Source organism: Podarcis pityusensis, assembly GCF_964106645.2.
Source record: "Podarcis pityusensis genome assembly, chromosome: 15".
Classification (NCBI taxonomy): domain Eukaryota; kingdom Metazoa; phylum Chordata; class Lepidosauria; order Squamata; family Lacertidae; genus Podarcis; species Podarcis pityusensis.
This window is the reverse complement of record NC_138040.1, coordinates 3,437,538-3,563,259: the sequence shown is the minus strand read 5'-3', so window position 1 is coordinate 3,563,259 and position 125,722 is coordinate 3,437,538. Positions and strand designations below refer to the sequence as shown.

At 48.0% G+C, this 125,722-nt stretch overlaps 4 protein-coding genes and 1 long non-coding RNA gene across 17 annotated transcripts in view; 2 read left to right on the top strand and 3 right to left on the bottom strand.

Annotated features, from left to right (window-relative positions):
* NXN (nucleoredoxin) overlaps positions 1 to 9,229 on the bottom strand; it is a 102,125-nt gene extending 92,896 nt beyond the window's left edge. The window contains exon 1 of the mRNA XM_080983118.1: positions 8,795 to 9,229. Within this exon, the coding sequence (XP_080839244.1) occupies positions 8,795 to 9,214 (420 nt within the window). The 5' untranslated portion in view covers positions 9,215 to 9,229. The remainder of the gene's footprint in view (positions 1 to 8,794) is intronic.
* Positions 9,230 to 17,915: 8,686 nt separating this feature from the next.
* Positions 17,916 to 46,551, bottom strand: LOC308463996 (multidrug and toxin extrusion protein 2-like). Of its 4 annotated transcripts, none has more exons than XM_080982993.1 (17): positions 46,263 to 46,547; positions 39,455 to 39,556; positions 38,825 to 38,893; positions 37,915 to 38,063; positions 35,434 to 35,476; positions 34,366 to 34,410; positions 33,600 to 33,697; positions 32,660 to 32,757; positions 32,051 to 32,164; positions 30,134 to 30,201; positions 28,828 to 28,936; positions 28,127 to 28,202; positions 27,129 to 27,198; positions 25,828 to 25,960; positions 21,975 to 22,069; positions 20,101 to 20,182; positions 17,916 to 18,789 (listed from the first exon to the last, which is right to left on the bottom strand). In XM_080982993.1, exons 1-17 carry the CDS (start codon positions 46,443 to 46,445, stop codon positions 18,557 to 18,559), a joined length of 1,767 nt encoding a protein of 588 aa, XP_080839119.1. In that variant the 5' UTR covers positions 46,446 to 46,547; the 3' UTR covers positions 17,916 to 18,556. The 4 variants fall into 4 exon arrangements, with proteins under 4 accessions (XP_080839119.1, XP_080839121.1, XP_080839122.1 ...); XM_080982995.1 differs by lacking the exon at positions 46,263 to 46,547 and adding an exon at positions 40,146 to 40,597; XM_080982996.1 differs by lacking the exon at positions 46,263 to 46,547 and adding an exon at positions 40,172 to 40,597.
* On the top strand, positions 44,777 to 84,067 carry LOC308463991 (multidrug and toxin extrusion protein 1-like). Of its 8 annotated transcripts, XM_080982982.1 has the most exons (19): positions 44,777 to 45,708; positions 51,882 to 52,016; positions 57,311 to 57,506; positions 58,286 to 58,387; positions 60,004 to 60,072; positions 61,186 to 61,334; positions 62,637 to 62,679; positions 63,904 to 63,948; positions 64,866 to 64,963; positions 66,498 to 66,595; positions 67,094 to 67,207; positions 68,637 to 68,704; positions 70,970 to 71,078; positions 71,569 to 71,644; positions 78,110 to 78,179; positions 80,016 to 80,148; positions 80,376 to 80,470; positions 81,823 to 81,910; positions 83,308 to 84,067. In XM_080982982.1, coding segments are annotated over exons 2-19 (1,779 nt in total). In that variant the 5' UTR covers positions 44,777 to 45,708; positions 51,882 to 52,014; the 3' UTR covers positions 83,532 to 84,067. The 8 variants fall into 8 exon arrangements, with proteins under 8 accessions (XP_080839108.1, XP_080839107.1, XP_080839104.1 ...); XM_080982978.1 differs by lacking the exons at positions 44,777 to 45,708; positions 51,882 to 52,016 and adding an exon at positions 47,456 to 47,493; XM_080982985.1 differs by lacking the exons at positions 44,777 to 45,708; positions 51,882 to 52,016 and adding an exon at positions 52,654 to 52,978.
* Positions 84,068 to 85,300: 1,233 nt separating this feature from the next.
* ALDH3A2 (aldehyde dehydrogenase 3 family member A2) lies at positions 85,301 to 121,034 on the bottom strand. 3 transcript variants are annotated; one of them, XM_080983046.1, is made up of 12 exons: positions 120,884 to 121,034; positions 114,704 to 114,881; positions 112,506 to 112,737; positions 111,693 to 111,778; positions 108,253 to 108,461; positions 99,715 to 99,832; positions 98,135 to 98,276; positions 95,005 to 95,171; positions 92,607 to 92,706; positions 90,441 to 90,676; positions 87,626 to 87,743; positions 85,301 to 85,820 (listed from the first exon to the last, which is right to left on the bottom strand). In XM_080983046.1, the coding sequence occupies exons 2-11, from the start codon at positions 114,863 to 114,865 to the stop codon at positions 87,663 to 87,665; spliced, it is 1,533 nt and encodes a 510-aa protein (XP_080839172.1). In that variant the 5' UTR covers positions 114,866 to 114,881; positions 120,884 to 121,034; the 3' UTR covers positions 85,301 to 85,820; positions 87,626 to 87,662. The 3 variants fall into 3 exon arrangements, with proteins under 3 accessions (XP_080839172.1, XP_080839171.1, XP_080839173.1); XM_080983045.1 differs by lacking the exon at positions 120,884 to 121,034 and adding an exon at positions 116,039 to 116,151; XM_080983047.1 differs by lacking the exons at positions 87,626 to 87,743; positions 120,884 to 121,034 and adding an exon at positions 116,039 to 116,150.
* LOC308464195 lies at positions 93,124 to 113,993 on the top strand. The gene is made up of 2 exons (XR_013979941.1): positions 93,124 to 93,288; positions 113,321 to 113,993. It is a non-coding gene; the product is annotated as an uncharacterized lncRNA (long non-coding RNA).
* Positions 121,035 to 125,722: the final 4,688 nt, after the last annotated feature.

Genomic DNA, 125,722 nt, shown 5'->3' with positions numbered 1-125,722 from the left:
TTTCCAGTCCTCATGGTTCTGAATTAAAGGCAGACGGAACAGGAACGAAGCAGGTGGCCCGTCACGGAGCTTTGGGCCATTTCCCAGCATCTGGAACAAAACGTGGCAAGGGCCCTGTCCAACACAGCCCTGCTGGTCTGCACGAGTCTTGCCCACATTCTCGGGAAGGAGAAATACAAGACTCCCGCCGGACGCAAAGCAGGCAAGCATATCCTCCCATCGCATTGGCGTAAGCCCCGTCTTCTTCTAAAGAAGCTCCTTGCCACTCCACACGCAGAGTCCGGCCCTCTCTTGACGCTCAAGTGCATGGAGGTGCCGCGGGGAGAAAGGAAATAAAAGCAAAACATGGAACAACACGGCAGGACGCCGCTTTGAGCCGCCCGGCAGCTTTCAGAGCAGATTAGCTGCGAACTGAATCGGAAAGGGAGGAATTGGTTCTTTGCCGCCGCAAAAACCCAGCCACACGCCAGCACACACTCCTAGAGCAGAGACCTCGCCATGCAGACACCCTCGGAAGACACAGCAGAGCATGTTGGAAGCACATCGGTCAACACTGTCGACAGGAATCCCTCTCCACTCCCAACCTCGGCTTGGATGGAGGGAAGCTAGCAATCCGCAGAGCGACACAGAGCTCTTCCGCAGCCCTGGTGTTTGGGGAACAGGACAGATCCTTGGAGAATCTTCACGTAGAGTCTCTCTTCCCTTGTGATTCCCAGTTACTGGAATGCACTGACATAGAATAAGATCACAGATCATAGGATTCCAAAGTTGGAAGGGACCTTGAGGGTCATTTAGTCCATCGCCCTGCAAAACAGGAATCCTTTGCCATATTTGGGGCTTGAACCCATGAACCTGAGATTAAGCGCCTCATGCTCGACCAACTGAGCTCATCCCAAGTCCCAGATTCAGCCATTGTGGCGAGGAGTCTCCAAGAGTTTTCTTCTCCGTGAATCTCTCCCTCTTTTAAAGTGCTCTAAGTTGACGGCCAGCACAGAGCAACTTGGTGGAAAAGGTGGGCTGAAAATATAATATATAAGAGGAGTCTGCCAGTGGTCCATCTAGGGCTCTCTTCTGCCTGTCTTAAACCTCCTGATAATTTTTTTTTCGTGAAAAACAAAATGAATGAATGAATGACATTTGGGTTTGAAGGCTGAAGATAATGTTGGTTTTCAGAAAGTAACCTGTCTAGTGAGAGCTTGTAGAACCAAATTAATGAAAAGGGAATACAATTGGGAGGGGGAGGGGGGGAGTCCCAGAAAGTAGGTAATGAAAGTAAGGTTTCAAGTATCTTTTTTTTCTTTTTCTTTTTCTTTGTATTTCTATATTTCTGGAAACTTTAATAAATATGATATAAAAAAAAAACAAAAAAACCAGAAAGTAACCTGTCTAGGTGTTCTACTGGACAGACAAAAGAATCAGAAGTTCTTTAGTTTCTTAAATTAACCCTCCCCTTTATTCCCTTTTCCCTCGTTTAATCATTTTTCTATTTATCTCTACCCCCGCCTCTCTCTTTCCCCCTTCTTTTTTCTTTCTCTCCCTTTCCTCTGGATCTGTGTTTTTATCTAGATTAACGTTTTAGTTTCGGATTTCTAATTTCTAATGAAATTTATTCAAAATAAACAAATCTCCCAATGCTGAGGATTGAAGCTTCTGCAATCAAAGCACGCGTCTTAGACCTGCGCCACCACAGCTCTGCAGCGCACGCCTGCACCCAGCACTAAACCCTGTGGATTACCGGCTCACCCACTTTCAACACCTGAAAATTAGGCAATTTCCCCACACGTTTTCTTTTGTCCTCTGGGGTTCACGCCCAGCATCACACGCCACCGATTTCCCCATTTTTAAGCTCTGGCAGAAATTTCGCTTCAAAAGAGAGACTGTGGAATCCAAACACCTTTGGGGGGGGGCACAGTTAATTTTCAGAATCTCATCATCCTTCAACCCAAAAGCGCCCCGCCCCTTCAATGTCAGGGTGGAAGAGGAAAAATATATCCCTCCTGTTTGGAAAAATAAAATTTGGGACGCTCCACATCGATCTCAAACGTGCCCACGTCGCTTCTGAGTCGTGTCAGTGCGAAAGGAGACCCGAGTCCCTGTTTCAAACCCGGTTTTGTTCCTTCCACGTGAATCAACTCACAGCCAGAAAAGAGATTTCTGGTGGAGAACATCAAACCCTTGAAATTCCACACACCACTCAATTCCTCCCAATTCCAAAACACGTTTCTGACATATTTGCCACTCAGTGACTGGCAGGGACCATTTGAAGCACTTTGTTCCACAGCGAACTACTTACCGCACAACGGTATCAATGTTTAATCAATGCGGCCCCCTAGACTTTTCTATTTGGCCCTTCAAACCCTCCTCTGATTCACTCACTGCCTCTCATTCGCAGCCTCATTGAGTGTTTTTGCCGGGCTGGAAAATCTCCTTGAACTCTGTTCTTGCCTTTTGCTAGCCTGCAAGGAGGATTGGGACGGGAGGTTTGAGTGTAAAAACTAGCCAAGTGGACAAAAAATTGTTACTCTGCCCCCTTTTCCCTCTGGCCCTGCCGACCATGGGCATGTGGACCCCAGGTACTTGCCCAGAAGGGAATGCGGCCCTTGGCCTTCAGAAAGCTTCACCTCACAAGGAGGCCCTGCTATAAAAAGCATCAGTTAGCTAAGAGTTTGGGATCAGTAGGCCCGTTTCCAAAGATGGCTGGACTGCAAGCAGACTGGGCCAGGTGTAATGCAACTGTTTTTACATCAGCAGACCAACATACGGCCTGGGATACAGGATAATAATAATAATAATAATAATAATAATAATAATTTATTATTTATACCCCGCCCATCTGGCTCGGCTTCCCCAGCCACTCTGGGCGGCTTCCAAAAAAATATTAAAATACTATAATACATCAAACATTAAAAGTTCCCGAAACAGGGCTGCCTTCAGATGTCTTCTAAAAGTCTGCTAGTTGTTGTTCTCTTTGACAACTGGTGGGAGGGCGTTCCACAGGGAGGGCGCCACTACCGAGAAGGCCCTCTGCCTGGTTCCCTGTAACTTGGCTTCTCACAGTGAGGGAACCGCCAGAAGGACCTCGGCGCTGGACCTCAGTGTCCGGGTGGAACGATGGGGGTGGAGACGCTCCTTCAGATATACTGGACCGAGGCAGTTTAGGGCTTTCAAGGTCAGCACCAACACTTTGAATTGTGCTCGGAAATGTACTGGGAGCCAATGTAGGTCTTTCAAGACCGGTGTTATGTGGTCTCGGCGGCCGCTCCCAGTCACCAGTCTAGCTGCCGCGTTCTGGATTAGTTGTAGTTTCCGGGTCACCTTCAAAGGTAGCCCCACGTAGAGCGCATTGCAGTAGTCCAAGCGGGAGATAACCAGAGCATGCACCAATCTGGCGAGACAGTCTGTGGGCAGGGAGGGTCTCAGCCTGGGTACCAGATGGAGCTGGTAAACAGCTGCCCTGGACACAGATTTGACCTGTGCCTCCATGGACAGCTGTGAGTCCAGAATGACTCCCAGGCTGCGCACCTGGTCCTTCAGGGGCACAGTTACCCCATTCAGGACCAGGGAATCCTCCACACCTGCCCGCCTCCTGTCCCCCAAAAACAGTACTTCTGTCTTGTCAGGATACAACCTCAGTCTGTCAGGATGTGGGATTCTGAGAATCTGAGCTTCTATTTGCAAAGAAAAAGGCAAGGGCCTAGGCCTCATGGTGCAATGAGGAGTGCCGCCAACACTTGGTAGGCTGGGAAGCGACTTGAATAAACTCTGCAGCGGATTATGCAATCTTAAGAAAGGCGTGATAATTCTCAGTCCGACACAGCCACTCCCTTTTCAGGATCAAGCCCAAACTCAGCTGCATCAAATCCGCTCATGTCTTTCGGATCGGCCAAGCTAGAGATTCACAAACAAATACAAACAAGCAGGGGATATTTTTGAGCAGGCGAACTAAGTTTCCTTACCTTTTAATTTTTTCTTTTTTGTCTGGAATGGATATACACCCAATGCCTGAGCCAAAAATCCACCTGTATCTGTAATCAATAAGGTTGTGGCCATTTTTGATCCGCATACTTGTCTGCTTGAGTTTATTAATCACATTTTACATTTAGCCACTGCACTGGTGGGGAGGGTGTGTGTGGCAGTACTGCGACTGAGCCCGCAATAAATAAACAAACTTACTTCGTGATGAGTTCCCCCACCTATTTTTCCAGGGGGGGAAAGCACTGCAAACAAGGGGTCGTTTTTACCTAAAATATTGTTTTGGTACCACCTTGAGTGATGCAAGTTTCATAAATTGAAGCGTCTCATTAGATCTAGCAGCCTTGCAGAGAAATCTGTTCGATTTTCATCGCCTGCCTGCTAAGCATTCCTGAGTCAGTCATCAGGATTGAGAAATGAAGGGAATTCATTCCTGTAATGCTTCCTGGTTGCCCGGAAGCAGCAAATTCCCTTGCCACCCAGGGCAGAGTGAAAATCCAAGCCCAGGTGTGACCAGGACTTGGGAACATCCTTCCCACTGCAGATGTGAATTACTCCCTTCTGGTTTAGGTACTTTTCGTCACATACAGTTTTCTCACCGCTGACCCTAAACGCCAGGGAATCTGTGGCCTTCCAAATATTGCTGGAGTACAACACCCATCATCCATGACCGTTGGGCATGCTGGCTGGGGCTGATGGGAACTGGAGTCCGATGCGACATGGAATGCCACAGGTTCACCACAGACTGCTATTTACATTGGAAGCCAGCAGAGAAATATGGCCCACTAGCTGTAACTCTTCCTTACACTGCACAGACCCAATATTTAGGGGTTTATTTGTCCCAAGCCGGGGTACACATGCAAATTAGAAAACCACTTTGTGCATCTTGACTTATTCCACAGTCTATGTATTAACCTTACGGATGATGTTGCCTTCATTTGCACAGATCTGCAAGGATACTGGGCTCTCAAGTCAGGGTGCTTGCAAACTCTGTGGCTGCCTTAAGGATGCAATCCTAGGAAGACACGGAGCTGCCTTTTACAGGGCCAGACCAGTTCAGGATCGTCCACCAGTGGTGTCCAAACTTTTTTCAAAGAGGGCCAGATTTGATGAAGTGAAGGGCTGTGAGGGCTGGCCAAAGGGCCAACCAAAGTTCCTTTTTTAAGATTGAAGTTGCTAAGCTTTTTTATGATTTTACACCAAAGTTCTTGAGCTTTGTCATTACCTTGGGTTGAAGTAGCTTCGGGTTGAGGGTTTTCGGGAACGCATTATTTCCGGGTTTCGCCGCTCGCGCATGCACAGACGCTCAAAATGACGCATGCGCGGAAGCGGCGAGTCGTGGGTTGCGTTCTGCTCTGGATGCGAACGGGGCTCCAGAACGGATCCCGTCAGCATCCAGAGGTGCCACTGTATTTTACCCCAGGAAATAAACTGCCACAGGGGCCAGATTAAACTGACCAGAGGACCGAATTAGGCCCCCAAAACGGACTTTGGACATGCAAGATACACTGACCGGCAACAGCCGTGCAGGGTTTCAGATGGGAGACCTAGCTGGAGATCCCTGGAGAGACCTTCTGCAAACCACTGAGCTACAACGCCTCACCTAAAAAGAAAGCCAAGGATCCAGTCCTCATGGTTCAAAATTAAAGGCTGGTTTAATGAGCAAGAAAGCTGCCTTATGGGCCTAGGTCTGCCACGCAGTCGTGGCCTTTCCAGTCGAATACAGGGAGAGAGGAGTAACGTCAGAAAACCAGTTGCGATTCCCCTGCCTGCCCCCTCCTTTTGCACCGCTGACGGGGCCACAAATGAAATCAGCATAGATCCAGGTGTCACTATTGGTATGTAAAGCCCTTGACCGCTTGGGACCAGTTTACTTGCTGGATCGTCTCCATCTATACCCATTCACTGCTGGGATCTGTGTAACTGGCCCATTTACAATTGCCATGTCTACCTACACTTCGCAACTTCCCGCACATTGAAGTTAGACAGGCTTCTTCATTGTACATTTTTGGCCCCTGCTGAAATCTTTTGTTTCCTGGTCAACTCAGTTTAGCATGGCATTTTGCTACATGGTCTCAGTTAAATGGTTTAAAATTGGTGATGTATATTGTGGTGCATGCTCTAGTTATCTCCGGCTTGGACTACTGCAACGCGCTCTACGTGGGGCTACCTTTGAAGGTGACCCGGAAATTACAATGAATCCAGAATGTGGCAGCTAGACTGGTGACTGGGAGTGGCTGCCGAGACCATATAACACCGGTCCTGAAATACCTACATTGGCTCTCAATACATTTCTGAGCACAATTCAAAGTGTTGGTGCTGACCTTGAAAGCCCTAAATGGTCTTGGCCCAGTAGACCTGAAGGAGCGTCTCCACCCCCATCACCCAGTCTGGACATTGAGGTCCAGCTCTGAGGGCCTTCTGGCAGTTCCCTCGCTGCGAGAAGCAAAGTTACAGAAAACCAGGCAGAGGGCCTTCTCGGTGGTGGCGCCCGCCCTATGGAACGCCCTCCTATCAGATGTCAAGGAAATAAACAACTATCTTACTTTAAGAAGACATCTGAAGGCAGCCCTGTTTAGGGAAATTTTTAATGTTTGATTCTATTTTTAATATTCTGTTGGAAGCCACCCAGAGGGGCTGGGAAATAAATTATTATTATTATTATTATTATTATTATTATTATTATTAATTTCTCTTGTAACTCTTGACTTTTTTGTATTATTTGGCATTATTAATAAATATTTTAGACGCTGCTGTACACTTAAGAGGTCTTTTGTTCTAGCAAGCAAGGAACAATCCTTTCACCACTTTAAACTGTGTCTTACAAAGTTCCTCAATCCGAAAGCCATGCCACCTGGTGCCCTCCAGACCTTTTGGACCACAACTCCCATCAGCCCCCAGGGGATCAGCTGGGGATCATGGGAGTGGCAGTCCAAAAGGCTTAGGAGATCAGCGCCCCGGCTGGGGGCGTCAGCTTTGCAGTGGATTTTACTTCCAGATTAAGGACTGCCAGTTCCTGCTGGTGCAATTCCACCATGAATGGGAATTTTCTTTTAAATGCACATAATCACACACACGCCAAAAAGGTGATTTTTAAAATCAGAATCGAAAGCTGGTCCAAATTCCCCAGGTAGAAAATGGTTAGCTGCTGTAATGTCACCCAAAGGCCTTGCATCAAAGAGAAGGCCTAGGTGTTTTGTTTTTTTAACGGGGTGAGTGGGGAATTGGAACGAATTACATGCATTTTTTACAGGTTTTTTAAAAATGAAATATTTTCCTTCCATCTGCGGAACAAAATTATCCGTGTGGTGTGTTGTATAGATTTTATTTTAACAAAGTCTTTCCTCCCCCTACAATACGGAGAAAGACAGTCCATATACAACCCAATAAATATTCTTTCAGAGGATTCTCTGGGAATTATTGCAAAATGAAAAGATGTCCTGCAGGGCAGGGGTACCAAAATCCCATTTTCTGAATTTGATGTAGAGCATCCCCAACCGAACAGGAGAGAGCCAACGAGTAGATCCCACCCACCCAAAATAAGACGTGTAAAGAATTGAAAAATGGGTTGGGCGGTTTATGCCAGCTCCTTGCAACAGCCAAACATCCTTATCCGTTTCACTAAAACCGGAATAAAAAAATGGAATTTAATCTGGATTAACACAGCTGGAATCGGAATAGAGGATTTCGGGGACGGGGGAGCCTTCAGCAAATTATTTAAAGACTGGATATCTGGTTAGAGGAGGAAATTTGGGGTGGGGGATTTTTTTTAGGGGTCTCTTGGCAAACTGAATACCAAGGCTAAGATTTGGGGGTCCCTGAATTACAACAGGATCCAAAGGGTGATTTACAACCCATTCACGCAGCGCAGAAAACCCCATATATTTCTTTCAGCTACACCCAAGTTACTACACCCATTTGCCTGGTAGTAAACCCCACTGAACTCATGGGGGTTTACTTCCGAGTAGATGTAATTAATAGCTACCTTTTGAGCCTTTCTGTGCCTCTTCTCCAAAAGGTGATGTCTAAGGTAAGGTCACCACAAGATACAGGAAAAACAAAGCCAGTTTAAAACGAGCCGCAAAACAAATAAGAAAACTTAAAATTCCTGCTAAAATAAAAAGATTTGTGCCAAAGCAAAGTTCAACAGGTAAAGAGACACATAGATAGGACTGCAGCATTTCTGGGCTTTGATTTTTGGATTCTTCACCCATCGCCTGCTTTAATATGGATTCCTTTTAGGACAGCAACCCCGCCCCAGCCTCGCATCTACTCGAGAGTAAACCGCGTTCAGAGCAACAGGATTTGTTTCCGAAGTAAGCGCGTGCTTACAGGACGAGGCTGCAAAAAAATTATGTTGCAAAGTGGCGGGTTGGGAGACGGAGCGGACTAGTTTGGGTAGAAAAGTAAGGCCCGTTACGCGCTCCCTTTCCAGGCTACGCTGCGCTTACTTCGGAGCAAAGCTCCCCCCAACTCCACGGGGCTTACTTCGGAGTGAACATGCACAGGCAGCATTGTGCGACGGAAAAAGAGTTTTAGCGGAGTTCTCTCTGTCTACGATATATCGGGACAGTGATTCTCGGCGCCCAGAGGCCACGAACGATGGTCCCCCAATCCGGCCTCTCCAAACACCGCTTTTTGGAGAGGGGCGCACGGATGTGCGCTTGAGAAGGAGGGTCCGGGCCATCATGGACGCTTCCCAGAAAAAGAGAGACAGAGGGAAGGAGAAAGAGACGTGGCCTCCTGCCACCCACCCCCCTCTCTCCCCCAACACGCGTGTCTCCCGCTTCCCACGTTCCCCGCCGACCCGCGCTGCGCTCACCTTCCGGCGCTTGTCGGCAAAGGGGAGCGCCAGCCACGGCATGGCCCGCGTGGCTTCCTGCCAGCGCTGCTGATCCTGCTCGGCCGACACGAAGACGATCTCCAGGCGCTGCTGCTGCCGCTGCTCCGGCGCCGCTCCGGCTCCCGCTTCGCTCCGGGCCGGCTGGAAGCGCGCGTAAAAGGCGGCCAGGCTAGCGGCCAGCTGCGCGCCCGGCCCGGCTCCTGCCGCTCCAGCGGCGGCGGCTCCGGCTGCGCTGCTGCCGGCGCCGCAGTACCCGAAGTAGAGCCCCACGAGCGAGACGCCCCTCGCCGGCAGCGAGGCCACGGGCACCGCCGAGCCGTCGGGCGCCGCCAGCGCCTCGCCCAGCAGCTCGGCCAGCGGCGCCGCGGCGGCAGCAGCCGCGCACGGCGACGAAGACATCCCCGCCGAGCCCCACGCAGCTCCCGCCGCCGCCGCCAGCCAGCCAGCCGGCCGAGCCCAGCCACACCGAGCCAGGCAGCCGCCGCCGCCGCCAGCGGGCGCTCCCGGCCCGGCCCGCCTCGCCTTCCCCGCGTGGCGCTCGCCGGCCCGCGACCCGCCCCCCGACGCCGCGCAGACGCCGCCCCCAGCAGCCCCGGGCTGCGCACCGGAGAGACCCTCGCCGGCTCCCTCCCCTCTCCTCTCTCCCTCTTCCCGCTGGCTGCCCCGCTTTTCTGGGACCGGCGGCCCCGATCCTCCGTCGGCTCGGGAGTAAGCGCGCCCTGGGGATGGTGGTAGCGCGCGAGGCTGGCGCTCGCTGTTTTTTTTTTTTAAAAAAAGATTATTGATTTTCACAACATTATAAACAGACAAACACATAAAGCAAACATAAATCATAACCTGATTAAAAAATACACTTATTGACATTACTAAGTGACTTCCTCGCTTCCCCTTGGTTGAATTTCATTGCATGTCCTTTCAACGGTTTTCCAAATCATAGTTCTTAAAATAATTTAACTTAAACATTAACATCCTTAGATCTTCACATTATGAAATTAAACCTATTAATTCATCACTTAACTTAAATAAAATCCTAAGCCAATTAAGTATCTGCAAGCTGTTTTCAGTTAGTTTAACTTAACATGTTTAACTAAGTAATCATTAAATTTGATCCAATCTTCCTGATACTCCTCCTTCTGGTCGCAGACTCTTCCGGTTAGGTCGGCTAGCTCCGGAAAATCCATCATCTTCATCTGCCATTCTTCTATTGTTGGTAATTCTTGGGTTTTCCACTTTTTAGCTAACAAAATGTGAGCCGCAGTTGTGGCATACAAAAATAATTTTACATCTTTCTTGAACAATTCCAAACCTGTTATTCGAAGACGAAAGGCCTCTGGTTTCTTTATAAATATATATTTCAACATTTTCTTCAATTCGTTATATATCTTTTCCCAGAAGTCTTTCACCTTGGGGCAGATCCACCACATATGATAAAATGTTCCTTCCTTTTCTTTACATTTCCAATTTCAATGTAATGTAAAAATGAAACACTCGCTCGCTTTCTTTGTGTGTGTCTACTCGGGAGTAAACGGCAGGGTGCTTCTTTGGGATTCGCTCTCCCGCCTTCGCTGGCAAAGCGTGGCAGTGGGTTTGTTGGGCACGATCCTCTTTCTTTCGCGTATTCGCACGTGTTGGGTGTACCCTGGGGAAAGCGGGCAGTGGGTTGTGGGGCGCGATGCTCCCCCACTTTCCTATAGTGTCTACGAGGGAGCAAATGGTGTGGTGGTTATGGAACTAAAACTCCCAGGAAGGCGAACTTTAGGATCTCTCTCTGCTTGTTTTCTCAGGAACAAATGGTCTGATGTTCCATTGGATTTACTCCCGGGAAAGCGTGCCATCGGATTGTTGCATGTCTGTTACATGTCTACTTGGGAACAGCTCAGGATTTACTCCCGAGGAAAGCACTCGCCGGGGATTGTAGCCTCCCCCCCTCCCTTAGAGGCCGAGCATCTTTTGCAGGTCTACTCGAAGGTAAGTCCTACTGTGGCCAAGGGGACTTTGTCTCAGGAAAGTGAGCATGGTAATATTTAGTTCAGGTTTTTGAAACTCCTGGGACGCGGGTGGCGCTGTGGGTTAAACCACAGAGCCTAGGACTTGCCGATCAGAAGGTCGGCGGTTCGAATCCCCGCAACAGGGTGAGCTCCCGTTGCTCGGTCTCTGCTCCTGCCCACCTAGCAGTTTAAAAGCACATCAAGGTGCAAGTAGATAAATAGGTACCACTCTGGCGGGAAGGTAAATGGCATTTCCGTGCGCTGCTCTGGTTCGCCAGAAGCGGCTTAGTCCTGCTGGCCACATGACCCGGAAGCTGTACGCCGGCTCCCTCGACCAATAAAGCGAGATGAGCGCCACAACCCCAGAGTCGGCCATGACTGGACCTAATGGTCAGGGGTCCCTTTATCTTTACTTTGAAACTCACTTGTAAAAAATAAAAAGGGCCAGAATTTTGAAACAACTGAAAACCTTTTGAAAACATTGTATGTATCCAAATGTAGATCTGTGTTAGGGCCAGAGGCCTGCCATTAATGGTGCTATAAAGCAAGGCCAATTTTACGGTGCTGCTGCTTGACTCAGACCCAACAATAGTGCTCTTGAGCATGTACAGATTGCTTTCCCCCTCGCTTTCTCCGGACCTTTCTTAGAGGGAGGCCTCAGACCTGCAACCTCTTGGAAGGTTTGACTTGGAAACGGTGTGCCCTTGAGCATGTCCAAAGCACATTATTTCTACAGCGCCACCGGCACGCGTGGTGTTTGACAGAGCGCGCATCACACTTTTACAAAGGAGTAGACGGGAGGGGGACCTTTGACCCAAGGGCCATATTCCCTTCTGAGCAACTTTCTGGGGGCCGCAGGCAAAATGGGGTGGAGCCCTGGACACATTTCCAGCTAGGCAGAAACATTTGGGGTGGAAACAGGGGTGTGGCTTTTGCAGGTTGACCCACAGGCTGCTTTGGGCTTCTGTTTTCATTTCCCAGTATCAGGGCTGCCTCTGGAAAGTTCTCTACCACCTGCTGCCTGGAGGCCTTTGAGATTACCCCATAAATACCCAGATAATCGCCACCCCCACCCCCCGGGAAGATGCCTCACGCTTATTAAACTCCTTTGTCTTCCTCTGCCAAGGCCCCAGGAGCAGTTCAAAGGGGAATTTGCCTTCTGTATGCTCATATTTTCAGGGGGTGTGTACCTCCTTTAAAAAAAGCCAGTACTGCAGGCCCAAGCCAATGTGCTTTCTTCAAACCAGCATCCAAACTTCACCCAAAGTCCAGCCTTTAAACATCCCCACAGTTTTTATAATTCGTCAGCAGAAACTGCGACAAAATGTTGCAGCGTGGAGTATTCCATCAGCCAGCCGCGCCCTTACACAGGGCACTCCATTCCACCCCCACGCAACATTCCGTGCCCACAGAGCATGCTCAGTCTGCGTTGGCCTATTTTTGGGGGCTCCCCACTTTTAAGATTTCCCCTCCTAAATACTTCACACACACTGCACCTTTACAAACCTTCGCCCCTGCTGACATCTCTTGCTTGTATCATTTTGGGTCCATAAGGACCCACGTTTTAAGAGTGAGTGCAATATTATTCCTAACATTAGCACAGGAAACCCCTTCCAGAGCTAGAGGGTTATTACAGGGGAGGGCCCCCCTAGAATCTATTTCCCTGCTGGGTCACAGCTTGAGTTTGCGGTTGCTGGATAAATGCACCTCTGAGCATATGCAGAGCTCCCCAGCCTTGGCTCCAACACCAGCCTAACATACCTGGTGGGGGTTTTGCTAGGATAAAGCAAGTTTGGGGCTAGAGGGAGTGGTTATGCAGCCTAGAACTCCTTGTGGGTGGCTGGGAGCCGGAATAAAACTTTAAATTATTATTAATGTGATATCCCTGGGAACTGCAACGCAATGTTGCGGTGTATTCATCATCCCTAAGAGGGGTTTCTGACCACTGACACATATGATTCAAGAAGAGTTGTTCCCTTTGTGTAGTTTGGCATATATCAGGGGTCAGCAAATTTTTTCAGCAGGGGGCCAGTCCACTGTCCCTCAGACCTTGTGGGGGGCCGGACTATTTTTTTTGCGGGGGGGAGATGAACGAATTCCTATGCCCCACAAATAACCCAGAGATGCATTTTAAATAAAAGGACACATTCAACTCATGCGAAAACACGCTGATTCCCGGACCGTCTGCTGGATTTAGAAGGCGATTGGGCCGGATCCGGCCCCCGGGCCTTAGTTTGCCTACCCATGGCATATGAGTTCTTTTTGGGGAAAAGGCAGCAAGTTTCTGTATTCCATGTAGTCTTGTTCGCTTCCAAAGTGATGGGCCCTCAACCACCCGAGTTTGCTATTAGAAGGAATAATGGAACTAATTAATTCCCCGGCTGACTGAGAAACCAGTGGCATGGGGCAGACTTTTCACACACATGAGGAGGGGCTTCAGGAGCAAACCCCAGCACCTCTTGTGCAAAAGGGTCCCAAATTTGTTTTCAAAATCAAATTGCCAAAAAGATAAACAGAGCAGTTAAATGGGGCTGAAGCGACACCTAGTGGCCGCAGGAATGGTTGCAGCTCTATCCAGCGACTTTTATCCCTTTCACTCAATCTGTCATTCATACTTATCCACCTGGGTTTTACATCAGCTGTTCCTCAAATCATCCCCATGCAGGGTTCTCTTTTTAAAGTAAAGTCCCCCCCCCCTTCCCCCTGCAAGAAGGGAGGATTTTGAAAGCTTACTTGTAAGTTTTCTGACAGCTTTTCCCGCTTGCGGCTTCGGTCAGCGGTAACTACTTTCACCTTTAAAACAGTGAAAAGGGATCGACCTCCATTTTTAGAATCCCTTTCGTTCCAAATTTTTAGCTCAAATTGATCTCTTTTTCCTTGACTCACAATTCAAATTGAACTGTTATATTTCAAATCATTTTTTGCTTTCCTATGACTAGGTGGTTCCTTGCTGGGGAAGGGCCTTAATTCAAAAGGAGAACCATGAGGACTGGAATCTTGTTTTAATTTTCGAGCTTAGGGTTGTAGCTCAGTGACAGAGCATGTTGGCTGGGTCTGATGAGAGTTGGACAACATCTGGATGGGACTTCCGGGTTGGCGCCATCGCCGAATGGCGGACTCCCTCCGAGCTCCGGAGGGAGTCGGCTCGGCAGGGGCTGGGTCCTACCGCGCCGGCGACGCGGGGACCCTTAAAAACCACGGGCACGGGGCCCGTGGACATGGGGACTCGGCTGGTACCGTCAGCGCCCTCCCGACTCGTGAAGGAGCCTTTTTAAAGGCTACGGATCGGGTGCCTGGGAGTGGCGTGGTACTTTGAGTCTATCGCTTCCCCTGCCGAGTGCAGCCGCATGCCATTCGTCGGAGAGCGCTGGCTTCTTCCATTTGAAATTCGGACATTTAACAAAAACCCGTGAGTAATTGGGTAACCGGGTACAAAAGGAGGGGAAAAAAAAGGAATTTTTTTTTTTTTCGGATTCGGCACGAGCGGGGGGGATCTAAAAAGGAAGTCAGTCCCCTCCCTGATTGTAAACATGCTAAAACAAGGACTGAGAAACCAAGATCAATTCAGAAGTTTATTGCTGATTAAAAATACCAAATTCCACGATGGAATCATTACAAGAATTGTGCTGGAGGAGAGTCGAGGGTGAGAGGGAAAAGGCAACCCCCCCCCCCCGGGAACCGGGGCGATTCAGAGAACCTGGTGGAGAGAGATGGAGAGTTTGACAGCTGTCAAAGTAGCTGTCAAATCTTGAGAATATGAAGAGGACTTTGCTACAAGTATTTTGCTGGTTAATTTTGATACAATTGGATATAAATATGGATACAAAATGTCGGGTGGAAAAAGAAACAACAATTTGACTTTTGGATGAGAGGACACAAAGTTATTGCAATCCCTCTAGAGGGGCTTTGGGACATTACAAGCGGCGTATATGGAAAACTACTCTGGGATGTGTACTACTGGTCTTCGCTCCTGGGAAAGTAGCAAAACTGAAATATTTGTTTTGTCTACAGAGGTGACAACACAATAGAATCTTTCTATTTAAGTAAGCTCCTGAATAACAAACCTCTGTAGTGATACTAGATTTCAGAATAAGAATGGTTTTGCAGCTGAACAAGACAGAAACCTGAGAAAGTAAGAAACAAAAGAGTAAAGGACCAACTACGCCACGGCAAGAACAATGGGAGGAGTAACAATGATCAAGGGAAATTAAAGGCCTCGATTAGACTGGACTTTTGAAATTAAACATCATCAAAACAAGTAAATTTAAAGAAAACCGGCAAGATGAATTGAGAAAGTTTGGCTGTGGACTTGAGACCTCCAGGCCGACAACATACAGACTGATGGACATAGGGAATCTAAACCGGGGAAGGGAGGGGGAATTCTAGAATCCAAAGGCTATGTAATCAACTTCTGGAACCTTCTTCTATTTTCTATCTTTTAAATTTTTTTTTTTTTTATATATATAACTTTGGTATTTTGATTTAACAAGTTTTGGAAAAAAAAAAGAAAAGGGGGAATTCGTGGAAGGAAACGGGGTAGATTTTGGGGAAAAAAATCTTTGTTCTATTTTGTTAAAGGTGAGGAGTGATGTTAAGATTGTAATTTAAATTGGCTATTAGGCATAACATATTAGGTTAAATTGGGAGTGAGAACTTGTGGAACCAACGTAGGGAAAGGGGAATACAGTCGGGAGGGGAAGGAGGGAGTCCCAGAAAGAAGGTTATGAAAATAAGGGTTTAAAATTGGTCTCTTTTCTTTCTTTTCTTTCTTTATCTTTTCTATCTTCTTTATTCTGTTATTATTGGAAATTTTAATAAATATGATTAAAAAAAAAAAAAAATCTGGATGTTCGAGGGTCCCTGTCTCCCCGCTCTATTTCTGCTACATACTAATAGCAAGGGATGCGGGTGGCATTGTGGGTTAAGCCACAGAGCCTAGGACTTGCCGATCAGAAGGTCGATGGTTCAAATCCCCACAAAGGGGTGAGCTCCCGCTGCTCGGTCCCTGCTCCTGCCAACCTAGCAGTTTGAAAGCACACCAGTGCAAGTAGATAAATAGGTACCGCTCCGGTGGGAAGGTAAACGGCGTTTCCGTGTGCTGCTCTGGTTCGCCAGAAGCGGCTTAGTCATGCTGGCCACTAACTGGAAGCTGTACGCTGGCTCCCTCCGCCAGTAAAGCGAGATGAGCGCCGCAACCCCAGAGTCGGCCACGACTGGACCTAACGGTCAGGGGTCCCTTTACCTTTACTAATAGCAGCGTCTTTTAGACTGCAGCCAAAACGCTATCTGTGCCAGGAGCAGGGAAGGTTTGGCCCCTACAGGTGTCACTAAACTATAACTCCCACCAGTACCAAGCCAACAAGGCTAATGGCCAAGGATGATGGGAGTTGTAGCTCAGCAGCAACTGGAGGACAAAGGATTCTTATGCCAGGTCCATGCACCAGCAAGAGGCATTTGCAGAAATGCAAAATACAATCTGCAGAATGTAAGAAAATACAGCTGGATTAGGCCAATGGCCCATTTAGTCCAGCATTCTGTTCTCACACTGGCCAGCCAGGTGCCCCAAAGGGAAACCAAGCAGGCAGGATTCGAGCAAAAGAGCAACTCTCCCCTACTGTGGTTTCCAGCAAATGGTATTCAGAAGCATGGCTGCAGAGGGCAGAACAGAGCCATTCTGGCCAGTAGCCTTTATGAATCTATCTAATCCTTCTTTAGCAGAGACATCAGCTTGCCGACAAAGGTCCGCATAGTTAAAGCCATTGTTTTCCCCAGTAGTGATGTATGGAAGTGAGAGCTGGACCATAAAGAAGGCTGATCGCCAAAGAATGGATGCTTTTGAATTATGGTGCTGGAGGAGACTCTTGAGAGTCCCATGGACTGCAAGAAGATCAAACCTCTCCATTCTGAAGGAAATCAGCCCTGAGTGCTCACTGGAAGGACAGATCCTGAAGCTGAGACTCCCAATACTTTGGCCACCTCATGAGAAGAGAAGACTCCCTGGAAAAGACCCTGATGTTGGGAAAGATGGAGGGCACAAGGAGAAGGGGACGACAGAGGATGAGATGGTGGGACAGTGTTCTTGAAGCTACCAGCATGAGTTTGACCAAACTGCGGGAGGCAGTGGAAGACAGGAGTGCCTGGTGTGCTCTGGTCCAGGGGGTCACGAAGAGTCAGACACGACTAAACGACTAAACAACAACAATCCTCCTTTAAAGCCATCCAGACTGGTAGCCATCGCTGCCTCCCGTAGGAACAAGCCGCATTCTTTAATCTGCCCTCAATCATCCAACAAAAATAACCCCAAGCAAGAGAGCAGAGCCTCAAAACCCCGCAATGAGGCCCAAGCACAGCCAGTTAGTGGCCAGGGCCTTTTCAGTGATGGCTCCGACCTGGCGGAATGCTCTGTCCCATGAGACTAGGGCCCTTCAGGATTTAACCTCCTTCCGTTGGGCCTGTAAGACAGAGCTATTCCTCCTGGACTTTAATTTGAATTAAGCCTGATCTTTTATTTCCCCTCTCTTTACTCCCCCTCCCCTTTTATGAAGATCACCCGCTCTGAGACCCCACAGCTAATTCTCCCCTGGTCTCCTTGCTGGCCCAAGTAGGACCAATTCAGCCAGCCAGCCCTGGGGATTATCTAAAGCTTATTTCCCCTAAATTGAATTTTATTGTTATTCATGTTTTTATACTGTATTTTATGCTGCTTTTATAATTAAGCATTTTAAATTTGTTGTTAGCTGCCCTGAGCCCGGTTTTTGAACCGGGAAGGGCGGGGTATAAATAAAATATTATTATTATTATTATTATTATTATTATTATTGGAGCACCAAGAGTCTTTGGGGGGAAAAGAAGGGAGTTTACGGCAGACGGGCTAGCAGCCTGAACAGCCAGCAGCACTTTCTTACAGTTCCCACTTGTTTTTTAGCAACGTCTGTTGGAGAAGAACAGGCATGGGGAGCCTTTGTCCCCCTCCGGATGTTGCTGAACTACAACTCCCAACACCCTTGCTGCAGCGGAGGAGAGTTGTAGTTCAGCTCGGGCCGACGTTTCCCACACACCTGGGTCAGAACATTTGCCCGCGTCATCGAAGAAGCACTTCACCTGGCAATCTATTAAAACAACTCAGAAAAACTCGGTTTATTCATAAAAACCCTGAACCATACCAAAATGCAGAATTACTGGGGAAAAAAGGGAGCACAGAAAAGGTGCGTTTTCGGCTAGAGGTTGCCAAAGGAAACTTAACGAGCCCTGAGCTCGCGACGCATAAAACCGGCAGGGTCCACATCTCAAGAAAATAAAGTCTGCTGCATGAACCGAGTCCTTGATCTCGTGCCTCGGGGTTCAACAACCGCAGGCTGGTTATTGAAATATTTTTTTAAAAGGTGTGGGGAGAGACTCAAAAAAGATTTGAGCTGCAAGAGGGAAAGTCTGGTTGAAAATAAACTTCCAGAAAAAGAAGAACTGAGTAACAGTGACCCATCGCTTGAACATCCTCATAGTGGCATCCGATTAATTATCCTTTTCTTGAGTTGGCCAACTCTTCCCAACAAAAGCAGAGCGGCTCAGGCCAGCTCAGGAAATATCCCCCCATCCTTCAGGCCAAGGGCGATTGGCTAAGTGGCTCTCTTTGAGTTGTGTGACCCACACACACACCTGGCTGAGCCCCAGGAAGGAAAGGGGTTCCTCCAAAATTGAAGAGAATTCCCAGCCGTCTTCTGTCCTTGACGGGGTCCGTCTGCCGCCCCTCAGCGCCTTACCCGTTCTGCAACAGGAGGCGGATCAGGACGCCTGCGACCAAAACGGTGATTGCCAACGCCACAGCCAGCCCCCGGTGCAATAGGAGCTGCTTCCCAGACAAAACTTCCACGCGAGACGAAGTGAGCTCTTCCGGGGGAATCAGCTGGTCTTGCGGCGGGTGCTCCATCACGTGGTCCATGCCACTGAGAGCGTCTCCGTTGGGGACCTCCGTTTCCATCGTAAGGTAGGCTATGGGGTAGAAAACCTCGCCATTAGTTCAGGGGTGTAATCCGGGAAGGGGGAATGGGTTGCAGGCCGCATGCTGGCGGTGGGCAAGGCCGCAGTTGCAAAAAGGAGAGGGCTTCGCGCCCCTTTTCTCTCCCCATCACTGCTCTGGTTATCTCCCGCTTGGACTACTGCAATGCGCTCTACGTGGGGCTACCTTTGAAGGTGACCCGGAAACTACAACTAATCCAGAATGCGGCAGCTAGACTGGTGACTGGGAGCGGCCGCCGAGACCACATAACACCAGTCCTGAAAGACCTGCATTGACTCCCAGGACGTTTCCAAGCACAATTCAAAGTGTTGGTGAAGATCTTTAAAGCCCTAAATGGCTCAGTATACCTGAAGGAGCGTCTCCACCCCCATTGTTCTGCCCGGACACTGAGGTCCAGCTCTGAGGGCCTTCTGGCTGTTCCCTCCCTGCGAGAATTGGGATTACAGGGAACCAGGAGGAGGGCCTTCTCGGTGGTGGCGCCTGCCCTGTGGAATGCCCTCCCACCAGATGTCAAGGAAATAAACAACTATCTTACTTTAAGAAGGCATCTGAAGGCAGCCCTGCTTAGGGAAGTTTTAAATGTTTGATCTTTTACTGTGTTTTTAATATACTGTTGGAAGCCGCCCAGAGTGGCTGGGGAAACCCAGCCCGATGGGCAGGGAATGAATAAATAATTAAATACTATTATTATTATTTCCCAATCTTACTCACCCCTTTCATTGCTGTATGTCATTGTCTGATTGGGCGGAGAGATGTGGGGGGGAACCCCCAAGGGAAGAAGGCTCAGAGCCCAAAGAGGGAGAAGAATGGGAGGAGGAGGTATCCAAACAGGGCTTAGTGAGCAGGAAGAGGCTGTGGCAGAGAGCAGTCCAGAAACAGAGGGAGAAGCAGAGGGGGTCAAGAGGCAAAGTGGAGGCCGGAGTGAGCCACCTGTCGGCGATTCCTGAGCTGCGATTCCGGCATGGCCAGGGGGCTAGGCCGGATGACCCTTGAGGGCCCCTTCCAACCCCACAATTCTAGGAACTTAACCCTTGGAAACCTGCCCCGGGCCACATATCGCACAGGGAAGAGCAGTCATGGTGATCAAGCTGTCTTGCGAGGAACTGAGTTTTAAAAGCGAAACTTTAGCAGGCTCCGCTCTCCTCTGTGTGTCCCCTGACCTTTATACAAGCGGGGGCAAGCGGGAAAAGGAATCCCTCCCAGCCCCATTCATCTCTCCCCCCCCCCCCAAAAATATATCATACTCTCAACCCCATTCATTCCCACCCCCATTGAAAAATTACCTAAGGGCACCGGTTTATTAGCAGAAATGTCCTCAGAACTGCCGGTCTGTAGTCTGGCTGTCAGCCCTGCTCGGCTCTGAGCCTAGGAGATGAAAAATTTGGGATGGGGGGGGGGGAGAGGGAGATAGGAGTTATCTCAGGGTTAAAACCCATAGCACACATTTTCCCTGACGTCCCAGTCAAGGCTCATTGAGTCGCCCTTCGTCAGACACCTGAATACTTTCACAACTCTCCGAAAAGTACAGTGGTACCTCAGGTTACATCCGCTTCAGGTTACAGACTCCACTAAGCCAGAAATAGTGCTTCAGGTTAAGAACTTTGCTTCAGGATGAGAACAGAAATCGTGCTCCCGCGGCACAGCGGCAGCAGGAGGCCCCATTAGCTAAAGTGGTGCTTCAGGTTAAGAACAGTTTCAGGTTAAGAACGGACCTCCGGAATGAATTAAGTACTTAACCTGAGGTACCACTGTACTGGGCTCTCATCTTACCTAGAGTAGACTCCTTGAAGTTAATGGGTGCGCCTAATTAGGGCCAGCTAATTTCAGTACGTCTACTCCGAGGGCTGTCTCCCACGCTAGTCCTGCTCAAAACAGTCCCACTGGGAATAATGGGCAGGGCTAGCTTAGGGGTCTCGATTTCCAACTTCTGAGGAAAGCTCGCTGCAACCCGTTGCCTCTCAGCTGGAAGCCGGGAGCAGAATCCCAACGTTTTAATTTGGATCGTCAGGTTTCTGGAGCTCCTGGTTTTCAGAACGGCACTTTTTCCACCTCGACAACACACCTTTGCCTTAAAACCACAAACTGGGGTGTGAAATTTCTGAAGGAAAGCAGAGCCCAAGAAACACACAAAAATCTTTTGTGTCTTTTTCAAGGAACTGAGGAAGGAAGAGCTCCTGTGAGGCTGAGAGTTCAGCGCCCCCCATGACAGAAGAGGACATTTGTCTTTTATGTGTTTTGCATCAATCCAGCAGGGGCCAAACGCTCTGGGCAGCTCTCAGACCACATGTTCTTTTTAATATTTTGTTGGGAGCTGCACAGAGTGGCTGGGGGAACCCAGTTAGATGGGCGGCATTTAAACAACAAAATTACTATTGATGATGCTATTGTTGTTACAGTCAAACCTCGGATCCCGAACGCCTCCGTTTTGGAACGTTTCGGCTCCTGAACGCCGAAAACCTGGAAGTAAATGCTCCGGTTTACAAACATTTTTCGGAAGCCGAACGTCTGATGGGCTTCTGCTCAAAGCTCCTGCAGCCAATCGGAAGCTGCGCCTCGGTTGTCAAATGTTTTGGAAGCCAAACGTGCTTCCGGAACGGATTATGTTCAACAACCGGGGTTTGACTATGCAGTCATACCTCGGCTCACAGCCGCTTTAGGTTGCCTTTTTCGGGTTACGCACCCACCAAAACCAGGAAGTACCGGAACGGGTTACTTCGGGTTTCGGCGGTCACGCATGCGCAGAAGCACTAAATAACGCTTTGCACAGAAGTGCCGAATCGCAACCCGTGCATGCGCAGACACGCCACTGTGGGTTGCAAATGTGCATCCCGCACGGATCACGTTTGCAACCCAGGCGTCCTCTGTATTATTATTCTGCTGCTCCGGACGATAGGACTCGAAGCAACGGATTCAAGTTGCAAGAAAGCAGATTCTCTCTAAACATCAGGAAGGATGATAAGAGCCATTCAACAGAGGAACGGACAACCTTGGAAGCTGTCAGACGATCTCCTCTGGCTTTTAAGCAGAGGTTGGGTGGCCAGCCGTCAAGGATTCTTCCCCTGTGTTTCTTTGCAAGGGGTGGGGCTAGATTCCCCCAGGGGTGCTGGGACCCGCCCCACTTATGGAAACCAAAGGAACCGGTGCTCTCAAGCCTCACCTCTTCCGAGGCCTTTTTCCAGTCGGCTCGCAGGACTAGGACCAGGAAAGAGGCGGCTTGGAGGGAGATACAGACGATCAGCCCCGTCCACAGGCCTAAAAAGAGAGAACAAGAACAAGGGAAGATCCCTCAGATGAACCGTCTAGTAAAGGTAAAGGGACCCCTGACCATTAGGTCCAGTCGTGGACGACTCAGGGGCTGCGGTGCTCTCCTCGCTTTATTGGCCGAGGGAGCCTGCGTACAGCTTCCGGGTCATGTGGCCAGCAGGACTAAGCCGCTTCTGGCAAACCAGAGCAGCGCACGGAAACGCCGTTTACCTTCCCACCGGAGCGGTACCTATTTATCTACTTGCACTTTGACGTTCTTTCGAACTGCTAGGTTGGCAGGAGCAGCGACCGAGCAACGGGAGCTCACCCCATCGCAGGGATTCGAACCGGCGACCTTCTGATCAGCAAGTCCTAAGCTCTGTGGTTTAACCCACAGCGCCACCCGCATCCCTGAACCATCCAGTAGGGTTAGAGTATTTATTTATTCTGCGTACACGTCAGGCTTCCCAAACCCGGTGTGCCCCAACAAAAGCAGAGTGGCAGATGAAGATGATGGACTTTGCAGAACTAGCAAAACTGATGGGAAGAATTCAGAACCAGCGAGACCAAGCATTCCAAAACGACTGGAACAAATTTATATCATGTTTGGAAGACAATTGTAAGCAGTTAACATCATTATAGCAGCGCTATCTGAAGATTTGTAATAGGAAATTGCTACATATTCAGGTTGAGTAACTTAATACTTTAGGTACAGTGGTACCTCGGGTTACAGACACTTCAGGTCACAGACTCCGCTAACCCAGAAATAGTACCTCGGGTTTGCTTCAGGATGAGAACAGAAATTGTGCTCTGGCGGCCGCGGGAGGCCCCATTAGCTAAAGTGGCGCTTCAGGTTAAGAATAGTTTCAGGTTAAGAATGGACCTCCAGAGCGAATTAAGTTCTAAACCTGAGGTACCACTGTAATGATATAAAAAGGATAGGAAACAAAGCAAAATGTAAAGATGCAAAGTTTAATTTTGTAAACCAGGCATCCCCTGTTGGTTATTTTGCAGACTAGTTGCACTGCAGAAGGCAGAAGGTGCTGGGGAGACCACACATTCAAGAAACGCAAAAGTAACTTTTGCTAGGCTTTAATAACAAAAACAAAAACCCCTTTTACACTAAATTACACTATATCAATAAGCATGACCCATCCACCATCCCTTTCACCAGGGGACTGAGCGCTACATGCTGCTCTTTATATACAATACCCAATTGCTGACACAGCTTAATTAAAACAACTTAACAGCACCTGCTGGGATGCGGGTGGCGCTGTGGGTAAAACCTCAGCGCCTAGGACTTGCCGATCGCATGGTCGGCGGTTCGAATCCCCGCAGCAGGGTGCGCTCCCGTTGCTCGGTCCCAGCGCCTGCCAACCTAGCAGTTCGAAAGCACGTCAAAGTGCAAGTAGATAAATAGGGACCGCTTACTAGCGGGAAGGTAAACGGCGTTTCCGTGTGCGGCTCTGGCTCGCCAGAGTAGCTTCGTCACGCTGGCCACGTGACCTGAAAGTGTCTGCGGACAGCGCTGGCTCCCGGCCTATAGAGTGAGATGAGCGCACAACCCTAGAGTCTGTCAAGACTGGCCCCTACGGGCAGGGGTACCTTTACCTTTACTTTTAACAGCACCTGCTATACTGCTTCACAGCTGTAAAACTAAGTCATGTTATTTGCTCTGGCCTTTAAAGAGACACACATCTTGTGAAACAATGACGAACCTTAATATTTAAAGAAACCATTCAACATCCCTGCCCTGCAGCCCTCCAGATGTTTTGGCCTACAACTCCCATGATCCCTAGCTAACAGGACCAGTGGTCAGGGATGATGGGAATTGTAGTCCAAAACATCTGGAGGGCCGAAGGTTGGGGGTGCCTGTTGTAAACCATCAGATGGGAGGGAGAGAAGTCGTCAGGCCCAGTTGAGCCAAAGAGATGAAATAAGAGGATCTGACGTTACATAATGTGATTATATGTAAAGCCAATGAAAATCTTTTAAAAAACAAACAAACCTGGTGCACCGCACCCCATAAGTTTTTGGAACTACAACAAATGTTAAATCGGCAGTTCCCAAAGTGAGTGGTGCTCTGCCAGTCAGAGCAGGTAGTATTGGGTTGTCCAACTTGACTTGGCATAAGGCAACGTCCTAATACACAGCCACTGTGATCCACGCGACGGTCACCTCCAGACTGGATTATTGCAACTCACTCTACGTGGGGCTGCCCTTGAGACTGACCCAGAAACTCCAGCGGGTGCAGAATGCCGCGGCGAGACTCCTTATGGGGTCTTCGCTGCGAGATCACATTCATCCGGTGCTATACCAGCTGCACTGGCTCCCGGTGGAGTACAGGGTCAGGTTTAAGGTGCTGGTTTTAACCTTTAAAGTCCTATACGGCCTAGGACCCTCGTACCTACGGGACTGCCTCTCCTGGTATGCCCCACAGAGGAACTTACGGTCTTCAAATAGTATCTTGGAGGTCCCAGGCCACAGGGAGGTTAGGCTGGCCTCAACCAGAGCCAGGGCTTTTTTGGCCGTGGCCCCAATCTGGTGGAACGCTCTGTCGCAAGAGACTAGGGCCCTGCGGGACTTGATATCTTTCCACAGGGCCTGCAAGACAGAGTTGTTCCACCAGGCCTTTGGTCAGGGCGCAGCCTGACTCCCTCCTCTGGCAACCTGCACAGAATTTTGCTTAATGGTTGCCATTAATTTGATTTAAACTGATTTTATAATGAAATGATTTTAGAATGTTGTATCATGTTACTGTTGTTAGCCGCTCTGAGCCTGGCTTCGGCTGGGGAGGGTGGGATATAAATAAAATTTTATTATTTATTATTATTATTATAATGAATACAAAGGTGTGAGGGAAACTGTGGCTCCTCCAAATGCTGCTGAACTACAACTCCCATCATCTCTGGCCATTAGCCATGCTTGCTAGGGCTGAGGGAGTTGTAGTTCCGCAACATCTGGAGGAGCCACAGTTTCCCCCCCCCCCCACCTGGTCCGGCTGGATCTTGGAGACAGCTGAGCGAAGGGACCTAGTGGCAGGACCCAAACAAGGGCCTTGCTCTTTTTTTTTTTCATTTGTTGAAAGCATTTATATCCTGCTCTTCAATCAGCATGGCTCCCTGAGTGAGTAAAGACACACACACATAGTCCCTGCCCTCAGGCTTAGAATAATAATTTAATAATAATAATAATAATAATAATAATTTATTATTTGTACCCCGCCCATCTGGCTGGGTTTCCCCAGCCACTCTGGACGGCTTCCACAAAAACCAAAAATACACTAAAATATCACACATTAAAAACTTCCCTGAACAGGGCTGCCTTAAGATGTCTTCTGAATGTCAGGTAGTTGTTTATCGCTTTGACATCTAATGGGAGGGTGTTCCACAGGGCGGGCGCCACTACCGAGAAGGCCCTCTGCCTGGTTCCCTGTAGCTTTGCTTCTCGCAATGAGGGAACCGCCAGAAGGCCCTCGGCGCTGGACCTCAACGTCCGGGCAGAACGATGGGGGTGGAGACGCTCCTTCAGGTATACTGGGCCAAGGCCGTTTAGGGCTTTAAAGGTCAACACCAGCACTTTGAATTGTGCCTTAAAAAAAGGCACGACACAAAAGGAAAACAGGATGAGGAGGGAAGAGGTGAACAAGCACACCCAATCCTTGATGTCTCTTAGGAAAAAATGACCAGCAGGTATTAAATTAAAATTCTTTTTCTTTCTTTTAAAGCAGACAACATCAGCTTGCGTTGGCCTGCTGAGATACGTACCCATCACTCCAAGCTTGTACCTAAACATAAGTGTGATGCCAATGGGAAGCCCAATGGTGTAATAGCCGATGGCGTTGGCGATGGCACCAATCTTCTGCTTTCCAGCTCCTCTCAGTATTCCGCCGCACGTGGCCTGGAGAGGGGATGAGAAGGAGAGAGGGCTAAAATTATACCAGTTCAGCAAAAGTGTCAGCGTGGTAGAGCGTCAAGACCCTGGCCTACCTCAAAGGGTTGTTTTTCTCCCTTAAAAATAAATAAATATTAAAGTTTGAAAAAATACAGAGATTAATATCCAATATCTTTTTATCAAAGATAAAAAAACTAATCCAAATAAAACAGAAACCAAAATGAAGAAAGGAGAAGGGGGAAAAGAAAGAAAGAAAAGAAAGAAAGAGAACTTCCGATTCTTCGTCTGTCAGCTATATATAGAAAATTATTTAAAACGGAGTGGATGTTATCTTGAACACTCAATGGTTCTATAAACCAATGTTTTATTTAAACCCAGATATCAACAGTTCCATTTTCTTTTTCACAGAGTGACTGTAAGGGGTTACCAATCTTTTGCAAATATTGAAAAATGTTTTTCTCTGATTAAACATGCCAACTTTGCCACCTCACCTAAGTCCAATAATTTTAACAGGAAAGCTGCAGGAAGATTCACACTCAGAGGAGAGAGCTGCCTGTTGCTTCCCTGTATGAGTTCTCGCTTCTGTCCAAAAGGCAAGCTCAGAACAGGCTTAAGAACACGCATCAAAGTCCCTCAAGCGAGGGAAACGCTAACGTAAATAAACTAGGGTTGTGTGCACTTAAGATAATAACATAAATTAAGACCCAGTCCTAGTTCCCCTTAGCTGACAGCAAATCCCACTGAATTCAGTAGGAATTACTTCTGAGTAGACATGCTTAGGACTGCATTGTCAAAGTCACTGGAAAGGAAAGCTGCTTATATTGGGCAAGCTGAATCCATTTGCACAACTCCTCTCCCTTTACATTCCATCCGAAAATTATTTGTGAGCAGTTTTTCCTTGCTGGGGCTGGGGCAGTGTTGGGAGAATATCCACAGGACAGGAAAAAAACTAGATCTCCAAACACTGGAAAGATTTATTTGGCAGCTGAAGATTGTCTGGGCGAATGGCTTCAAAAATATGTTTATGAACATGAGGTCTAGAAGCTTGCTAAGTTTTAAACGTGAGAAAAGGAAAAGGAAGAACCACATTCTGTGCTTGTGCTGCCCCCTAGTGGAACTACGGAGTTTGCAGTCACACAGCCCTGGGTACCAATTCATGCTGTACTGAACTCACCGCTATTGCATCCAGCAGATGGAAAGGGGCGAAAATCATCATCACTTTGGCAACCAGGGCGATGATCTCTCTGTCGGGGAGGAAAGACAAGACTAAGAATGGGCAAGGAAAGAAGGTGAGCTTTTTTTTTTTGGTAGAGGTTTTTTAAAAAAAGCATTATTTCATTTTATAACGTATATAAAACAGAGATAACAACAGACAAAAATTAAAAGATGAAAAAAAAAGCTACAAAATAGGCACGTAGGATGAGTCCAGTTTAACATGGGTTAAAATAACCAAGTCCCAGTAAAGAATATCAGTGTTATCAGATCGTCAAGTATAGTTTCGCATTTTCCAGACTTACAAAAGGGTTGCTTTGAAAAAGATGTCTCTGTTGTATAGGTAATAAAAGAATACCAAATCAAATAAATATATGTTTGGACGTTCTAGTCCCTGTCAGAATCTCAAGTTTTGTGTAATTTTCTCCACTATAATTATGTATTATTGGTTGCTGTTTTGTTCTTCTTTAATGCATTTTGTGTTTAAACTTCTTCTTTGGCGACCACTCTTAGCTGAGTAAGATTGTCTTCCATAAACATGGTTTTAACAATGAGTCCGTAAGTGACTGTGGAGGCCAATTCTGGATCCACACGTCCTTCCACATTGGGGACATTGGTTTCTGGGTGGGAGCTGATCACGGTGTGGATTTGCCAAGCGTACCTTCCTCCTAGCACGTTTCTCCCTTGCGTCCTGAGTTCGAGTGTCTTCAAAGCCCATGACACCTTTGGCAAAGGCTGTTCTCCAACTGGAGCGCTTGCAGGCCAGCGTTTCCCAGTTGTTGGTGTTTATACCACATTCTTTTGAGAGAGTCTTTAAACCTCTTTTTGTTCACCACCAGCGTTACGCTTTCCATTTTTAAGTTTGGAGTTTTTAAGTTCTCTCGTGGACTGCTGAGCGGTCTGCCGATTTGCCCAGATCAGTGGCGAAAGAATTTCTTGCTCTGAGTTTGAATGACCTACCTGTCGCTGGTAAAGACGTAGGCTACCACGTCCTTCACGGCTGCCAGGAGGCCAGCAAACACCATTGCAAACACACCTGGGACAGGAGAGAGAGATCAGATCAGAAGCGTTTTTATTATTATTATTATTATTATTATTATTATTATTTATTTGTACCCCACCCATCTGGCTGGGTTTCCCCAGCCACTCTGGGCGGCTTCCAACAAAGACCAAAAATACACTAAAATGTCACACATTTAAAAATGCAACAGTATTTAAAGAGCTCCTCTGAAAATGGTCTGAATGTGCCTCAGAGGTAGCACACCTCTCATGCCGGGGTGGGGGAACCTCAGGTCTGAATGCGGCCCTCCGTGGCTCTCTGTCTGGCCCTTGGGACACTCTCCAGGCCCCGCCTCCCCAAGCCACGCCCCCTTTCCCAAGATGGTTCTGCAGGACGGCCGCTAGGAATGGGTGCGTAGAAACCCCTTGCACCTGTTCTTTCACCCTATCTCTCTCTATCGCTTTGTCTCTGGCCCTTCCCATCACTATCACACGGCCCCCAGAAGGTTGCTTGTGAGAATATGTAGCTTTCAGACGGGGGAAGAGGGTTCTCTGCCCCTGAGCTTAGGGGACGCTGCCCCTTTAAGGATGAACCCTTCCTGGGAAAGAGAGCTCCGCCCACTACCAGAGGGACTGGGACAGCCTTAAAGAGACATACACACCCGTGCAGAGGAGTCCCGTGATGCAGGACAGTTTGGCTTGCTGGACATCACCGGCCCCCAGGGCGTTCCCCACTCGGACACTGGAGGCAACACTCATGCCTTGCGGTAGCTGGTGGGGCGACAGGAGAGGGGATTAACCAGGGGGGCAAAATATTCTGCAGTCAAAGGGAGCGAGGAGTGAAAGCAACAGCCCCTTGAAGACTAAAAAAAAGTACAGTGGATGCACGTTCGCAACCCACAGCGTTCGCAACCCGCAGCAGTGCGTCTGTGTGGGTTGTGATTTGGGACTTCTGCACATGCACAAAGCACAATTTAGCGCTTCTGCACATGCGCGGCTTCCGAAACCCAGAAGTAACCCATTCCAGTACTTCCGGGTTTCAGCGGGTCCATAATCTGAAAAAACGCATCCTGAAGCGCCTGTAACCTGAGGTATGACTGTATTTGGAGAGTTTCTTTCTTGAAGTTGTGTGATGGGGGGGAAGAGAGAAGATGGCCCCAACAGTGCAATTCTAGGGCTGCTTACTCAAAAGTGTGTGGCGATTTATATACCGCTGAATTGTAAAACGGAACACAAAACCACACACACACACCGCAAGGCGGTTTACAAAAATATCGAAGCAATGAAATTTTCAGCAACTGACCCCTCCTCCCAGTTAAAAACAACTATTTAAAAGTTTGCCTAAAATGTTTGGAGGAGGCACCAAAATGTGTGCGGTGAAAGAAGCTGTCTGAGGTCAATAGGCAGGGAGTTCCCAAGGGTAGGTGATGCCACACTAAAAGAACGATCTCTTAAAAGTGTGAAATGAGTGTAGCTGTGCCAGTTCTACAGATCGAAGGGCATATATGGAGTGAAGCGTTCCCACAAGTAAGATGGTCCCAAGCTGTTAAGGGATTTATATACCAATAATATTTCTTTTAATTTTCATTATGTCTTTTGTGCTTTTTATATTATATTTTGTAAACCACCCTGAGATCTAGGAGTATCAAGCGGCATACTAATTTCATTAACAAGAACAACAACTTGAATTTGGCCTGGCGATGAATCAGTGCAGATCTCTGATTGGGATGATTCATGCCAAAAAAAAGGGCTGCAAAATAGTGTTGCAAAGTATAAAAGTTGCAAAGTATAAGTTGTGGAAACCACTAAGGTATAACAAATACCCGCAATGAGAATTCAGAATAAAAAGGTGTCACTGGAACAACAGCAGCAATTTTTATAAAACGGGAGACTCAAGTGAAGAGATAACGGCATGGCGAGTTCTAGCCGAAAATGGCTCACTCAGTACAGGGAAATTCAATTCCTCACCAGATATGCCACCGTAGCCAGTTCGTAGATGATGGACTGAGCGCCCAATTCGACCACGCTGATCATGCCTTGGGGAGGAAAGAGGAAGAAAAGGAGACACGGAGGAATTATGGAGGAGAACTGAAAGCAGGTGAGTCATCAGAGGCCAAAGAGGAGGAGGCGGGAGATGCTGGTCTTTAGACTTAATGGCAGACGTGTGAATGGGTAGGAGGTGCTGGCCTGGTCCAATTGGACAAATCTCACTCTCTGCACCAGAAAGAATGAATGAATGAATGAATCTTTATTTGCATCGGCCCTGGCAGTAAAACAACAATACGATATACAAAGCACAGAAATAAAAAGTTAATTATATAAAATACATTTTTGGGTTTTGAATCAATAGTCAAATACAGTGGACACTCGGGTTGCGAACCTGATCCATGTGGGATGCACGTTTGCAACCCACAGCGTTTGCAACCCACAGCAGCGCATCTGTGCACGCACGGGTTGCGATTCAGCATGCGCAACCCCCAAAACCCGGAAGTAACCTGTTCCGGTACTTCCGGGTTTCGGCGGGTCCCTAACCTAAAAAAACGCAACCTGAAGCGTCTCTAACCCGAGGTATGACTGTAATAATAATAATAATAATAATAATAATAAATTATTTATACCCCACCCTCCCCAGCCAAGACCAGGCTCAGGGCGGCTAGTAGTGGATCTTGTTCTGATTGCCCCAGCTAAAAACCTTGCAACCTTTGCTGCCACCTGCTCATCTTGATCTGCCAAGAGAAAGGACACTGGGGCAGTGGTTGGGGAACCCAGAATGGAGAGTAAAAGAGGGATGATAATCTCATTCCTCAAGTCTCTATAAGGAGTGCAAGCCAGAAGGACATGAGCCACCAATTCGGTACTGCCATCTCCACAGGGGCATAAGCGCTTTCCGTGTGGAATCTGTTGGAATCGTCCCTCGAGTCCAGCCGAGGGCAATACATTCAATCTTGCGAGAGTAAAAGTGCGCCTATATTTTAGAATTGCTAGGTTATGCAGATAGGGTGCCAGAGAGTTGAAATGGGAAGGTGGAAAATAGTCATGCCATGGGCAAAATTGCTTTATTGTGGCCAAGTTGTTCTGACGCTCGGTATCATTTAAAGGTAAAGGTAAAGGGACCCCTGATCATTAGGTCCAGTCATGGCCGACTCTGGGGTTGCGGCGCTCATCTCACTTTATTAGCCGAGGGAGCTAATAAATAAGTTTCCGGGTCATGTGGCCAGCATGACTAAGCTGCTTCTGGCGAACCAATACAGCGCACGGAAACGCCGTTTACCTTCCCGCCGGAGTGGTACCTATTTATCTACTTGCACTTTGACGTGCTTTCGAACTGCTAGGTTGGCAGGAGCAGGGACCGAGCAACGGGAACTCACCCCGTCGCAGGGATTCAAACCGACGACCTTCAGATCTGCAAGCCCTAGGCTCTGTGGTTTAACCCACAGCGCCACCCGCGTCCCTCTTTGGTATCATTTAGGCGCTGACAAATTAGGCCGCTTGCTTTACTAAAACCCAAAGCGAGTAGCTGTTGTGGTGATAAACCACAAGAGTGAAGCTTTGGATAGGCAATTTTAGACTTGTGACAATCTTGTAGCACTAGGGATATTACACCAGGGGGATTTGAGTTTAGACAAAGCCAATAGTTAAAGTGTCTTGCGCCAGATCCGTAGTTCTACAGAGGGAAGATTAGCCTCTGGGGGCAATGATGTGTTTGGGACACCGGCAAGACTTGAGGGAACAGGGAGCCCGATCTGTGCTGCTCTGCAGTGCCGTCGCTGGTCGTGGCGAGAAAGGGGTACTGCGGTTTGTTGACGTGGCATGGTACGAAGCAGGGGAATGGAGATGCAGGACAGGGAAGCAGACAGAGACACGGCCTTAGCCTCATAGCCTCACCCGCCAGGAAGCTGCCGATCTCAAATGTCCACCACTCGATGCAGATCATCAGCATGCTGGGGAGGGCCAGGCGGACGAAGGAGCCCCACTCCTGCAAGCAGTCGAGCGTCCAGCCTGCAAGAACCAGCAGAAAGAGGCTTCCAAATTCCAGAAGCTTGGATTGGCTGCGTGTCACGTGACCCACCCTGACCTATCACTGCAAAGGGGCTCCCTTAAAAGGCTTTTTCCCCACCGCAGTCGCCCGCAAACTGCACAGGGCGTGGGAGTGTCAGGGGGGTTTCGTTCTCCCCTCCTTCCACGCCGCCTTCTCGAAGGCAAAAATTAAAAAATAATCCACAGGTTAACGCCTCGCAGAGAGCCCAGGGGTGGGTGTCACAGTGCTGGACTAGGGACCTCGGAGGCCACAGTTCAAAACCCGACTCAGCCACCGGGTGATCCTTGGGCTGGCCGCTGTTTCTTAGCCTAGCCTACCTCACAGGGTTGTTGAGAGGAAATAAAACAGGGGGGAGATAGAATGGCCTTCTTTGAGCTCCTTGGAGGAATGGTGGTATATAAATTTTAATAAAAAGCAATTGATAATAATAATAATAATAATAATAATAATAATACCTCCCCAGGTCTCCTTGTGTATCTTCTTCCACCACACATACAGGAAGAGGAGGAGGGCCTGCAAATTCTGAGACAGCGTGTTGGCCCATGCAGAGCCCCTGTGAAACAGCGAGGGAAAATTGAAGCAAGTTGGGAGGAAGGAATAATTGAGAGAATGTCAGGTTCGGTTTTTCTTTAGGCTGGTGGTCCTATTAACACGTTGCCATGTAGTTTTATGAGTGGGTGGCGGGGCTGGCAGCGGATTTCTTTGCAATCATGAGAACTAGAAACTTAGCTTTCATTAAAAAAAAATGGGGAGGAGATAGTAGTAGTAGTAGTAATAATAATAATAATAATAATAATAATAATAATAATAAAATTTATTTATACCCCGCCCTCCCCGGCCAAAACCGGGCTCAGAGCGGCTAACATCAAATATATAACATATTACCATAAAATCAAGCAATCAATTAAAATACAACCTAAAATCAAATCAGATTCAAAGTGAAATCCAATCAGATGGCAACCCGCAAATTAGGAATGGGGACCTTAAATGCACACAGATATGTGTGCCCGGGCCGTAACGCAGCAGACAAAACACTCCCACTGCCCCCGGTTGCCTAGCATTGAAATAAGCCAGCATGTCACGGAATCATAGAATTGTGGCGTGGGAAGGCACCCCAAAGGGCATCTAGTCTAACCCCGTCCACACCAAAATGGCTCACAGACTGGATACCAAAGAAGGAGGGTGTCAACAGCCTGTTGCTTCCCCTGTTGCAGAGGCAAGGGTGGGAAATGTTTTGGGGGTCGCAGCCCCATGATATCCTGTAGGGCATGGGGCCACCATGAGCAAAACTTTCCCCAGCGATCTTACAAGTCTACGCAAGGACAAACCGGATCCCAAGCTGTCCAGGAATTTCTGTGTTAGCAACAAGACCTGAACCCTGAACCCCGAACTTACACCACTCCTAGCCCAAAGGAGTAAAGGAAGACGGTGTTCATGATCACGTTCAGGATATTGGCCACGACGCCCGTGATCACCTGGGGCAGGAGGATAGCCTGGGATCCAGGGGGGGAAAACAGGGAAAATTAAGCACACCGCCCCAGCCAGCCAGCCTGTTCCCACACCCAGGTAAGGCTCCCAGTTTGCATCTCCCCACCTCCCTCAACCTCCAAACCCTGGAGGAATTGCCCTCAGGCATGGATCCCTTTGGGGAAAGGTTGAGAAAAGATTTGGAAAGTCTCTCCAGCATCTCTCTCTGCCCCAGCCCCCCCAGCAGTCTTTAACGGTTCAAAATGTGCTTGACTGTGTTGCTAAGAATAAATCAGACGAGAAGCTGGGAAAGGGCGCCTGACCTCCCCCTACCCTACCCCACTCCAAAAACACGTTTAATAATAATAATAATAATAATAATAATAATAATAATAATAAAAAATTATTTATACGCCGCCCTCCCCAGCCAAGACCGGGCTCAGGGCAGCTAACACCAGGTATAAAACAATTGATTAAAATACAACTTAAAAACAAGATTAAAATACGTTGTTAAAATGCAGCCTCGTTTCAGTAGAAACTCGAATCAAAAACTTTTTGGGGATGAAAACGTCAAATCTTCACCAAGGCCAACTACCCAGACTGTCCAAAATGCCAAAGGAAATGTTTGCACAACCCCCTTGGCGCAGCAATGACCCCCCCCAACCTCCCCCTAAGCAGGCGAATGAGTCCATACCTGGCTTTGCAAGTAGCGGGTTTGTAGCTGATAGATGAAAGCTGCCTGGAAAGGGTGGGGGGAAATAAACCACAAAACCGTGTTGGATTAGATTTCTTTCGGCGGCAGCTTGTCTCGAGCAACTGGGCCCCAAAGAGTCCTTTGCCGTTGCCCCAGATGATTCCCAGCATTCCCAGTTAATTCCCAGTTTGGACTGGGATGCCACAGAGCATGTCGGCAGATTAGCCCAGGGGGACCTCTCTCACCTCCTGTTCTCTAGGAGGCCAAACAAATACCCCAGTGGGAAGGCCCTAAGCAGGATTCGAACTCTCCACCCTCTTGCAATTGCCGGCAGCTGCCTCCAACCGCAGAGGCGGATCATAGGTGTCATGGCCCATCGACAGCATTGCCCTCCCTGGATTTGCCTGCTTCCGAACAGCCATGACAGGGATGCGGGTGGCGCTGTGGGTTAAACCACTGAGCCTAGGACTTGCCGATCAGAAGGTCGGCGGTTCGAATCCCCGCGACGGGGTGAGCTCCCGTTGCTCGGTCCCTGCTCCTGCCAACCTAGCAGTTCGAAAGCACGTCAAAGTGCAAGTAGATAAATAGGTACCGCTTCGGCGGGAAGGTAAACGGCGTTTCCGTGCGCTGCTCTGGTTCGACAGAAGCAGCTCAGTCATGCTGGCCACATGACCCGGAAGCTGTACACCGGCTCCCTTGGCCAATAAAGCGAAATGAGCGCCGCAGCCCCAGAGTCGGCCACGACTGGACCTAATGATCAGGGGTCCCTTTACCTTTAAATAGCCATGACCCGCAAACCTCAAAATCCTGCTGTGCATTTTGACTTGCTTTCGGAAGCTGCCCAGAACTATGTGGGAAAACGCCGGGGTGTGAATCTGTTTCTAAATGAAGGACTAACATCCGAGCCCCACCTCTGAGACACAGCATCCTGAAGCGAATTTAAGGCGCTTCTGAAATCTCAATTGTTTTAATTGCAAGTGTAAACGGGAACAAGGATTCGGGGGGGTGGGGGGTGCAGAGAGGAAAGAAGGGGAGGTTTTTTATTTTTTAAAAAACAACAACACTTACTGGGAGTGCTGGAATAAATATCATCACGTAAACCTGAGTCAACCTGCAATGAAAGACATCAACAGAAATTTTATTTTTCTTCCCAGGCACAGCGGATAGGAACTTAACGGGTTCATTGGTTGCATCGGAAGCTCACAGGTCTAGGAGAATCCAAAGCAGGGATTTAACTCTGCAGATAGTTATCCAGAGGTAGACTGCTCTCAGATCTGGAGGCTCCAGTTCATGCCATTATTCATCTGTCTATCATTCCGTTTATAGTTCACCTTGTCCTCCAAGGAGCTTGAAGTGGTGTGCATGGTTCTTCTCCCCTCCCTCTTTAAGCCTCACAACAACCCTCGGGGTAGGTTTATAGCAGGCTTCTTCAACCTTGGCCCTCCAGGTGTTTTTGGCCTACAATTCCCATGATCCCTAGCTAGCAGGACCAGTGGTCAGGGATGATGGGAACTGTAGTCTCAAAACAGCTGGAGGGCCGAGGTTGAGGAAGCCTGGTTTATAGCTAAAGCAAACCAATCTTCCAACTTTCAACATGTTGAAATATACATTTTTTTAAAAACCAGAAGCATTTTTACTTGGTATTATAGGTCAGGACATTGATAGGCAAGATGTTGAATTGTTTTTATATGCAACAACTGCGGCAAGAGTATTGTTAGCCCAGAAATGGAAGCAAGAAGAAATTCGGACGAAAGAAGAATGGCAGACAAAATTAATGGACTATGCAGAATTGGACAAAATGACAGGAAGGATTCGAAACCTGCGGGACCAGAGATTTACAGAAGATTGGAAGAAGTATATGAATTATTTGAAGAGCAACTGTAATCAACAAATTACGCTAGTAGGACTACAATTAGTTTTTTAAGGAGAAATAGATGAAGTGTTACAAAGTAGAAAAAGTTAGAGATATTGGTTATGAGTTTGAAATGTAATAGGGAAGATAAGAAATGCATACTGAGAGATTAGACTGGAAAATTTTCAGACAGGATTGATGGAAGTCAAAAATTTGAATAAGATGTAAAAGTATGTTTAATTACTGTTGAAAATGATATGTTAAAAAAACTAATTAAAAATTATAATAAAAAAACCAAAAAGAACCCCAAACCAATCTTCAGGTTTTTTTGCGACCGGGAGAGCAGAAGTTATGAAAATGTTTGATTTTTTTTAATCAGGTGTTTCTGCCCACCTGAAGGAAGGTTGAGGTCCTGAAGATGTCTCTTGAGAAAGAGAGAGAGGGGGAGAGGGAGTTCTCAAAGCCCAGGAAGGGGAGCAGAGATTTAAGCCCCGCATGTGAGAAGAGAAGGGAGCGATCGCAGGAAGTGCAGAATTATGTATGTCCTGAAAACCGAATTACTCAAAAGCACAAACCGGCTACAAACTGGGGATCAGCTCTTTTTAAGTTCCTAGCCCTTAAGGACACAAAGACCAAACTTGTGCTGAAGCGTCAGATTGTAAAAAAAACCCAAAAGATTCTGGGAAAGGTGAATTTCTCAGATTGATGGGAGGCTGACCTTATCACTTTGCCCAGCTTCCTTCCAGATTCTCAGGACAGCTAGAAGAGGTTAAATCAAGCTCCTTAACAGTACAGGTGTGAGCATCCTTGCTCAAAAGTAGGTTGCTCTGAGTAGGACTAGCGCTCTAGCAAGTGTTAAGGATTTCAGCCCTTGGGCCTTGCACAGTGGCACAGTTTTGCTTCAGAACCTGTGCTTTATAATAATAATAATTTATTACTTATACCCCAGCCACTCTGGGAGGCTGCCAACAGAACATAAAAAACACGATAAAACATCAAACGTTAAAAACTTCCCTAAACAGGGCTGCCTTCAGATGTCTTCTAAAAGCCATACAGTTGCTTATTTCCTTGACATCTAACGGGAGGGTGTTCCACAGGGCGGGCGCCACCACCGAGAAGGCCCTCTGCCTGGTTCCCTGTAACTTGGCTTCTCGCAGCGAGGGAACCACCAGAACCTCAGTGTCTGGGTTGGACGATGAGGGTGGAGACGCTCCTTCAGATATACTGGACTGAGGCGTTTAGGGCTTTTAAAGTCAGCACCAACACTTTGAATTGTGCTGGGAAACGTCCTGGGAGCCAATGTAGGACTTTCAAAACCGGTGTTATGTGGTCTCGGCGGCCGCTCCCAGTCACCAGTCTAGCTGCCGCATTCTGGGTTAGTTGCAGTTTCCGAGTCACCTTCAAAGGTAGCCCCACGTAGAGCGTGTTGCAGTAGTCCAAGCAGGAGATAACTAGAGCAAAGAGCCTCGGCAGAGGAGTTTTCCAGTTTTACTTGCCGCTCACGTAAAGGCTGGAAAACCTTAAGGACTAGGAGCTTGGAACTGATTTGGAAAACAGTGTCAGGAGACGGGAAGAGGGAAGAGGTTTGAGGAAAAGCTGCAAAGGGTGGATCACAGCTCCCCACTCCCCACCCCCTCCTGAGATGTTTGCTGTAAAGGTGTGTGTGCATTTGCATGCAAGGAGCGAAAGCAACTAACCTGGAGACTTCTGGGTCCTGCCTGCAGAGAAGCAAGATCTGCTCTGTGTTGATAAAGAAGGCCCAGCAGGGGAAGCAGAAGAGGAGCAAGATGAGGATCCCCCGTTGCAGGATGGTCCCCACGCGCTTCACGTTCTTGCTCCCATACGTCTGATTTTTTAAAAAAGCAGGAAAGCAAAAATTAAATCAGCCGCTGCTCCTTGCACCGCTGCAAAGCTTTGCCCAATTTTGGCTGTTATTCGCTCAGCGGAAGGGGAGAAACCTGGGGATTAGGATGAAACCCTCCTGGCGTCCCTGATAAGAGGCGAGGTGGCCTCCTCAGGGACGTATTGCACCCCTCTCCGGGTGTGCCATGTGGCATAGTGGTTAGAGCCCTTGCTTTGCAAGCAGAAGCTGTGAGGTTCAATAATAATACAGCGGTACCTCAGGTTACATACACTTCAGGTTACATATGCTTCAGGTTACAGACTCCGCTAACCCAGAAATATTACCTCGGGTTAAGAACTTTGCTTCAGGATGAGAACAGAAATCGTGCAGCGGTAGCGGGAGGCCCCATTAGCTAAAGTGGCGCTTCAGGTTAAGAACAGTTTCAGGTTAAGAATGGACCTCCGGAACGAATTAAGTTCTTAACCCGAGGTACCACTGTAATTTTATTATTTGTGTCCCAGCCACTCTGGGCAGCTTCCAACAAAATATAAAAACACAGCAATACACCCAACGTTTAAAACTTCCCTGTACGGGGAAATATAATCCTTGGCATCTTGAGGGTTTTTTAAAAGGTTCAGTTAGCCAGGTGATGGGGGAAAGAGCCTAGGGAGCTGCTGCCAACCAGAGCAGGGAATACTGGGCTAGGTGGGTAGAAGAAGTCAGACGTGGTACTGAGGAGCTCCCTATGCGGTGTCCGGACATACCTGGGACATGAGAGTGTCACACACAGATGCCAATCCAGTGCCCACGGAAATGCCAATCACATTGATGACCTGGGAGGCAGGAGTGATGAGAGAGAAAGGAAGAGAGGGAGGGTGTCAAGGTCATGCAGAAAGTCCCGGGTTCGGACCCCAGCGGCATCTCCAGCTGGGAACGCCCCCTGCCCGAAACTCTGGAGAGCTGCTGCCAGCCAGTGCAGACAACACTAGATAGGCCATTGCCCCAGCTCAGGATATATGACAGCTTCCTGGGTTCCTAACGAAATCAGCTCCCATTGTTCAGAACCATGCGGAGCTGCCACTTGACTCTTAAGATCAGAGTTCCAGGTTCGGCATGTCCGCCATTTCTAGGTAGGGCTGAAACCTCGGTGGGCAGCTGCTGCCAGTCAGTGCAGGCAGTGCTGAAGCAGACGCCCCCCTTGGCCCAACTCGGCGCCAGCAGCTTCCTGCGTTCCTCGTGAAATCAGAACCATGAGGACTGGGACCTTGGCTCTGCTTTTAGCGAGAGGGGCTGCAGCTCGAGGGTGGAGCACTTGCCCCAGCTCTCAGGGAGCGGGGCAGCCTAGGGCTCTGGCTGAGCGCAAGGCAGCTCTTGCGGGACAGGGCCTTACGTACCGATACAGCGAGGGTGACGGCATCCAGCTCAACTTTGCCCAGGTGGCCGCAGAAGATGGAGCTCACCACGCTGATCAGGAAGCCCAGAAGCTGCGCCACGAACTAAGGAGGAAGGGCAAGGGGTGAGCACATCCCACCGCCAAGCACACAATTAAACTGTGGAACTCAGTCCTGCAGGAGGCGGTGGCGGCAGTGGTGTAGCGTGGGGCAGCTGCCCGGGGCACAAAATTCTTCTTCTTTTTTATTAAATTTTCTGTTTAACAATTTAAAATATTCATTTAAACAACCTTAAAATATCAGTCGCTTCCCTTCTTCTCTTTCATTTCGCATAACGTAAATCCCTGCATATTTTATATTCTCAGGGGCGCAAAATTTCAGAAGGCAAAAAAGAAGTGGTAGTAATGAATAAAAACATAGCTTGCCCTCCCCCTTGTTGCATAAATCTGTGCCACGGGCCCCTAGTGTCATCTAGGCCAACCCGCTACAATGTGCTAACCACCTGTAATTTTAATAATAATAATAATAGTAATAGTAATAATAATAATAATAAATTTTATTTATACCCTGCCCACCCCAGCCAAGACCAGGCTCAGGGTGGCTAACACCCGATGTAAAACAAATTGATTGAAATACAACTTAAAAACGAGATTAAAATACAACATTAAAACACAACATTAAAACATTAAAATACAGTCTCAATACTCCAAGCCTCAATACTCTCACTCAGAAAATCTCCCAGTGTTCACGTGAGTAGATTAAGGAGACGATTTGGGCGGTGGCTGGTTGCCAGGGTGCCCTCTGCAAGCTTTGGAAAGATTCCCACATGGGTAGATCACTGAGCTGTTGCCCCTTCGTCCCAGACTGTGCCAATGCTATCTGCCTTGCCCCGGGCACTGGCAACCCACGCTGCGTCACTGAGTGGCAGCCACTAACTCAGACGCCTATAAAAGAGGCTTAGCCAAGTTTGCGGAGGTTAAGTCTCTCTGTTGCCACTAGCCACGGTGGTTCTGCTCTGCTTCTGTGGTTGGAGTCAGCAGTGTACAAGCCACAGGCTCTCGCACCCGCGTCCTGCTCGAGGTCTTCCTATTGGGGGGCATCTGCTGGACATCACTATGTGAACAGGCCGCCTCCCCACCTTCCGAATGCAAGGTCTCGGCGCACTGAACAACCCCGGGTGTTTTGTCACGCAGAGGCTAGCTTTCTACCTGCAGGGAGCCTGCAATGTTCCTCCAAAAAATGGTTCCCAAAAATTTCCACTCCCCCCTCGCGGCTCGCAGAACCTCTCCCGTGTGTCTTGGCCCTGTGGAGTTTGAACTGGCTTTTGGTTCCAGGAACCGGGGCCCGATCCAAAGCGGTGTTTTCTTGTACTTGGGGAAGAGCGCCAAGAGAAGCTGAACAGGTCCCAACAAGCACAGCTTACGCGAAGCTCGGCGCTACCCCAGGGCAGCAATCTTTCACCCTGACAAGGATCTGGGAGGGGAAAGAGAAAATAAGCGTTTTGTTTCCTGACCGCGCGATGGCGGGAAGAGGTTTATGACAGCAGTCCTCTAATCCTGGACATGCCCTGACACAAATATGTGGATTTTTGGGGGGAGGGTGGGGGGAAGTAGAGAAGAGGCAACGTGCTGTTAGCTGAATGGCCCAATCCGGAACATGTCAATAGAGAAACCCAGCAGAGGACAAGAAAAACAATTATTAAAAAATCAGATGATTGGCTCCTTTAGCCGAAGGATCAACGTTCCTGCTATTTCCAGAGTTCAGGCGCTGTGTGGAGTTGCAAAATACTCCCCCCAATTTTAAGGTGACCCAAAAACATCTCAGTGAAGACTGAGTGTACTTGGCGATCCTTGAATGCTGATAGACTGTTGGGAGAAGGGGAAAAGGGAGTGGAGCTCAGTGATAAGAGCATCTGTTTGAACTCAGTCCTGGGTTCGATTTTCGGCATCACCAGGTGGGACTGGGGAAAGACTCTGTGCCTAAAACCCTGGAGAGCTGCTGCTGGTCAGTGTGGACAGTACTGTGCTGGATGGACCAAAGGGTCAAGTCATCACAAGGCAGCTTCCTAAGTTCTCATGGGGGTGGGGAGAGAGGGGCTAGAATCTGGAAGAGCAGCACTTCATGCTGCAACATTTTATCGCAGCGCACATTTGTCCTGTTCCTCCCCCCTCAACTAGGACTGAACCTGGGACTTTTTATGCAAAGCATGTGCTCAAGGAACAAGTCAGACCGTCACACACACACAAACCCTCAACCCCAGGGCATGAAAGTTTCCCTCAACCCCAGGGCATGAAAGTCTCAAGAGGTGCCATTATCTGGCAGCAAAGAACTTCCGACCCAAAGTCAGATGCTTGCAAGATGGACAATGAACAAAAGGCTGTTTGGGATTGAAGGAACTGATCCCTCTCCCCCTGTTCCAGAGGGACAGGACAGCTGATCCAAACAAAAGATCACAAACACACAAGCACTTTAAAGTTCAGCATGCACAAGTCCCCATGTTCGTTTGTTCTTTTTTAAAAGAGAAATGTTGTGATCCGCCGAGCAAATTCAAAATTTTAAGTTTGCGTTTGTTGTACAGTGGTACCTCTGGTTACATACGCTTCAGGTTACATAGGCTTCAGGTTACAGACTCCCCTAACCCAGAAATATTACCTCGGATTAAGAACTTTGCTTCAGGATGAGAACAGAAATCGCGCGGCAGCAGCAGGAGGCTCCATTAGCTAAAGTGGTGCTTCAGGTTAAGAACAGTTTCAGTTAAGAACGGACCTCCGGAACAAATTAAGTACGTAACCAGAGGTACCACTGTATATCCTTTTAGCCGAGTTAATTTCATGCGGATATATTTGCCGTGCTGGACCACACGCAAACAAACAAATCTGAATCTACGGCCCAGAGCATTTTGCAAGGCTCCTTTGCAAGATAACTAAAATAAGCAGGCCTCCCAGGATCTGAGCAAGCTCCAGCCCCAGGGTCCTTTGCAAGCAGTGGGGGAGGCAGGGGGCATGGAGAGAAGCACACAAGTCTTCCAGGATCTGAACAGACAGGCCAGCAAGCAGCTCCCTGCAAAACCTCAGGTCCCTGGCAAGCAATCCAAAGAAAAGCTGGTGGACAACTCAGTTCTAGGTCCTCCTTGTAAAAGTTGCAAGAACTCTGCTGCTTTGCCAGCGGAGCCAAGGGGAGCGGAAATCGAGCATCAGAACAGCCAACGACAATATTGGACTAAGAGGCGACTGAGCAGAATAATAAAATATGGGAGTTTCAGTGTTTTTATTTTAGAAGAAAAGAAAAGAAAAAGTGAGATGTCATTGTGTGGCCCACCAAACGTATTTTTAAAAAATGTTTTAAATTATTGTTGTGAGTTCTTTTTATTGATAACATTTTAGCTCTTTTGTAAACCGCTTTGAGGTGGGGTTTTTCTTTTCCAATCAAGCAGTGTATAAATTTCAGGAAGTAGTTCCTTGGGAAGAGGGATTGAACCAATCTGGAAACAGAAGCTCCGTGAGGGAAACTGGGCTAACTCCTCATAATCCCCAGCCCCCTTAACAAACTACAGTTGCCAGGGTCCTTTGGGGGAAGCCATGACTGGGGGAAGCCCTAAACGGCCTCAGTCCTGTATAACTGAAGGACCATCTCCACCCCCATCGTTCAGCCCAGACACTGAGGTCCAGCGCCGAGGGCCTTCTGGTGGTTCCCTCATTGCGAGAAGTGAGGTTACAGGGAACCAGACAGAGGACCTTCTTGGTGGTGGCACCCGCCCTGTGGAACGCCCTCCCATCAGATGTCAAGGAAATAAGCATCTATCTTATTTTTAAAAGACACCTGAAGGCCCTGTTTAGGGAAGTTTTTAATATTTAATGCTGTATTGTTTTTAACACTCAATTGGGAGCCGCTCAGAGTGGCTGGGGAAACTCAACCAGATGGGCGGGGTATAAATAATAAATTGTTGTTGTTGTTGAGTTGTTTAATCGTGTCCGGCTCTTCGTGACCCCCTGGACCAGAGCACACCAAGCACTCCTGTCTTCCACTGCCTCCCGCAGTTCGGTCAAACTCATGCTGGTAGCTTCAAGAACACTGTCCCACCATCTCGTCCTCCGTCGTCCCCTTCTCCTTGCGCCCTCCATCTTTCCCAACATCAGGGTCTTTTCCAGGGAGTCTTCTCTTCTCATGAGGTGGCCAAAGTCTTGGAGCCTCAGTTTCAGGATCTGTCCTTCCAGTGAGCACTCAGGGCTGATTTCCTTCAGAATGGAGAGGTTTGATCTTCTTGCAGTCCATGGGACTCTCAAGAGTCTCCTCCAGCACCATAATTCAAAAGCATCAATTCTTTGGCGATCAGCCTTCTTTATGGTCCAGCTCTCACTTCCATACATCTCTACTGGGAAAACCATAGCTTTAACTATACGGACCTTTGTTGGCAAGGTGATGTCTCTGCTTTTTAAGATGCTGTTATTATTATTATTAAAAGCTTAACATGAGTCCAGTGTGTGACGCAGCAGCAAAAAAAGCTAATGCTATTCTTGACTGCATCAACAGAAGAAGTCTAGTGTGCAGATCAAGGGAAGGAATAGTCTGACTCTATTCTGCTTTGGTTAGACCACACCTGGAATACTGTGTCCAGTTCTGGGCGCCCCAATTTAAGAAGGATGTTGACAAGCTGGAAGGTGTGCAGAGGAGGGTGGAAAAGATGATCAAGGGTCTGAAAACCAAGCCTGATGAGGAGTGGCTGAAGGAGCTGGGTATGTTTAGCCTGGAAAAGAGGAGACTAAGAAAAGATATGATAGCCATCTTCAAATATCTTAAGGGCTGTCTCGTGGAAGATGGAGCAAGCTTGTTTTCTCCTGCTCTGGGGGGTAGGACCCGAACCAATGGCTTCAAGTTACAAGAAAGGAGATTCCGACTAAACATCACAAAGAACTTTCTGACAGTAAGAGCAGTTCGACAGTTGAGATTTGTGCGGGTTGGACTAGATGACCCTAGGGGTCCCTTCCAACTCTATCATTCTATGTAAGTAGTATGATACAGCTTTAAATGCACTGTGAAGACGGGGGCTTTACTTTTGTACTATAGGCTGCACATTTCAGCTGCGCAGAAGCCAGAGGTTTTCACACACATCTCGCCATCCAAGCAAACAAGCGGATTTTTTATTTTTTTACACTTCAAGGACACATTCCAAACAGTTAAAGAACTCCACAAAGGCAGGAAGTGTGGGGCGTGACCCGAGGAGAACATCAAGGGCCAGAAAGAGAGAGCCAGAGGGCCGCATCCGGACCCCCAGGCCTGATATCCCACCACCCCTAATCTAGTCTAACCTTCCCCTCTCAATCCGGTGCAGGATCTATAATGCAGGATAAACAATGTTTTCAGCTTTGCCTCATGGTTTTATCCGGGTGGGTCTTGCTTATATTGTATTGTTCTGGTGCGAGAGGTCTGGGTAGGGGCCTGCCCTGAAAGACAGACTAGAAAATCTCTTTTTTTAAAAAACATAAGCACTTTCGGTTCCATCATGTGCCAATTTCCATGCAAAAATAAAGATTTTAAAAAACAGCCATTCGTGTAAGGTTTCGTGCAAGAGGTCACAAGGCTGATCCGGAAAATGAAATGTGTACTTTAGTTTTTAGCGGGTCGTAAAAAGGGCTCAGGGTGGGGTCTCTGGGCCCCAATAAGCTCAGACTTTGGACCCCCCCCACCTCCTTCCCTTATCAAGTAGGGGCGAGTCCACCTTTGGGCAAGGACAAGATAGGGTGGGTCTCTTGAGACCACAGCTGTGGGGAAGACTCCCTGCTTTGCATGCAGAAGGTTCAGCCTCCAGTGGCATCTCCTGGTAGGGAATGTCCCCTAGCATGAAACTCTGGAGAGCTGCTGCCAGTCAGTGCAGACAACACTGGGTTAAATGGACCAATGAACTGACTCAGCTTAAGGCAGTTCAACTGAAGTCAGCCCTTCCTTCAGAACCACGAGGACTGGAACCTTGTTCTGTTTTCAGAGGACGTAGTGCAGTTCTGTCTCTCAACTTCCTCCTTCCCCTCCTCTTCTTTCCTCTTCCCTTCCTCCTGCCTTTCCTCTATTCACCTCTCATTTCATTCTTTTCTTTTTCTCTGCCCTTCTCCCTCCCATTTTCTCATCCTTCATCCTTGTTCCATCCCAGGTCTCCCATTTCATCTCCTGTGGGTTGCATCCGACGCTAGCTCTACTCACTCAGAGTAGACCCATTGAAATGAAGGGGCACGGCTGACTCACCCATTCTGACGGGGTTAAGCTTGGTCAGAGACAACCCCATTATTTCGTTCCGTCTTTCAAATAAAAATTATACACTGCTTGATTGTGAGAGGGAGAAACTCAGAGCAGTTTGCGAAAACAACGGAACAGTGAGATTTATCAGTAAAAAAAGTTAGAAACAATTATTTTAAAAAACAGAATTGGCGGTAAACGGAACACTAGATTAAAAGCCATTTCAGCTCTTCACATTTTTATTCCTCCCATTTCTCTCTCCTTCCCTCCCATTTTATTCTCCGCAGATCTCTCTCTGATCCATAGCTGTCAACTTTTCCCTTTTCTTGCAATGGAATCCTATTCGGAATAAGGGAATTTCCCTTAAAAACGTTGACAGCTATGCTCTGATCTCTCTTTCCTTTCTCAGTCTCTGCGCCTCATTCATTGATCCTGACGATCATTCATCCTGCTGCTTCCGCCCGCACAACAACCCTGCGAGGCGGGCCATGGTTGCTCTAACCACTGCACCACCGCTGCCCCCCCCCCCCCCAGATCGCGGTTCTCCTTCGGGTCCCCGCCCTCCCCGCCTGCCCTCCTTCCTCACCACGGGGCCGCCGATCTGGACCAGCTCGCGGGCCTCTCGCCAGGCGCCGACGGGGACGAGGCGGCGGAGGCTCCGGCCGCAGCAGGAGGGCGAGGGCGAGGGCGGTGGCGGCGGAGGAGGCAGCGGCCGGATCTCCCGGGGCTCGTCCCCTTCGGCGCCTCGCTTCTCCTCCAGCCTCTGCATCGTCCTCCTCCCCGGCGGGGCCAGGGAGCAGCAGCGGCAGCAGCAGCAGCAGCAGCTCCGAGCGGCAGCGCCAACGGCCGCGCCGTCCAGCCCAGCCGAAGCATCGCTCCCCGGCGGCGGCCACGTGCAGCGCAGGCGGGCCAGGGGGGCGGGCGCGCGGAGGGGAATCCCCTTCCCCATTGGGCGGAGCCGGCGGTGACGCGCGCGCCGCGGGAGAGAGAGAGGGAGGGAGGGAAGGAGGGGAAACCCCCCGGACCCCCAAATCGGATGGGCGGGCGAGGTGGAGGGGGCTGCACCCGTCATTTTTATGAATGATTTCATATTTTGTTGTTGTTGTTAATTAATTAATTACTTGCCCAGCCCTTCACCCAGAGCAGGTCAGAACCATTAAAACAAAGTATGAAATAACGATTAGCAAATAGAAAATGTTGATTAAAGTTGGTTTTCTATATTATTCGTATTAATTACCTGCCCTTCACCCTAAGGCCCCAGGGCACACCGCAACCATTAAAATACAATATTTAAATATTATTATCAAAGGAATGAATGAAGTTTATTATAATTGGTTTTATTTTTATTATTATCGATATTAATTTACTGCTATTCACCATAAAGTCCCTGGGCAGGTCACAACAATCAAAATGCAATATTAAATAATCATTATTAAATGTAAAAACAAAATTTAAAAAATTCCTTCCAGTAGCACCTTAGAGACCAACTAAGTTTGCTATTGGTATGAGCTTTCTGAAGAAGTGTGCATGCACACGAAAGCTCATACCAATAACAAACTTAGCTGGTCTCTAAGGTGCTACTGGAAGGAATTTTTTAAATTTTGTTTCGACTACGGCAGACCAACACGGCTACCTGCCTGTAATTAGAATTATTAAATGTATGAATATAAATGATTATTAAATTAAATTAAATTTATTGTTCATATTCATATTCCCTGTCCTTTCCTCCAAGGAGTTTGAGGCAGCATGAGTTACCCCTCCGCTATTTTTTTTAATCTTCACAACAACCCTGTGATGCAGGTTCAGCTCAGAGAAAGGTGAGTGTTTAAATGTATGACTGGCCCAGGGTCACTTAGTGAGAGCGCATTGGGAGTGGGGGGTTTGAACCCTGTCTAAGGCCAATACTTTCACCCTTATGTCATATTGACTTCCATCTTTATATTTTTCTTATTACTGCTATGAGCATGGCCCACACCCCAGCAGCTTACACACCCTCAACGTGCAGAGGAATGCAATACAAAACTGCGAAAGCTGAACAGATTATAAGGCTGTGCTACAAAAGTGATTCCGGTTTTGATTTCAGAAGTCCTACTGGGTTTACTCCAAAGGACATTCCACTCAGTTGCATGAGGCTGACTCCCTCGTAAGCACCATCAGAGTCGTAGAGTTAGTGTGGAGCCAACCCTCTCTAGTCTATTTCATTGGATCACATCACTGAATAATTTCTGGGTAACAATCAGGCAAACTTCCTATGGAAACATTACTAAACGGCTGGGAATCAGATATTGGGAATAAAATCCCGATTCAATAAATTGTGGGATGCTCCTCCATTAATCTTCCCTCTGTAGAATAACGGATCTGGCGCAGGACACTTAACTATTGGCTTCTCCTAAACTCAAATCCCCCAGGTGTAATATCCCTACCTCTACAAGATTGTCCCAAGTATAATATTGTCTATCAAATCTTCACTCTTGTGGTTTATCACCACAACAGCTACTCACTTTGGATTCTAGTAAAGCAAGCAGTCTAATTTGTCAGCGCCTAAATGATACCGAAGAGGGACGCGGGTGGCGCTGTGGGTCAAACCACAGAGCCTAGGGCCTGCAGATCAGAAGGTCGGCGGTTCGAATCCCCGCAACGGGGTGAGCTCCCGTTGCTCGGTCCCTGCTCCTGCCAACCCAGCAGCTCGAAAGCACGTCAACGTGCAAGTAGATAAATAGGTACCACTCCGGCGGGAAGGTAAACAGCGTTTCCGTGCACTACTCTGGTTCGCCAGAAGCGGCTTAGTCCTGCTGGCCACATGACCCGGAAGCTGTACGCCGGCTCCCTCGGCCAATAAAGCGAGATGAGCGCCTCAACCCCAGAGTCAGCCATGACTGGACCTAATGGTCAGGGGTACCTTTACCTTTTACCACCATTAAAATCCATACCCAGTTCAATCCCTGATTGCTCAACCCAGTTCAATTTCTTCTGAAGTATTGAGCTCTGTCGATTTCAACAGGCTTGACTCGATCTACTCACTCGAAAGCAGCTCTTGACATGCTATATTGCATCCTAAAATATTGGCAGTATGAAAACTCTCTCTCTCTCTCTTTCTCTCTTAAAGCAGACAAACAGTAATCGTTGCCTCTCTCACGCAAGACAGATGCAATATGTCTGCGAAAACCTGCCCTCAAAAGGTCAGGGTTGTACGACTGGGGGATTTTTCTTTTCTCAATTTGCCGGTTGCAAATCTCTTGCAAATATTTGCCCTCATTATTCTTCAGCCAATTAAAAGAACGCAGATTCTTCCTCCTCTTTCCCTGCTGAGACAGCTCCTCGCTCTTTGCTTTGCTGCTAACAAACAGAGATAGGTTTTGGGAATCTTTAGAGCCAAAATATCAATTTCCAGACGTTTTCCTCAATTCTTGTTTAAATAAGCGTTTGCTTATTTATTTAGAGGATTTGTGGCTTGTTCCTTCAGCCAAGAAGGCTCCCAGAGTGCCTTGGAAATCAATGAAAGCAAAGACAGTCCCCACAGGCTTATCATCATCATCATCATCAACAACAACAACAAAAATGGCACACAAGGAAAAGGGGCAGGGAGGGCAGAGGAAAAAAGCAAACCCAGGCATCAGTTCTTAAATCGTAGTTCAGGGTTGCCAGAGGCTTCTAATGGAGTTGATCTTCTTGACAGAGTTCATGGAACAGGCCCTGCTTCCCAGTTCTTCCACTGAGGCAGCCTGATGGTCCATACAACACATACTTTTTTTTGTACAACAACCTGATGAGGCAGGACATGGTAGAGGGTTGTAAGAATTGATGCAGAGCCCTTGCTGGATCAGGCCAAAGGCCCATCTAATCCAGCATCCACTGAGAGCCAGTATGGGATAGCAGTTAGAGCACTGGACTAGGGCCTGGGAAACCAGGGTTCGAATCCCAACTCAGCCATTAAGCTGACCGGGGTACTGCCTCTCAGCCTATCCCACCTCACAGGGTTGTTGTGGGGATTAAATGAAGGGGGAGACCACATACACCACCTTGAGCTCCTTGGAGGAAAAAGATGGGATGTAATAATAATAATAATTTTTATTTGTACCCCGCCCTCCCTGGCCAGAGCCGGGCTCAGGGCGGCTAACACCAGTAAAATTACAGTAAAATCATAATAGGGGGAAAAACCCCAATTTAAAATACAGGTTAAAATGCAATTTAAAATGCAGCCTCATTTTAAAAGTAGCCCATAGATCAAAACCATAAGGGTAACTAAATAAAGCACCCAGTAACTAAATACAGTGGTACCTCAGGTTAAGTACTTAATTCGTTCCGGAGGTCTGTTCTTAACCTGAAACTGTTCTTAACCTGAAGCACCACTTTAGCTAATGGGGCCTCCTGCTGCTGCTGCGCCGCTGGAGCACGATTTCTGTTCTTATCCTGAAGCAAAGTTCTTAACCTGAAGCACTATTTCTGGGTTAGCAGAGTCTGTAACCTGAAGCGTATGTAACCTGAAGCGTATGTAACCCGAGGTACCACTGTAAACTAAATAATGCAGTAACTAAGTAAAGCACCCAGATTCACACAAGTTCCAAGGAAACAGCCCCAAGGAGCCAATGTGCTGCCTCCAAATACTGTTGAACTACAACTCCCTTCAGCCCCAGCCAGCAGGGCCAATGGTCAGGCAGGAGTGGGAGTTGTAGTACAGCAGCACCCAGAAGGCATCCTGTTGGCGACCTCCAACTAAATCCTGGTGCGCTCTAGATGGTTTGAATTACAAATCCCATCCTCGTCCCTGACTGTGCTGGTCCCTGGCCCTGATGGGAGTTGTAGTCCAACCCATCAGGAGAGAGCCAGGTCAGCAAATATCGAATCGCCAGTCGCAGGAGGCATGAAACGGAGGGTGCGCATTTTATAAGTGACAAAAACGAGCCTGTCTTGGAGGCGTCCATGGATGGCTGGCCAGCACAGAGATTTTAAGAATAATTAACTGAGTGGGGGCGTTTGAAGCCAATTTATGAGGAGGGAATGCAAACCACCTCAAGGCTTTGGTATGGCAATTCCTACAGGCCTTGGAATCTGGATTCCCTTGCAAGACTTCAGATTGTGCACCGAATGGGGAGGCGAGGGGGCGCTCAAAATGCGGCCTTTGCCCTCCCTTAATCCAGTGAACTTGGCCATTCATTAACACATCCAGGTCAAAGAGCACATTAATACGGATTGGCCCTTGCTGGCGTTTACACAGGCGGCTTATGGACCAGCTCCAGTATCACGTCCGAAGGGGGGTTGGGTGTCAGCGTGCAAAAGGTCTCCGGTAGAAGATCCTGCTGGATCAGGCCAGTGCCCCATGTGGTCGAGCATCCTGATCTCACAGAAGCTGACTAGATGCCCATAGGAAACTCGGGAAACCAGATCTGGGGGAACAAGCCCTCCCCTTTCCTGTGGTTTGCAGGAACTGGAATCCAGATAGTTGTCAATATCCTTTTCCTCTGCGAATTTCTCTAACCCACTTTGAAAGCCGTTCAAGTTGGTGGCTATCAGTGCTTCCAGTGGAAGCGAGTTCCATAGTTTTAACTAGGCGCTGCGTAAGATCTGCCCTGGATCTTATAAGAAGAGTCAGGTTAATAAGAGTAATAGTCTTATTATTTATACCCCGCCCATCAGGCTGGGTTGCCTCTGAAATAAACGAAAACTTTCTCTTATTCCCTTATTCCCTTATGAGGAACACAAGAGCCCTCATAGAGTCCTTTGTAGGTTCTCCGTCGGTCGGAGAAAAACAGAGGCCAACCAGAGAATATTGAGAAGCAAAGCAGCTAGTAAGCTTGATCTTTACTGATCTGTTGCAACAGGGTGCTCCCCTCACACGCAGGAGAGGAGGAGGAACCCAGAACAATGGCGCGCAAGGCCTTATAAAGACTTCTGAAATTGCCACCCTGTAGATCAAGACGACCCCCAGAAACATCATACATACATCACAGAAGGGGTGTAACCTAAGACCACCCCTCAGATACATCACACCTACATCACAGAAAAGGCGGTCTAAAACAGAAATTTGAATGTTGAATGTTGTTTGTCTCCTGTCATTTATCTCCTGTCTGGCAAGTTACCTGTTAATGCTTACTGGATTGATACCCTGGGGAGCCTGGCCAGTCTTTTGTAATGATAAGTACTTAGTTCCTGAGCCACCCTATTCATAGGCTCACCCTATTCATACACAGATATACCCTTAAGACAGGATTTGTGAAGGAAGAAGCAATAGGGAGGCTCCTCCATTTGACCTTGCAGAAAATACACCTGGTCAGCCTGGGAGTCAAAATGGCTCCATAGCTGCTTTCCTGTGCAGCTTCAGACATGTGGCCTATATATCTATGTACGTGTTTGCTTGGTACATTTATGAATCTTTATTATATACATAAGACCTTAATTTATTTATTTCACCCAGCATCTCCAGATAGGACTGGGGGGATGAATTGTCTATCTAAAACCCTAGAGCACTTGTTTCCAATGAACTAAGTACTACAGACCTTCTGTTTGTCCAAAGCCAAGCCATGGACTCCCTACTTTTGAATACCTGATACCTGGGACCTTCTCATGAGGACTGGCGCCTTGCTTTTACTTCTAAGGGGAAAGTTGGAACCGGGCAGCAGTGCACATGAGAAGGTCCCACGTTTGATCCCCTGCAATTTCCAAGCAGGGCTGGGAAAGGCTCCCTGCCTGGAAATACTGGAGAGCTGCTGCCAGTCAGTGTAGACAATACTAAGCCAGATGGAGCAATGAGTCTGGCTCAATCTAAATCCATTTCCTCTGTTCCTGTCACAAATCATTCCCAAGCAAACCAGCTCTTCATTGTGGACCGCTGACTATTTTGACTCCTCTAATGGCTTCTGGACTCCAACTCCCATCACACCTGACCTTTGATCTTCCTGGCTGGGGCTGATGGGAGTTGGAGTCCAGCAAGATCACGAGGGCAGCTCCTTTCCCATCTTTACGTATTGAAAAAGTGAGCTCTTTCCCCCACCTTACGTAGCTAGCTAGCTAAAACGGAGTCACATCCAGTGCCGGATTTACATGCAGGCTGAGCAGGCCGCAGCCCAGGGCCTCCTAATCTAGGGAGCCCTTGGCCTCTTGCAAAAAAAAACCAGGCAGATTTTACAACCTAGGCCAAGTTGCTTGGTAACAGTAAAGAAGAGAACGTGGTTTTATTTCTCGTGATCAGATGCTGCTAAGTTTGGACCTCCCAAGGTCTCCCAGTCCAGGGGCTCCAGTTGCTTCAATCTGGGCCTGGTCACCTGTGTAGAAGGTTGCTGTCAGCACGCCTGAGAGAACCACAAGGTACCCAGGAGAAAAATGGGTGTAAGCGGTGTTGGAGGAGCCTAAGAGGGGAAGAAGCCCAGAACAGGCAGGTGAACAAACTGAACATCCTCTGTGGTCACAGAATCCAATTTTGCGTGGGGAGGCTAAATGGAATGGAGCATCAGAAGAGAGGGCATGGCTGGCTGGCTGGTCCACTGAACAGAAGCATAAAGGTAAAAAGGTAAAGGGACCCCTGACCATTAGGTCCAGTCGTGGCTGACTCTGAGGTTGCGGCCCTCATCTCACTTTATTGGCCGAGGGAGCCGGCGTACAGCTTCCGGGTGATGTGGCCAGCATGACTAAGCCGCTTCTGGCAAACCAGAGCAGCACACGGAAACGCCATTTACCTTCCCGCCGGAGCGGTACCTATTTATCTACTTGCACTTTGACGTGCTTTCGAACTGCTAGGTTGGCAGGAGCAGGGACCGAGGAACGGGAGCTCACCCCGTTGCGGGGATTCGAACCGCCGACCTTCTGATTGGCAAGTCCTAGGCTCTGTGGTTTAACCCACAGCGCCACCTGCGTCCCGAACAGAAGCATACCACGCTGCAAATTTTTGTTGCTGACCCTCTGTGAGTCTCTCTTTCTACCCAGGTCATGTGGGCGGGGAGGGGGGGGGTTTGCAGTGATTTTTAGAAAGTCACTAGCTTGCACCAGGCGTCCTACTGGGAAGATCCAGTTTTCTGAGTGCATGTTCTGGAAGTTGGGCAATAGGGGCAGTACAGGATTCCTTTTGGTGTACCGACCTCCCCGCTGCACCAAGGATTCCCTGTCCGAGCTGCTTCAGGTCGTGGCGGATGTTCTCCTGGAGACACCTAGTTTGGTTGTCCTAGGGGATTTTAACATCCATGCCGACACGACCTTACAAGGGGCCGCTCGGGACTTCGTGGAAAGCATGGCCTCCATGGGGCTGTCCCTGAATAAGTTTGGCCCAACGCATAGTCATGGACATGCCTTAGACCTGGTGTTCACCTCTAGTGATGTGGGTGATCTGACACTAAGTAAAAGTGAAACAAAAGAAGTGCCATGGTCAGATCACTTCCTGGTGCAACTGGACTTCTCCGCGACCTTTCCCCTCTGCAGGGATGTGGGACCAATTTGGATGGTGCGCCCCCGCCACTTCATGGATCCAAATGGTTTCCCGAGAGTGGTAGGGGATGTTTTAGCCCATGTTGATGGCCTTTCAGCTGATTCCCTGGTGGCCCGCTGGAATGCGGAGTTAACCAGGGCTATCGACTGTCTGGCTCCAAAGCGCCCTTTCCGATTGCATGGAGCCCGGACAGCCCCGTGGTTTTCTTCAGAGCTGAGGGCGATGAAACAATCGCTGAGATGGCTAGAGCGTCGGTGGCAGAAAACTCACTCCGAATCTGACCGGACACAGGTTAGAGCTCAACGTCGAGCCTACCAAGTGGCGATAGCGACGGCGAAGAAGACTTTCTTCACCGCCTCTATTGCATCTGCAGAAAATAGTAGCAGGAGACTCTTTCAGGTGGTTCGCAATTTAACGGAACCACCTTTACCACCGGGGCCTTGTAAAGACCCCAAGATCTCCTGCAACGATTTTGCAAAGTTTTTTGCAGATAAAATCACTCATATTCGGAAGGAGCTAGACACCACCGTGGGAGCAGGGCCGGGGCGGGAGAGTGCTAGAGCTCTGTCTGGTCAAGTTGCATGGAATCAATTTCAATCCGTTACCCCCGAGATGTGGACAGGCTGCTTGGACACGTGAAACCAACCACCTGTCTCCTTGATCCTTGCCCATCCTGGCTGATAAAAGCGAGCCGGGAAGGGCTGGGCGATGGGCTCTGCGGGGTGGTGAATGCTTCCCTCTGTGAGGGAACATTCCCAGATCCGCTGAAAGAGGCGGTCATTAAACCGCTTCTTAAAAAACCATCTTTAGACCCGGACAGTATGGCCAACTATCGCCCAGTCTCAAATCTTCCATTCTTGGGCAAGGTGATTGAGCGCGTGGTTGCTGAACAACTCCAGGCACGCCTGGAGGATGCGGACCATTTGGATCCCTTCCAATCAGGATTCAGGCCTCACCATGTGACTGAAACTGCCTTGGTCGCGCTGGTTGATGATCTCCGGCGAGCTAGGGACAAAGGTGAGAGTTGTTTCCTAGTTCTGCTGGATCTCTCAGCGGCCTTTGATACAACTGACCATAACATCCTTCTGGACCGTCTAGAGGGGTTGGGAGCTGGGGGCACTGTCATACAGTGGTTTCGCTCCTTCCTCCTGGGCCGTGTTCAGAAAGTGGTGGTGGGGGATGAGTGTTCAGACCCCTGGGCCCTCACTTGTGGGGTGCCTCAGGGTTCCGTCCTCTCCCCCATGCTTTTTAACATCTATATGAAGCCGCTGGGAGAGATCATCAGGGGGTTTGGACTGGGTGTCCATCAATATGCAGAAGATACCCAGCTCTACCTCTCTTTCAAATCAGAACCAGTGAAGGCGGTGAAGGTCCTGTGTGAGTGCCTGGAGGCGGTTGGAGGATGGATGGCGGCTAATGGATTGAAGTTGAATCCTGACAAGACAGAAGTACTGTTTTTGGGGGACAGGGGGCGGGCTGGTGTGGAGGACTCCCTGGTCCTGAATAGGGTAACTGTGCCCCTGAAGGACCAGGTGCGCAGCCTGGGAGTCATTTTGGACTCACAGCTGTCCATGGAGGCGCAGGTCAATTCTGTATCCAGGGCAGCTGTCTACCAACTCCACCTGGTACGCAGGCTGAGACCCTACCTGCCCGCGGACTGTCTCGCCAGAGTGGTGCATGCTCTAGTTATCTCCCGCTTGGACTACTGCAATGCGCTCTACGTGGGGCTACCTTTGAAGGTGACCCAGAAACTACAACTAATCCAGAAAGCGGCAGCTAGACTGGTGACTGGGGGCGGCCGCCGAGACCACATAACACCGGTCTTGAAAGACCTACATTGACTCCCAGTACGTTTCCGAGCACAATTCAAAGTGTTGGTGCTGACCTTTAAAGTCGTAAACGGCCTCGGTCCAGTATACCTGAAGGAGCGTCTCCACCCCCATCGTTCTGCCCGGACGCTGAGGTCCAGCGCCGAGAAGCATTGCGAGAAGCAAAGCTACAGGGAACCAGGCAGAGGGCCTTCTCGGTAGTGGCGCCCGCCCTGTGGAATGCCCTCCCATCAGATGTCAAAGCGATAAATAACTACCTGACATTCAGAAGACATCTTAAGGCAGCCCTGTTCAGAGAAGTTTTTAATGTGTGATATTTTAGTGTATTTTTGGTTTCTATGGAAGCTGCCCAGAGTGGCTGGGGAAACCCAGCCAGATGGGCGGGGTACAAATAATAAATTATTATTATTATTATTATTATTATTATTATTATTATTATCACACACACAAACATTCACAGTCTGCCTACACACATACATGCAGTGGATTGTATCCAACCATGTTTTACTTGGGAGTAGACCCACCAAAGTTAATGGACCCAAGTTAGTCGCGCCCATTATTTCCAACTGCACCTACTCTTCGCGTTTTGTCTTTGTCCTGGGCTTCTGCATACCTTGTTCCCGAGAGCCAAGCAGCTGTAATCGAACTCCCATCTAAGGTCTGCTATCTATAAAAAAGGCAAATATCTATATATTTGCTTCCAGCCTTGTTAAATACAGAGAGGGGCTCAGAGTCCTCATCTCCTCTTGGCTGGAGGTCCTCCCTCCCTCCTTGCCACCTGCCCATAAGTGTTAACGTTTCCCTTTTTTTAAGGGAAATTCCCTTATTCCGAATAGGATTCCTCGCAAGAAAAGGGAAAAGTTGACAGCTATGCTGACCTGCCCTGCTTCTGACATTTCACTAAGCCTTGCCCCGATTCTTCTTAGCCATGAGGACTAGCCACTTACTCCGAATTAGGCTCCGAGTTCCAGCACCGAGGGCAGTGCCGTCCGGGAGCGCTATTATTCTTGACGGACGGTGGGGCCTGACTCAGAATTAAAAGTCTTATATATATATGTATCCTGTTTCGCTGGCTCTCCCTTGCGTGGAGGAAAGCTTCTCAAATGTCCTGGTCTTGTGACGGTTACTTTGGACATGCCCCAGGTCCTCGGAGCCAGCCTCCTGCAGATCTCTGCTCATGGCAGACTGGCCCAAATAGCCTGCCCCTCCTTCATCTTTTATTGGCTCTGAAGAGACTTTAATCATCACCCTTTAGCCCAAAATCGTAGGGGCGTGAGGACAAGGAGGTCCGAGTATCCGGCTTCTGAGTGAAGTCCGTTCTGCAGCTGTTAGACAAGTGCCCTCTTGGATCAGACAAATCAGGCGTAATCACGGTCTGTTTTTTTAAAAAAGGAATCCACCCGGGAGAGAGGGTCCCTTTCTGCTTATGGATCTCGGAGCATCGTCCATCCCTAAGAAGACATCCCTCGAGGATTCAGCCGCTGAGCCACAGGCTTCCGCCCCAAGTTGCTGCAGGGAATTATGCCGATTTATTCCTTCCAACTTCTGGCAAGAAACAAAGAAAATTTTGGTGCTGGCAGGGCCGCTGGTAAGACCCCAAATCCGTGGTTAATACGCCGATTCTCTGTGCTGGCAAGACAACTTCCTTTCCCACTCTGAAGTTGATATCTGCCAGCTTTTGTCTCCACTCTGTTCAGCCTGGGATAGCTGAGTCAGTAGAGCGTGAGACTCTTAATCTTGGGGTTGTGGGTTCGAGCCACTCATGGTCCCTTCCAACTCTAAGGTTCTGTGATTCTATGGAGCTTGCTGCTCACAGTTAAATTGCTGAGAGCTAAGTCATGGTAAGGCCCGGGGGCCGAATCCGGCCCATTCGCCTTCTAAATCCGGCCCGCGGATGGTCCGGGAATCAGCGTGTTTTTACGAGAGTAGAATGTGCCCTTTTATTTAAAACGCATCTCTGGATTATTTGTGGGGCATAGGAATTTGTTCTCTCCCCCCCAAAAAATATAGTCCGGCCCCCCACAAGGTCTGAGGGACAGTGGACCAGCCCCCTGCTGAAAAAGTTTGCTGAGTCCTGAGCTAAGTTGATGGAGATGAACTCTGCTGCAGAGCTCCCATCTAAAGTCTGATTTCAAGACCTTAGATCTGAGCTCTCTCGCTGCTCTGGTTTCCAAATGTAGGCCTGTTTGGCTGCCAAGCTAGAGGTGCTCATATTAAAGGGTGGGCAGTGGGATTTTAATCGCCGCTAAATTCACAACAATGTCATTCCATTTTCCACAATCCGCACCATAAATTCTTCCCAGCACAATATGACAGTTTCTAGGGTTATATGTCTCCAAATTTCCTTTAATTCTTTTCCCCCAACAGACACTCATCCAGTTACTCGTATTTATGATCCATGTCGTCAGCACAATATTCTGTGGCCACCTTGGCAAGGTTGAGCTGGCTTCTGTCACCCTTGCCATTGCGGTGAGTGTTTTTAAATGTGTGTGTGTGTGTCTGTGCGTATGTGTTTTAAAATGTCCCTGGACCTCTGCAGAGTGTCCTCGTTGCATCTCTGAATGAGTCAATGTCCAATCAGGATGTGTGCCCAGAACGGTGACTCATTCAGAGCCAGACAAGGGAGGAGAAGACTCCTTCTAGAGAGGGTCATTGCTGGCCTTTCACACACTTTGGCTGGATTAGTAAAGCATGCCTTGAATTTGGGAAAGGGCTGTAGCTCAATAGTAGAGCACCTGCTCTGCATGCAGAAGGACCCGGGTTCAATCTCCAGCATCTCCTGGAGAGCTGCTGTGAGTCAGTGTTGACAGTATTGAGCTCGATGGACATTAATCGTTGGCCTGACTCAGTATAGGGCAGTTTCCTATGCTCCTGTTTAAATCATCCATTAGTTTGCTTTCGAATGACGAGGAATTCTGTCTCATTCTTATGGGATGAGTTCTAGCTCAGTGGTAGAATGCCTGGTTTGAGTGCAGATGGTCCCAGATTCAGAGCCCAGGTGTGTCTGGGAAACACCCCCTGCCTGAAGCCCTGCAGAGATGCTGCCGGTCAGTGTAGACAAGCAAGCCAGGCCAATGGTCTGATTCAGCATAGGGCAGCTTCCCATGTTCCTATTTTATTTGGAGTTTTATGGTTTAGAAAACAGGTGGCTCAGCTGTAAGAAGCATGAGAAACTCCGAGAAGAGTTTGGCAGCCGAAAAATTTAAGGGGTGGTTGTGTCTTCCCTGTGAGGAAAGGCTGCAGCGTTTGGGACTTATCAGTTTAGAGAAAAGGCGAGTGAGAGGAGAACAGGGTAGAAGTTTTTAGAATTATTCACGGCATAGAGAAAAGTTCTTCTCTCTCATAACGCTGGAACTTGGCACATGCAGTGAAGCTGAATGTGTGAAGATTCAGGAGAGATGAAAGGAAGGACTTTGTCACGCAGCCCACAGTTAAACTACGGAACACACAAGGCAGTAGTGATGGCCATCCACTTGGATAATAATAATAATAATAATAATAATAATAATAATAAATTATTATTTATACCCCGTCCATTTGGCTGGGTTTCCCCAGCCACTCTGGGCGGCTTCCAACAGAACACTAAAATACAATAACCTATTAAACATTATAAAAAAATTCCTTCCAGTAGCACCTTAAAGACCAACTAAGTTAGTTCTTGGTATGAGCTTTCGTGTGCAAGCACACTTCTTCAGATACCAGATACCTTGCACACGAAAGCTCATACCAAGAACTAACTTAGTTGGTCTTAAAGGTGCTACTGGAAGGATTTTTTTTATTTTGACTATGGCAGACCAACACGGCTACCTATCTGTAACTATTAAACATTAAGAGCTTCCCTAAACAGGGCTGCCTTCAGATGTCTTCTAAAAGTCTGGTAGTTGTTCTTCTCTTTGTCATCTGGTGGGAGGGCATTCCACAGGGCGGGTGCCACTACCGAGAAGGCCCTCTGCCTGGTTCCCTGTGACTTGGCTTCTCGCAGTGAAGACTCCAGACCATACGACTGTGCCATTCTTTCCAGCATTCAACATTATATCCCCTTGATTTGTCTGTCCGTTAATTTCTCCCTCTCTGATGGTCCTTAGGTTATAAATGTAACAGGCATCTCTGTTGGATTTGGGTTGTCTTCAGCTTGCGATACGTTAATATCACAGGTGAGTAATGGCTGGCTGCCACTGTGTGTTCAAATTCTGGTGTATGAAATGTAGTCTGAGACAAGGCCAGCGTCAAGGTGTGTCTTTGCTTGAACATTTTGAAAGGCTAGTCGCTGGGAGGGAATCAGTGCTGGGTAAGACCTGCAGGGAAAGGAAACTCTGAAGATGGCACTAGTTTCAGTTTTGTGTATAGTTTAGTAGCCGCAAACAGCTAAGTAAAATTTGTTCCTTATAATCCAGACTCTGTAGATGATTGGTAAGCTTGCAAAATGCTACAAGAACCTGTAGCCCTTCAGAAGTTGCTGGACTACAACTCCCATAATTCCCCTGACCGTTGGCCTTGCTGGGACTGACTCTGGGGTAACCAGCCTCATATAACCCACATGCTTAAATCTAATCAATGCGTGAAGGGGTTAAGACCATAGAGTAAGCTGTCCTGCTAGGCTTAACTAGGTCACTCCCCTTCACCTTAGGAGGAACTAGGTAATCAAGTCTTTGTTCCCTCTCCAGTCTAGCTCAGAAGCTCAGCATGTTAAGAGGCTATGCTGGAGCAACAGCTTAGCTGCATAGCTCTCACAAGCCATTCTTGAGTTTCTATACCAATAATTTAGGAACTTTCAACACTGTAACAAAGCCAATTTTTACTGCCTGTACATTTCCCCCCTGAATGCTGTATGGAAAGGCACATGAATTTGACCTTTGGAGAGTTTGTAAGTAAAACATTTTAAAGTTAACAAACCTGTGGTCTTTTTCTATGCTAGTGGGAAATTTGGAAATCACAAAGGCATATGTTAAAGGTCGAACAGCCTTTATTTTAATGCTTTAAGAGTACTTGCCCCAAACCTGGATCTTGGCATCCAGGGAATTATCCTTTTATATCTATTTTTCCCCCGGTGCACCAACACTGATGCGAGTCAGAATCTAGTAATATCTGGAGGGCCACAGGCTCCTCACCTAGAGAAACAATGCCTTCTCTTTCTAGAACATCCCAGAGCAGTGAAATATTGTGAATAAAACTCCTGTTGTGAGTTACCTTTGTGTCCAAAGGCTGGAGAGTTTCAATGATGTTGCTTCTGTTTCTTTGCACCTTCACCCACACGCCCCCCTCCCCAGACGTATGGAGGGAAGAATATGAAGAGGGTGGGCACCATCCTGCAACGGGGAATCCTCATTCTCCTCCTCTGCTGCTTCCCCTGCTGGGCCGTCTTCGTCAACACAGAGCAGCTCCTCCTACTCATCCGACAGGACCCAGATGTCTCCAGGTGGGGAGAAAGAAAAGGGAAATCCTCCACCCAGCAGTTTATTGGACTTGAGGCTGATCATCGTACATGCGAGTCCCCCCATTCCCATGTCCACACACAATACCCCATATTTCCAAAGGTGGCTGGTGCCCACTGGGGCTGGTAGGGCGGAAGGCAGGGAGCCGAACAGCAGGTGGCGCCAAAACCAATGATGGGAAGAGGCAGAGTCAATGAAAGGCAGAGCCAACTAATTCTTGCTTTGCCATCATCTTGCTCTCTGCTGAGTTATACAAGGGCAAAACTGAGGCCACAATTGCACCAGACGTTCAAAGCACCACGATACCACTTTAAATGGTGGTGGTGGTGGTTATTAAATTTACTATTAATTTATCTTGCTACAGGCAACTCAAAGCGACTTACAGAAACGAACAAGCACATCCACAAGTTGAAACCAGGAAGGAAAAGAAATACATTAAAACATGCCACCCACTCTGAACGGCCCTAGATCATCAGGGTTTCCCAAACATGGGTCTCCGTCTGGTTTTTTGGACTACAGCTCCCATCATCCCTAGCTAGAAGAACCAGTGGTCAGGGATGATGGAAATTGTAGTCCAAAAACAACCAGAGACCCAAGTTTAGGGAAACTCTACCCTAGATCATTAAACGGCAAAGGTCTGGTTAAAAAAGGAATGTTTTTGACTGGTGCTTGAAGCGATATAGCGATGGTGCCAGGCGAGCCTCCCCCAAAGGATCATGGGAGCTGTAGTTCATTAAGGATGCTGAGAGCTACTAGGAGACCCCATTTCCCCCTCACAGAGCTACAATTCCCAGAGTTCCCTGGGAAGAAGGATTGATTGATTAAGCCACCCTGGGAACTGTAGTTCTGAGGAGGAAACCGGGGTCTCCTAGCAACTCCCAGCAGCCATAAGAAACTACAGCTCCCAGAATTCTTTGGGGGAAGGCCTGGTTCTTTAAAGTGGTGTCGCAGGGCTTTAAACGTGCCCTGAGACTGAAGAGGGCGGGCACAAAGAGTCAGGGCTAGAGTGCCCTTTTCTGCAGTCACGCAATGGCCTTGAAGCGAGGGATTCTGGGATAGCTGCTGCATGCAATCGTTTTCTTGTTTTTCTTGACAAGGGTTCCCAGGAAAATGCACCTCTCAGCAATGCCAGAAAACGAAGGCATTGGCAGGGCATGGGGTGGGGTAGCTTCTGCGCTGTCATGATGGGATGCCCCCCCAGGGATGGGAACAAATATCAGCTGCAGGATAATAAACTGCTAATTTTGGGGTTTGCTTTCTTTGCCCGTTTGTTTTCATTGCTCCAGGCTCACACAGGTTTACGTCATGATCTTCATCCCAGCGCTTCCCGTAAGTCTCCTATTGCATGCTGCTTTCTTTCGTTTTCTCGGTGGGGTCTTTAAATGGAATGGATGGCAGTTCAGTGCTGGGAATACCTGCTTTGCTTGCAGAAGGTCCCCCAGGTTCAGTCCTCTCCAGGTAGGGTTGGAAGTGGCCCCTGCCTGAAACCGTGGAGGGGCACTTCCAGGCCTCATGCGCCTCTAGAAGATAGCCGCAAGGCAGGCTGTGACCCAACTGGTCAAACTTTCCTCTGCTTCTATGAGGCAGCGCAGGTGCTACATTGGTTGGACTGCCGCCTGTCGAAAGCCCCGTTCGTTTTCCAAAAAGGGGCAACTCTGAGAAAAGGAGGTCTAAAGAAGATGGATCCATCACTGGGGGAAGAGAGCATTATTTGCGTGGCGATTTCCCGCCTCGCCCAGTAGAAATAAAGACACAGGACACCATGATTAAGGTTAATGGGCTAAAATTGGCCACAACTTTATTGGTTACAGGTAAGAGCGGTATTGGCTTAGGCATTGGTCCTATCCACTATCCGGCTTCAGCCTGATTGCTTGAAGACCGGGAAGGGTTAACACCAGCAGGGGGGGCCCTGCTGATGCACATCAACTAGGTACTCCCCTGGGGTCACCGCTCGGGGGCGCGCTTTAGGCCCTGGCCTCCATAGGCTTCGGACGAGGCCACGGCCCCTGGAATCCTTTAACAGACTACCCTTCAATATTTGGGGGAGGTGATGGCGCTCCCCCCCAAAAACATCTAAATAACAATACCCCTACCAATGCCTAACCGCCAAGACCAAAGAAGTTGTGACGATTTGCTACGAGGTAGGCGAAAAACCAAATGGCTGGTGCCAATTTGCCAAGTGGAAAAAAATTCCTACCAGGCCCCTTAATGGCAACCAACCGAAGTCCATAGCAAGGTCAGAAGGAAGCCTGAAAAAGAAAAGGAGCGGGCGGGTGGGAAACACGATCAGCTGCACCGGTCAAAGAGGGAGATCCCGGGGCCTCGCTCGCCTTATATGCGACAAGCCACACCCCCGAGCCAGCCGATTGGCTCGATCGTGCGATGACGCTGCCCGAGGAGTCCCCTGATCGCGAGGGGCTGGAAACCACCCCCCGCGCTCGTGTTGGGGGCGTGAAGCCCGCAACCCCACCTCCTCCGGATGTCGGAAGTGGCTTTTGCTCACACACCCCTGCTTTGGATCGCAGGTTGTATTCATGCCTCCTTGCTCCACAGGCGACGTTTATTTACCAGATCCAGATGAGGTACCTGCAGAATCAGGTAAGATGCTCTTTCTCTTGTTGGGGAAATAAAGGCAGAAAAGGCAGCTGAGCATGCAGAAGGTTTCAATCGCTAGCATCTCCAGGGAGGCCTGGGAATATCTCCGCCCCGACTGAAGCCCTTGAGGAGCCACTGCTGCCAGTCAGTGCAGGCAATACTGAGCAAGATAGGCTGACTCAGTTTAAGGGGTGCAGTCCCCTGGACCCTCCCAAGTGTCCCTGTTTTCCAACGGCCTCGGTCCAGTATACTTGAAGGAGCGTCTCCACCCCCATCGTTCTGCCCGGACACTGAGGTCCAGCTCCAAGGGCCTTCTGGCGGTTCCCTCATTGCGAGAAGCCAAGTTACAGGGAACCAGGCAGAAGGCCTTCTTGGTGGTGGCACCCGCCCTGTGGAATGCCTTCCCACCAGATGTCAAAGAGAAGAACAACTACCAGACTTTTAGAAGACATCTGAAGGCAGCCCTGTTTAGGGAAGCTTTTAATGTTTAACAGACCACTGTACAGTGGTACCTCTGGTTACGTACTTAATTTGTTCCAGAGGTCCATTCTTAACCTGAAACTGTTCTTAACCTGAAGCACCACTTTAGCTGATGGGGCCTCCCACTGCCGCTGCGCCACTGCTGCGCGATTTCTGTTCTCATCCTGAAGCAAAGTTCTTAACCCGAGGTACTATTTCTGGGTTAGTGGAGTCTGTAACCTGAAGCGTATGTAACCTGAAGCGTATGTAACTTGAGGTACCACTGTATTTTAATACTTTGTTGGAAACAGCCCAGAGTGGCTGGGGAAACCCTGCCAGATGGGTGGGGTATAAATAATATATTATTATTATTATTATTATTATTATTATTAGGGAAAGGTTGGTATCTCAGTGGCAAAGCACCTGGTTCATCTCATTGCTAAAATAATATCTTGTTTCAGAGGATCATCTGGCCTGAGGTTCTGTGCGGCATTGCTGGAAACATCGTCAATCTGATTGCAAATTATGTCTTCCTCTACCAGCTTCACATGGGGGTTAGGTAAATGAGAAATGGGTGGCAGGACCAACCTGCATTTTGCACGCACCGCCTGCCCACCTTTTTCTTTCTTTCGTCGGTGGAACGCTAGGAATGTGTTGCAAAATCCCTTGTTTGTATATATCAAGTCAAGGGTTTTGGGTGGGGATGTTCTTGGACGATCAAGGTCTCTGCAAGGTTGTTGTTTTAACAGCAAGCCCAGATCTATAACCAGAAAGAACCTCTTTTTAAAAGACAGTCTTATTTGCTCCTTAACTGCCTCCATCATGTCTGTGGAAGTAACAGTCATTCCTCCCTTGTCCCTGTTTCCTGCATTTAACCATATTTTTAAATGCATTTCCCCTTCAATTTTCCTGATTAGCTTTTTAAAAAAATTGAAGGAGGTATACCATATTTTTCCATGTATAAGACGAGTTTTTTTGCTTAAAAAAAAATTCAGTAAAAAAATTGCGGATCGTCTTATACCCGGGTGGTTAAAAGAAACACGACTCACCAATAGCATTGAAAGCTGCAAAAAAATAAATTAAAAAAGCTCCAAAAAAAACCCAACACAACAATTTTTGGCAATCCGCTCCAAAAAAGCTCAACAAAGTTGCTCAGTTTGATGTTTAAAATATTGATTTCTTAAAGGTTCAAAAAAGGGGTTTCCTTATACATGGGGGACTGAAAAATACGTCAATTATATCACTTTCAATAGACCCATTGTGATCTTCGGTCCTTCAACAAAGTGTGTGTTGCTTTTGTTCATTCCCTCAGTTATTGTGATTTTCGGGAATGGACCCAAACGGTGCGATGGGGTTGGCGCTTCCTGCTTGCACAAAGAAAGTCGGGGTGACCTCCTAAGGCCTGATTCTGGGGGTTGCCAACCTTTGTAGGCATGTGGGGACATTTGGGTGTCTGTGTGAACGCTGTGGAAGGCTTTCTCCTCTATTACTTCTCTTCCCTCCTTCCCCAGATCAACACACACACACACACACCACCGAAAGAGAGGATTTGGGTCTAACTCAAATCTAGCCGAATTCACCTGAGCCTTGAAAAGCACCACAGAGCATCACAAACTTTTTATCGATAACAACCAGTTAGACAAATTAAGGATCTATAGAACTTTGTAACATGCAGAGAATAGCATTTATAGAGAAATCAGGGATTGGAACTGAGGGAAGTCGGGGGGGGGGAATTAAGGATGATATGTTTTAAGATAATATGCTTTGTTTACATTTCTAATAAAAAAATAATTAAAAAAAGAAAAGCACCACAGAGCAGAAAGAGGGAAAGAGCGTCACTCTCTCAACTTCCTCCCTCACCTCTACGCATTTTTCAAACGAGGGGGGAAAGTCACCCCCTTTCCCTACTTCATGGCCAGGGGAGCAGTGGGTGGGCAGGCTCAGAGGGTTTGTGGGTGCCAAGGAAGGACCCGAAAAATCGGTCTCTAGCCCCCCACCTCATACGTTGCCAACCGTTTTACAACGCTCTACCATGTAATGTTTCCAACGTGGCCCTCGCTTATTTGTTAATCCCCCCTCTTTCCTCATTCCAGGGGCTCTGCCTGGGCCAACACCATCGCACAATATTCGCAAGCCATTGCCCTCTTCCTGTACATCAAATGGAAAAAGCTTCACGCTGAAACCTGGGGAGGTAACCTGCTTGTTTCCCAACGCCCCTGTCTCTTCCGAGTTTCCTTTCCCAGTTTCATGTTGGAAGTGCAACCGCAGGGATCATTCAGTTTGTAACTCAAGGGTGAATTCTGTTACAGGCAGCTAGCCCAGAGAGAGGGGGGAGCTGTTGCTTAGCAACCATGTGGAGGGGCATGATCCTCCCTGAGGTAACACATTATCTGATTAGAGGTGTAGCTTTGAGGATGTTTTCTCCCCTCTGGTGGTTGAATGTCTCCCTGCTGTATACAAGACCTGCTTTAAAAAGACAAAACCTCTATGTCCAGTTCTCTTCAAATTTATATGCTGCTTTGGTCCAGTTTCCTCAGTGAAGCATTATCAGGGCTTTTCTCTTGGGACTCTGTTATTGAAGTGACTTTGCCAGCTTCACGTACATAACAAATGTTGCCTCATCAGAAAATAGAATTGAAATCTGCCCTGTTTTTTTCTCCCTTTCTTCCCTGCACTCTCCAAATCCAAGGATGGTCCACTGAATGCCTCCAGGAATGGGACGTGTTTATGGCCTTAGCTGTTCCCAGCATGCTCATGACCTGCATTGAATGGTGGACCTTCGAAATCGGAAGTTTTATGATAGGTCAGTGGGAGGGGAGGTGTCATGGGCAGTGGGTGGGGCCAGAAGACCAAGCCAATCGCATTGGAGCATGGTAATTACAATACAATGCCCAGATCCTACTATCTGCACGGCTAGGCTGGTGACATAATTGCACAGGCACCAATTGCAGCTCAGGAACTGAGGCAGAGAAAACAACCAGTGCCCTGTTAACTTTTTCTTCCTACACACACACACACACACACACACACACACACACACACTGCATTTATTTATATAATCTGCGGCTCAAAATGTGAAATGTAGAACTTGGCTAATGTTTTATATAATGAATTTTACCATGCAAATAGTAAATAATACTTACCACCTCCTAACAGAAAAAGTAATACATACAGTGGAACCTCAGTTTTCGAGTGTCTTGGAAGCCGAACATTTCGGTTTTCGAACGCCGAAAATCCTGCATCGCTTCTGTTTTTGAAAGCGCCTCGGAAGTCAAATGTTTCGGAAGTTGAATGGTCTTTGAGAATGGATTATGTTCGACAACTGAGGTTCCACTGTACCAAGTACAGATTCTGAAAAATAAAAAAGGACACCAACCTTACAAACATTTAAAGCTATGGAACTACAGTGGACCCTCGAGTTATGTACTGCTCTGGATACGTAACTTTTGGGTTGCGAACGCGGCAAACCTGGAAGTGGCGTCTCCAGTTATGGACTTTTCAGGTTAAGTGCGGACCCCCAGAACGAATTTAATTCGTATCCAGAGGGTCCACTGTATTAGATTGACAAATACCATACTTTTCCGTCTATAAGACTAGTTTTTTTCTTGAGAAATCATGCTAAAAAATGGGGGTCGTCTTATACACGGGTAGTGAATAGGGTGACATTTGATTGGTTGCTGCTGCGGCTGTTCATGGCTTTTGTGCGTGTTATTGGTTGCTGAGTCAATGGGTGGTGTTGATTGGCTGATGCTGCGGCAACTGGGCGGGCGATCGGCAGCTTCTGCCGACGATGGGACAGACGGGAGGCGGATTTTGTGATGCGTGCGGGTGAGTGATTTTTGGCAATCCCCCCCCTAAAAAAACACTCAACAACCCTGGGGGTGTCTTATACATGGGGGCGTCTTATAGACAGAAAAGTACAGTAAATATCACCTCACATAACTAACAGCCTGTATACAGCATTAAACTATTTCCAAACAACAGGAGAGCAAGAAAATAAAATTATGGCTAATACTTTTTACTTTTTAACTCCCTGCTCCCTGGTTATAAAGGTGTTTGTCTCAGTAGCAGCTCACATTCTTGGGGAGACTCCTGAGAGAGATGCCTTAAGGGCCGCAATGTTTTGAATGTTTGAATGCTTTGAATGTGTACGTGTCTAAAGCCCAGCACAGTCCTCTGTCAACGATTCCCACGTCCTGCCTTCCCTCCTCCCTCAATTTCCCCCAACCCAGGTCTCCTTGGGGTCCTAGAGCTGTCATGCCAATCCATCATTTACGAAGTGGCCACGATCGCCTACATGGTAAGACCTTCTCCATACAAATTATTATCGTGTTACATTTTGGGGTGGGTGGGTAGGGCAAGTCTGGACGATCCCCTTGGGTCGCTGTGATCCTATACAGGTTAGGTCTGAGCAAAAGAGGACGCTGAACTGGTCAGACGAGTTCCTTTGTAAGATAATGGCCAGCGAAGTGCCCTCATCAGCATCTCGAAAGAGTGAGCTGTGTTGCCATAGAGACAACATGGGGGAGCCTTTTCCCCATCCCACCTAGTCATCCTAGGAGGGAGAACAATAGGTTCAGTGGCAGGTGAATACTTTTTTGTTCCAGCAAACCTTGGGGACGGATGGATATCGTTTTATTGCAATTACTTTGTATTGCTTTAATAGCTTTCATATATGTATATATAGGGACGTAGGTGGCGCTGTGGTCTAAACCACTGAGCCTCTTGGGCTTGCTGATCAGAAGGTCGGTGGTTTGAATCCCCGCGACGGGGTGAGCTCCCGTTGCTTGATCCCTGCTCCTGCCAACCTAGCAGTTCGAAAGCAAGCCCAAAAGTGCAAGTAGATAAATAGGTACCACTCCAGCGGGAAGGTAAACGGCGTTTCTGTGCACTGCTCTGATTCACTGGAAGCAGCTTAGTCATGCTGGCCGCATGACCCGGAAGCTGTCTGTGGACAAACGCCGGCTCCCTCGGCCAGTAAAGCGAGATGAGCGCGCAACCCCAGAATCGTCTGCGACTGGACCTAATGGTCAGGGGTACCTTTACCTTTACCTTATAGATGTATATAGTTTTAATTCTATCAGTGTTTAATTGCTTTTTAATGATTCCCCCCCCTTTGTTTTTAGTGGTTCTTGTTTCTATCTGTAAGCTGCCTTGAGTCCCTGTGGGGGTATAGATATATAATTAGAATAATAACGATGATGGGCCGAGTGGGACTGTGTGTGTGTTTGAGAGTTTCGGCTGATGGTGGAAAGAGGAGAGACAGAGGCTTGTCTTGCTCTGTGCTGAACCCAGAGCTATAACATGATTTGCTGGGGTGTTCATGCTGTGAGCCCTTGCATCCGATGCCAAGGTTGTCTAGATGTGTAAACAAAACCATCTATCTCCACCGACCTTCACTCTCTCGCTGCTCAGAGATCAGGGTTGTGCTGTATATCATATATTTTATATATACCGTATTTTTCGCTCTATAGGATGCACTTTTTCTCCTCCAAAAATGAAGGGGAAATGTGTGTGTGTCCTATGGAGCAAATGCAGGGGGGGGAGGCAGGCAGGAAAAGCCCCCAAAAGCCACACACAAGCTCCGCGCGGCTCTTGCGGGCTTTTCCTCAGGAGGGAGAAGGGACTGACGCAGCCAGTCAGTCTCTTCTCCCTCCTCATAGAAAAGTCCACAGGAGCTGCGTGCTCCTTAGAGGGTACACGGCTCCTGTGGGCTTTTGCGGGAGGTGGGGGTATTGCCATAGCCGAGTGCAGCCTCTCCCTGCCGGGGAGGTTGCGCGGGGCTAAAGAACCCATAGCCCCGTTCAGCCTCTCCTGGCTGGAGAGGTTGCGCGCGGCTATGGCAGAAGCCAAGACAGCGAGCGGGATGCGTCTCGCTCGCTGTCTTGGCTTCTTTGCTCTTTGGGGCTGGGGGGCGGGAAAGAACCCGAGCGTCCCCTGCAGCCCCGAGAAGCTTGCGGAGCAGCGGGAAGGCTGCATGCCTTTCCGCTGCCCCCCGACCTTCTCTTTGGGGTGGCGGTGGGCTTCCCCCCGCCAGCCCCAAAGAGGAGGTCGAAAGGAACCCGAAGCCTGGAGAGCGAGAGGGGTTGATACGCACCGACCCCTCTCGCTCTCCAGGCTTCCAAGGTAGCCACCTGAAGGCAACTGAACACACCTTGAACGGCACCTTGTTTTAGAGGGGGAGAACAAGGGGGGAAAATTCTCCCCCTCTCTGCGAAGCGCCTCCTGCTGCTTCGCTGAAGGGGCGCTGCGCAGAGAGGGGGAGAATTTTTTTTCTTGTTCTCCCCCTCTAAAACAAGGTGTGTCCTATGGTTGGGTGCGTCCTATAGAGCGAAAAATACAGTACAGTATATGGGTGGAGCAAAAGTTGCAAAAACTGCCCATTGCATAAATAACCCATGATATTATTTAGGATGTATGAGTATGTTTTGAAGAATGGCAGTTCGAGATATTTTGGGGCGGTGGTGGTTTCTCAAGGGCGAGATGCTTCCAGTGAACATACACACACAATCTACGATCCCGAAAGCTTTGGTTAAGGTGTCAAAAGCAACGCTGTCCTTTCCAGATTCCGTTTGGGATCAGTGCATCTGTTAGCGTCCTGGTGGGCAACGCCTTAGGGGCTGGGAACTTCGAGGAAGCCCGGAAATCCTTCGTGGTCTCCATTTTGTGCACAGGTACGTGGAATTTCACAGCAAGCTCTTCTCGTTTCACAGAACTGCAGAGTTGGAAGGGACCCCGGGAGCGGCCATCTAGTCCAACCCCCCGCAATGGAACACAGTTATTTCATCTTATACCATGTCCCCCTTGGCAGCCATTTTGTGACTGGCTCCCACATCACTTTCTCGACATTCAAAATGGCCCCCCAAACGGTTGCCAACCCCTGTTTTAACCCTTCTTGGGACAAAGAAGGCAAAAGCCATAACTTCTCCCCTCAAGGCATTGCAGGACAGCTGGGTGCCAACCATGGGGTTAAACATTAACCCTTTTTGAGAGCAGCAGTTACAGTGATCGTCACCTTTCTACTATTTGTACTGTCTGGCTTGTGTCTGATGCTAGTCCTACCTAGAGTAGACCCATTTAAAATAGTGGGTATGACTAACTTGGGTGTCTGTTAATTTCAGTGGGTAAAACTTAAACTTATAAACTCTCTTTGATGTTCTCCAGTGTTTTTTTTCCTGCTGATGGGCACCCTGACGGCATCCACAAAGGACGTCCTAGCTTATATATTTACCAGCGATGAGTAAGTCACAAACCATGTTTTTTAGGCTGACAATAATACTTAGCATCAGTATGGTGCCAACTACACACCTTACATTTAAAAGTGCTACGATGTCACTGTAAACAGTCATGGCTTCCCCCAAAGAATCCTGGGAACTGTAGTTTGTTGAGGGTGGTTAGGAGACCCCTTATTCCCCTCACGGAACTACAATTCCCCAGGTTCCCTGGGAAGAGGGACTGAATGCTAAACCACTCTGGGAATTACAGCCCTATGAGGAGAATAGGGGTCTCCTAACAACTCTCAGCCTACTGTCCAAAATCAAGGCCTCATCCGCAATATATATTTAAAGCAGTTTCATGCCACCTTCAATAGTCGCAGTTTTGGTATGCGTACGCACCTTGCCTGGTGTGTTCTGAGCGATGCCAATTTTTCTTCTGTGAAGCGGGTATATTTGGGGTGACTGCAACAGTTCTGTGAGAGTTCCAAAGGTGTTCCTGGCTCAAAAAGGGTTAGGAACCCATGAAACAAGAGATAAAACACCGAGGGCATGCGGCCCTTGGAAGGGGATGCGGCCCTCGACATCCCAACGACCCTGTGAAGAAGGCCGCTGTTATTTACCTCATCCTGCAGAGGGAGCGTGTGCTTGTCTGGGATAAGCTGAGGGGTTCAAGAGTAGGAAACTGGGACTCCATTAAATTAAGGTTACTAGATTTTTTTCAATGAATCCTGGGACACTATAAATAAATAAATAAATATTATTTTTTTTGAAAAGAGAGGAAAAATAGTTATTTTTTAAAAATAAAGAAGTAATATCTTCTCTTCTGTGGTCTCCTCTGTTGCACGGCCTTCCTCTGGGTCCTGGCCTTTCTTGGAGCGCTAACTGTGCTTCCCCCTTCGCTCCCTCCCTCTCCCTCCTTGCACTGCGATCCCCTACAGGCTTACTCAGATGTAAGCATTAACAGAAACCCCCTCCTGTTGCTGCCCTGGCCCCCTGTCTGGGCATCTCCTGCGCAGGCATCGTCCGGCGGCTTCCCATCCGCGCTGCGCCCAGTCAGAGGCAGAGCTGGCAGCGAGCTGGCCCACGCTTGGGCCAGATCAGTTAATCTCTTGCTCTCCTCGTCTGTGATGGCCATCAACAAGCTGGCCGACAAGTACAGCTGCCCAAACACCACCCAGAGGCCGAGCCGGAGCCGGAGCTGACGGCCTTGAGCCACAGCGCCGACGGCAAGCTGAGTGCCAGGTTGCAGTGGCGCACCGAGCTCATCGACCCTGCGCAGCTCTCGCCCAGCGGCTGCACCCAGCACTGTGTCTTCAGCCCCTACACCAAGTCCCCATATGATGTGTCTTGTGCGCAACGCATCATATGGGGACTTTCAGCGAGGCAAAATGGCGGGCGCCAGGGCAGCAGGCAGCTCCTGAAGCCAGCCAGAGCCAACTGCGCTACCAGGCTGGCTCTGGGAGGCTGAGACTGCCGCTGCCACATTTCCCAGGGACATTAGATGAAATCCGGGGACATTCCAGGGATGGAATTTGTTCGGGGACAAATTTGCAAATCCGGGGATTGCCCCCGGGAAACGGGGACGTCTGGTAACCCTACATTAAATCTGAGATTCCCCCGTTTATACTATTAGCCGTAAAGAACTTCTGCATTCTGGCAAAAGTCCACCTGTTAAAAGAATAGAAAACAAAACATGGCAAAACGACTGCATAGATAACATTTGCACATAAGGTACATTAACTCAAAAGGGTATGCTTGGCAGGAAACTTCGCAAGGGGTTAACAGTTCTGTTCCTTGGGTTAAGTTTTGCCAGCTGAGTTTTTTTTTTTTTTAAGTCTTTCTGTGCTCTATTTTTTTTCAGAGCTTTAAGCCATGTTGCAAATTTCAGTTCATTTGCCAGTGTCTGTATAAAGAATAATGCGCTCCTTGCTTCTGGCAAAGTTTCAAATTCCTCAGAGTATCAATTCCTATGTTATGCTGTGGCTCCTTTTGCAGAGTAAAATTGCACCTTAAAAGAAAAACTTTTTGACAAATTTCACAGAAAGCATTCACTTGCTTTTAAGAAAGTCATTTCTTCAGGTTAGTTCTCGGGGCAGGGGGGTGGGTAACCTTTGTGGGTTTTCTGGGGTTTTTGTCGCTTGATTGTAAATCCAGACAGTGTGAGGTTCGGGGTAGCTGGTTGGCGAGAATGCAGCATTTTCCTCTTGGGATAGCAGCCAAGAGATAAGCTACTCCAAGCGCCTGGCACAAGGGGGGAAAAAAAAAGAAGCTAATGTCCTGTTACTTGCGTGAATGAGAAACAGTCTGTTCACTTGCTTTCCACTGCAACAGTCTTTTAGCAAGAACAGAGATGAGAAGAAATCATTTTTGAGACATCTTATTGTTCCCAGCCTGTGGGGGTGGGGTATGTCGGGCGTGGGGCCTGTGGACATTCCATTTCCCAATGACCCTCTTGCCTGCAGATGGCACACTGGTTTCTTCCCTAGGCGTCTTCTGCCCCTCTCGTGGACACCCTCCGGGACTGCATTTTTGGCTGCTGGCTGCTTCAAGACAAACCCCTAATTATTTTGGCTGGGTCCTCTTTGAAAGAAGGATTCTGATTTAAGTGCTTGGAGGACTGTGGTCCTGGGCGTCGGATGACTCCAGGGGGTCGTACACTCAGTGGGGTGGGGCCATCAAAGTGGAGTTTTAGCTGCCTCAATTGCAACATCAGTATTGTCCGCTGCCCTGAGGGAATTTATCTTGCGGATTTCCTCAATGGTCAGTATTGTAATCCTAGGGCTCTTCAATCCCTTGGGTTTAATTGTCTCTTTTTTTTAACAGTTCTGTCCCATGCGTCTCTCAAAGCCTTCCCTTTTGTTCCTTTCTGTCAATTCACATCCTTGCATTGTGCTGCATCTAGAACTCAAGAAGCCACATCCAGCTCACTCTTTTGGATTGCTTACTGGCTCTATCTCACGCGGCTCTTTAAAATCTTCTGCTCTTTTCTTTCTGCCAATTCACATACCGAAATACTCTTTTGGACTGTCTGCTTGTCCATTTCACCTGATTCCTTCTGAATTTCACCATTCTCCATATCACCTTCTTCCTCACTTTCCTCCTTTCTTTCTTCCTCAGTCTCTTTGCTTGGGGGTTGGGTAGGGGGAACCTCATTTAGCCCTGGTGCAGTTGCTGCATAGGGTGGAGGGGGGCTAATTATTCCTCTTCTGGGTCTGGCAAGACTGCTGTTTTTTCTAACTTGTACCTGCTGCCATACTGGGCACAGTTTTGGCTTGGGCTAATCACAGTTCTATTTTTCCTTTTTTTAAAAAAATAATATTTATTAAAGTTTCAAAGGAAAAAAAAGGGAAAAAAATCACATTAGTAAAAAAAATTAACAATGAAAAGGAAAAATACAAAGTAGGAAAAAAAAGAAAAAACAGTTAAAAACAATTCCATCTTTTCCTCACTTCTTTTAAATTTATTTGTTTCCCGGACCTCCTCATACCTCCCTCTTTTGTATTCCAATTAAATTTGTTAATCCAACAATTCCTTTCCCTCCTTTTTAATCCTAATCTTTAATCTTGATATATTATAACTTTACATTTTTACATATTAAAAACCAATTTTTCCATATTCTTTTATACCTGTACAGCTAGAAACCACTTAACTTCAATCCAACATCATTCTAACATTCATTAATTTTGCAATATTTCTGTAAATAATCTTTAAATTTCTTCCAATCTTCTTCCACCGACTCTTCTCCCTGGTCACGGATTCTGCCAGTCATTTCCGCCAATTCCATGTAGTCCATCATTTTCATCTGCCATTCCTCCAGTGTGGGTAGATCTTGTGTCTTCCAATGCTTTGCAATGAGTATTCTTGCTGCTGTTGTAGCATACATAAAGAAAGTTCTGTCCTTTTTTAACACCGATTGGCCGACTATGACCAGGAGAAAGGCCTCTGGTTTCTTCAAGAAGGTATATTTAAATACCTTTTTTAGTTCATTATATATCATCTCCCAGAAAGCCTTAATCTTTGGGCACGTCCACCAAAGGTGAAAAAATGTACCTTCAGTTTCTTTACATTTCCAACATTTATTATCAGGCAAATGGTAGATTTTTGCAGGCTTTCCTAAGCCATGGGGGACGGTTAGGAACTTCACATAAGTGTTGGAGTCTATTTTTCATCAGGTTTTTTTTAAAATCCCCAATCTTCTCCCTTTGTGGCATCTTTCCAGTTTGTTCAGGAAACATCGCAGGCGGGTCGTGGGAGTTGTTTTACTGCTTTTTCTCCATGACCCTGGAACCCTGGAACCCTTGAGATACTGGGACACTCCCTCCTCCTAATGTAATTTCTCTCACTCAGTCACAGACCGCACATTGCTTTCAACGTCTCACACACTCAAAAACATTCACTGGAGTGTCCCCACACGCACATTCAGAAAAACCCATGCACCTCCCCCAATCCCCTTTTTTTCCAACACCAAAACCACAACCGGCAGCGCCTAGACTTCGACCGGAGCCCAGCAGCACCCTTTACTGCTTTTTCTGGGCAAAACCAAAACCAGTGGCACTTCTTCTACCCTGCTGGTGGAGCTGATCAAACTCTCTTTGCTCCCACCTAACCCTGTGGAACTTACCTTTGTCCTCAAGGTACCTTCTTTCGGCCATTGCTTTTTCTCCGGTCCTTGCAGTGTGTCCACTCAGGAACGGGTGGCAATTCCTCCCACGAACTTGGCAGGATGTGCACTGGAACTGCTGACACGAACCGAGCTGTTCACCACAGGGACGCCTTGAACCCACATCCCTTATCCTCAGGGAATGTTGTTTTTCCCGGCCAACGCACCAAGAAATGTAGCCTTATGAGGCTTTGCCCTCGGGTGGGAAAAATATTGCGCCCGGGAAAGGGAAGTGGGAGTCAACAGACACTCAAGGAATAGTTTCGGAGAAAAGGCTTTTTATTTCTACCATCCATGAACTGGTAGAAGGAGCAAGTGTGATAGTTCACAAAAAGCATGCACGAAGTTCACAGTCATGTGCACAAGCATATATACCCCTTTCCAGTTCCCTCCTCCTTTCTCCTCCTTCCGGAGTCCTGCCCCATGAGTTCCTCTGAGCATGAACAGAAAGCTGTCTTGGGACTATTGGACTCTTGGCACCCTTCCCAGGAAAGGGGTTTTCAGCATGTTCAGATATGTTTCAATCTCTTGTTCTGGCATGGTTCCCGGACAGAAAGCAAGTTGCAATGTGGTTCTTTAGCAAGGCCAGAAGGCATGAGAAAGGCCTGAGAAACAATGGACTGTTCTCTACCTTTGTTACAGCAGAGCGGAATGTTTCTGATGCTTAGCTGCTGAGAAAATGATTTTGAAAAGCTTTGAGAAGCTTTGAGCCTGCTTTGGTGGGGGTGACTTCGGGCCTAGGTGGGGTCACCTGTCCTCACCTTCCTTCAGTGTGCGCAGAGAGGCATGAAATTCTGTGATTTCTTGTCATGCAGTAAGAACTTGGCGACAAACTGCAGCATTGTTATTAAAAGGGGGAATTTCTTTGAGTTGACAAATTGGCTTAGGAACAAAAAATAAAGCAAGACAAATGTTTCTGGGAGCTCGGTTGGGGCAGAACACAGAGTCTGAGGCATTTATGGGGTAGAGGGGCGGTTCTAGTCTGGTATCTCGGGCCCATAGATGTGGCCAGAACAGCCTCCTAGAAAGGCAGGTTGTTCCTTGGAATGAAACAATAAACACACAAGACGTAAACGGCTGTGCGTTTGAAAAAATAATATATACTATTCACTGTATTGAATTGTAGATTTCAACAGAAGTACTAACTCGAAGTTCAACGAAAAAAGTAGAAGACCCAGTGGATCAGTTCATTCTCTAATCAGTTTATGCGTAAGGTCCATACACGTATGTGTTTATTTCACCTGTCTGTTCATAAAGTACAACAATCCACACGAAAGGTTGTTGCAGTTCCACAGAATCCTTTCACAGAGTCTAAGACAAAGATTTCAGGAATATTAGCCTTGTTTCGCCATCTTGGGCTTCATCAGTAGTACAAACTCCAAGTAATGCAAATAAATACAATATCGTAATCTCACACGTTTTACAGCAAAATTAATATAAAAACCGTCAACAACCGTATATACCATATATGATATCACAGGACAGTGGATCTTATAGCATAGTAGTAGCTGCTGTAAGCAATTCAATACAATGAATAGTATATATTATTTTTTCAAACGTACAGCCGGTTACGTCTTGTGTGTTTATTGAATATGTTTCACGTAAACAGAGGTTTGTTGTTGTTTTGCCCTTGGAATTAAACGGCACCCTTTCATGGAATCATAGGATTGTAGACTTGGAAGAGATCCCAAGGATCATTTAGTCCAGCCCCCTGCAATGCAGGAATCTTTTGTCCAGTGTGGGACTCGAATCCGCTACCCTGATATTAAGAGTCTCATGTTCTACTTACTGAGGTATCCCTTTTTGCTTTCTGTCTCTCTGCAAATAGGGAGGTAGTTGAACTCGTGGCAAAGGTCATTCCAGTCTACGTCGCTTTCCACCTCTTCGAAGCCCTTTGCGTGAGTATATTCACTTTTAAGGAAAATAGGATCTCTCATCTTGTATAATAATAGTAATAGTAATAATAGTAATAATAATAATAATAATAATAATAATAATAATAATAATTTATATTTATACTCCGCCCTCCCCGGCCAAAACCAGTCTCAGAGCGGCTAACATCAAACGTATAACACATTAGCATAAAATCAGGCAATCAATTAAAATACATCCTAAAATCAGATCAGGAAGTTGAATTGAGGTTGGGTTGGTTTTTTTTTAATGATTTGCACAATGCACAACCTACTCATTGTTCTCATGCCTTCTTAAGGAGAGGTCTAATCCAGTCCCAACAAAAGAAGAATGGATACTAAAAACTTACGGAATATGCAGAAATGGCAAAACTTGCCGGAAAAATATGAAATCAAGATAACAAACTTTTTATAAAGGAATGGAAATGGTTTATTGAATATTTACAAACAAATTGTAAACTGATAAGAACATTGGCAGGATTATTGTAATAACCTTCAGTTTCATAAAAATATATATTTAGATGAATAAATGAACAAATTAATTTAATTTGGATATGCAGAAAATATTAAAAATAAAGTTCAGGAGCTGCAGAAAGAGGGCAAAGGAAGTCAAGTTTTTAAATGTTAAAATGACAGTAACATTTCTGAAATGAATCAGGGCTTGGCTCTGGAAAGTCACGAATAATAAGAGAGCAGGAGAAAAGAGTTTTAAAGTTCTCTGCCTTGCTTTTTTGGGTGGCCAAGGCCTTCTTGGCACACTGGCTCCAGAAGGATAGAACTGCACTAATGGGGACAGTTTTTGTTACACGCTTTTTGTTGTATTTTGTATTTGGTTAAAGGGGAAAATGGAAATTGATGGTAGAATAAAAGGAGAATTCCCCGGATGCCTAGATATCCGGGTTTGGGGCAAGTACTCTTTGCTGAGAAAACCCCAGCATAGATTTAAAACCACAAAGCATGCAGCAAAGTGTGGGAATATAGGCTTCCAAAGTCCCCCCACTTCCCTTTGCATAGAAAGAGACCACATGGTCGGTAAGTTAAAATGCTTTACTTACAAACTTTTCCAAAGTCAGATTCACGTGCTGTTCCATACAGCAGCAAGAAAACACAGGCAGTATAGTTTCCAAATGTTACACTGTTCCTGAATTATTTGTATGGAAACTCAAAGATGGATCGCTGAAGCAATGCGTTCTAAGCTTGGAGCAGCCAGCTTAGACCTCCTTACTGGTCAGGTGGAAGGGAAAGACCAAAGAGTCTGGTCACCCTTCCTCCCAAGGGGCGGGTGTTGTAACCTAGCTAAGCCTGACAGGACAGCTTACTCTATGGTCTTAACCCCCTCCATGCATTTAGAGTGGTTCTATGAGGCTGGATGGATGTGGGTGGCGCTGTGGGTTAAACCACAGAGCCTAGGACTTGCCGATCAGAAGGTCGGCGGTTCGAATCCCCACGACAGGGTGAACTCCCATTGCTCGGTCCCTGCTCCTGCCAACCTAGCAGTTTGAAAGCACACCAGTGCAAGTAGATAAGTAGGTACTGCTCCGGCGGGAAGGTAAACGGCATTTCCGTGCGCTGCTCTGGTTCGCCAGAAGCAGCTTAGTCCTGCTGGCCACATGACCCAGAAGCTGTATGCCGGCTCCCTCAGCCAGTAAAGCGAGATGAGCGCCGCAACCCCAGAGACGGCCACGACTGGACCTAATGGTCAGGGGTCCCTTTACCTTTTTATGAGGCTGGATATATCCCACAACGTTTTGTGCGTACCACCCCAGAAGGTAAGCCCTGTGTGAGACGCAATCATATTGTAACCCCTTCTTCCCCTCTTCGCAGTGTACCACCAGTGGGGTCTTGCGTGGCACCGGGAAACAGAAGCTTGGCGCCATCTTCAACGCCGTCGGGTACTATGCTGTGGGATTGCCGGTGGCCATAGTGCTGGTTTTTGTGGCCAAAATGGGACTCATAGGTACCACTCTTAATAGCAAGTTCCCTCATTGGTCCGTCTGGCTCAGTATTGCCCACACTGATTGGCTGTGGCTTTCTGGTGCCTCAGGAAGGAGTTCCTATTCTTCTACCTGGAGGTGCCAGCGGGAATCAAACCTGGGACCTTCTGCATGCAGGCCTGACACTCTGCCTCTGACGTATAGCCGCCGTTGACCCTTCTGTGTGGTCTCTCTCCTCCTTTTCCCTCAGGCCTCTGGCTGGGCATGTTGATATGTGCCCTTATCCCTTGCATATGCTCTATAACCTACATTGGCCGGATGAACTGGAAGCAGGCGGCTGAGGAGGTAGGGAGATTAATAATAATAATAATAATAATAATAATAATAATAGTAATAATAATAATTTGTTATTTATACCCCACCCATCTGGCTGAGTTTCCCCAGCCACTCTGGGCGGCTTCCAATCGAATGGTAAAAACAATACAGCATTAAATATTAAAAACTTCCCTAAACAGGGCTGCCTTCAGATGTCTTTGAAAGATAAGATAGCTACTTATTTCCTTGACATCTGGTGGGAGGGCGTTCCACAGGGCGGGCGCCACTACCAAGAAGGCCCTCTGCCTGGTTCCCTGTAACCTCACTTCTCGCAGGGAGGGAACTGCTAGAAGGGCCTCGGAGCTGGACCTCAGTGTCTGGGCTGAACAATGGGGGCGGAGACGCTCCTTCAGGTATACAGGAGCAAGGCCGTTTAGGGCTTTTGGGGGGGGCCGCATTCCCTGTGTCGGGGGCCGTATGTTGGCAGCAAGCGGAGCCACAGGCAAAAGTGTTCCAGATTAACTGATCTGGAGCAAAGACCACTCTGCTTCCATTTTCCGTGTAATAATTTCCCAGCTGGATCGGGGCAAAGGGAGCCCACCTAGCCCGGTCAGAAGCCCACAAGCAGGGCCGAAGCACAGCAGTGAAGCTCCCCCCCACTTACGACCCCATGTTAGCGAAAGTTTCCTGCACTGCGGGGGTTGGACTAGATGACCCCCGGGTCCCCTCGCAACTCTTCAATTCTCACGATTCCACGATCCGTGGCCACCTTGGCTTGTAGCTGCCGACGGACACCTCTGTGGATTCGTCAAATGCTCTTTTGAAGCCACTCAGATCAGAACCAACAGGTGTGCCCAGGTGAAAAAGGAACAAATGTGTAGGAAGAACAGGGCAGCGTTGGGGGCCGCATAAAATGATGTCAGGGGCCACACGAGGCCCACCAGGACGGCAGGAGCTATGTTGGAGTAGGAAACAATACGATGGCCAAGGAGAGTTACATAATTTTCTATTGTTTCTTTTTCCTGTTTTTATCTTGTGAGTCATTCCAGTGTAAAACTGGAAAATTATTGCAAGTGCTGAACATAGAAGCTTCCTTATCTTGATCCAGCCCCTTGGTCCATCCAGCTCAGCATTATGGACACTGGCTGGCAGCTGCTCTCCAGAGTTTGTGGCAGGGAGTCCCACCCCCCCCCACAGCCCAACCTGGAGATGCTGCCAGGGACTAAACCTGGGACATTCTGCATGCCAAGCAGGGGCCCCAGGCACTGAACTGCAGCTCCTCTCCCTGCGGAGAGGTCCGAGAAACCTTAAAAAAAAACCACATCCAAATCCCTGGCCGCACAAAGTGCTTCCTTAACAAACTGTCTGGATCCTCCCTCCAGGCTCAGCACCGTGCAGGATTGACCCAGAGGCTGCCCCCGGAGGGTTTGAACTCGGCTCCCGTCCCAACCAAGATGGCTCCTTCTTCTGGTATGGAACATGAGTTTGTTTTTTGCTTGTTTGATCAGAAGTGTGGCCACTTTTCGACTGCAAGGCTTATAAACAGGGGAACCGGCGGCCCTCCTTCAAAGCCCAAGGGTAGTGTTGAAATGCCCATTAACACCAACCCCGCAGATGCAAAGGGAGGGGGCGATGCCGTTGGGCTGCTGACTTCGTTGGTTTTATAAAACATGGGGAAAGTCATGTCTCCCTGCCCCCACAAACTTATTTTAGCCTCCTGCTGCTCTGTAGCACAAAGGGGTCAGTGCCAGGGCCTGATTTAAGTCTGACGAGTCCCTAAGCTACTGAAGGTAATGGGGCTCTTTGTATGTCCAGCTGTCCTTTGTCAACAACAAATCGCTGCTGTTTTTGTTGTTGAATATATAAGGTAAAGGTAAAGGGACCCCTGACCATTAGGTCTAGTCGTGACCGACTCTGGGGTTGCAGCGCTCATCTCACTTTATTGGCCGAGGGAGCCGGCATACAGCTTCCGGGTCATGTGGCCAGCATGAGTAAGCCACTTCTGGCGAACCAGAGCAGCGCACGGAAACGCCGTTTACCTTCCCGCCGGAGCAGTACCTATTTATCTACTTGCACTTTGACGTCCTTTTGAACTGCTAGGTTGGCAGAAGCAGGGACCGAGCAACGGGAGCTCACCCCGTCGCGGGGATTCGAACCGCTGACCTTCTGATTGGCGAGTCCTAGGCTCTGTGGTTTAACCCACAGTGCCACCTGCATCCCTTATTCACCTGCCTTGTAGTCAGGACTTTTCCCACAGTGCCTTGTAGTCACTTGTAGTGTTGAATATACGCTATATGGTAATTTATGGACCTAATAGGTATCTAAAGCCATTTGCACGTAACAAAAGGCTAGCAGGCGGGGCCCATTATTTACATCCTAGGAGCCTACACAACACAAAACACTGTTGCTGTATGTAGGTTTTAGTTTATTTGTTTTTTATCTTATATTTTGGAAACGTGCATCCAGTTTTTTTTTCCTTTACATTTTTTTAGGGCCCCCAAGAGAGGTGGGCTCTAAGCTGTTTAGCTTATACGTAAATTTGCGCCTGGTTGTTTCGTCCAACGTGGGGCTCGAACCCTGAGACTGAAGAGTCTCACGCTCTAGCCACTGAGGCGCAATGCTTCAGAAACCTTACGCAGAAATGATTTCTGAAGGTGAATGTTGGCTGGAACCTTGTGCCCCGCCATGAAGAAAAGGTAGGATATTTGACCGCATGCTGCCCCCCTTGACAGTGAGCGAAGACCAAGCAAGGGCAGAGTGAGGAAAATGGATGGCAGAGGCCTATATGGTCCAGGATTCTGTTCTCACGGCAGCTAACCAGATGCCAAGCTGACAGTCGTCTCTCTCTTCTTCTCCGCCTGCTGCAGGCCAGACGGACGCTCAGAACGGAGCCGTCCTCCTTAGTTTCTCCAGGACCGACGGGCCAACTTACCAGCTCCAGCTGCAGGATGAGACGGTGACAGGCCTCTCCACTGTGGGAAAAGTCCTGACTACAAGGCAACTGATCCTCCAGAGGGGACTGGCCGTTGCAGCTGCTGTCATCATCCTGGCCATCGGCGTCACGATTCGGTTCTTCACGGTTAAAGATTAGGGATATATTCACACACACCCCATTTTGGTTGGTCCAGGAAGGAGACAGAGGGAGGGGGTCCTGTTGGACTTAGAAGCAAGAAACTGGACCCCAGAATAGCTGGGTGCAAGGTTGTGTTTTGATGTCATCAGCGAGTGCAGGACGGACTTGAACCAAGGACTTGGTGGCGCAAGAAACCCAGCTCCGGCTCAGAGAGGAATAGCCACACTGCAGCCTGACAGATGTCACTGTGCTACACTCCCATCATCCCTTGCAGTTGGCAGCCATGTTGGCTGGGGCTGATGGGAGTTGGAGTCCAACCGTTGCCTACCTCTGGCAGGGCAGAAACCATGCTGTGGAGAGGAAGGGCCGCCTCTCGCTATGTTCTGCTCAAGAGTTGACCAAAACTGAAATGAATGGGCCTCCGTCAGCTGTGCCCATTAATGTCAATGGGTCTACTCTGAGTAGGATGCAACCATGAAACGATATCAATAAAGCGCTCAAGGCCCAAAGGTCAAATCAGGAAAAACTCTTAATCATTAAAAAGCTTCAACCCACTCTCGAGTTTAATCATGTTATATTTGCAGCTTGCGTAAGTTACAAGGATACACCCACATTTCTTAAACATACAGAGAAATATATCCATCTTCCCATATAAAATATTTTGATAATAATTCTAAACTCACGTCAGTTCTTTTGTTCTCTGCATCTAAAATACTTTATGTAAGAAGTGTTTATTTTGAAGGGAAAAGAATGAAAGGAAGAGAAATCCTTGGAAAAGGTCAGTTGGAAACAAATCTATAGATCGCTCTGGTTGAATTTAATCCACCTGCCAGCACAGAAATGGGATGAGTCAGTTGTAGTAAATCAGACCAGCCTCCACTGGTGCCTTCCAGAGGGTTGGGACTACAAGTCCCATCGGCCTCAGCCAACCTGATGGATTTTGTAGTTCAAAAACATATTGGAAGATGCCAGGTTGCGGAGAGGCTGTATTAAAACACCCATCTCGGAAACCTCTCTTTTAAAAAACAAAACCCTTTTTCTTCTCCTCCCTCTTTGTAGTGAACTCTGGGAACTGTAGCTCTGGGAGGGGAACTTGGAATCTCCTAACAAGTCCCAGCACCCTTATCCAAGTACAGCTCCCATAATTTATTTATTTTTGGGGGGGGGGGAGCCATGACTGTTGAAAAGGGCATCATGTGAGGTGCGGATGGGGTTGACATCTGGAAGAGGAGTGCGGCCTGAAATCGGTCACACAAACACACCCTAAGGCCGCTTTGCGGGGCTCGTGTCACTTTGCAAGCCAAATCGGACTGGGCAGCTGGCCTGCAGCCTGTCTGGATTTTGCAGACTCCCAGCTCCAGATCAGCCCCAGGCAGCCTGGTCAGGGATGCTGGGAGCTGGGGGTCCTGCAAAATCCAGAGGCCCAGAGGTTCTCCACCTCCACCAGATACAAGAAGGTATTTGGCACAGAGTCAGGTGGGAAACCAGCCCGCTCTCTCGCACAGTGCCCTTTCATTTTGCAGCGGGACAACTGCCAGGCAATACCCTAACCCTCTCTGTAATCCTGAGGAGGCACAGAAATCCGTCACTGTTTCTGCGTGGACAACTCTGGGACAGAAGCGGTTTAAGGGTCCCAATTTTCACCAGGAAATTTCCCCTTCTGAAGGGGAGTAAAGGCGGATGAGGACTAGCCTCATTATATGGGCAAGTAGGCCTTCTGGAATATACACCCCGTGCCCCATTATTATTTAATTTGTTTAATTATTTAATTTGGGACCAGCACCCCATTTATCGAAGGCTTTCATCTGTTTATTTTCTGTACAATTGCACTCCTTCCCAAAACCACAACCCCATTCTGATTTCAGCCTCCTTTTGGAGCATTTCACGTTCCTCGTTTCTGATTATTGATTATTATTTCAAAGACAACCTAAGCCAAAGAGGCGAGACGGGGACTGATGTATCAGCCCATCTGGCACAGAGCAAGGCCACTTCTTTCTTTTTAAAAAACCTCAGACATATTTTGTGTGTGTGAAGAGTCCTTCAAGAACAGCAGCGAGAATATTGACAGCGCTTTTCGGTTTCGCTACCTAAAACGCCCTCGTTTACAGCGGGAGGCTGTGGGCGCAGACTGTCGCTCAGATCCTCCTCCTGACTTTTTAGTGTGTTAAATGATTAAAAAGAAATGGCAAAATTCCTTACAGAAGTGTGATTTAGCAACCAGCCCCCTTAACCCGGTGAGAACAGCTTGTATAACACGACTTGTTCCGTCAATGGTGTCTGTGAACCCTGGACTCAGAAAAACGCGACCTGGAAGAAAGAGAGAGAATTGAACGCCATTAGCTCTTTGAATCTACGGTGTGTTTTCCTTCATTCGTGCGTGGTTTTTAAAGGGAAAAAACCCCAGAAATTTGAAGCTATGCATGGAAGAATGTCCAATGCTGCCTTAAACTGAGGCACGCCGTTGATGCATCTGCTCTTAGAATCTGATCAGCAGCGGCTCTGTGGGGCCTTGCCAGCAAATGGTCTTTTTGCGAGCGATCGCGATGGACACATGTCAAATATAGCAAGCGGCCACCGCAACTCTCCCATTCTAAACTTATCAGCAGATCATTGCAAGCCACACGCAAAAACAGAAACATCTTATTGGATGCGTATCAGAACAGATAACTTGATCTTCTTGTTATCCACAAAAACGAAGAGATATCTTGTGTCCGAGGCGCTGCTAGATCAGGGATGGGGAGCCTGAGGAAGACCTCTCTGCCAATAAGAGCCATTTGACAGTGGAACAGATTCCCACAAGAGATGGTGGACTCTCCTTCCTTCGCTGGAGGTCTTTAAGCAAAGATTGGATAGCCATCTATCACGTATTTATAGCTGAGATTCTGCACTGCAGGACTAGATTCCGACTCCACAAGTCTATGATTCTGTGCTGCTGGACTCCCAACGCCCCCAGCCAGTAGCCTGGCCACAGGTTACATGAGAAGAGCCAATGGCCCATCCAGTCCAGTTCTCCCCGGGGCCAACCAGATGCCCATCACAGGGAACCTGCAAGCAGCATCTGGGCACAAGAGCGCCATCCCCTTCTACGGTTCCCAATAACTGTGCAGGCAGAGCCGAGCCGCTGATAGCATTTGAAGCCTCTTTTAAAGCCAACACCACTCTTGTGGGAGGGAGTTCCACAGCTCAACAATGCGCTGCGTGAAGAAACAATTCCTTCCATTTGTCCTGAATCTTCCAACCTCTGAAGATGCCCACGAGTTATCGTGTTACGAGGAGGGAAAAACTTCTCTCTGTCTGATTTCTCCATGCCACGCATAATTCTATAGAAGTCTATCCTAGACTGGTGACTGGGGGCGGCCGCCAAGACCACATAACACCGGTCGTGAAAGACCTACATTGGCTCCCAGTACGTTTCCAAGCACAATTCAAAGTGTTGGTGCTGAACTTGAAAGCCCTAAACGGCCTCGGCCCAGTAGACCTAAAGGAGCGTCTCCACCCCATCGTTCTGCCCAGACACCGAGGGCCTTCTGGCAGTTCCCTCGCTGCGAGAAGCCAAGTTACAGGGAACCAGGCAGAGGGCCTTCTCGGTGGCGGCACCCACCCTGTGGAACACCCTCCCACCAGATGTCAAAGAGAACAGCAACTACAAAACATCTGAAGGCAGCCCTGTTTAGGGAACAGTAATGTTTGATACATTACTGTATTTTAATATTTTGCTGGAAGCAGCCCAGAGTGGCTGGGAAAGCCCAGCCAGATGGGCGGGGTATAAATAAAAAAATATTATAATTATTATATATTATCCTGTCACCTCTGACTTGCCTTTTCTCCAAACCGAAAAGCCCCAAAGGCTGCCACTTTTTCCTAGTAGAGGAGTCATTTTGATCCCCTTGATCATTTTGCTGGAATGATGGGTTTTGTACACCCACCGTGCCTGCAAGACCGCCGGGGTTCCTCACCCCTGAACTAAACTCTTTCCCCGATGCTGCTCAGTTACAGAAAGCCACAACCGAGCGCATGCCATTTTTTAATCATGCGGCCCCCACATCTGTGCAAGCCGCATGCAGGGGCCGCACGGGAGACGGGCACGGAATAGCAAGAAAGGAGAGTCCTACCTCCCCTGAACGGTGCCGGCTTTGAGTATGGATTTCATCACTTCCTACTGAGGTTCCACATTCTCTGTGTGGCCACTGCAGCCAGCAAGGTCTTAATCCCTAGCCCAACCCGGCCATTCTGGGGAGAACCAGAAGAAAATGAGAAGTAGATTGGGTAAGGGGGCAACCCCTGCTTCTGTCAGACTTAAAATGCGTTGGGCTCGTGGGCTGAGTTCTTGTAGGGAAGGAATACACCCATACAGAGGAGTGCCAGGCCTTGGGGAACCTGTATAGAGGCTGCAGCCGTTGTTGGACTTCAACTCCCAGCAGGCTGCAGGGCCACCGGCCAGTGGAATTATGGGAGTTGGAGTCCAGCAACGTCTGGAGAGCCAAAAGGTTCCCTCTGGGCAATGATGTCAGAGAAGAGAATCCGGTTTAAGGCAGCAATGGGAGCTGGAAGAGCAGAATTTAGAGAATCAGATGGGGCCTCCCAGTGCCAATCTATTTTCATTTTTTATTTCTGTGTGTCTATAACCTGCTCTTCACTGAATATTTCCAATCCCAAGGCGGTGAGCAATGAGATGAAGAAATGATAATAAAAATGTCCAGAAGTAAATGACAACGGTGTAAAGAAAAATGACAGAATCTGTAAAGATAATGAAGAAATGAACCGCACCATCCTAAAGCAAACACAGATAAAGTATAGAGAGGACAATAATTAACATTTTCCCCAATTTAACCAAATTCCTAGGTAAAGAGAACAGGGCAAACAACCACATGGGTCTTAGAAACCGTTCCCACTCCATCTTTCTGGGGGCAACTCACTCACTCCTTCTCTGCCCCCCGCACAATTATTCAGATAAATTATATATTCAATTTCACTTACACATTTAAGCCACTGAACTACAGTTGCTTCTGAGCAAAGACGTGTGTGTGAGCACTCATTCTGTCTTAAGAAAAGTATGCCACCTTTCACACAAGCTGCCGGGCGATTTACAACAGGAGTCAAATAAAACTGAAACACCCCCCCCCCCGGTAAAGGAACAGACCTTAAAACAGTGCACCAACCACAGCTGGCCTTCAGCCAACTCCCGCCCCGCCTGCCTTCTTACAACCAATCAGAATTACTGGTTCTAGCTCCGCCTACCGTTTTGCTCTGGCTCCTCCTACCGTCGGTCTCCCTGCTGTCCATGCTACTGTTCTGATGTTCCTTCTAAAGTTCAGCCGAAATCGACCCTCCTTTAACCCAACCTCATTAGTTCTGCCCTCCAGGGCAGCCGGGAACCGGGCCTTCGCCCTTTTCCGTGACCCGACAGCCCTTCCAACACCCCACCTCTTTTCAGCAGAGTCCCAGCAAGGACGGACAACTTAGCTCCCAGTTAAGCCCCACTGGGAAGGCTGACAGGAGCGAGCCAGCAGTAAACCACACGAAAAATCGACGATCTGCATAGGAGTGTCAGGCCTAAGGAGCACAGCGACTCATCTCTGCCAGGCCTTGCCCCATGAAGCTGTTGCGGAGACTGAAAACCCCTGCCTTCTCACAGCTGCCTAAGTCCCCTCCTATCCAGGGTTTTCCCTACGCAATCTGAGAGTACGCCTGCGCTGACGCTAATTTCTTCTCTGCCCTTTTCATGCCTCTCATGGTTCTGGGAGACAAGGGGGAGAGCAGCTTGTTGCTGCAGGAAAGCGAGACCCCTGTGGCCCTCCAAACTCAACTCGGCCTCTCAGCCTCCCTCCTCTCCTGCTCCAGCTTCTGCCTCTGATTCTGGACTGCTCTCTGTTACAGCCTCTTCCTTCTCACTAAGCCCCGTTAGCTCTTCAGCTTCCGACTTCTCTTCCCGGTCTTCTCCCTCTTCTCTCCCTCGTCGTCCCCTCACTCTCCAGGCTCTGAGTCCTCTTCCTTTGGGGGTTTCTCTGCTGGGGCCTCCCACCAATCCTCTGCTGTCTCCCAGCTCCACCTGGTACGCAGGCTGAGACCCCACCTGCCCGGAGACTGTCTCGCCAGAGTGGTGCATGCTCTGGTTATCTCCCACTTGGACTACTGCAATGCGCTCTATGTGGTGCTACCTTTGAAGGTGACCCAGAAACTGCAATTAATCCAGAATGCGGCAGCTAGACTGGTGACTGGGGGCGGCCGCCAAGACCACGTAATACCAGTCTTGAAAGACCTACATTGGCTCCCAGTACGTTTCCGAGCACAATTCAAAGTGTTGAAAGCCCTAAATGGCCTTGGCCCAGTACACCTGAAGGAGCGTCTCCACCCCCATCGTTCAACCAGGACACCGAGGTCCAGCTCCCAGGGCATTCTGGCGGTTTCCTCCCTGCGAGAAGTGAGGTTACAGGGAACCAGGCAGAGGGCCTTCTCGGTGGTGGCGCCTGCCCTGTGGAACGCCCTCCCACCAGATGTCAAGGAAATAAACAACTACCTGACTTTTAGAAGACATCTGAAAGCAACCTTGTACAGTGGTACCTCAGGTTAAGAACTTAATTCGTTCTGGAGATCCGTTCTTAACCTGAAACTGTTCTTAACCTGAGGTATCACTTTAGCTAATGGGGCCTCCCGTTGCCGCCGCACGATTTCTGTTCTCATCCTGAAGCAAACTTCTTAACCCGAGGTACTATTTTTGGGTTAGCGGAGTCTGTAACCTGAAGCGTCTGTAACCCAAGGTACCACAGTGTAGGGAAGTTTTTAATGTGTGATGTTTTATCATGATTTTAATATTCTGTTGGGAGCCGCCCAGAGTGGCTGGGGAAACCCAGCCAGATGGGCAGGGTATAAATGATAAATTATTATTATTATTATTATTAGTCCATCCAGTCCATGGCAACGGCTCACCTTGACCACGACCGCCACCAGGATGCCCAAGACTGCCAGGAGGGCGAGCCCAATCTTGCGTTTGTTGAACTTCTTCAGGACAAAGAACTTGGCCCAATCTACCTTCTTGCGGCTGCTGGGCGGGTAGCGGAGGTTGTTGACAGCTTCCATCTTGAGGGCCCGGACGAGGCAGGAGCGTTTGTGGGAGAAGGTCTCAAAGGTGTACCGGCCGTGGTAGGCCCCCATCCCGCTGTTACCTGGAAGGGGGGGGGAACAATGGCAAGCAAGGTCTAAGCAGGGGGGAAAGAGTTGGTCCACTTCCTTTGACCTTGCAGGAGCAAAACAAAGACCCATCAAGTATGAAAAGGAAGCTGGGTAAATCGATCTGCCAAAAAAACCCCCCACAATTCACTAGCCCTCAAAGCAATTGGCCTACAGATCTGTCAAAAAAAAAAAAAGTAACTAGTCCTCAATCAATAATGTACTGTATAGCGAAGCCGAAAAAAGTCGCAAGTCCTCAAGCAATAAACGCATAGTTTTGTCAAAAAAGTCACTAGTCCTCAAGCTGCCAAAAAAGAAAAAAGAAAACCACAAACCATCAAACAATATAGAGCTCTGCAAGAAAAGAATCCAATCAAGTCAGACTGAGAGTTAAAGTATATTCCTTCATTTCAATGAGCCTACTCTGAGTAAGAATACGTTTGATCTGCAAGAAGATCAAACCTCTCCATTCTGAAGGAAATCAGCCCTGAGTGCTCACTGGAAGGACAGATCCTGAAGCTGAGGCTCCAATACTTTGGCCACCTCATGAGAAGAGAAGACTCCCTGGAAAAGACCCTGATGTTGGGAAAGATGGAGGGCCCAAGGAGAAGGGGACGACAGAGGACGAGATGGCGGGACAGTGTTCTCGAAGCTACCAGCATGAGTTTGACCAAACGGCGGAAGGCAGTGGAAGACAGGAGTGCCTGGCATGCTCTGGTCCAGGGGGTCACGAAGAGTCGGACACGACTAAACGACTCAACAACAACAACTCTGAGTAAGACACAGCCAGATACAACCCATTATTATTTAGTAATAATTAAGGTTATGATAAACTGCTATTAAATAAAACTGGTAGAAATAATGTTATGATAAATTAGCATAAATAAAAAGAACATTTGGTTATATTAAGCTAAGTGTATAATAAATTATAAACAAACACAATTTATATAGCACTGTGTGTCCAAAGTGTGTTAATGTGTTTATTCGTTGAAATGGATTTCAGAGCAGTGCGCAATGTGGGTACAATGCTGTAAAATCCTGATGTTGGCCAACGTGAGGAAGGACCATGGATAAAAATCACAAAGCATACCGAGGGAGATCACGTGAACCTCAAAACGCCTGGGCAAACCAGGATCAAGCGAGTGCCAGGCTTTAGGAGGGCCTAGGACCCACGTACCTACGGGACCGCCTCTCCTGGTATGCCCCGTGGAGGACCTTAAGGTCCACAAATAACAACACTTTTTAGGTCCCAAGCCTCAAGGAGGTTAGACTGGTTTCAACTAGGGCCAGAGCCTTTTCAGCACTTTTCAGACTAGGGCCCTGCGGGACTTGACTGTTCAAGACTTGACACTGCAGTTAGTTTGCCTAGCACACTTCTGTACAGTGCAGTGTCAGAAAATGCTTCTTCAGTATCATCTACCTGATAACCTGTTGTCATCGGTGTGTCTACAGGGTTAATTGGAAGGATGTCAAAATGTACAATAGCGCCCTAGCTCAACTGAAGGAGCATTTTGACATGAAAGATCTTGGTGAGGTAACCAACTACCTATCTCTGGAAACAGAGAGACCAAGATGGTAATATTCTAGTACACCAGTCACAGAAAACTGCTGATGTGTTAACCAAACTAAACCTGATGGATGCTAACCATAAAATTATTTATTTAATTAATTATTCAACCATAAAATTATCATCATCATCATCATCATAGTTCACAACAGCCCTGTAAAGTAGGCTGCCATGAGTAACCTCAAAACAGAGAGGGGAGGGAGGGCTGAGGCAGAACAGCTTGCCCCAAGGAATGAGGCAGAAGACAAAACTCCTCCTGATTAGGAAAGTCTGCCAAGGAAGCCCCCACCCAATCCCATGTCCTCCCCTGCCATCTTGGCACACACACACCCCGTGTCCCTGAGGGGCGACCGACTCACCAACGCCTCCAAACGGGAAGCAAGGGAGAGTGAAGTGCATCAGAACATCGTTGGCTGTCACCCCTCCGCTGGAAGTCTCTGCAATCATCCTTTTGATTATCTGGGAGGGAGGGAAAAAAGAAGGGGGGCGGATAAGAGAGGGAAATGAGACCGCAAGCTTATAACTAGCTCAAGCAACAGATCCATCAACTCACTCTTGGGCTGATTAACTGGCGGGACAGAATAAATGACACCTCAGTATTTGGGGGAGGCAGGTTTGGTTCTGCTGTGTTACCGGAATGGGTTGATGAACGAGAACCTGAAACGGAATTGGGACCAAGTTCTTGGTGGGCAGAGGCCTAGTAAAGGGACCCCTGACCATTAGGTCCAGTCGTGGCCGACTCTGGGGTTGCGGCGCTCATCTCGCTTTATTGGCCGAGGGAGCCAGCGTACAGCTTCCGGGTCATGTGGCGAGCATGACTAAGCCGCTCCTGGCAAACCAGAGCAGCGCATGGAAACGCCGTTTACCTTCCCGCCGGAGCGGTACCTATTTATCTACTTGCCCTTTGACGTGCTTTCGAACTGTTAGGTTGGCAGGAGCAGGGACTGAGCAACGGGAGCTCACCCCGTCACGGGGATTCGAACTGCCGACCTTCTGATCGGCAAGTCCTAGGCTCTGTGGTTTAACCCACAGCGCGACCTGGTCACACAGCTCAAAACCAGGATGCCCGGATCACTGCACTCTGCAGGAGACAGCCTTTCACAGCCTAGGACCCTCGTACCTACGGGACCGCCTCTCCTGGTATGTCCCACGGAGGACCTTACAGTCTTCAAACAAAAACATCTTGGAGGTCCCAGGCCACAGAGAGGTTAGGCTGGCATCGACCAGAGCCAGGGCTTTATCGGCTGTGGCTCCGATCTGGTGGAACGCTCTGTCCCAAGAGACTAGGGCCCTGTGGGACTTGACATCTTTCCGCAGGGCCTGCAAGACAGAGCTGTTCCACCAGGCCTTTGGCCAGGGCACAGCCTGACCCCCTCCTTTGGTAATCCTCACAGAACTCTAGCCCAATGGTTGCCATTAATTTGATTTAAATTGATTTTAGAATGTTGTATTATTTTAATGTTGTTAGCTGCTCTGAGCCCGGCTTCAGCTGGAGAGGGCGGGATATAAATAAAATGTTATTATTTATTATTATTATGATCTTATCAGGAAGTCCATTCCATACAAGGTTAGAATTTGGCCTATTGCGTGGCGGCTCCTGCCTTCTGGAACTCCCTCCCGTTAAAAATCAGAAAGCAGCCTTTTCCATCACCTTCTTGGTCCCCATTGAAGACTTTTCATCTTCCAACAGAATCTTCTAATTGCCATCTTTATATGGCATCTGCACTAGATTTGAAGTTTTGTGTGTGTGTACGCATGCAGTTGCTTGAACTGTTATTATACATGTAATTCGTTTTGTTTTGTTTTTACTGCTTCTACTGCATTGAGAAAATCACTTCCAGAGGCGTCCTAGGAAGCGATTCATGAACAAATTGAAGTGTAAGAAATTGTGGATTTGATGCTGTCCATGAATTGCTTCCCATAAACTGTCTCAATGCAATGTCACCATGGAAGCAATTAAAAACGATCCCATACAGATACAGTCATACCTCGGGTTACAGACGCTTCAGGTTGCGCGGTTTCGGGTTACGGATGCGCCGAAACCCAGAAGTACCGGAACGGGTTACTTCCGTGTTTCAGCGCTCAGGCAGAAGAACTAAATCACACTTTGCACATGCGCAGAAGCACCGAATCGCAACCTGTGCATGCGCAGACGCAGAGCTGCGGGTTGCGAATGCTGAAGGTTGTGAACTTGCCTCCTGCAAGGATCATGTCCGCAACCCGAGCGTCCACTGTACACAAACAATTCCATATGTGAAAAGTTTCAAGTCCAGTGCAGAGACAGACTGAAATAAAGGAGGAATAGTAATATTCTTTTTTCTTTTTCCTTTCTCCTCCTGTGGTGAGGCTGCATTTTAATATTTTAATGTTTCAATATTTTAATGTTGCATTTTAATCTTGTTTTTAAGTTGTATTCATTCAACTTGTTTTTATTATTGCTTGTTAGCTGCCCTGAGCCTGGCCTTGGCTGGGGAGGGCGGGGTATAAATAATAATAATAATAATAATAATAATTATTATTATTATTATTAAAAATAACCCTGGCTTTAAAAATGACAAATTAATGCTCTCAGTGGCTACCAGGAAGAACGGCTACTTTCTCCACTGTTGGGGGCAATCTGCCTCTAAGTACTCGGACTGAAACCCAAATGGTTTGAAACCAGGACTGAGGCCGGAACGAATCGACGCAGCCCGGAAGTGGTTTGTGTCCCGAGAGGCTCCGTCACCCGAGTGCGAAACCTGACCTCTGAACTCTTACCTTTTTGTTGTCGGCAAAGACGTAAAGGGCCAATGGCTTCTCCCGCTGGTTGATGAACTGGATGGCGTCGTCCAGGCCCTTGACGGTGACGATGGGCAGGATGGGGCCGAAGATCTCCTCCTGCATGACCTTGGATTCCCGGCTGACGTCCGTGAGAATGGTTGGTGCTGAGAGAAAAGAGGTGAGTCCAGGGTGCAACCTGGTCCTTTTTAAACAGGAGATGTTGGGGATCGAACCAGGGTGCAAAGCGGGTGCTCTGCCCACTTAGCAGTACAGTGGTACCTCAGGGTAAGTACTTAATTTGTTCCGGAGGTCCGTTCTTAACTTGAAACTGTTCTTAACCTGAAGCACCACTTTAGCTAATGGGGCCTCCTGCTGCCGCCGCACCACTGGAGCACAATTTCTGTTCTCATCCTGAAACAAAGTTCTTAACCTGAAGCACTATTTCTGGGTTAGCGGAGTCTGTAACCTGAAGCGTCTGTAACCCGAGGTACCACTGTACTAGAAACCACCCAGTGAAAGGGTGGTATATAAATCTCTTTAATTAATTAATGGTGCATTAAGGTAAAGGTAAAGGGACCCCTGACCATTAGGTCCAGTCGTGGCCGACTCTGGGGTTGCGACGCTCATCTCGCTTTACTGGCCGAGGGAGCCGGTGTACAGCTTCCGGGTCACGTGGCCAGCATGACTAAGCTGCTTCAGGCAAACCAGAGCAGCGCACGGAAACGCCGTTCACCTTCCTGCCGGAGCGGTACCTATTTATCTACTTGCACTTTGACGTGCTTTCAAACTGCTAGGTTGGCAGGAGCTGGGACCAAGCAACAGGAGCTCACCCTGTCGCGGGGATTCGAACCGCCGACCTTCTGATCGGCAAGTCCTAGGCTCTGTGGTTTAACCCACAGCGCCACCCGCATCCTAATGGTGCATTAACAGGATACAAAAAACCTAACATTTCCAAAGCTGAACCAGAACGTCTCCAGCCGAAAAGATTCTCATGCCAATCCTTTGCACGCTTCCCTGGGAGTAAACCCCGCATGGAATCCATTGGGGCTCACTTTGCAGCTGTTTAAGATATTAATAATTCTGTATTTAATTATAGTTCAATTTTTTTTAAAGCCCAAGCGGTTTACCACCAAAAGGCATTCAAATTATTAATAAGCTGAAACAGATATTAAAAAGAACACCGTTCTAAAGTTAATTAAAAGGGGATTAAGAGACAAGTCAACTTCTACAGGTCAGCAGGCACCAGAAGGGAGTTTGCTTCTGAGTTGAACTTCAAAGGATTGGGCTCCAAATCCCACACTAGCTTCCGTACAAACTTCTCAAGCTGCTAGCCCTCAGTTCTAAAAACTCTCCACCTCTCCCCGCAACCAGCCTCCCCTGCAATTCACCTGTGATTTGGGGGAAGAGCTGAAAGGTGATGATGATAATAATAATAATAATAATAATAATAGGATCACCCCAACATTTCCACCTGGCAATATTCAGCCTGAGGACCCTACATGGCAGGGGCGTTGAACCCAAGTGGCTGATGCCACAGGAGTCTTATAAGGGAGCCTCTTCAGTATCAACTCCGGCCAGGTGGGGGCGCCACCTTGCTGCCTGTTTGTTGCTCAGGTTTCCCCCACTTCTGATGCAGAGGTTCTGAACCCCTGCTTTGCTTTTAGACTTCACAGAATCATAGAATTGCAGAGTTGGGAGGGACCACGAGAGTCATCTAGCTCAACCCCTTTCAAGGCAGGAATCTCGGTCTGACCCTTATGTTTCCCTCCCCTTATGGTCTTGATTTATCAGCTACTTTTTTTAAATTACATTTTAACCTGTATTTTAAATTGGGGTTTTTTTCTTTCTCCCCCCCCCTTTCCCCACTATTTTGTTTTCACTTTGATTTTATTGGTGTTAGCCGCCCTGAGCCCGGCTCTGGCCAGGGAGGGCGGGGTATAAATAAAATTTATTATTACTATTTATTATTATTTTGCCCAACACGGGGCTCGAACCCACAGCCCTGAGATTAAGAGTCTCCTGCTCTGACGACTCAGACAACACCCATGTCTTAAAAAAAGGGGAGGGGGGGGCTTCCTTCCAGTGTGAGAAATTAAATTTCGGGGGGGGGGGAAGCTGTTTGCTGTTTGCAACTGTTGCACATCTTTGTATTAAAAATTAGGTTGTTAAAAAAAATAATCTGCTTCCTGGGGGCACTTTTAAAGTTGGCTAAAAGGACACTCCTTTAAATACAAGACGTTGCCTTATATACATGGTCAGACTGCTGCTCTATCTTGCTCAGTACAGTGGTACCTCGGGTTAAGTACTTAATTCGTTCTGGAGGTCCGTTCTTAACCTGAAACTGTTCTTAACCTGAAGCACCACTTTAGCTAATGGGGCCTCCTGCTGCTGCTGCGCTGCCGGAGCACGATTTCTGTTCTCATCCTGAAGCAAAGTTCTTAACCTGAAGCACTATTTCTGGGTTAGCGGAGTCTGTAACCTGAAGCGTATGTCACCTGAGGTACCACTGTATTGCCTATAATTATAATAATTATAATTGTAATTTATTATTTATACCCCGCCCACCTGGCTGGGCTTCCCCAGCTATTCTGGGCGGCTTCCAACCAAATATTAAAATACAGTAATGCGTCAAACATTAAAAGCTTCCCTAAAGAGGGCTGCCTTCAGATGTCTTCTAAAAGTCTGGTAGTTGTTGTTCTCTTTGACATCTGGTGGGATGCCTACACTGACTGGCAGCAGCTCTCCAGAGTTTCAGACATTGGGGTGGAGGTGGGGCATCCCAGCCCCAGCTGCATGCAAAAGCCGACGCTCTTACCACTCGGCCACAGCTCTTGAAAACAAAGCAAGATTCTAGTCCTCATGGTCTGATTTAAAGAGGAATGTAGAGCATCAGAGCAGGGGATTGAACCCGCAGCCTTCTGCAGGCAGAAGCAGAGCTTCCCCTTTTGCAACACTGCTGTAAACACCCCGTTTTTAATCACATGCGCAACAACATGTATTTATCCACCCAACCGATTCATTCTTCCTCCTCCTCCGCACAGAAGAGGCATGCAGATTGCTTCTTTTCATGCGTCCGAAAAACACCGCCTGAGATTCAGAACGAAACTCAGCTCCCTCCCGGCCTTACCTATGAAGCACGTGGATTCATCCGTTTCCCCGCCGTAAGCGATCTTCTGTCCTTCCAGGAGGCCCATCAGTCTCTTGAAATGGCGTTTGTTCACAATCCTCTCGTAGTCCGGGGATTTCTTCATGTCCTCGCCGTAAAATTCCTGCCGGGGGGGGGGAGTCAACGAGGCCACGTTGGCTCAGGGTGGCTGGGAGGGCTAGCCTCCTGGTTTTTTAAAATTTGTTTTCATTTTATTGACTTTTATATATCTCTATATAAATTGCTATTAGTTTTTTAACATATCATTTATTTTCCGTATTTTCCGGCGTATAAGACGACTGGGCGTATAAGACGACCCCCCAACTCTTCCAGTTAAAATATAGAGTTTGGGATATACTCGCCGGATAAGACTACCCCTCTTCCAACGCACACCAAATAAAAAACCAGTCTCTAGTCCGGCTTGGAAATCTGCTCCACTTCCCAGTGGCCGGGGGGGGGGGGGGGGGCTGGCCAGGTCCGTTTAAACAGAGGAGCAAGATGGAGGGCTTCCTCTTTGGCTCGCTTCCTCAATCGCTAGGACGTCACTGAACTTTGCTTGGTTATTGCTTTTGTCGGACCTGCTGAAGCATTTTGGGAGGATTTTTTACTGCTTTTGTTGAGCCACTCGTGGAATTTGCTAGTGGTGTACTACCGGGAGCAGTTAGGGTCGTTCTATTGCTGGTGATTGTGGGGGCTTCTGGGGCCAATTTCCAGGCGTATTTCTGCTTCATCTAAAGAGCTTGGCGTCCTCTGATTTAATTTGCTGTCGTTTTATCCTTTGGTGGGGAGCTGCTGCTGTAGCCGGCGTATAAGACGACCCCCGATTTTTGAGAAGATTTTCCTGGGTTAAAAAGTAGTCTTATACGCCAGAAAATACAGTAACTAAACATACTTTTATATCTTATACAATTTTTTGGCTCCCATCAATCACATCTGAAAATTTTCCAACCTATTCACTTAATTTACATTTCTGACTTTCACTATTACATTTAAATCTCATAACTAATATCTCTGTTCTTTCTCTACTTTGCAATATTTCATATGTTTCTCCTTACAAAACTTCTTGTAGTCCTAACTAGCCATTTTATTGACTTGTTAACAAGCAAGCAATCAGAAAAGGGTGGACGCAAGGAAAATAAGAGACTCAAAAACCTTAAACCGCAAAGCGTCACAGCCTTGGGGTTCCCAATGCCCTGGCATGACCATTCCAGGACTTTGGCTTAGAAATGTGATGGAAAAATGTGATGGAACAATACAGTTGTACCTTAGATCCCCAACGCCTTGGTACTCGGACGTTTTGGCTCCTGAATGCTGCAAACCCGGAAGTGAGTGTTCCGGTTTGTGAAAGTTCTTTGGAACCTGAACGTCCGATGGGGCTTCTGATTGGCTGCAGGAACTTCCCGCAGCCAATCAGAAGCCACGCTTTGGTTTCCGAACGTTCTGGAAGTCAAACGGACTTCCGGAACGGATTCCGTTCAACTTCCAAGCCACGACTGTAAAGCCATGTTCCGTCGATGGCACGAGGCACCTGTGAACGCATCTGCCCGATTCTAACACCTCACCTTCAGCGTCTTCTTAACAGTCTCCACTATTTGGTTTTGGATGGACGGGTCGCACAGAATGTAGTCGGGGGCGATGCATGTCTGGCCGCAATTCATGAATTTCCCCCATGTGATCCGCCTGCCGGGAAAAAGGAGGAAAGAGAGACCTAAGATCTAACACCATGAACTAGTGTCTTGGGAGAGGTAAACCTTTTCAAAGGGCGGTGGGGAGGGGATTTCACTACTAAATCCCATCTGGGCTACACCAAGACATCGCAGTGTTGAAAGAGAATCAGTTGGCAATGTGCAGCCTTTCTAAGTGATCTAATAATTGCTGTTTGGAAGATTGCATCCTTTGGGGTTCCCCAGGACCTCACACACCCACGACGGCACATCGTCTGATGCACAACTGCAAAACCAACATGCTCTAACGTCAGGGATGGGGAACCCCAGGTTGAGAGGCCAGTTGTGACATACAAACTACGGGACAAGGATAACTGTGACTTTAAAGATGAATGGGAACCCTTTACAAAGTACAGTGGTACCTTGGGGGACAGGTTACAGACTCTGCTAACTCAGAAATAGTGCTTCAGGTTAAGAACTTTGCTTCAGGATGAGAACAGAAATCGTGCTCCAGCGGCAGTGCGGCAGCAGCAGGAGGCCCCATTAGCTAAAGTGGTCTTCAGGTTAAGAACAGTTTCAGGTTAAGAGCAGACCTCCGGAACGAATTAAGTACTTAACCCGAGGTACCACTGTACTTAAAGAAACAACGAAACGAACTGGACTCCTTGGCAGGTTTTGAAGAAACACTCACAAACTTTTTATTGATGATAATCAGCTAAATAGTTTGAGGATCTATACAACTGTGTAACATGCAGAAAACAGCATTCTCAGAGAAATCAAAGACGAACTGAGGGAAGCAAAGGGGGGGTGGGGGGGAGGGAGGAAAAATGGGGGGGGAAATGAAGATGATATGTTTCTGGATAATATGTTTTGTTTTAATTTTGAATTTAAAAAAGTTAAAAGAAAATAAATTCCTAATAAAAAATACTTTAAAAAAGAAAAGTGAGGCCAGTTGTGGGCTTCTGGACTTCCCGGTCCATTCCTCCTAACTCTCCTGGGGCCAAACATCCTTTGCTAGAACCCCCATGAGTGTTTCTTCCTGGCTGGAGTGTAACCTCGAATTTGGATCACGCCTTCTGCTCCCTTGGATGCAGAGAGAGAAAGCGTGTAGCCGGAAGCACATAGGTACAAATTCTCCCTCCTGCGCTGCCCACTTCTGGCATGCGTCGAGAGGCCCAAAAAACCTTCCCCACCACAAAAGTCGGCTCAGATTTCCAGAATGCATCAGCTGTTATTTTATTTGAAAAGGGGAGGAGGAGGGAGAATTTGAACTTTGGCTCCCCTGCTCTCAATTGCTCAACGCAAGCCGATGATGCAAAATACATCCAAGCAGGTTAGACGTAAACCAAGGTTCAGAGAAAGAGGCAGCCTATGTCATAACGCTGTGAACACCCATCATTAACCACACATGGAATTTTCTACTGAGCCAGTTCAAGGCTTAGAACGAAGGGCAATTTCTCACATCCCGCGAGCAAAGAGAAGAGGGCTGTTTCACCACTCATAGGGTGAAAGGCCGGGAGCCCAACAGCAGGTGGCGCCAGAGCAAAGCCAACCGATTCTAGTTTTGGGGCCTCCTCCCTGCTGAGGTCTACAAGGGGCAAAGAAGGAGCTGATAGGCAGGGCCTCCCAGGGGCTGGTTGGAAGCAAGGAGGCAGACAGGAAGGAAAGCCAATGGAGGGCAGGCTGTGATTGGTGGGCCAGTCTCCAGCGGGGATCTCTCGCATCATTCCCTTGCTTGGGAGGCTTCTGGATAAATCAACTCAGACCCCAAATAACTGAAAGGCCAGCTCATTCCCTACAGGCTCTCTTGGGTGCAGAGATGAGCAGAGAAGGCTCTCTAGATGGAAATGTAAGGAAAAGGAGGGGAATTTCTTCCATATGTGGTGGACTTGTACTAAGATTAAAGCCTACTGGGATATGATATATAACAAACTGAAATAAGGTTTTAAAAAATACCTTTATTAAAAAACCAGAGGTGTTTTTGTTGGGTATAATTGGAGAAGAAATTCCCAAAAAAGATATAAATTTATTTATGTATGCTACCAGAGTCGCAAGGATACTTTTAGCCCAGAAATGGAAGCAGCAGGAACTTCCAACCCTGGAAGAATGGCAGACTAAAATGATGGAATATGCAGAACTGGCGAAGATGATGGGGAAGATACGAAACCAACGCGATGAGCTGTTTGAAAAGGACTGGAGTAAATTTATACAATATATGAGAGAACATTGTAAACATTTGAAAACGCTTGCCAGGTTTGAGTTAAAATATTTTGTAATGCTAATTTTTGGAATCTCTTTACAATAAATAAGGTAAATTTTATAAGCATGAAAGAAGGTAAGTAGGTTGATATAGAAATGCTAAGTTGTAAGTGAATATTGATGAAAGCCAAGTAATGGGAGGGAGGGGAAGTTGAGGCTCAGTTTGAGCAAGACTATAGGTGATGTTATGATTTTAAAGGACGGCGACTATGGTAAAAATAATGTAAACCCAATAAAAATTATTATTAAAAAAAGAGAGAGAAGGCTCTCTAGAATAATAAGAGTTGCAGAGTTGGAAGGGACCCCCAGGGTCATCTAGTCCAGCCCCCTGCAATGCAGGAATCTCAACTAGATCATACATGACAGATGGCCACCCGACATCTGGGACTGGCCTCAACCAGAGCCAGGGCTTTTTCGGCTGTGGCCCCGACTTGGTGGAACACTCTGTCACAAGAGACTAGGGCCCTGCGGGACTTGACATCTTTCCGCAGGGCCTGCAAGACAGAGCTGTTCCACCAGGCCTTTGGCCAAGGCACAGCCTGACCCCCTCTCTCTGTAATCCTCACAGAACTCTAGCCCAATGGTTGCCATTAATTTGATTTGAACTGATTTTATAATGAATTGATTTTAGAATGTAGAATAACTGTGTTATTTTTACTGTTGTTAGCCGCTTTGAGCCCGTTTGGCTGGGGAGGGTGGGATATAAATAAATTATTATTATTATTAAAGTGGTGCCCCGCAAGACGAATGCCTCGCAAGACGAAAAACTCGCTAGACGAAAGGGTTTTGCGGTTTTTGAGCTGCTTCGCAAGACGAATTTCCCTATGGGCTTGCTTCGCAAGACGAAAACGTCTTGCAAGTTTGTTTCCTTTTTCGTAAAACCGTTAAAACCCAAGGTGCATTGCTTGAAGAGGTGCAGTTGCGACTTCACTTCTAGGAGCAACTCATAGCACGCGGTGTGGTAGCCTTTTTTGAGGTTTTTGAAGACTTTGGCGATTTTTGAAGCTTTTCCAAAACTTCTTTTGCAGCCATTTGGTAAGTTAAACTTTTAAAACTTTTTTGGGGGTTTTTGGATTTTGGGTTGGGGTGTTTGGAATTCAAGGACTTGGTGTTGGGGAGGGATTTGCAAGAATCTGGAAGCTTGTGTGGTTTTTTTCTGCATTTTTATGATTTTCTGTGACCATTGGGCCACTCTGCTGTTTTTTAAAAAAATTTCTGGATTTGAATTTCTGTGTGGTGGGTGGCTGGGGGAACAGTTGAGGAGGGGTTTGCAAGAATCTGGAAGCTTGTGTGGTTTTTTTCAGAATTTTTATGATTTTTATTGTTCCTTCAATTTTTGAATTTATTGTTCCTTCAATTTTTGAAATGCTCTTTACAGTATGTGTGACTTTAAAGAGCACTTAATAAACTCTTCTTGTACCAAATTTGGCTTTGTTTGGACTTTTTTTTACCATAGGAACGCATTAATTGAATTTCAATGCATTCCTATGGGATTTCGTGCTTCGCAAGACGAAAAATTCGCTAGACGAAAAAACTCGCGGAACGAATTAATTTCGTCTTGCGAGGCACCACTGTATTATTATTATTATATTACAGTGGTACCTCGGGTTAAGTACTTAATTCGTTCTGGAGGTCCGTTCTTAACCTGAAACTGTTCTTAACCTGAAGCACCACTTTAGCTAATGGGGCCTCCTGCTGCTGCTGCGCTGCCGGAGCACGATTTCTGTTCTCATCCTGAAGCAAAGTTCTTTACCCGAGGTAATATTTCTGGGTTAGCGGAGTCTGTAACCTGAAGCGTATGTAACCTGAAGCGTCTGTAACCCGAGGTACCACTGTATAATAATAATTATAATAATATATATTATAATATATAATAATATTATTATTATTTCCATAAAAACCTCCAAGGAAGGGGAGTCCACAACTTCCTGAGGGAAACCATTCCACTGTCAAACAGACCTTGCAGTCAGAAAGTTCTTCCAGATGTTTAGTCGGAACCTTTCTTGTAACTTGGATCCATTGGACCAAATCCTGTCTTCCACAGCAGGAGAAAACAAACCCAAGCCACTTTCCATGTGGCAACCTTTGAGATCAAAGCTTTCCAAACACATTAGTGTGTTAGCTGCAGTGTGTAGGCGGGCCATGCAATTGTTCCCTGCGCTCCACCCGGGGCTGGAAAGGGATTAGATTAATCTCCGGCTCGCTAGTAAAACTGAATTACTATGTGGCGAAATGATGTGCGTCTATAAAGTGTGTCAAAGCATGAAACTTGGAAAGCTCTGCTTTGGCTATTGGAAGTTCCACCTTGTCATTAGCCTTCTTAAATTGGGATGCCCTAGATTTGGACACAGGGACACAGGTGGTGCTGTGCATTAAACCACAAAGTAGGACTTGCTGATCAGAAGGTCAGCGGTTCGAATCCCCACGACGGGGTGAGCTCCCGTTGCTCGGTCCCTGCTCCTGCCAACCTAGCAGTTCGAAAGCACGTCAAAGTGCAAGTAGATAAATAGGTACCACTCCGGTGGGAAGGTAAACGGCGTTTCCGTGTGCTGCTCTGGTTCTCCAGAAGCGGCTTAGTCATGCTGGCCACATGACCCGGAAGCTGTCCGCCGGCTCCCTTGGCCAATAAAGCGAGATGAGTGCCGCAACCCCAGAGTCAGTCATGACTGGACCTAATGGTCAGGGGTCCCTTTACCTTTACCTAGATTTGGACACAGGACTCCAGGTGTGGTCTGACCAAGGCAGAAGAGAGCAATAACATTTACTGCCCTAGATGTGGACACTAGACTTCTGTTGATGCAGCCTAGAATAGCATTAGCCTTTTTTGCTGCTGCATCACACAGTGGACTCAGCTTGTGGTCCACTAACACCCTGAGATCTTGGGTCGTTCCTCCACCCGCAGAGCCTTGACGGGTGGCGGCTCAGTGGGAGAGGGACTTCTTTGCAGCGGCCCCTAAGCTGTGGAACACCCACTCCACAGAGGTATATCTGGCACCTTCATTATACAGCTTTCAGAAAATGCTGAAGACGCTCCTCTTTAATCTGCTTTTTTGACGCCTGAGAACAGTAAGAAAAGTGAATAAGATAGACAAAAGTTGTAAATATTTTTGTTTAAAAATGATATTGGAAAGCTGTTACATGCAGATACAAGGATATTCAGAAGAAACGGACTTGAGGAAGTCAATCTACAATGTAAACAAAATTGGATATGGGATTAAGATTACATTTTTATTATTACTGTTGTGGTTTTGTATTGTATTGTTTTTTCTTTGATATGCTTTTCTGTTTTTGTTTTTCTTTTTTGTTAATGTTGTATGTGTTATAATTGTGAAAATTCAATACAAAATTTTGGAAATATATATATATATATATCTTATGGTTGCAAGCTGTTTTACATGGTGTGTGTTTTTTTCCATTAAAAAGAAAAAGTCTAATGCCTTGTGGGATCTCTTTGGGAGAGGAAAAGGCTCAGGTGAAAACCCCCCACAAATCCCTAAGATGGTTGGATGGCGCCTTGTACGTCTCCTTCTGGCAACTCCTGCTGCCAAGCTGGTGCCAAACATCTTGCTCTGCTTTCCTTTGGACCACATCAGTGAGGGCGAGGGGGGGGGTCTTGTCATGTGGGCAGCCCAGGACCCCCAGACACACTGCCCAGACTTGCACCCCAGAGAGCGCGCCAACTGGAGGACAGCCTTTGCCAAAGCTAGACAGGTGACTGGGGGCGGCCGCTGAGACCACATAACACCGGTCTTGAAAAACCTACATTGGCTCCCAGTACGTTTCCGAGCACAATTCAAAGTGTTAGTGTTGACCTTTAAAGCCCTAAATGGCCTCGGCCCAGTATACCTGAAGGAGCATCTCCACCCCCATCTTTCTGCCCAGACGCTGAGGTCCAGCTCCGAGGGCCTTCTGGCGGTTCCCTCATTGCGAGAAGCAAAGCTACAGGGAACCAGGCAGAGGGCCTTCTTGGTAGTGGCACCCGTCCTGTGGAATGCCCTCCCATCAGATGTCTACCTGACATTTAGAAGTTTTTAATGTGTGTGTGACATTTTAATGTATTTTTAATCTTTGTTGGAAGCCGTCCAGAGTGCCTGGGGAAACCCAGCCAGACGGGCGGGGTACAAATAATAAATTATTATTATTATTAAAAGGTGTCATGGGCTTTGAAGAAACTCGAACTCAGGACGCAAGGGAGAAACGTGCTAAGAGGAAGGCACCTTTGGCAAACCTTCACCGTGATGAACTCCCGCCCGGAAACCAATGTCCCCACTGTGTAAGGACGTGTGGGTCCAGAACTGGCCTCCACGGTCACTTAGAATCATAGAATCCTAGAGTTGGAAGAGACCGCAAGGGCCATCGAGTCCAACCCCCTGCCAAGCAGGAAACACCATCAGAGCACTCCTGACATATGGTTGTCAAGCCTCTGCTTAAAGACCTCCAAAGAAGGAGACTCCACCACACTCCTTGGCAGCAAATTCCACTGTCGAACAGCTCTTACTGTCAGGAAGTTCTTCCTAATGTTTAGGTGGAATCTTCTTTCTTGTAGTTTGGATCCATTGCTCCGTGTCCGCTTCTCTGGAGCAGCAGAAAACAACCTTTCTCCCTCCTCTATGTGACATCCTTTTATATATTTGAACATGGCTATCATATCACCCCTTAACCTCCTCTTCTCCAGGCTAAACATGCCCAGCTCCCTTAGCCGTTCCTCATAAGGCATCGTTTCCAGGCCTTTGACCATTTTGGTTGCCCTCCTCTGGACACGTTCCAGTTTGTCAGTGTCCTTCTTGAACTGTGGTGCCCAGAACTGGACACAGTACTCCAGGTGAGGTCTGATCAGAGCAGAATACAGTGGCACTATTACTTATGGACTCATTGTTAAAACCGTGTTTATGGAAGACAATCTTACTCGGCTAGGAATGATTGCCAAAGAAGATGACAGCGACTAATGCAGTGATTTGACTTCACCCCCGGAGGCACACTCCACTGTCTCTCAGGACAGACGGATGCCGACAGCATTTTAATGCCGCAACCTGCCCTGGGATGTCGGGGTGATGGCCGGGTAATAAACAAATTAGAAATAATAAAGTATACTGGAATTGCCCAAGAAAGATGTAAGACTGTTTTTGTATGCCACAACTGCAGCTAGAATTTTGCTGGCTAAAAACTGGAAACTACAAGAAGTACCGACAGTGGAGGAATGGCAGATGAAGATGATGGATTTTGGGGAGCTGGCCGACCTAACCGGAAGAGTCCGTGACCAGAGGGAGGAGGAACATCAAGAGGAATGGAAGAAATTTAAAGACTATTTAGCTAAATATGTTAAGATACCATCAACAGAACTACCTGCGAGTACCAAATAGGCCTAGGACTGAAATATGTGATGTGGTAAAATACTAAGTTAAAGTTAAAATGAAAAGAAAGAAAGATGTGAATTGCCCAAGTAAATTTTATGTGAAAATAGTTTTGGAAAACTGCTACAATGGACTACATGGAAACTCAGCTAGGGGGATCTGAGGAAGTCATTTAACAATGTGAACAAAAATGGAACTATCAGATTTTGGATAAGTGTTTGTTTGTTTATGTTTTTTGTTTGTTATATATTTGGAAAACTAATTAAAAAAATTGAAAAAAATATATAGTTGAAGCTATGGTTTTCCCAGTAGTGATGTATGGAAGTGAGAGCTGGACCATAAAGAAGGCTGATCGCCAAAGAATGGATGCTTTTGAATTCTGGTGCTGGAGGAGACTCTTGAGAGTCCCATGGACTGCAAGAAGATCAAACGTATCCATTCTGAAGGAAATCAGCCCTGAGTGCTCACTGGAAGGACAGATCCTGAAGCTGAGGCTCCGGTTCTTTGGCCTCCTCATGAGAAGAGAAGACTCCCTGGAAAAGACCCTGATGCTGGAAAAGATGGAGGGCGCAAGGAGAAGGGGACGACGGAGGACGAGATGGTGGGACACTGTTCTCGAAGCTACCAGCATGAGTTAGACCAAACTGCGGGAGGCAGTGGAAGACAGGAGTGCCTGGCGTGCTCTGGTCCAGGGGGTCATGAATAGTCGGACACGACTAAACGACTAAACAACAACAACAAATACAGGTGGGCTGTAAATGGACCCTGAGCTGCAGAACCATGACAGCACTGGCTCGAGCACAGAGCGACCCGTTGTAGAGCTCACCTGCACGCCATGTCGACATCGCAGTTTTTGTCGATGTAACAAGGGCTCTTCCCTCCCAGCTCGAGAGTGACAGGCGTCAGGTTCTTGGCTGCAGCCTCCATGATGATTTTCCCCACGGTGCTGTTGCCTGTGTAGAGGATGTGGTCGAACCGCTGTTTCAGAAGCTCTGTGGTCTCTGGAATCCCTCCGTTGACGACCGGGAACAGCTCCTGGCGGGGAATGCAGAACAGAAGCATGGCTTAGAACAGCTCGTCTCCCATAAGAGCGAGGGGAGCGGGTGGGGAAATAAAGTTCGTGTCGCTTTTAGTTGGAATTTAGGGACAGTGCCAGGTTGGGGCAGGGATTTGATTTCGTTTGCGCTGAAAGGCACACACGATTTGCATTTCCAGAAGCAGAAGCCCAAGATGCCAGATTGTGCAATGAGCATCGTTCTTGGAAATGCACAGCCCAGGGCAAAGCGTGCAGAGAAATGCATATGAATAACATGCAAAACACTTGGATCAGATTTGGGAAAGCTGGTTTGCAAAAACGTGGGTATTAGGACAAATTGCATACCAAAATGTGCACAGGAGGAAGAATTTAGAGTCAAATGCTAACGAATCTTCGTGCACATTTAGAACAAATGAACGCTTGGAGAAATCTGGAGAACTGAATACAGTGGTGCCTCGCAAGACAAAATTAATCCGTTCCGCGAGTCTCTTCGTCTTGCGGTTTTTTTGTCTTGCGAAGCACGGCTATTAGCGGCTGAGCGGCTACAGGTATAAACTCATTCCCGCAACTGCAAGCCTCGACCCCTAGGGAGCATCTGGCCATTGCATAAGCCTCGTCCGGCCTCTTAAGCAGTCCCTCCTGACGCGCTTACATAACACAAGCCCCGACCGCCGCCATCCCAGCGACCCCGGAAGATAAGATCTGCAGCAAGCACCCCGCACCTCCAATCCCGGGGCGCGCTCAGCCAAAGCGTCCCCTGACACCTGTCCTGCCGCGCCTTCGTGCAGCGCTCTGCAGAGCGGAGCGATGAGCCCGGCCGATCGCAGGCAGGGCAAGCAGCGGCGAAAGCGGAGAGAGCGGGGCCCAGAGGGAGGAGTCTCCGGCAACGCCATCGACGGCCCCGCCGCAGCTCCGGGTCCTGGAGCCCTCCGGCTGCCTTTATTTTGCTGCAGGAGCCTCCTCTGCACCGGGATCCTCGCGCGCTCCCTCCGTCTCTCCATGCCTTTTAGGTGAGTGGCGTGCTCGGGCTGACTTTGGACGACCCACAGCGGGGCTTCCCTCGGCCGCGCGACCGGAGCTCGCCTTTGCGGTCACTTTGACAGGCGATGGCGCCAGCCTCGGTTGGGGGGAACCAGCTGCTGGCAGATGGGTGCCCCCTTCTTCCCTCGACAGGGATCATCTCCCCCCGCTTCCTCGGAGATGGGCAGGCAAAACTTTTCATGCCCAGTCTGCCGTCCTCGGGATCTAGCGGTCGCCGCGCGCGCTAAGAGCGCAGACGGGGAAATCCCACCCCGAGCCGGGTGTCGCCGCCAGGTCCCCTCCCAGTTCTAAGGCTGAAGCCTAGGAACTTTTCGAAGCGGCGCGGGGCAGCATCACCACCGGCTGTGTTTCCGGACGCTAATAATGTATCAATTGCTATTACTATTAGATTCTCCGCTGCCGCATAGATAGATTGGCGGTGAAAGCGGTTTGCGCGCGGCGCGGATCAAGCCCTTCGTCTTGCGAAGCAAGCCCATAGGGAAAATCGTCTTACGAAGCGACGCAAAAACGGAAAACCCTTTCGTCTAGCGGGTTTTTCGTTTTGCGAGGCATTCGTCTTGCGGGGCACCACTGTATGCAATTTTCTCGTTTGCTGATGCTTCGTTGATATCCATCTACCAGCAATAGATGTGCTAACTGGCAGTTAATTTCAATTTCACGTTGTTCAAGCAAGAGCAGCGATAAGCAGAACGCCAAGTGCAGAGGGCACTCCAGCACGTTGGAAACTGCTTTTGGAGCTCAGTACGGTAGGCACAAACAAAAGACAAAATTAAATACGAGACTGTCGGATTTTGAAGCCTGACCTCAGCATAAGACGCATCCAGATCGGCTAGTCAAACCGGATCGTCAAACCGGTCGCAGCTTTTTAGCAACCCACACAAAAGTGCACCTGCCTTCGGCTTCACGGTCCTAAGTACCTGTTTAAAGACAGGGCTGGGAAACTGCTTCTCAGCCCAAGGGTCTCATTCCCTCCCAGGCGACAATCCAGGGGCCGCACGCCAAAAGAGCTGGGCAGGAGAAAGAGGGAAAGCAGAGAAACGGCAGAGATCCTCTTCTTTGGTTCAGGGGGCTGTGTTGCAACTGTGCAGAAGGTCAGAGGTTCCAAAACAGCAAGAGGCTTTATCACAGCCCAGGGGCACATCCCAGCCAGAACTGGAATGAGGGGGCAAGCATGACTTCGGGAAGATCCCGGGGGCCGTACAGAGAGGCCTGTGGGCCAGATTTGGCCCCTGAGTCCTAGGCTCCCCACCCGTGGCTTAAAACGGCAGCTGTTTACAAAGGCTGTCAAGGCGAGCGTTTGGGGGTTCATTAATCTTGGCGCTATTCCCTCTAGGGTTGTTATTCAAACCGTCGTTTCGCTATTCAATTGTTTCTTCCTGGTTTCATGTTGCTAATGCTGCTACAGGCTGCTATCTTATGTACTGTTTTGCTATCAGTCGGAGCAGATGGTTTTACACGGGACAGCGGGTGTGGAAAGGCTTCTTTCAGAGGTTTTAAACTCCACCCTCCCTTTTCTTCTTCTTTCTTTGTAAAAAAAGGTTGTTACCAAAATGGTTTTTCAGAGGTTTTAATGGGATTCTGCTATTGGCATGTTTGCCGCCTTTGGGAGGAAGAACGGGGAAATAAGTTGAATAAATATATTGCACAATGTTGCATTTAGGGGACAACACACCAAGTTCCTTTTTCCAGAGAGAGGAGGGGAAGGGGGGGAAAGGCAGGACATTTAAGTTAATAAAATAATAACAATAAGTAAATAAAGCAGAAGTATGCTTTTGGGGGGAAGAATATGTAATAATTACATACGTAATAACTAATATTATTATACTATTTGCTGGACTTCAGTGCTCTCTGATGGGGCCAATTTAAACTGCGCTGGAGAAGAGGTGGGAATCTCCCCTGACGCCGACTGTGGCAGCCTTCGTCAACCTGGCGCCCTCCAAATATTGCCGAACTACAACTCCCACCAGGCACGGCCGCAATGGTGGCTGGGAGTTGCAGTATGGCAAAACATCTGAAGGATGTGGAGCGTTATGGCGGCGTCGCTCTTCCCCGGTGAAGAATTTGCAACGGTCAACATGCAGAATTTAAGGCCTTAACAAAACAAAGCACAGAGCACGCACTGTTTCACGCAGAGAAATTAAGCGCTTCTGGATTACAAATCTGACGCCAAGCCAGGAGATTGGGCCTACCTTGTCCAGGTACTGGGGGAGGATTTCTTCAAAGAGCTTGGCTGTGTGTTCGCTGACCTCGGACGGCTTAAGCACGACAGCGTTCCCTGGAAGATTCGAGGAAGGGGATATTTGTTCAAAAGTGCAGGAAGAGGATAAGGGGGAGCAGTTGGCTGCTAGTCGCGATGGCTGTGTTATACCCCAAAGATCAGAGGCCCCAGAATATCAGCCGCTGGGGAACACGAGGAGGGCAGAGGGCCTGCTGAGCTCAGGTTGGGAAGCTGCTTTACACTGAGCAATACCACTGGCCTATCTAGCCCAGTATTGTCGACACGGGCCGGCAGCAGCTCTCAGACACAGGACAATTCCCAGCTGCAACTGGTGATGCTGGAGTTGGAACCTAGGACCTTCTGCAGGCCAGACAGGACCTCTGCTGCTGCCCTACGTCCCTACCTAAGCAAGGAGGCCGGGGCAAGGTGGTTCTTTGGCGTGATCCAGCGGCCAGGCTCTGGAGAAAAGGGGACCCCCACCTGGGTTTTCAGGGCAAGCAGCTTCGTGGGCTGCAAACACCGCAGGACCACAGCTCAGGCAGAACCGCAGGAGTCAGGAGAGAGAATGACGGCCGCAATCGTAAACCCGTGGGTCGGCCCCACTGAACTGAGCGAGTCTTTATCCCTGCGAAGGCTTCTCCTGCCTCCCGTTCGGACCGAGCTTTTCCCAGCGCTGTGGTTTTCGTCCCTCCAAACAGCTCTCTGTCCTCATGAGGACTAGAAACAGCCCCCCTCCTCCTGTGCCTGGGATTGAAAAGGTTCTCTACCCCCTGCGCCCACTTACCTGCGGCGATGGCCCCAATAAGCGGCTGTATGACGAGGATGAAAGGGTAGTTCCATGCCCCGATGACCAGGACCACGCCCAGCGGCTCACGGTGGATGTAGGTCTCGTCAGTCATCGTCATAATGCTCTTCTCCACGTACTGAGGGGCGGCCCATTCAGGGAGTTTGTCCACCATCAGAGCAATCTCCCCCAGAGCGCCCATAATCTCGTAGCTGAAAGCGTTGAGCTCGTTCTGTCCGGGAGCCAAGAGGAGGTGGCATGTATTAAGAACAATCGGCAACCACAATAATCTCGTGAATTTCATCGTATTAATAATAAGAATAGTAAACCGGCAACCAAGCCACGTATTGTTTTATTTTTTAAATCTATACCCCAAGCCTTCCTCCCAAAGGAGACCAGAGCAGCATTAATATTAGTATTATTTAATATATTATCTGCTTATTATTATTATTATTACTAGCCAGCAACCAAGCCCAAGGAAGGGACGTGGGTGGCGCTGTGGGTTTACCACAGAGCCTAGGGCTTGCTGATTAGAAGGTCAGCGGTTCGAATCCCCGCGATGGGGTGAGCTCCCATTGCTCGGTCCCTGCTCCTGCCAACTTAGCAGTTCGAAAGCACGTCAAAGGGCAAGTAGATAAATAGGTACTGCTCCGGCGGGAAGGTAAACGGTGTTTCCGTGCGCTGCTCTGGTTCGCCAGAAGTGGCTTAGTCATGCTGGCCACATGACCCGGAAGCTGTATGCCGGCTCCCTCGGCCAATAAAGCGAGATGAGTGCCGCAACCCCAGAGTCGGCCACGACTGGACCTAATGGTCAGAGGTCCCTTTACCTTTTAACCAAGCCCAAAGAAGAAAGGGGAGGATCAATAACATGGGATGGGGGATACCTGGCTTCACAGCAGTGCATGTGAAAAGGATCTAGGGGTTTTAGTGGACCACAAGCTGAACATGAGGCCACTGTGTGATGCAGCAGCAAAAAAGGCTAATGCTATTCCTGACTGCATCAACTGAAGTCTAGTGTCCAGACCAAGGGAAGGAATGGTACCACTCTCTTCTGCCTTGGTCAGGCCACACCTGGAGCCCTGTGTCCAGTTCTGGGCACCCCAATTTAAGAAGGATGTTGACAAGCTGGAAGGTGTGCAGAGGAGGGCAACTAAGGAGATTGAGGGTCTGGAAACCAAGCCTGATGAGGAAGTTAGGGATGTTTAGCCTAAGGTTACCAGATTTTTTTCATTGAATCCAGGGACAATTTTCAGCTTCCATGGATTTTGTATGGACACTGATTTGTAAATCCAGGGACTGTCCCCGGGAAACAGGGACATCTGGTGACCTTAGTTGAGACTGGGAGGAGATATGATACTCCCTGCATCCCCAAATATTATAGTAATTTTGGAACAGATGAAGTTTCCAATTTGTCTTCAAGGGCAGCCCCATGTGGAGAGCCTTGCAGCAGCCCGATCTTGAGGTTGTTCTTGTTATAATTCCCCCCCCCCCAAAAAAATTATTGGTTTTCTCTTATAATACACAAACATAAACACAGAAAAAAACATTACATTGAACGCAACATAAAAACTTAACAACAATAAAAACACAAAAGATAAAAGTAGAATTTCCCTCCCCCCTTCTTAAACCCTGGTATATTTACATTGCCAGAAGACTTCCTCGACACCTTCCAATATGAATTTCATCTTAACACATATTTAGCAGTTCCCAATTTCATATCTGTAACATCAATATCCTCTTTCATTCTTGTTGTAATTTATTACCTGCCCTTCACCCTAATGACAATTTCCAGACTGGATTGCTGCAATGAGCCCCATGCAGGGCTGCCCTCAAAGAGAACTGGAAACATCAACTGGTCCAAAATTATGATGATTATTTTAATTTATTCTCCGCCCTGCACTCCAAGGTGCTAGGGCAGGTTAGCAACACCTTGGAACACAGAACAGTTTTAAAACTTACAATAAAAAAGTACAATCATAGAAAATAAGGGGGTCCCCAAACATTTCCCGCCCCCCCAGGGCTCTGTTGCCAGAGAGCCCTGGCCTTAGATTTCCCCCCACCCCACATACAATTAATAGAACGGTAGAATTGGAAGGGACCCCCAGAGGCCATCCAGCCCAACCCCCTGAAATACAGAAATCACAGCTACAGAATCCCCAACGGGCGCTACAGGAAGACACGACCAGTGCGCAACTGACCTTGTGGAGGTCTGCCATGAGAGCTGCCGCGATTTCTTTCTCCTTCTCCTTTATCATCTTCTTGAGGGCCAACAGCTGCTGGATTCTGAACTCCAAGGGCCGCGTCTTCCCTGTGTTGAAAGCTGTCCTGGCCCGCTCCACGGCTAGCTTGATTTTCTCCATGGCTGCTGTGAGGGACCTGCAGAGGAGACAGAAAGGTTTAGATCTGCCGACGCAGAGGAGGTCCCTTGACTGCTCAACCTGACACACACTTTGGAAAGCCTAACTGGAGAGCAAAAGGGAAATGGGCAGGCTCTCCATTGGCTCGGGGTCATGAGAACGCCCCATGGCCCCTTCCAAAGCCAAGCCTTGCTCCTGGGTTTACGAGGCACATGTGGTTTCTGTCACACCCACTCCTTAATAAATTGAATCCAGGTGCCACGCCCTCCCCCTCCAGTCACCTGCTGGCCCAAACTGGTTTCCCAGCAAACCTGTGGGTTTAGAATGTCAGAACAACCCAGAAACATTTCACAAGGCACAAGTCAGCAGGAGGGCTTATTCGTTGCATTAGACTCCCATCTTTTTCTCCCAGGAGTCCATGATTCACGCCCCCTCCTCAGTTAATCCCTACGACAACTCTGTGAGGCAGGTGAAGACGCTGCAACTGACTCCAAGGTCCCCCAGAAGAGCTTCCCAAGGGAGTGGGGGATTCGAACCCTGATCTCCCAGGTCCTAGTCTGGCGCTCCAACCACTACACCACACTGCCTTCCTTTTTTTCTTCTTCCAGTAATGCTTATTAAATTTCATACAAAAACATAACTTTAACATAACAAAAAAAAGAAAAAACAATAAAAGAAAAAGAAAAAATAAATAAAATAAAATATTTCAAACCTCACATATACCACCACATACAATAAGACTTAGTTGATTAATTAAAATCCAACTTCATAAACATATTACTTGACTTCCTCTGATCTCTTCCAACTGAATTCCTTGTAATTAAATGTAGCAGTTTCCAATATCATTATTCCATATAACAATATTCCGGTCATAATCAAATTTCCTAACTTTTCTTATCATACCACCACACTGCCTTCCTGGAATCCTCCTCCTATGGGGCAGCTTTATAAATTAAGTAGGCAAACAAATATGGGGGAAACCAAATGTTCACTTGGAGGAGGATTTGAAATATTCCCCTTGAAGCTTGAATTTTTTTATTATTCTGGATTGTTTGGGTGCTTTAATGTGCTGCAAACTAGGGAAAGCTGTCCCTGGTGAATTCCTGCCTGTCCTGCAGCTGCTTAAACGCACATCCACTGCAAGCCCCCCCCCAAAAAAACACGCATCTCCCTTACCCCCCTCCCGTGTCCGTCTGGACGCGGCTCCCCAGAGTTGACATCTTCCCCAACCCTTCCAGGCGCGGACTTCCGCCTTCCGGTCCTGAGGGCGACCTCGACCCACTTCCGGTCCCGGACAAGCCCCTCCCCCAGCACGTGCGTCTGTTGATGCTCAATGTTGATTTTCCACCCCTCGGCAAAAAAAACTTCACGGAAGCGGCCCCCGTCCCCGCAGCTCATACAGTACATTTAAAATCAATGCAAAATCCACAAAAGCTTAATCAACTGGCATTTATCAATTAGGATTTACTAATTAGTAATGTCGAATTATTATTATAATTAAGAATGCTACAGTTTATTAAAGGCACGGTGAAACTACGTGCAACCCAAACCTAGTCACGGTTGCTCAGAAGTAAATCTCCCCCGTGTTCAATGGAGTTTACGCCCAAATAAGCGTGTCCAAGATGAATCCTAAAAGCGAATTTACTTGGGAGTAAGCCCCATTGAACAAAGGGGGATTTTTACTTCCCAGTAAAGCGACATAGGATCAGGTTGAATTGCATCCCTCTCCTCAGGAGGCAAATCACACCCGCCCCGCAAAAAAGCCAGCGCAAACCTAGCTATGTCTACTCGGGTGTAAATCCTTTTTAATTAAACGGGGCGGGGGAATAACTCCCAGGTAAGTGGGGTTACGATTGCAGTCAAATATACCTTCCCTGGGTAGATAAAAGGTAAAAGTTGACACCTTCTCTTCTCCCACTTTGCTCCTGGGCTTCTAACAGCAACCAGACAGGTAGATATCCACTAGGTTAAGCTTTCCCACTATTACACGTCAGGCAAAGTTTTACCCAGTTTTGAGGGCTGTTAAAAGTAGGTGAGCAGAGATTGGAATAGAGGGTGTCAGTTTTAAGAGGGGAGAGCCCAGAGGGAACCCTGAACACCTCCCCAAAAAAGAGAATATAAGCAACAGGAAAATGTATAGGGTTCAAATGCGTATCTCTCTGAGGGTGCACCTTTTGCCTGAGCAGACCAGGCAAAGTCCACCAGGGTTGGTTTCTCTCCTGCAAAAATGGCGGTGTGGGGAGTGTTGTAAACAAAAAATGCCCTTTTTCCCTTATGGGGTAGCCAAGAGCCCATATAGAGTCCTTACGTAGGTTCCCTATTGGTAGGAGAAAATAACAGAGGCCAACCAGAGAATATTGAGAAGCAAAGCAGCTAGTAAGCCTGATCTTTATTGATTTGTTGCAACAGGGTCCTCACTCACCACACGCAGGAGAGAGAAGAAGGACCCAGAACAATGGTGCGCAAGGCCTTATATAGACTTTTGAAATTGCCACCCTGTAGATCAAGACCACCCCAAGAAACATCATACATACATCACAGAAGGGCTGTAACCTAAGACCACCCCTCAGATACATCATACCTACATCACAGAAAAGGCAGTCTGAAACAGAAATTTGAATGTTGTTTTTCCTATCTGCCAGGTTATCTGATTGCCTTTCCTGACTGTCTTTCCTGATAGTCTGACACCCATTAAGATGCTGATTAATCAATTCCTGAGACAATGGGAAGGCTCCCTGACACCCCCCGCCCTGCAGGGAAAACATTTGGTCAGTTTGGGAATCAAAATGGTTTCAGGTCGGTCTTCCTGTGCTGATCTATGTACGTGCTTGGTTGGTACACTTATGAACATTACCATATGTCTAAGACCTCAAAATTCCTATCACAGGAGAAGCCACACCTGTTGAACTGTGGCCTGTGTTGTGGATGTTCAGGGCAGTTTTTACTCGAACAAAAGTTGACTCCACGGGACTGTAAATTATGCAGGCTTAGAGAGGGGTACCCCCTCGCCTTTGCTTTACCAGTGCGTAAAAATTACGTAAGTCACGTTCTCACAGGGAAAATAGCACGTCTGCGTTGTCAGGGCTAAATGTCTGTTTTGGCAGCAAGAACAAGGTGCTTGTGGCCAAGGCTGAGTTTTTCCTGCACAGACGCATTCTTAATGCAAAATAAGCATCTGAATCAGCGGATAGTAATCTAAGTAAGCAGGTTTTCCTGACTACAGTGGTACCTCGGGTTAAGTACTTAATTCGTTCCCAAGGTCCATTCTTAGCCTGAAACTGTTCTTAACCTGAAGCACCACTTTAGCTAATGGGGCCTCCTGCTGCCGCCGCACCGCCAGAGCACGATTTCTGTTCTTATCCTGAAGCAAAGTTCTTAACCTGAAGAACTATATCTGGGTTAGCGGAGTCTGTAACCTGAAGCGTATGTAACCCGAGGTACCACTGTATACTGTTTCACACCCTTTTTGTGCATCTCTTCACGTGTAAGCAACTTACCCCTGTATATGCAATCAATACTTTATGCGCCGCACCCACCAAATTAAAAATAAAATCACCCCAACTAATGGATGACCAATGCGCCAAATATCCGTGGTCAAAGGTAACAAACAGCCAGATAATGTGGTTGACGGGTTGGGAACGCTAAGAAGAGTATCGGCCATCTGATTAGATTCACTAACCTTTGCTCGTATTATTTCCTTGATAACACAGCCTGGAATGGCGCCTGCTTTGACTGCTGCACACTGCTGGGCTGGTGCCAATTTTGGTATCCAGCAAGGAAAAAAACATGCACCGGATCATCACATCATTAACACTTTGAATTTCTCGTATTAATGGAAGCTCTCAAAGGGCCTTCTATGTAGCTTTGTGGCTCAATGTATTGCCTTCCTTCTGGGGGAGACCAGCCTGTCTGGGGAAGCCATGCGGGCCCCGATCCTTCACAAATCATTCCCCAGCTGCACTGCCGCTTTATTGGGCGGGGGGCAGCAGCCTGACAGACCCACACTTTTACTCTTTCAAGCGCTTCGGAATTTGTGGCAATTTTCAGTACCCCAGGACAATATTCTCAATTTCCTTTTTAAAGCCGTTTTAATAAATGCAAACAACCATGTAGCTTCACAGATAAACTTCTGAAAAGCTGCAGGGAAGAAACAGCAAAATTTACAACGTCACCCACCCGCTACGCTGGTCCACAGAAAGCAACCAAAATACTATGCTCAAAAGGTGCTGTTGGCTGCAGAGATATACGAGCATCTCACGTAAGCGAGCCAAGCCACACAGGAGGAAAGCAAACCTCTGTTCCTCAACAAAGTTACCAGCCATTTTGCTGCTGGGGGTACAGCAATCGCCCTCCAGATGCTGTTAAGACTCCAGCTTCCACCCAGCGCCCCACCCCCCAATTTAGGAATGATGCGTCTGGCAAGATCTGGGGTGTAAACTCTCCGCTCCAGAAACAGCACCAGTTCAGATCCTGAGGATGCAGCAAAAAAACCAATACCGTGCTCAGATGACCTTTTCCCTATTTATAGGGGTAAAAGGTAGCAGCTGAACTTTGCAAGCCTAGGGATGCCTAAAGGTAAAGGTAAAGGGACGCCTGACCATTAGGTCCAGTCGCGGACGACTCTGGGGTTGCGGCGCTCATCTCGCTTTATTGGCCGAGGGAGCCGGCGTCATGTGGCCATGTGGCCACCATGACTAAGCCACTTCTGGCAAACCAGAGCAGCACACAGAAACGCCGTTTACCTTCCCGCCAGAGCGGTACCTATTTATCTACTTGCACTTTGACGTGCTTTCGAACTGCTAGGTTGGCAGGAGCAGGAACCGAGCAACGGGAGCTCACCCCGTCGCGGGGATTTGAACCACTGACCTTCTGATTGGCAAGTCCTAGGCTCTGTGGTTTAACCCACAGCGCCACCCACGTCCCTGGGATCCCTACTCAGGATCCCTGAGTAGGGATGCCTACTCAGGAGTAAATCTTGCCGCTTACCATGGGCGTAGCCAGGATTTTTGTTGGGGGAGCAGAACCACCGTTTGCTATGTATTTTTATTTATTCAGAGGGGGGCATCTGCCCCTCCCTGCTCCCCCAGCTACGCAGCCTTCTTTCCCCCCAATGGCTTAATAGCACACTCCTGGGCCTGTTTACTCAGGAGTAACTGCAACTGGGTACATTGGGGCTCATTCCCAGTGCAGGAGCACATTTCCAGCGAAGGCAGTGGGGTATTTGCTTCAAGTTCTGGGAAAGAATGGATAGGGACCATTGCAGCTCAGTACTGCCTGCACTGACTGGCAGCAGCTCTCCGGGATTTCAGAGAAGGGGGCATCCCCAGTCCGAGCTGGAGACGCCAGGGACTGAACCTGGGCAGGGCAGGTGCTCAACCACTGCGTTACAGCCCTTCCTCTACAAATAAAATAAGATTCCAGTCCTCATGGTTGAATTAAACAGGAACACAGCAAGCTGACTTAAACTGAGTCGGATCATTGGTCCATCTAGCTCCATACTGCCCACCCTGACTGGCAGCAGCTGCCCAGGATTTCAGGCAGGGGCACATGCCCACCCTGACTTGATTGAACCCGGGACCTTTTGCATGCAAAGTAGCTGCTCTGCTGACCCAGCCATTTCTGGAAGGCCCAATCTTGGCATAAGAAACACCCTTGTTTCTTCACATAGTAACTCTCTCTTTTTCTTGGCTCTGAGTTTTGGCCTTCTAAACAAAAACAAAGTCAACAGAAATCTCTTCCAACCCAAGGTTCCTCTCTCGGATCCGCCCTCCCTTTATATTTTGATTAAAAATATATATATATACAAAACCAAACCCGAAACCCAGCTTTGCTAAGTGGAAAGAATTTTCCACCCAGGCAACCACTGCAAGAAAAATAAATCTGACGAGATTCCCCCTTAAAATCACACTTCCTCGCCCTTGCAAAACGACCCACAAACCACACGAACAGCAACACTTTCCCTGCTTTATCCAGGCAAACAAACCCTTAATTTTAACATTTGCAGAGAGAGATGAAGGTTACCTTTCACGCAAGAGCTACTTTTAAGGGCTCGGCTGGGTTCTGTACCAGTCGGTAGAAAACAGACCTAGTTCCTCCACCCCTGACACCAGCCTTGAAAGAAAAGCCTCAGCCCTCCCACTGAAGGAAATTTGGATGCGAGCCCAGGACTGACATCTGTACCGTATTCTCATTAAAACAGCATGCATGGGAAAAAAGAAAAACAGAACGCGGGCAACTCGTTTTTCTCCCCACAGTGATGGGGGAAATGGGTACAGCGGTTGTCAGTTCTGGCATTCAGAAGAAGCACATTCCTGCCTGCCACCTGCTTTGGGGGGTTTCCTGGCTGAAAAGTTCGTCCTAAAGTTAAGGGGGCAGCCGAATCCTCACACCTCAAGAGAGGTGACATGATAGGGAGTTAAAAAAATTATGTCCAGTCTTGGAGGAAGCGGATTAAGTTTCTTCTTCCTCTCTGGTAACGCTAGAATGCGTGGGACCCAAAGAAGCTGAATGTTGGGAGATTCAGGGCAGAGAAAGAAAGGAATTCTTCACACAGTTCAACTGCGGAACTCACTGCCACAAGACGCAGCTTTAAGAGAGAATTAGACCGATTGGTGGAGGAGAAAGACCTATCTTTCAGCGGATACTAGTCATGACCGGGTATGTTCTTCCTCCAGAAACAGACACAGCGATTCTTCTGAATACTAGTTGTTGGAAAACAACAGGAGGGGAGAGGGCCTAGGTCCCCCGGGGCCTAGTTTGGCACTCTAAGCACTACACCAGACCGGTCCCATTATCCATTTCCCACTTGGTCTGTGCTGGAGTGTCCGCCCCCCTCTGCAATGACATAAAGGTCACAGCCTGAGTTAGGAAGCTTTTTACTGAGTCAGACCACTGCTCCATCTAGGCCAGTATTGCCTACACTGGCTGGCAGCAGCAGCAGCAGCTCTCCAGGGTTTCGGACAGGGAGTCTTTCCCCTGGAGATGCCGGGATCAAACCTGGGACCTTCTGCATGCCAAGCAGATGCTCTGAGTCCTTTAGTACTGTTTAATGTACAAAAATCTCAAGACCAAAGCAGACTTTGCCTGATTCCTTAAAGTGAACATTGCTTGCTCAGTCTGAGTAAAAGGAACTCAAATTCACATGCCCCTGGCACCTTGAAATAAGGTTTTCGGGTACTCCATATTCTTCGTACTCATGGCTGTGAATCTGCCCCCTCCCTTCAGACAAAGCTCTGTTTCATATTGTTTGTTACTGTAAGAACAAGTGTTGAATAAGCGACTGGTAAGCCACTTTAATAATAGGGACGTGGGTGGCGCTGTGGGTCAAACCAGAGCCTAGGGCTTGCCAATCAGAATGTCGGTGGTTCGAATCCCCACAACGGGGTGATCTCCCGTTGCTCGGTCCCTGCTCCTGCCAACCTAGCAGTTCGAAAGCACGTCAAAGTGCAAGTAGATAAATAGGTACCGCTCCGGCGGGAAGGTTTCCGTGTGCTGCTCTGGCTCGCCAGAAGCGGCTCAGTCAGGCTGGCCACATGACCCGGAAGCTGTACCCGGAAGCTCCCTCGGCCAGTAAAGCAAGATGAGTGCCGCAACCCCCGATTCGCCACAACTGGACCTAATGGTCAGGGGTCCCTTTACCTTAAGCCACCTTAATTCTCACGTGGCCCTTCAGACGCCTTTGCCTGGTCCTCAGTGCTTTCCCTAGGCTGCGGTTAGCCCTGCTCCACACCAGCCTTACCAGTGGGGCTTTTGCCTGGCGGGAAGGAGTCCTTGTCCTGTGGGTGGGTGCCTCTGGCCAAACTTGAGCTGCAACTTATCTCTGCACTTTGAAGCCAAGAATTCCCAACACTCTTCTAGCTCTCACCCGATCAAAGGAGGGTCAGTAGAGTTAAAAGGACTCTGCCAGAATGAAATCCCTTTGCCACTTATATTTGATTCCGGCTTAAGGTATAGAGGGATTTCAGTAAGGCAAACCAACTCTCCCAGTCAGGCCTAGCAAATATTGAGAAATGCTCCCCCGCCCTTGGGCAGGAGGTGACTTTAAGGCTTCTGCCAGAATCGAATCCCACAAAGGTGTAATTTCAAAAACAGGTTGAATTGCCAGTTTCCCTTTAGCTCCCGTTTGCAGTCAACTCCTTCTTTCTGCCCTTCAGCAAGCGCTTAATAGTTTCCAGCCAAATAATCCCACAGACAGGATTGCCAACTCTGCTGGGTATTCAGATAGTGCTCTTAATACTCTACATTAAGAGTAGTGATCCTTTCTCAAGATCAAAGGTCAGATCTCCTACATGAGCAATCTTCCAAGGGCAAGATTATAGACCATTGTTTCCCGAAAGCAACAATCGTGCATGCACAGGGAGCTGCCCTTGATCACTGACCTACAGCTCGTCCTCTAAAAATACAAGCTTTTAGTCCTCATGGTTGGGAACAAAGGGGTGATTTGGTTAGAAAGCTGTCTTAACACAGAGTCAGTTCATTGTTCCATCTAGCACAGTGTCAGCTACACTGACCAGCAGCGGCTCTCCAAGGGTCAGGCAAGAAGCCCTGCCTGGAGATCAAATCTTGGACCTTCTGCCTGCAAAGCAACAGTCCACCCGTGAACTGTGGCACTTCCACAACCTCACTGCCACGCCAGAGAAAGTATGCCTCTGAAAAATGCCAGAATCTGCAGGTGTTGCTGCTGCTGCACTCAAGCTAGATGGACCACATTCTTGTGTTCTTATGCTACTGCCTCAAGAGGTGGCATTGGCACATAAAAGGCTCGTCTCTGTGCATGCGCCGCCAACCCTTGAGACGGCAGGCATTGATTTTGCTTGCCCAGCTATAAGAGGGAAGAAGGGAGCAAAAGGACAACAGCTTGCTGGCGCCACCTTGCGGAGCACAAATTTCCATTAACACTCAGTGCACCGAGAAACAACAGGCATATTGCAAAGGCCCCACCTCGCTGGAGAGGTGTGCTGGCGCAACTCTGCATGCTTTTTTGTACGAAGTCAGGCCCAGGCTACTTAATTCCACATATTCCACCACTATCTGCCTTAACTGTTACCTGGTCTCAGGCAGGGAAGTCACCTTGAATATAGAACTGGAAGGGACCCCGAGGGCTGTCTAGTCCAACCCCCAAACAAAGCTGGGATCTCAACTGAAGCATCCATGACGGATGGCTCGCTGTAATCTGACCAACTGCTCTTGATGCAACAGAAGAGTAGCACACCTTGCAGGATCTTCCCTTTGTTTTCTTCCCTGATCCTTTTAAAACTGGAGAAGTCAAGAAATGAACGTGGGACCCCTCTGCAATTAAAGCAATTGTTCTCTGAGCTACCACCCCCCTCCAAAAAATAAATTACCACCCTGCCTCAACTCAAAATCTGGGAGGTGGGGAAGCAACCTGCCCTGGGCAGGATTGCACTCCCCTGGTAGGAGCAAGATTGCAGCTTGGGGGTGGTTTCCAGGAGTCAACAGTAGATGGCCTGGCCACTGAACTCCGAAGCTCTGCCAATTTGCAGGTTGTGTTATTGCAGTTCACTCTATGCAGGGCTGCTCCTGCAGCAGCAGCAGCAGCAGCAGCAGCAGCCAGTCTCCTTGCTGGGGTTCCCTTCAGATCTCAAGTAATTCAATTTAAAACAGCGACGTTGTTTGCCAGTTCTTAAAGCATTAGAAGACCCAAATACCCAAAAGACTGCCTCCTTCCTTACGGGGACCCTTCTGGGTGTTAACATTGACCCGACGGGGGTGCCCTCAGAGAAGGTGCTCCTTGTGGCGTGTCCTGCATGGTGTAAATGCGGGCTTCCGACAGCCGAGATGTACATTCTCAGGACCCTCACCTTAATTCCTTGTTTTAAAGTTCTTAACAGTGTGTTTTTTTAATAATAATAATAATAATAATAATAATAATAATAATAATGTATTATTTATACCCTGCCCATCTGACTGGGTCTCCCCAGCCACTGTGGGCGGCTTCCAACCAAATATCAGAAACAATACAGCATCAGACATTAAAAACTTCCCTAAACAGGGCCGCCTTCAGGTGTCTTTTAAAATAGTTGTTTATTGCCTTGACATCTGGTGGGAGGGCATTCCACAGGGCAGGCGCCACTACCGAGAAGGCCCTCTGCCTGGTTCCCTGTAACCTCACTTCTCACAGCGAGGAAACCGCCAGAAGGCCCTCTGTGCTGGATCTCTTTTAATGTTGCAACCTGCTCCGGGACCTTAGGGCGAAGGACCAGTAAATCATCATCATCTGCAACTGAGCACCTTCCGCTCCATAAGCAATAGTTCTGACTGACCACTCACCCGTCCACAATGGGATTCAAATCTGCAGACATATTCCTGGAACTGCAGTTTACTGGAATCTCCAGTGCATTTGCTCCTTCCTCCCACAGGGAAGAGCTGTGGCCTAGTGGCAAAGTGAATTACTTCGCATGCAGAAGGTTCCAGGTTCACTAGGGTGGGGAGAGATGCACTGCCTGAAATCCTAGAGTGCTGCTGCCAGCCAGTTTAAGCAGTATCAAGCTAGATGGTCTGATTCTGTGCAAAGCACCTTCCTATGGGTGGTATACAGCTAAGTTTTACTAAAGAGGAGACCCACTGGAATCAATGGGTCCAACTCTGTCCTGTTACTTACTGGATGTATACTCTGCACTTTCCTCCAAGAAGCCCAGGGCAGCAAACACATCTGAACTAATATGATTGCAATACCACCCCCATGTTAACTGAACGGAATAATGGTTTTAACAGTCATCGCTTTTAGAATGCTTTAATTGTTTTCACTTTGCTTTTAAATTGTTTCTCTGTTCACCTCCCTGGGAAGGGAGGATGTAAATTCAATAAATAATAACGGTAATAACTTCTAAGAAAACTACC

Bases quoted from the DNA above. Each gene is read 5' to 3' on its own strand.
- LOC308463996 (XM_080982993.1), bottom strand. From the start codon at position 46,445: ATGCAGAGGCTGGAGGAGAAGCGAGGCGCCGAAGGGGACGAGCCCCGG. The intron at 32,758-33,599 runs GTAAGTTCGGGG...GCTGTTTCACAG, and splicing joins TCCTTTGGGCTAGGAGTGGT to GGGCTCTGCATGGGCCAACA. The intron at 18,790-20,100 runs GTAATTTTTCAA...TCTACCCCATAG, and splicing joins TAATAAACCGGTGCCCTTAG to CCTACCTTACGATGGAAACG.
- LOC308463991 (XM_080982979.1), top strand. From the start codon at position 53,113: ATGGAGCATCAGAAGAGAGGGCATGGCTGGCTGGCTGGTCCACTGAAC. The intron at 78,180-80,015 runs GTGAGTATATTC...CCCTCTTCGCAG, and splicing joins ACCTCTTCGAAGCCCTTTGC to TGTACCACCAGTGGGGTCTT. The intron at 80,149-80,375 runs GTACCACTCTTA...CTTTTCCCTCAG, and splicing joins GGCCAAAATGGGACTCATAG to GCCTCTGGCTGGGCATGTTG.
- ALDH3A2 (XM_080983045.1), bottom strand. From the start codon at position 116,082: ATGTCAACTCTGGGGAGCCGCGTCCAGACGGACACGGGAGGGGG. The intron at 112,738-114,703 runs GTCAGTTGCGCA...GCTCCCGGACAG, and splicing joins TCATGGCAGACCTCCACAAG to AACGAGCTCAACGCTTTCAG. The intron at 90,677-92,606 runs GTGAGTCGGTCG...CCCCCCTTCCAG, and splicing joins CTTCCCGTTTGGAGGCGTTG to GTAACAGCGGGATGGGGGCC.